This window comes from Lates calcarifer, linkage group LG12 (genome assembly GCF_001640805.2).
Source record: "Lates calcarifer isolate ASB-BC8 linkage group LG12, TLL_Latcal_v3, whole genome shotgun sequence".
Classification (NCBI taxonomy): Eukaryota; Metazoa; Chordata; class Actinopteri; family Centropomidae; genus Lates; species Lates calcarifer.
In genome coordinates this window covers 13342256-13464100 of record NC_066844.1, presented here as the reverse complement: position 1 = coordinate 13464100, position 121845 = coordinate 13342256, and the positions used below count along the sequence as shown (strand labels likewise).

Below are 121845 nucleotides of genomic sequence, written 5' to 3'. Positions count from 1 at the left end.
GCTCAGCAGCGGAGAGCCGAGCAGAGTGCTGCACTCACTCCTCCGTCTTTGTCAGAAACTTCTGCTCCAGTAACTCCATCCGACACAGCTATCAGGCTTTTCTTTGCGCCCTCCTCATGACGCAGCGGCCAGCTACTTCAACTTCCAGATCAATTATTCAAATGGCTCTCCTATAAATATCAGCCTGTTAAGATACCCATCTGAGGGGCCAGAGAGTGCTGTGTGCATTAAATTTATATCCACTATTTCATGTTAGAGGAAACATTACAGCATTTAATCTGCTATATGACATGTGGCTTTTTGAGAGCCAACATTTAAAATTCAGTACATTGTACAAGTTATGGGATCTAAACATTCTTTAGTTATTTAAGGAAAGTGGTGGTGTGTAATGGGGTGTTCTTAGAGTTTAAGTCAATAAAAGCATGCAGTGTTGAACCAAGCCTCAGAATACACAGTATGCTAGTGGCTCTTGGCCACTGGCTAATTAGGCATAAGTACTTTGAGCCAAATGTTATTTAGCACGGTAAGACTAAAGGAAAAGTCAAATCAAATATAGTTGACTGTTGATAGTGAATTTGAACAGTGCCATCATTACAAAAATAGAGCAAAACATTCATTTCTAATAATGGGACAGTAACAGCTCTTGATAATCCAAGCTGCACAAAACAACAAACACGTGACAAATTAAAGGGTCTAATTATAAGTTTTCTCTGCTGCTGAAGTGTTTTTGGCCAGTAGCTGGCAGTGGTGATGGTCGCTTGCCAAGAGCTTCAGCCATTGTTTTGTTTACAGGACAAGCGGTTAGAGCTGAGCAGTGCTAGTTCTTCAGGGCAGTCTGGATGCTGCGGTGTGCTGATATCAGAAAGCTATGAGATGGGCTGGTTTGTCTTGGGGTTGCTGGTTAGCATGCTAACTTCAGTAGAAGAAAAGAAGTGATAGAACTAGGAACAAAACATTGTCACCAGTAGAGACAGCTTTTGGCAAGTAAAGGATTAAGTGCACACTGTTTCTTTGAGACTGGTAAGAAAACAGCTGTAAATGCTAATGTTGACATGTAGCAAAGCAAAACCTACAAATAGCTCCTTTAAAGGGGAAAACCTGAATAAATGAGTGGAGAATACAGTTGCTACAGAGCACAAGGGCCCGCTGAATGGTTTCAACAATGTGTGTGCATACATACGATTCACATCGTATGTATGCACACCTATGGAGTGAAGTGTTAGTGCTCTCCACCACCATCAAAAACACCAAATGAGGAAAAATCTTTTGGTACAATAAAGTTGATCCCTCCGGTAGAGTTCCATGGACATCAGATAATCTATGATGAGATGCATTAAAGCTGTTCTGGTGGCAAATTGAGACACTTAATGTTGATTTTTATTCTTTTAGAATAAAGAGGAGAAAAAGTGCAAAATCACCTCCTCCTGCTTGGAGGTACATCTTGAGGGGACATTCCATGTGATATTCTCTGATTGTTTGCTATGTTTTGCAGCATCACTCCAAGCTTATTTTCTGTTTTTTGGATAGTTCACATATAGTCAGCTGTGGTTGAGATATTTCCAGCCACAGCAGCTGGCAGCAGGAAACAAGACCAAGGGTGAAATGGCACTTCCTCTACTGGTGAGAAAAGGAAAGACAGGGTGAATAGGATGAGTCTGAAGAGTTTCCCACAGACAGAAGCCTCCACTTCCTGATCTCTTTAGAGAGTGTCAAGGATCCCTGCACAGAGGAGTGTCCTGCACTCTGTGCAGAGCAGAGGCTTGACTTATAATAACTTGAAAAAGACTTGAGGAATCATTTTTATAACTGACAGCATTCTAACGATGTTGTTTTTTTCTGGAGATGCACAAATATTCCCAGCCTATTTGATATTATGTTTTGATGATGAGGCATGGATCTAATCAGTGAGTTTGGGGCGCCTCAAAAATTATGCTGAAAAAACTCTATGCACCATCTGACAGCAGCTCCAGCTTAGAGCCAGAGTGCTGTCGACAGACTCATAAGTGGCACATAATGATAATTAACACGCCAATTAGACATCTGCTGTGTTTCCAAGGCTGTCTTGAGAATAATGTGTTTACAATTAAGACGAGAGCTCAAATGAGCAAAGAGGTCCACATCATCCCCCTTAATGGCAAACGTTCAACAGGACGTCGGGCTCGGGTGCGACTCGGCCAGTCGCCTGTGATTGTTTTGTAAGTGGATGCCCGGGGAGCTTGTCATATCTGATTAAGCAGAGGGGGATGTAAGGGCCAAATGAGCTGGATGGAGCAGCAAGCACCAGGAGCGACACATTACCACTGGGTGTCACCACTGATCACATCATATCATTGCTCCCCTCCACCCCTGACAACTCAATCAATGGCCTAATTGCCTGGGACCAGGGCTGCTGTCACAACAGGTTCCAGGCTTGAGGGAGTAGCCAGGCTGCACTACTGATTTATGCTGGGATTATAAATGGTTTATAGCTCAGAAGCAGGGCTGGAGTTCAGCAGAAACTCCTTCTCTCTCTTTTTTTTTTTTCCTTTACCACAACTTTAACCACAAGATGGCATAGTTGGACTATAAAAAGAGGCTCCTCACTCATTTCCTGATGGGTGTTTTTCCCTCCCTTGGTTTTATTTTACCTCATATAGTTTTTACTATTCCTCATCAGAAAATGCTGTGTGTCAAGGCTGTGGACCTAAACAACATCATGGCTTAACACCAAGTTTAACATGACTGCTGGGCAGCCAGAACAACGCCAGTGGAGTCTTTCTCTCCTTCGTGCACTCTGTATGAAAATTTGTGACTCTCTCTCTTTGTATGCATGTGCTATTAGAGCAGTGTTCATTAAAAACCTTTGATTTCCAGTTCATACTTGACTTTGGAAGCATCAATGAGTAAACTTTCAGCCTCAAATTTAAGCTAACATGGATGAAACATCCCTAAAGTGCTCAGAGCAATGTAAAATTCTACATCCACATTTCCATGAACAAGGCAAACTCTGTCTGCTGGGAACAATTACATGATGTGATCAAAAGCTGCAGAGCACTTTGATTATGTCTCTAATTTTGACAATTGTCCCACATAAAGATTTTACATTTTTTACATTGACCAACTTTAGTGCTCATTGCTTTGGATCCTTATAAATCGGTTGACTGGTCTGGAGATAAAAGATTTTCACTGGACATCAGTGATGTGGTGCAGCACGGGTGACTGACAGAAGATACAACAGAACAGGGAATACTGGAATTTCCAATAAAAATTGCCCTCTAAGATTACATACTCAGTCCACACAGCTGGAAACTGGCCAGGTGCAAACTGATAACTGTCGGGACAATGCTATTGTTCCCACAGCTGGTTTCGTTTTATTCCGTGGATCTGTTTTTGTCAAAGTTGGACTCACCCAGTGGGAGTCCTGCAGCTTTATTAAATTATTACACTTAATTACTTTGCAAAATATGTTTCCAAAGATGTTCATCGATAAGGGTTTTATTTCGAAAGTTTTGCCTGTAAATCATTCTGTTTTTTCTGGCTTGCTTGGTGCTGGATAGTGCATGGACAATCTGGCTCTGGTTGCAGACTAAGCCCAAGTGAACGTGTCTCTAGCTCTCCTGCTGTGCAGGCGAGAAGGAGCCTGGATTTCCACTGGTTGGCAGTGAAACAGATACACGGTGCTTGACTGATTGAGCTGATTCTGCGTTTGTCAACCTCCTTCTTGGAAGCCTAGGAAGCACAGATCTGCCAACAAAGTCACGTTCAAGGACATCTGCCAGGTATTCTGTCCTGGTATGCAGAAATTTATCTGTTTAATAATAGCCAAAAACCAAAATACAGACACAAAGACATGCACACAACTAAATGTCTAGAAATCCATTTGCCAAATTTCTGTTTTGAGGTTGATAAAAAGCTGAATAGTTAGCCTTACTGTGAGACAATATGGTCATACAGAGAGACACAAATTCATTAAAAGATTATGTCTTTTTGTTTCCATACAATAGTGGACCAACAGCAATGGACAGACATGCATGCATTTCCAGGGACTGTCAGTCTTTGCTTTAATCAGGTTGCCTCCCTACCATCCAGGGTCATACTGCTCGCACTTTTAAGTCGCTTTGAATAAAAGTGTCTGTTAAATGATAAAATGTAAATGCTCACCTCCCTGAAAAGGTCCATGCCAAAGGGCTGGGATGGAGACTAATATTTGAGCTTCAGAATCAGGAGCACATATAGATAGAGATTTTGTCCTAAAGCTCCACAAGAAAACAAAAGCCTGTTCCATCGAGGTAAGACGGGTGTGGCTGGCTTAAGGGTGTGAATTAGAGTCTTATTATCATGTAATGGTAAAAGGGATTGTTAGGTGCAGTGATGTCATTATCAGTGGCATTGTTCCAAACTATAATGGGAAAAGAAAAGCCATTAAGCAAAGCTCTTGATTTACCTTTGACCCACTGTTAACCTTCACAAGCGCAGGGTACTGTCTCTCTGTAAGAATGAGGCTAAGAAGTGACTACCTAGCCTGACACGCAGAGACACATGAGGAGTTCTGTGTCCTGCTGACACTCCTCCATATATATATATATAGATACCTCTGGTGCCTGTTAAGGGTATCCCAGAGGCTGATTCCTTTGAAGGCATTCCAGGCAAAGCCCGCTGGCAGGAGGAGACTCCAGAACAGACCCAGGAATTATTGAAGGGACTATATCTCCCAGCAGGCCTCAGAGCCAGTTGCCCTTTTAACCTGACCCTTGTAATAACTAAAATAATGCATGTATGGATAATCCCTGGGGGTAAGTTTGAAGGCAGGGTCAAGGAGAGGAGGAGATTCTAACAGAGGGACATAAAACAAATACTCTAAAAACTCTAAAGACTCTAAGAAGTCATTAAACACACCAGTTGGAGAAAAAAGAATATGATGACTGAATTAAAAAAAAATATCAGAGTGTAACTGGGTTTTTACATCATTACCTAGGATAGGAATATCAATCACTTCTAAAGCTCACTTAGTAACACGTTGTGTCTTGTTTAATCTGTACAAAAGCTAAAGTGTAAAAACTACAGGTTGTGATTTTACACTGAGTTACGTGTTAGAAATATTTCTCAGCCCGGTGCTGTGTCTTCCTGGAGTCTGCATTGGTTGCTTAGCAACCTTCATGGAGACTAGACTCCAAGAAGTTCTGTTTCTGTTTGTGTTTCTGTTTGTGTAAAGATAAAACAAATGACATACAACTAGTTAATTAGTGAGCTCTGGGGGTGTTGGAGCCTTATTATTCAAAGGTAAAATATGTAACCTTTCTGCAATCAAATGCCAAAAACGACTTGACCTATATCATATTTTTTTTGTGTGTGTGTGTGTGTGTGTGTTTTTAAATTATCCCAAATGTTTCCAGCAATTTTCAAACCTAAAGAGGTTGAGAGTTTTATCAAGGTCTCTTTCATTTGATACCTGGCATCATTTCCCCTTTGAGCTTGTGTCATTGTTGTGGTTTCCAGATGTGGTTTTAAACCACATTTTTACTATTCAAATGAAGGAATCAGTCATCACATGTCTGGATCTTAAGTTATCAGAGAAACAGGCTGAGTAAACATTAGTGGCAGCTCAGCTCGTAGCCCCTCAGAGATGTCCTGTGTCCACCGAACAGCATCGGAGAAGCACTGATTTTTAATGTGTAACTGCGTTATTCAGTGTTTTTGCTGAATTTAATCTCTAGGTCCGTTTGTTTTGGAGAAGAGGAGACCTCTGCAGATAATTCAGCTCCTGGTAAACACTCCTGAATGACTTACCAAGCTGAGTGGTTTGGTTGACAGAAGTACAGCATGGGGCTAAGGGGATAAACTAGACAGACTAAAAGCTTCCATTGAGGTTGTTAATACTGAGTCAAATTAAAGCAACAATAAATGTAAAACCATAAAGCATTATAAAGTAGCTTTTGAATGACTAAACTGACTAGGACGGTAGCAGTATGTTAATGATTGTTGGTTAAGGGCCTATCTGCTGTAGCTGGCTGCCTCCCTGTTTCCACGGCAGCACGAAGCAGCAGAGGTGCATAACAGCACAGCAGCCTGCTTTCACATTCATAGAAATCCCAGCCATTAATTCCCAAGAATGGATCTGAGTTCCAATGCTGATGAAATATATGAGAAGAGCAGAGGCAATTTCTATCTTTAAGCCAACAGACACCCCCTTCACTTCATTCTGTCTTGGCTGGTTGGGGTGGTGTGGTGAGGTGTAGGGAGGTGATGTAGAGAGAGTGGGTGAGTTTGTTTGTTTTTTCTTGCCTATAAGTTCCCTGCATCTCAATCAGACTGTGAAAACATCAGTCTGTCTGAGGCTTAGACGGAAGAGAGGGAGGCTGTTTGGCTGGGAATGTGAACGAAACTGCAATTCATGACTGCTGCAAACAAAGCTGAGCTACAACATTTCCATTCTACAGATATATTTGTCTTACCCCTAAATCTCCTTACAGTACACTGCAAAAAGTGTGTCATACAAGCGTTGGCAAGTTGGAGCGAGAACATAAATGATTCACTGGCTCGCTGACTCTGAGGGGCCCACGATGCTTTGTGGGCGCTGCAGGAGAGACGCTCAATATGCAGTGCCGGTCGTGCCAGTTGGCAGCAGGGCCCCCGTCAGTTGGCACTGCTCACAGCCCTTGTAGGTACTGACATCTTCAACAGGATTGTAACATCCCATATGCCCCCAGTCTCCCACCCCCGCACCTGAATCCAGACAACCATCCTCACCAGAGCCTGAAATAAGTCTGGGGCTCATACGTACTGCGCTTCTATCTCCTCTCAATATCTCATTATGCTCCCTGCTGCAGAGAAGAGGGGTTTTCACTGCTACACATAAGCCTGGGAAAATAATCATGCAGCAGCTACGGCACTTTTCAATCACAACAGTGCATAACAACCACTCACTTGTGAATTAAATATCACAGCAGAGGCACCTTTATTTTGCCTCCCCCCAGATTTCTAATCCCCCTCCTCCTCCTCCTCTTCTTCTTCTTGTGCAGCGTCTTCATTATCAGTTGCTGTCAGGAGCGCTGCAGCTGCAGCAGCGCAGGCAGCAGCTGCTGTGTTCCCCGTTGGCCTCTGTGAAGATCAGAGGCCTCCGAATCACTATCTAGAACCTGTCCACAGATAAACATCAGGGTGTTGTGAGCAACTTCACAGGCACTGACAGGTGAAATCCCTGTAAACCCTTACCAAAACCACCAATTATGTTATCTGTGAGGTGATAATGTTGCACACCCCTCCTGACATGAGGTGTTTTATGAAATGGTCTCCTGGTGTCAATCTGTGAACGCTGTTCCTTCAAACACTCTTAGCAGTTGGAGCGGAAACTGTACAGTCTTCTGCATTATTGACTCTTGCGCACTAAAGAGGTCACCAAATATCAAGACCAAGTTGGCCCTGTAATCATGACTGGAAAACCTGGTGATCTATTGTAGTGACACCTTGTAAGGAGGAAGAAACAAATTTGCGGATTATTAGATGTTGTAAGACTTTAATTCGACAGCTGTAACAGCAGCAGTAACAGAGGTGCTGCAAATGTACATTGGCAGCACAGGTTCCCCAGATGGAAAAAGAGGTGAAAGGCACGCTTTCAGCACTTCATTATCTCATCTCTACCTCAAACACTGAGCAGCAAAGCTGTCAAACTGTGTTCTTTAGGGCTAAGTAATCTTGTTGATGTGACGGAGTACATTTCAGAGAAACAGTTTGACCTCAGAGTGGATTCCTTTTCCTCCACTGTGATGTTTGAATTCCAGGGGAAAAAAAAAATTTTCCCGAAGCCCAGGGTTGTCCAAGTGAATGAGTTCACGTTAGTCTACCTCCAGTTCCCTGGATCGCTCATTAGGAGCTTGGCTGAGCGCTCAAAGTTTTGTTTGGATGGTTCCCAAATGGAAACACACGTTTGGAGTCGTGCCAAGCTGTCAGCCTCGTGCATGATTTGCAGCGTGAATGATGGCCGGCTGCTTGGATAGAGCAGTCCTCTGGGGCTGTCAGTGGAACAAACTTTGTGTCCAAATGAGTAAAGCACTAATCACTCAGAGTAGCTTGTTCTGACTCAAGTACTCATTCAAATATAGAAAAATAACATGTGAACATAAGGGTTTTCAGATATTTTGTTCACTCTGTTGATGGGTATGAGGATGGGACTGAAGTTGTAAAGAACCCATTGTAACAATATCATGGTTAATATGATTATACATACAAATTTTCACCATTTTGAAAAGCAACTAGCAACTTGCTGAAAACTGTAAAATTGTATGAATAAATCATCCTCCTATTTCCAAAACCTTTTTACCACTCTGCATACTTTCATCTAAATTGACATGACACATGGAATTCCAGTGAGAAATGTGGTGTAGTGGTGAGAAACTATCAGTGTGGAGTATGGGTTAAAAACACAGAAACCTTCCTAACACTGGCACAACAAAAGGAACATCAGCATATATGAAAATCTTCCATCATGTTAGATACCTGCAGGTAAGACAGGGAAAACAATGTCATGACAGAATTTAACAAGTATTAGTGATTAGCTGCACAGCATAATGAAACAAGATTCTCCACTTCATCTGAAGCCATTAGTCCGCCATCTCTGACAGTTGCCATCAAGTCCCATACTGGTCATATTTATCACTGTGCTTGATATACATTGGTAAGATCCATTAAACATTTTAGATGAGTCTATTTGTATCACAAACTATTCACCAACTTATTAAAATTCAGGGCTCTGCCCAGATTACTTGATGCTAATGCACTCTGAGCTACCCTTTTTTTGAGAACATTTTCCAGTTTACCTTTCCAATTTGTCAAGTTTATGGCAAAAAACAATGTCTCATTTTGATCTCCCTATAAGATCCTATTTATAATGGCTTGTCTTCTTCTTCCTGCATGCTGCATATCTCACTATGACACATTAAAGGGGCTTTTTGCAAGTTTTGCTATCGCTACATAGCCAATGTTAGCATTAACAACTTTTCACTTATCTGTTGTGAAGAAATGTTGCCAGTTCAGTATCAAACTTCCTTCCTTTGCTTGCCGAGAGCTGTCTCTAGCAGTTGGAAGCAACACCAGTATTTTGCCTCTAGTTCTACCACTTATTTTCTACAACAGAGGTTAGCTAACCAGCTATCGCCTCACCCATCTCCGATTGCAACTCACTGTAGCACCCAGACTGCCCTGAGGAAGTAGTGCTGCTCAGAGGGCGTATTCTAACTTGTACTGTAAATGCAATGATGCTGAAGCTCTTAGCAAGCAGCCATCACCACCATCCCACTCCCAGCAAGGAACCATATTTGGCAGCAGAAAAAAACTTACAAACATCATCTGTGTATGATCCTCTGGTACGAATAAAAAATGGTTTATAGGCTATGTGGAAAAGGTAGCTGTTCCACCAAAAATGATCTTCTTTTTCCATAATTTTGTTTTAATATTTTGTACTGAATAATGTGTCTATCGTATTTTATTTTTGAAGTCTACTTGAATCAGTTCTCGATCTTATTCCTTCATCCTGGCTCCACTTCATCTTCCTCTCTCTCTTTCCCCTGACTCCACTGGGCTGTGAAACCGCAGTTATTAGGAGCACCGATTAAATGGATGGCGCATCCCACGCAGTTTGGTCCTATTAATAATTAAGCAGGGCGAATATTATACAGTTCACATACTTAAAACATGGAGTTCAGTGAGTAGGTCAAGAATGATTACACACTGCAGGCTGACAGGCAGCGGGAAACCATTTGTTCAGCAGTAATTAGCCTAAATGCTAAAGTAATGCATCCCCATTAAGGGAGAGAAGACAGAGCATTGAGGAGGAGACTAAAACTGCAGATGAGCTACAACACATGCAGAAGCGAAGATCAAGGGTTTATTTGCGTGAGGACGACATAATCTCAATGCTGTGTTTACTCTTGAGGCTGAAAAACAACACTGATTCTGATCTCGAAAAAAAAAAAGAAAGAAGAAAACCCCCACACACTCAAAACCAAATAAAACCTGCGGCAGTCATGTTTAATGTATTTATCATCTAAGTATGATGTCTAAATGGTGTCAGAAAGCACAGAGCAGGCCCTGAGGGCGAGCTGTGACAGATATCAGAGGCTGAGTTTCTGACCTCCAGGTGAAGCTGCTTTACAAGGCTCTCAAGACTCCGCGGTTCATCAATAATTTACTGCACCACCAGTCATGTTAACACTATCCTTAAGCATGCTCATTATGTACCTCCAAAGCATACACACACATTGAACATGCGTGCAGACACACACACACACACACACACAGATAGTGGGCTGCGGTAATAAAATGATCCTCATTATCTTGTATCATCTTGATGAGCTGCAGATAATATCAAAGAGGGCAATAGTTCTGTTATGTGGTCCATTCTCAAAGAAGGGGTTTTAATGTCAAATATTGCAAAATGCACTGAGTTGTCTGAAATGAGCGTTTCTTTTTCTGTTTAGCTCTTGGCACAAAATAGGAAGAAAATATGCAGCAGCTGTAAAAGAAAAAAAAATGTCCTCCCACAGACAGGCTGAAAAAAAAAGAGGTAAAGTTCTTCAACAGAGATTTACTGTTCCACTTTATGAGCACAGAGGCTGCTGCTCAATAAATCCTTTATCATTGTGCTTTTATTGGGAGATTTGATCTCAGCAGACAGATGGGGGGCAACGCTAAAAATCCGTCTTACTTCACTCTGGTTGTTTGCTGTTTGAGCAGACAGCCACGAGAGCGTACACGGAGGTAGTTATCTGGAAACCTACATTGATCATGTCGGTGTGATGACGCTCGCGGCTGAGAAACGCTCACTCATGAGGTGAGTAATCACGGCTGTAGCTGGAGCTTCCCCACAGACCTGTGAGCTCCCGCAGCCTGAGCTCCAGTGGGTTGTGGTGTGACACGGAGTCTGATCAAGACATCTTTATTATAATAACATCAATAGAAATCCAGCGCAGAGCTCTTTAGGCAGATGTCTGGCCATAAATAGACATCTCAGAAATGAGCAGTCATCAGAGCCTAGCCACAATTACACAGCACTCTTTGCAAAGAGAAATTCATTCCCTCAGAGTGGAGGTCGATGTCATATTGATTGATAGGCACCAAATAAGTGGTTCTCTCCATTGTTTACAGCTGTAAAGGTTAAATAAGGACTGCTGAGCTTTACATTTCACAGTATGCTTTTTATAGGAACAAGCTCCTGCTCTCACGAGCCTGATGTTCTGAGCAGTGTTCTGAACATCAAGTTCAGTGTAAAAACAACAATTATTTCAGTACAGTTTCTACAGTTTGAGTGGAATCTCTATTGATGAATAGATGGATCTATCATATTGAACAAAATAGGAATTAATTTCAGGGCTTTTGTAAAGATTCTTGAGCACAGGCTTTTTGCTGTAGATAACAAGAAAGCCACATTGACTTTCAGGGTGTGAACTTGTACAAGAATATGACCCTGACCTTGACTTTCATCATTTGAAATGATGCAATGCCTGCCTCGTACAGCGAGCGCACTGCAGCAAATAGCTGGAGCCACTTTATCAGTCAAAACAAAAAATTTGGAGAGCTTCTACAACCACGTCAACCTGCAGTGGTGCGGCAATACTAAAAACCTAAATAATAATAAGAATAAAAATCAAATAATAAAAAAATATTGACCTTACAAAAATGTTGGCTCCAAAAGGGCACAAAGAGAACAGACTGAAACGATTTTAAAAGTTTTTAAAGTCAAATCCTACCCAACCAGCACTAAATGCAGGCAGCAAGCTAACGTTAGTGCCTCTCTGCCGGTTGATGAAACGTTCACATCAGCAAAAACACCTGCAGCTACTGCCACTGCTACCGCAGCTAACTACGACATCAACAACGTCAGTCGACATGAATGGCCTGACTGTTGGTCAAATGACCTAATGATGTATTTTTGCTCCAAGAACAACAGGCTCATTGTCAAAGACAAAAAGCTTGCATTCAAATTATGTAGCAAAGTTACACTGCTTGCTTCTCAGAAAGAGCAGGGATTGAGGTTGTCAGCTGAGAGGAGTGAGTCTTAAATGACTGCCTGTAGTACTGACAACATTCATTGCGCAAGAAAAACAAGGAACAAAGAGATTCCAGATCCCACTTAAATGCAGCACAGATTGAAAAAATGGCATCATGTGATGAAATTCGCCAGAAAATTCAAGACATGCAAGACGATACAATCAATAGCGCAGTGTTCTGAGCAGCCTACAAAATTGGTAAAGAGCAATCATTTATACATATTCCAACTGAGGTGAGCATGCAGGAGTTAAATGAAGTGAACAGAAGCCATGTTTTGCATTCAGACAAGACGTGTGCTGATATTATCAACCCAGCTGCAACAGAAATGAAGAGAAAAATGGTTGACGACATAATCGCAAACAGACTGGAATTGTGGGTGTTGATTGACAAATCCACCACAATCAGTGACAAGCCTGTGTTGGTGGTCTGTTTGCAGGCAGCTATTGCAGACACAGAGCAAGACTTGGTACATAGTTTTTGGATGAGACCACAGGAAATGATGTGACAGAGACATTGCTGGCATGTCTTTACAAATATGGCTGTGATGACCACTTTTTGGGTGAGTGTTTTGTGACCTTTGCATGTGATAGAGTGTCAGTATTGCTCGACATTAGGGATTGCTACACAGCTTTGTGTCAGATTCCCAGACTTGTTTGTATAGCACTGTTCAAATCCTAATCTAGAATTGGCAGTTGAAGAATCTCTTTGATAAGAAGTACACTTTATATTGTGCCTCACCCAAAAAAACAGAGAGAATTTGTTCAGTGTGCACAGAGCACTGGGCAGTGTCTCCTTGTCATAGCATGTGTTTTGTCAGTTGGCTTGAAGTGACTGTCAAAGCTGTATGGGCACAGAGTGCCTCAGGAGTACTTTTCTAGTGCTGCCAATGATATTTCCAGGGATTCAACAGAGAGAGCAAAATACAAGGGACTTCATGATGTTCTCACCTCTGTTCCCTATGTTTTTAACCCTGGAGTTATGTATAATGCCCCAGCATTACTCAGTGATCTATCAAGGATGCCCCAAAGGAGAGGCACGATGCTGCCTGAAGCAGACAAGCTGCTGGCTCAACAGTTTTGAGTCTTTGAGTCCTTGTTTTCAACACCTGGCCCCTACATAAAAACTGCTCTTGAAGCTCAAACAGAGAAGTCTTTCAAAAATGTTGCCTTGAATGATAATCAAAGGATCATGAAGATCAATGCAGGACGGTTCTTTCACAGCATAGCCAAAAATATGAAACGCAGGGTGGCTCTAACAACTTTATCACATGTCAGCACACAATAAAGCTTTTCACAAAGAGGTGACAACCAACTGATGACAAGACATAAAGGTTCGTTAATCACACACTTGGCCTGAGGGAAAACCGGACATAACTGGACGTGCCTCATTTGAGTGATACACTAAAAGTAGAAAGAAGAGAAATTATTCAGGGATTTCAGGAATACAAATAATTTTACTCTTTACTCTGATAACTGAAATGGATGCCCCCCTCATTTCCTAATATCTTAAATAGTGTAGTACTTAACGATTTCCTGATACCGACCGATACACATGCCAACATATGAATAAAGGGAGTACAGGCACTTATTTTTTTTCCACTTCAAGCACTGCTCATAAATAATTTGTTTCATATCAGGCTAACAGCCACACACGCATTCAGAAGTATTCAGGAATTGGAACAAAAATATTATGCAGTCTTTGACAGCATTGTCATCCCCAACAAAATATTTCATTTTGATGACACATCTGGTGCTCCAGCTAGTTAACTGCTCAAATATAAACCAAAAGAAATCTGTTTTAACATCACTAGAAATGTAACACTAGCTAGCAAGTGTTTTTGTTATATAATGCTATTTATGTGGTGTGTATTCTATAACTGTGAGGCAAGTACAACTCACTCTCTCTCTCTCTCTCTCTCTCCTCTCCTCTCTCTCTCTCCACACCACACAGTGAGCATACTTGAATATCAGGCACAGCAGTAATGTGACTTGACAAACAGACTTGCAACACCCAGAACGCCCTGTCAGGAGTTGGCCTCACCCATAGAGGAAGAACAGTCTTGCCCACTCAACTATGTCATTATACAAATGTCACTATTTTTGTTTTTGAAACATGCAAGAACTATGGCCACAAAATAACTAAACTTCCTTTGAACCAAGAAGACTTTTTTCTTTCCTTTTGGGACATGACTGATTGTGAGTGGAGACTCAACAGACAACAACAAAATACCCAGCTGTTTGGGCAGCCAACTTTACCACCACTGGTGATCCCTCCCTCACTGATTCGAAGTGAGTGGGCTGCAGAAATGTAAGATGGGAGAGACCCTCTTCATTAAGCACTGGAGAAAACACCCAGTCATCTAGGCAGACTGGAAGGTTCTGAAGGCTGGTGGCAGCAATCAGAGCAGCAGGGCAGAGTCTAGCTGAGTCTTGGAATAGCGACATGTTGAGGTGCTTGCGGAATAGGGGTCAGCAGTGCCCCTTCGCGAGGGTACCCCCTGCAGCGTTGAATGGGCTGATTCTGATTGGCTGAGTGTGTGTGCAGATCTGTAATGATGTACCCTCAGAGCCCTGTTAGAGAGCTGTGAGTGTGCAAAATAAAACATCATTTTTACCATCACTTGTTGCCAAGGTTTCTGTAACTTCCATCTGTAAATGTCACATCTTTCCACACACAACAAACCAAGACTGTGTGAAGACAACATGATAAAGTCTAAAGCTCCAGAATTAGTGAGTAAGTGAACTTTGATTTGAGATTGTTTTGTCAGGGTCAAGAATGAATTCAAAACACAACTGTGAGCTTGTAAAAACATGATTTTCTACCAGATCAGTTTGATGTGTTTGAGTGCGCAGCTGGAGGAGTGTAGTGAATAAAAACTGGATGAAATGACTCACTTGAATTTGCCTCTTGATGACTGCAGCTCAAATGTAAAAAATAAACACCAGTGAGCTGAAGTTTGGGGCTGATGATACACAGCTATTTAAACCGTCTGTCTTCCCCGGTGCTTCCGGTTCACAAGCTCAGGCATGACTGTAAACATCACAGAGCTTTGTGGTTTAAGAGGAAATATGGCTCACTTCACCTCATTCTGTCTCACACATTGCCAGTGTTCTGCATCAAGCCTCTTGATTTCCTTTTCACATAAAACTGGTGGTTTCTTATCTGCAGATGTTCAGCCCTTCCTCAACATATGGATCTGGTCATGGTATGGCGGTTTGGGCTGGCAGAGGGGTCGACTCTAGCGGAAGACGCCCATCTGGTTGGACCTTGACCTGAGTGAAAACGATCCTGGAGAAGTTCGTATCTGCAGCTCTCCATGAGTTGAGGCAAAGAGAGAGAGGAAGTGAGCTTCCATTTTGCTGTTTGACAAACAAGAGTCACCAAAATTAAAGCCTCAATTTCACCCTTTCGCCTCATAATTCTTTCACAGCTTTCCAAAGAATACACTCAAGGATTACTGATATTCCTTCCTGCTCTATTTGAAGACACTTACAATATTTGAGGAGGGACTTTGAGAGACCTGATGAACAAATACTTTTATGGCACATTCAAAGCAAATGCCAACTTGCTCCATTTTTACTCCATCACATCAAATGGCAATTTTATTTTATGAGTTGAAAGCCACCTTATATGTTAGGTTTTTGCCCTTGCTACTTGAGTAGTGACCTGAAAGTAATTTTCTTTTTATGATATACTTCATTTATCCCTCAAGGGGGAGATTCTCTGAGCTCTCTCTCCGAGGACCTTGGAGCAGGTACAGGTTAAATATCTGGGCTCAAGGACACCTGGGGATATATAGCCAGAGGTGGGAGGAATATCAAAATATCCTGCTTGGGCTGAGGAACTGCTACTTTGATGATATTTTACGTGAGTGGATTTCATGAAATTGTAAAAGTTGAGTAAAAGCAATAACTACCTTGCTTCTGCACCGAAAAAAATAAATATTGGATTATATTTGAGTAAAAGACGTGAGATGATGAAAGATGATGAAAGATGATCTTGATCAATGCAAAAGGACAGAACTGTACATAGTACAGTGTCTCAGCAGTAAAACTAATATATTTATCTTTGCAATTCTATAATTGTTGGATATACTTTTCCCCAGTTTCTTAGTCTATCGTAAATGAAACCCCACATACAAGTGGCCTCTCAGTTACATACTGGATGGCTGGCATTTAAGGTCTACTCACATTAGGCGATCTGTACTGTCACTGCGCACATTTGTCCCCCAAGCCCAGTTTATTTGACCAGTGTGATTGCTGTGTACCATACTCGGGCCCACAGGGCATGGTTCAGTTGGACTTGGACACGCCCCCCCCCCCTCATTTGGAGTGAACAGCAACTGTATCTGAGCCCAGTGCAGTATGAGCACAGGCCAGCTGGGAGTCGGAACCATCAGGTACAGTGCAGGGTAACCAGGCCTGGTGTGAATACACCTTTAGTCCCTAATCTGGGCCCAGGACTACCTCATATACTGTGATGGTCAAGATGTAAAAATGTATCACAAAAAGATACTGTAAATCAACCACTTGACTTATTTTGAAATATTCACTGTTTTCAATACCAGAGGATAGGCTGTTTGGAGAGACTTTATTAATGCATAAACCAGAGAGCAACAGAATAAGCCATGTTCCCTTGGTGGAAAACCTCATTTCCTAAGTGAATCTGCACTTAAAACAAATTTGAACATCAACTGATCTCTTCCACTTACTTTCATATGTGTATAGATTATCAGTGGCAACAGAGGAACGCAAGTCATGGGTCTGAGCTTTTAGATAGCGCATTAGTGGGCCACTAACCAGCCTCTGGAGGGAGACATGATTGAAAGCCGCTGTCATTCTGAGGGCTCCCTCATGTCATGTGTCGCTGCACTTTGGAGGCTTCCTCTCCTACAAAAACATACTCCATGGGACATCTCAATCGATAGTCTGCCATCTCAGATGTACACACACTTCCTGTTTGTAAAGCAGCTGGAGATCTTACCTCGCCTAAGTCTGTAAATACATGTGTACATGTGGATGAATGAAGGACACAGAGTAGCCAGAAAATAGATAACTTTAACAATTTTATTTGTGAAAAACTACAAGCAAAATTCATAAATAGACATTTCTATTTGAAGCAGAGGAAAATGATCAGGTTAGCCTATAAGCGCAAAGTCGTGCACATGCCAGAAACATGTATTATTTTAACATTATAAGCTAGACAAGGAGCCGTGTTCTGCTGAAAATGCTGCGTACATTTCCACACCAGGAACATAATGTGACCATTTCACAAGGGGAAACAATGACACATCAGCTATAAGTTAAAAAAAAAAAAAGAAAGAAAAGAAAAACTAAAACTGGATTAAACAAAGAATGGATTATTGTACTGTCCCTACAATTTTTTTTCCATTTTTTTTTAAAACCGAGCAATAACTTTAAAAGCATTGTACAAGACATTGTTATAGGAAGAAATGAGTTTGTATAATACACTTAATTGGAAATTCACGGTTAAGGTTATACAGTCAGTAAAACAAGCATTCTATATTTGGGTCTCTGACAAACAAAGCTAAAAAATGTAACCATCTTTACACAGTAAATTAAGGTTACTGGTCGCACACAAGAACAGAACTGCTTGCGCGGAAAGGAAACAGGAAACAAAAGACTTTAGCTCCAATGCCATTATTCTTAGTGTTTGCTTCTGCACCTTTTTAAAATTCTATTTACAAGCAATAATTCATATACTCAGCAAATGGCCACTTGTCAATAATTTAACAATGAATCATTTCTGTTGGAGTACTCAGTCAAGTGAATGTGGTTGCAGATAAGGCAGAAAAAGATGGCTTTTTAGGCCCATTTCTAATAGATTGCATTACAAAGCAGGGATTTTATTCTTAGTAAAAATTGGACAACCCCCACCTCCCCACCCCACACCCCAACCCAGCAGTCCCACCTTTTATTTCTATTCACATTGCTTTTCCTCACTTTGAACACTGATTCCATATTTGTATGCAATAAAGTACATAATTACATATTAACCATAGCTTTAGAGCAGAAGAGTTATGAACGCATAAGCATCTCCTGGACTTGAAACATTGCTTACGACACACGTGATTATTGTCCTTAAGTGTGAAACCTGCAGGGCTCTTAGTCAACACAAGTCAAATCCTGCCCCTCAGATCCTAGTAGAGTTTTTTTTTTCTGGGATGTGTTAACCTCACCTAACCTGGTTTTAATTGCTCTGGGAGGCTCAGCTGATGAGCTGGGGGGCCTCTGTTGGGGCAGCTACATGTACTTTGGTGGTCCAGCAGAGAGAAGAAAGGATTTGCTAAGGCCAAAGTCTTCAACCCAGCAGACCCAGAGCTCCTCTCAGCTACACCACCCACACCCAGTCTGCTTCTCATCACCTGCACCATGAGGCAACATCCACTACTGAGAGTAGAGCCGGGAGTTTTCCCTCAACTCAGCTCACAGTACTGACACTTTCTCTGCCCTGATTTAGCTGTGCACAGAGACGAGTGGACAATAAGAACACCATTTACATGGATTATATTAGTCTTTATTTAAACTGTTATTCATCTCACACATTAGATAATTGCATTTCAAATTGTTATTCATCTGTCTATGTATCATGTCATTATGAAATTCCTTTGGTCCTTCAATAAATAAAACTAAGATATCATATACACATTTATTCTTTATACAATTTCATACAGTTAAAAGGAAATTATGTTGGTCTAGTATCAGCTAAGGTGAAAGTGAATTAAAACCCTTAAATAAGCCTTGCTGTTCTAAAAATTGAAAGAGCAATTGTGTTCTATTAACTACTGCAATATTTTTTTGCCTTCAATGACAGGAGTCTTAAATTAATTAATAAAAAATAAAAACAAGTCAATTGAATTGTCAATCATTGTTCGCACTTGTTTTCTGGGATATTGGGTTGAGAGAATGAAGATTCAGAATCGTCTTCAGGACCACAACAAAAGAGGAAATTAAATCAATTCACAACAGCTTGACACGACAGGTCTATTTTTACAGTTCAACGTGGTCTTACCAAGTGGAACTGCATGTAACCATCCTTCAGTCACAACAGAAAAAAGCTCTGGCTCAAGAGATGAGAGGACAGCTCTACCTTCAGCCAGAAAACTCAATATTTAGGTATGGAATGCAGAAAATATCAACAGCTTTTAGTGTTTTACACAACAGCCTACACTGTACAGTTAAGGACATAAGATACTGTATAAGAGATCTGCTATAGCATACTAAATCATAGACAATCTAGTTGAAAAAGTCAGGTGTCTGAACTTCAGGTGATCTTCTTCTGATGCACATTGACCTGTACAGAACAAGCAGATGGACCTAATGGGGGTCCAGACAGTGTTCAGAGTGAGACAGTGTTGTTGAGAAAAAGTGAATGAGAATTTGATTCATCAGCACTTTGTCACATTGAGTGAATGGGCAATCCCAGATCTGCAAAACCGCTTCACAGTGTATCTAGCACCAGTGTGTGTGTGTGTGTGTGTCTGTGTCTGTGTGTGTTTTGTGTGTGTATGTGGTGTGTCTGTCTGTGACTCGAGTCTTGTCCTATCATTTTCAAACTGTAATAAAAACACTGAAGGAACGATCGATAGGCAGAGCTACACAGCAAAGCTTCAACATAAAAAGGAGAATATCAAAGTATACAGGTGCAACAGGTAATAAATAAGGGTAATAATAGTTTAAAGTTATTAAAATGATGGTGGTTATTGTGCCCAGCGAAGAATTCTTCTTTACAAAAACAAAACAAAAAAAATGTTGACTTGGCCTCACATCCACGTACAAATATAAAACAATACATACAAGTGTCTGGATGCTACCGCAGGGGGGTTTAGGATGGAGGGGATGTGTTATTCTTTGTAGCCCAGCTCTCCTCGCCTGTGCCACAGGTGTAACCACGAGGGAAGTTCTCCAAGCAGGGCAGTTGTTTCCCCCGACAGGCGCACCGCACTGTTCCTCTCAGCCAGCCAGCTCCTCTTGGCATCCAGGGGCAGTTGTGGAATGGAGGCAGGGCAGCGATGAGAAAGGTGAAATCTCTCCCCCCTATAGGATCCATAGTGTCCAGAAACATGGGGGGGGAAGGGGGCATGGAGCAGGGTGAGGACGGGCGGGCTGGGAATGAGGGGGGGCGGGGGTTAAAGGGGCGAGACCTCAGAATGACTCGTCGTGCCCCACAGAAAGATCCCCTTTAGGTGTGGAGGCGCGCGATGAGCCCTTGTCCATGCTCTCTGAGCCGGAGCTCTGGTGCTGCTGTTCGGAACCCGCGCTGGACGTGATGGTGGACGAGGACGTGGAGGAGGAGCGGGTCTTCTCCTTAAAGTCTGTTATAATAACCGTCACGTTCCCTACGGTGATGGCCAACTGCTGGGCGGTGCTCCGGTCAATGTTCTTCAGTTTAGGTCTGGAGGGCATAGACAGAGTGAGAGAGAGAGAGAGAAAAAAAAACCAAACCTTAATAACCAGAACTGCCAACTACAATATGTGTGTCTCAGCAACAACAAGGGGGAGGCTGCCGGCACTGTGGGGGCGGTTACACTAAATTGCTCAATTCATCGGGTGACACATGAACAGTCAGAACAAGTGTACATAAAGTGAGAGTGGGTGTTTAGTGTAAAAGATCATTTGTGAATCATTTGAGGTTTCCCACTTGCCTAGTGCTGCATGACTTTCTCTAAACTGTGTAGTCATATATGTGAAACCACACAGCCACAGACGTACAGAGTAGGAGAGGGTGCTACACACCTGGAAATGTGAGAGTTCTTGTTGGTCTTGGTTGCTGATTTGCCTGACTGTATGCTGTGTTTGTCACTGGGTGGGCTCTGATGGTTGTCTGATTTGGGTCTGGAATAAAACAGATACACACCAGTGAGGATAATGCCACCACGGGAGACACACAGAGACACAAGTGAAGCCTCTATATTTACACTGACCTGGTCTTTTTGCTGCTGGGCTTCTTCGTGACAGCTGGGCTGATGTCCTTCTCTCTGTCGGGTTTGTCTTTGATTGGCTGTTCCTTGTCACTCTTGTCCTTCTCGGGGGTGTCTCCGTCTGGCCTCACTCTCTCGGGGCGCTCGCCCTCTGGGCGTCCCTCACCGTTGGCACGCTCTCCTTCTCCATCCGGGCGCTCCTTGTCTGTACGCTCGCTCCTCTCCCTCCTCTCCTTCTTGGGTGGGGGAGGCATGGGGTACTGCTGAGCCACCTGCTGGGCAACCAGCTGGGAGTTGATCCTGGGTTTCCTGTGGAGAGGATCCAAGGCACAAACATGGATTAGACTCATAGAGGAGCTGTGTGAGCTGACTCTGGCCACGCACCAACACAGTTACGCTATGGCTGACAAAGAGAGGTGACTGAACCTAGAGTCCAGCGAAGGAAAAAGGCTGCCTCTCCCGGCTGCTGCGGAGGTAGGTGTATGCAGCCGCTTCCTGGGGGAAGAAGCTCTGTTTTGAGGGTAATCTCATTAGCTCACGGCTGTGATAAAATGAATGCACAGGATCACAAGGTGGGACATTTGCAGCACGTCACTTATGTCCTCTAATCTGATTACTCTAGGGTTGGCCCCATTTGTCACAGACTGAGATTCAGTTGGACATGGTGTTCCTGCTCTACACACTGGGCGCCCCAGCAACCGCAGAACTACTCCGTCCCCTTCTGACTCATTTTCAAACACATACACACATATACACAAACCATAACCTCTTTGAGTTCAATCATTCTTATTCAGCAAAGACAATTAAAGCAAAGAAGATAAATGTCACAAGCAGTTTTTAAAGAATCCCATTGAGTTCCTAGAAACGGCACATCACAAACCATCCTCTTCTGAAAACATCTTTTCTGTGGAGTATCACGGAACTCAGACAAACATACATGCAGCAAGAGAAGCATCTTGCTCCATCAGGTGTGCAGATGAACACGGCCTGAAGGTGTAAGGCAAAATGGTAACCCATGGAAGTCTGGCTGCCTGACCTAACATGCACACACACATACACGTAATCGTACGTGTACACGTGTACACGTGTACACACACACACCACACACACACACACCACACACACACCACACACACCTGCAGTATAATGGACACCGGCTGGCAGCATCTGGGGGGTGAAGCACAGGACCTCAGGGGAGAGACGCCGATTCAGCCGAGACCAAACTGTAGCCAGCAACATGGATAATCGCAGGCCAGTGCTGGGCGAGCATGGTGAGGAGTAAACCACAAGTGCGCTCTCTCTCACACACACACACACACACACACACACACACACACACAAATACACACTTGAAAAGCGTAGCGTGCAAACAAACAGCCTGGCATGGCTCGATGGCTGCTCAGGAGGCCTTTCAACAGGAACACAACAAGTTATACTAGCTAGCTGTGTACACTCAACCCTTCCAAACCCAATTTTAGTCTTGGCAGGAGGAGTTTTTGTGATATCCCACCAGTGGAAAAAAGGGCCCTTGATCCTGAGGACTGCTTTATGAGACCTGTGGTCAAGTACGGAGTGTTGAAAGTTGTAGAAACTCTGTCAGTCTAAGCCGATAAACAAGTGTTACTGCTGGAAAATGAAGCTCTCCCAGTAAAAACACTGTTCGCTGTTTTCTCCCAGTGAAAACAAATGTTTTTGGCTTTGCCATTGGAATGGACGACTGTGAAAGGAGCCTAAGAGCGAATGCGTGTGGCAAAAACAGATGAAGCTCAATAGTGTGTGTCAGGCTGATGATGCCGATTTCAGTGGCTTGCTGTGGAGAGTGGTTTTCAGACAGCTGCTTAAGTGGTTAGCCTCAGTGTTTCAATTTGGCAACATCATATGGTCAGTCCAGTTACTCTTGTTTCTGCACATCCATTCTCTCAAGTCTTTCCAATTGACTCTCAACTCTCTCAGTCCCTTTGTCTTTTAGTAGCCTAGCACTTTTAAACTCTAACAGTTTATCACTATTTAGTCTGTTTTTCAGTCCAATTCTATAGCAACTTTTTCTCTCATCTGTTCCATCAAACTCATTTAGCATCATCCTGCTGCAGCCTATTACAGATAGAGAGAGGCAGTCCTTGAGGAGGGGGTGGGGGCGTGCGGCCGATCAGAAGGCAATCAATCGGGGCATAATAGAGCATCATGTCGTAATGCTTGCACTACACTCAAATCAATACACCAGTTGTGGCGAATGCTGATGAGCCCTGGGCTGCTGATCCAGTATCCATTAGCTGCTGTGGTTCCCTGAATCCTTGGGCTCTCTCTACCTGCTGCCCTTGTGTGAGGCACCCTACAGAGCATTCAGGAGGGTGAGAATTAAGAGGGTGATATGAGAGTGAAATTTTCCTCCCATCCCATCCTATCTTCATGATTGCCAACCCTAGCCCATTCCCATCAAATTGATCCCAATTTCACTTCAATCTAGAGTAATTACTTCCCCTATTGAGTGTGAGAGCTCCTTCTTACAGTGCTTGGATAAATCTAATCACGCTCTGCAATGCTTAGAAATGCGAAAGTGATTAATTTGATTATTAATCTTGAAGTGATGATATTGAGTTTACAGTTCTAGACCAGTCACCAGTACTGACACAACACCAATTTGTCACAGCTGGCTGTATATTACTGATTTTCTAAATTTATACTGAGCAAATAACACATGTCATAACCCCATGCTGAATTAGCTGTGACATTTAAAACAAATGTCAGATGATAATAATATAAACTCCTCCAGACTCCTGTACACTGTACAAAGTCCTGTAGTCTTGGTTTTCCCTGCCCTGGCTCTATTCTGACGACATTCTGATACAGCCCAGTCTGTGGGTTATAGTAGGTCCCTGGAGTACAACGGGGTTCCTAATCTAATGTCAACATCTGGTGGGAAACTGTCAACATTCCACTGAGACAATGTGACAAAGAATTCAAGTTTTGGGTAGGCAGCACACGCTACATGAGAAAACAGCAATGATCAAAGCTACAATGATGACACGCACTCACCCACATACACCCATTATGAAAAAAATATTTTTCTCTCTCACCCACAGCCATGAGTAAACAGATTGTGAACACAGACGGCGTTCAACAAGAACAGATATCATTTTGTTTAGCAGTGAGAGCTGTTTTCCAAAGGAGGTGGTGGATAAGAGATTGACTGATTGATAGGATCCACGCCTTCTCTGCCTGTTGCAGAGCTGAGGCTCTGGTCAGAATCTGAGATTTGTGTTAGCAGCAGTGGCGGCAGCAGAAGCAGCTGCGGTAGTTAACCGGTCAGTGCCAGCTGTAAGTCTGCCATGAGATACTGCTGGCATGACAGAGCCACAGCTCTCTTTGCCCCATTATTTATTTACTGACCACACATCATGGCTTTGCACAGCACGGCTTTGTGGCTCATTAACATGGCTGGAGATTCTGCATGACACCATGTATGTGAGCCGCTTGCATTTATTAAGTAGTGGTGGTCCCAGACAACTGGAAAAAGTCTCCCTGTGCCTAACAATATACTTCATATTTAAAATAAATGACAGTTCATATTTAAATAATATGTCCATGTTGCTGGGAATAGAGTGTACTAATTACTACAGCATTGCCAAAAATGACTCTACACCCACCATATAATTTTGCAAACATCCAAATCAAACAGTATATAACACAAGAGGTACTGGAAATGGTACTGGGAGTAGGACCAGGAGTGAACCCCAGGGTCCAATTGCAGAAACTGCTCCAACCTCCCACTACTGCCAATATATTCCTGGGGAATCAATGTGAGTGAGTGAGTGTGAATGAGTATGAGTATGAGTGTGAGTGTGTGAGTGTGTGTGTGTGTGTGTGTGTGTGTGGTGTGTGTGTGTCAAGTGTATAAAAAGCATGCTGTCTAATCATCCCACTGTGAGGGCTTACAGCATATTACCTCCCCTGCGCACAACAATAGGCCGTGATTGACAGCTCCTCCTATGCTTGCCCCTGAATTCCACCTTCCAGGGAAAGGAGGAGTGGGGAGACTCCCGCCACGGGATGCCCTGAAATAACTATCATCATGCTTAAAAGCTCCTAATTCAGTCAGACTGACACCCATAGTTAGACTGCTCCACTCAGCCTGAACTGTCCCAGAAACAGACACACCTCTACTCAGCTGGTGCTCTCGCTGGCCAGGAGTAGCTGAGACTGCTAGCCAAGAGCAAAAGCTGAAGCTGCTGTTTCACAGGGAACTCTTTCTACAGAAACCAAAAACAATGAGCCCGTGCACTTCATGGAGAGACAGGGTAATGAAGAGAGTGAGTGAGAGATGGAGAGTGTGATAGAGAGAGGGAGAGGCGCAGGAAAGCCCTCATTAACACAGCTCTTTTATTTGAAGTGCTGTGTGGAGGACAAGCAATTATTTCCTGCCAGACTGAGTGAATGCAGTGGCAGACAGCTGAGCGAAGAGGAGAGAGAGAATGAGACAGACGACAGTCTTCCTTTACCATGGACAGCCCATCGAAGAGCTCAGACTGTTTAACATCACCCACTCTCTCATTCAGACTCTGTAAATAACTGCATCTACGCAGCACAAATGTGGGCTCCTTGTCTTTGGTGACGTACAATGTTTTAGAGAAACGTGAATCCTCTATTCACAGTGCATTCACCAGTGGCCTGGTTTTCTCCCCACACAGGACTGGGAGACCATCATAGCCTTAGCCTTGAGCACATCTCTCACATCCAACATATGAGAATGCAATTGGGTTTTAATTTGATCACAGCACCTGTGATGTGTTGGCAACCATGTAACATGTAACGATCTGTGTGCTCTCTGTGTCCACACTTGTTGTGTGCCTTGATTGTTATGCAGAAACATGTGATATCTGCCCCTCCCCCCAACCAATATGGGGGTGATGAAGCAGAGCCCAGAGCTGCCTGCCTGTGCCGCTTCAAATCTGTGTATGTATATGTATGCTATTGTTGTATTGTTGAATGTTGGACAATCTTTCCAGAGTGACTTGAGGTATGTCTGGGAAAAGCACTTCACAGTCCCTGCCTGACCCAATTCATGGGACAACTGACAACTGCCAAAATGTTCCCAAAACAGTGCAACAGTACAAAAAATTGGTACTGTCACACATTAGACAACGGCACAATTATCAATATGGACTGTTATTCAGTAAAACATTTTAAGAGTAGAATTTCATGTTTAAGAGCTAAAACAATGAGCTATGTTTATAATTGATTTTTTTTTAGTCCACGTTTAAACAAAAATACCAAATTTCACTGTTACCAGTTCACAAATAAAAATATTAGCTGAATTTAATGTTCTCTTATATTAAACTAATGACTGGGGTGTTTTCACTGTTGACTGAACAAAAGCTATTTAAATGAGTCAGCCTGGCCTTGGCATTATCAGTGAATCTGTTGATTATTATTTTCTCGGTTAATTGACTGATCTTTCAGTCAGAAAATTTTACAGATGAACCTCCATCAGTGCACATTAACACACCTGTTTATCTATTTACTGGGATATTAAACAGAAAACTGACAAATACAAATACATAGACTACAGGACTTACTTACTACTAAAACTGATGCAGTCTAATTCAACAGAGTAGAGAAGAAATCCCTCCTACAATAAGGTCATAATGATTCATTTTTGTTGAAACTGTGCTAAAGAAGTGTTGATTCAACTGCATGATCATTCTGGAGGATGCAGTCTGTGATACTGTTAAACTGCATTGCTGTATGTTGACAGGTGGTCCTATTATCAAATCAATGAGGGTAGGCTAAACAACAGACACACCTCTTTGTGTAATGCTGTACAGTTCAGCAGAAACACAGACTGAAGCCTTCAATACAATCATACAGTAACCTTCTTGAAGGGAGGATTTATTGTGGGACTGTTGTATTAGTTATGTGCTCCAAATAAACTCACAAGTCAGTGTATGTTCCCTGTGAGCAAATTCTTGATCAGTCTGGGTCTGAAGTGACTGGAGTAGTGTTGTCACCTCTAGCCATCCATGGGTAATCTGTGTGAGAGAGTGTGCTGGGGAGGTTGAATGAGGATAACACCTGAAGAGCAGCCTGGGGCTATAGTGCTTCTCAATTCATTCCCACTGCCCACCAGAGGCATTAAGCATTCATCCTTTCATCCGTCCCTTCCAGTCAGGATTTTGAGGGCTTAATGTTACTGCCACTTCTACCCCCCCACCCCACCCCACCATACCCTCCTTATGGGGCGTCTGTAGATCGCTTACAATGTTTCCATCAAATGTCCTTAGGTGTTCTGCCTGTATGCACAGTAGGCTTCCAGAAAGCATCTACACACCACACCTTTTACTCGCACAGCAACAGCGTACAACATTCAGGCATGGCATTTAGTTCCCGTGGTACCGAGTACTGACAATACTGGATAGAGCAAAGGAATTCAAGGAAATCTCTAAAAGATATCTCAACTTTTCTGCAACAGCTGTAGACCTTATGCAGTATACTGGCTGCCAGGAGTGTGTTTTTCTGCTTCTCTTGACAAGCTAAGGGAGTCTTGCTGTCTGAGGTTCAGTGCATCTGAGTGAGACAAACATGAACAAGAGGAAAAGGAGGTCTAAGACAGAGGAATTAAAAAAGGAAAACGTCTAGGTTTGTTTCTGCTTATGGGTAAAAGACACTCCATCCTGACAGTGACAAGTCCTTCCTTTCCGTGACTGACCTTTGAGGCTGTGAACTGGCATCAGACTGACAGCAAGTCACTACAAAGGCACTAAGCGCGTATGAGCTACTTCCATCAGCAGCACTGTGTCACACTGCTCAGTATCACTCATTTGTTTTCCTCCTCTCCATTGCCTCTCCATCATTGTCTCTGTCTTCTTCCCTACTCTCTCTTCACTTTTTCCATGCGCATTAGTCCCCCTCCTCCCCACCACCCTCCCTAAATCCAGCTATCTTTAAGTAGGTCTCCGCTACACTGCTCCTCTCACTCTCTCCTGCTGCCTGTCTCTGGCCTGTGTGATTACCTGTCAAGCAGACCCAGTCATCCTATCTTGCTGCTGTCCACTCATCTTTTCGCCTGCGTGCTTTAGTATAAACACAGCCTGGTTTGAATTTGCTCAACAAATCATCAAGGACCACTGCCAAAAGGGGATAATGCACCTTCACAGCAGGATCTCATGTTCTACATAAGGGAAACAATGTCAAGCGATCAAACAAAAACAAGAAGGGAAACCTGACACCAAGAGGTCAAATGCAAAGCCTCTGCTGATTCAAATCTACCGAAGTGATTTGAGTCTTCCGGACTATGGCCTCTTAATAATGTTCAGTCTAACCGAAACTAACTTGCTTTGAAACTAGAATGCAGATTAATAAGATCAAAACACTTTAAATTACTGGAAAAATGGCCAATTCAGGTTTTTCTCTCAACCTCATATAAGGCAAATGACATGTCAAATGGTGCTGTGCTTTTCCCATGCATGGATGGTGGTGCTGGTAGAAACAGAAGAGACTGTCCGGTCTCCCCCTCCCCGGGTAATGATGCGCTTCGCTCTGCTTTAGCCCCTGGAGACTCTTGGCTGAGTGAGCACATCCCCCTTGCAGCCATCCACACCCCCCTTCCTTCAAAACACACACACGTCCAGACGCTACACTCCTCTCTGTCTCTTCATCACTCTGTTCCTCCCCTTGTCCTTTTTTGCCCTCTTCTTCTCCTTACTCCTCAGATAGCTCTGACTCCATACTTAACAACTCCCTCGCTCCCTTCCTCCTTGTCCTCATATGCCTTCTTTGAGTAGTTTCCCGAGACGCCATGCTCCCTCACTGTCACACTCATTTGCTTGCCTCATCTTTTTCCTGAATGGGAGGAGCCCCGATTCAACAGCTCTCTCAACATTTCTCTGTTTTGTCAGATTGCCAAATTGGCTATTGTATTTAATCACTCACACTCTGCCAAATCCCATGAAGTAATTAAGAACTTTTAAATCCGGCAATTAACGTAAAGATTAGGGCTACCCGCTCGTGCTTAGGGTTTTAGTGCAGATGCTGATAATGCTGGATAAGCAAAAGCAGTTTCCTCTGAGCGGGGGCTGCTGTGGGGGCAGGGGGTGGGTGAGGAAGTGCAGATATAAATTGAGCGCCAGCATGTCCCTCTTATGTAATTCCATTATCCTAGACAATTTGCCTTAATGTGACAGTGGGAGAATCCACAGATTATAATGACTCTATTCCATCATTGTAAAAGACAGAAAGGCACACACACTGATACACACACACACAAACACACACTGCAATCATTTTCCAATAATTGTGCAGCCACAACACAGAAAGCAAGAGATGCACTTTTACTTTCTTTGGCCCAACAGAAAACCCATGGCTTTAAGGTTGAGTATCATTCTGCTTATCAATCCTACTTCTAACATGCATAATCTGTGGATTTATGGGTTTCCCATATGGTGTTACTGTAAAGCCACAGACTAAATGCAGACTAAAAGTCCTAGACAAATTATAATAACTGCCAGTGGTTGACTAACATGGGTTTTCCACAGTTTCAAAAAAGACACAACATCAGTAATCACAGGCTATAGGTAGGACTTTTAGCTAGGTACAGTGTAAGCTGGCTATCATGAACCTACAGAGACAGTCTGGTGACACAGACACAGAACACAAATTATGTGCAAAATATGCTGTGCTGTTTTTATTTGATTCAGCTCAAATCATCAGGTTTTTAAGAATTTTTATGATGCCTTTGCATCATATTACACACTGCTAAACCAGACTTCTTTGATAGGTTAGGTTTATTTTACTGAGTAAACCGGACTCCACCCACTGAGATCACTGACAAAAATCGTCCAGTTTCTTTCCATCTATATTCACTGTGTGTTACATATAACACTATAACAGCGTATGAACAAGTGTCAATTTGGCTTTCATTTTCTGTTCAAACAATCTTTTAATATTTATGGAAAACTACTATTTTCAGAACCTACTTGCCTTTATTTGCCTTATGTGTGACACCTGTATGAATAACCCCTGTATCTCATAGTGTGCTATATACAGTAGTATATCAATTGTAATGGTTTTGGTTGTGTATGCTTGCAGCAGTCTGAGATTCAAAGACCATTTAAGTTCATTTAATCAAGTCACAGCACTGCATTTTGCTAACAAGTGAGAGATACCCATTTGCTCTGTTTCATATAAAGCACAGATGGGAGCTACTTGAAATGGTTGACAACAGAGCAACAGTGCAAAGATAACAGCACGGCAGTCAAAGACTGAGGTACCTCAAGACTTCCTGTGATCCCCACCATCAATCAGCTTTAGAGGGCTCCTAATGGTTTCTCCCTGGGCCCCAGGGCTGCCAGAGGTGCATACCAAACACCACCACAAAGCAAACTGATGTACAGCAACACGGTGTCACGTTCACACAGTGATCAGGTTCAGATGCCAGAAACATTTAAATATGATAGCATGCACCTCACAGGGGATGCTAATGCAAATCCTTCTCCAATTACCAAAGACGCAGGCACTGAATGCAGAGGCTGAACACTTGGGCCACTTGGACTTGTAGATTAGCAGCAAGGTCAGGTGCAAAAAGCAGAATGCTTTCTTGTTTAAGAGTCAGAGTAGCAGAGGCTAGATTTAGCCTACTTGGGTATCATGTTACATCACTGAGCTGGACTGGGTCAACAGGTTCATTAGGCTGTGCTCGGCTGGGGAGAACGGGGCCTCTCCCCGCATGCTGATGCCACAGCTCTCGTTAACACACATTCTTGCCTCCATTAGCACAAATCGGAGCGGCATGACCCACTGTTACCTAGCTTACCTACTGCTGGCAGGGGACAAAGTGTGATTCAAGATTCGCAGAGAGTGAGCCACTACCTGTCAATCACCACAGACCATTCTAACTCTGTATTCTTCATCAACACCTGTGAAAACAGCTGGTGTCTCAATGACCCAGTACAGATGGTATGGATCAAGCTTAAGGGGATGGAAATATTTATCTGATCTTAAATTTCATGTAGAACAGGTAAGTAGACCCAGGATGATTCAAAGTGCAGGTAGAAACCACATCACTGCACTAGTGTCTGCTGACTGCAACCTGTTGTACCAACAGCTTTTCTGGAATAAATGGAGGTGTGATTGACTGTGACCCTGCCCAAAACTTAATCTGCATCCATCCTCTCCTTTCTACAGTCAGCTACAGCCATTACCAGCTGACCTTTGTCCCAGGACACAGGAAACAGCTACATTTGGCAACTGTGGGAGGAGTGTGTGGAAAAACTAGCTTCTACACATTTATGCCATGCAAAACAAGCAATACCAAACATGTCTTAATAAATCCATGTCACACTGACTGGACATAGCAACACATAAGCTGACCTATCCTGTAAAAAACACAAAATCATGACTTCAACACTGAGAAAAGAAGCGTCTTGAGTCCAACAAGCAGCAGTGTGGAACACTAATTAGTGAACACACGCGTCCTCATGCCTAAAAGCAAATTCAAAGCAAAGCCTCAGATAAAAGCAGCAAGACAAACATCCACACATAGCCTTAAGTGTGAACCATTTAGCTAAGAGCATGTTGCTTTGTCCCATGCTTTGCTGGAACACATCACACAGTGAAGAAAAGACAGCTAATTAGTACTCATTAGAATAAGAGGCAGCCCCACAACTATACAATTGCATTAATCAAAGGTTAACTATTCAGATCAAACAGCAATGTGAGACAAACACTCCGGTGATGTCATGTGCTCCCATTTACCAAATAGAGGCAACTGGGCTGTTGCCAAAGCACAGTGGCAGGATGGCTACGACATGCTTGTCTCCGCTTCCTGCTTTCGCGCAGCGTGCTCAGTCTGCATCATCAGCTGTGGTCTTAAGCTACTCGCTGCTGGGAAAAGCTCATAGGGGGAGGGAAGCCAGACAATTAAGACCGAACTCAATCTTTAGGATTCTCAGTAAAAACCAGCGTCAAATGTGTTCTCCCCGTTTGCAGCATGATGGGTGTCAGCCGAGCCACTCATTGTAAAACCACAGCTGGAAAGGTTAGAGTGCAGGGGACTTGAACTAAGCCACAAATGACTCATCTATCTCTCCACCTCATCATGCAACCAATGACATGAGCAAACAAACTCACCGTAGCACACACAACTTATCATCAAAAACATTCCCCAGAACAGAAGAAAGAGGCGTCACTATACACAAAACCGAAAGGGAATCCCGTCATGTTATACAGTGATTTCATCTCTGTTTCCCATAAGGTGCTGTGTTCAGCTGACATCACAAAATTTATTCTAAGTTGAGCTCAGGGGAAATGTCTGGGACATACAAGCCTATTACTATAAATGATGATATGATTAATCTGAAGATTTTTTCTGAGAGCAAACAAAAGCAAATTCACTTGTAAACAGCCTTGAGAACAAATTAAGTTTGTGTCTTAGAAAATGATTAATCCTGGTGAATTAAATGGAATGTCTTTTTTAAAAATGGATTCTGGAACACTGGCAAACTAGTGAACCTCCTTAACACGCTAGCTTGGGCATGAAATGACATTGACCTATACTACAAGGCAGGGGGGGGGGGGTGATGGCCAGAAATATATTAAAAAAAAACCACACACATCTGATGTTTCTAATCCCTTTTACAACCTCTTTTCTTAACCTCAAAAATACAATAATTCCCTTACTGTATATCAGCTTCTATCAGCTTCATGGTCAATGAATCTCACTTGTCAGACCAGTGAAAGAACCTCTGCAATCCTACAGGTAGGTGAGAAGCGCATACATGCATTCACCTTGTTTCACTCCGTGGAAAAAAAGCATTCCTTTCGCTGTTGCTCTGTTGATGCACTGTAAGCTGTACAGCCATCATGAAGTATGGTCCCTCTTCCCCACCCCATCCCCCCCTTCTGGCTAGTGAAGCAGCCTGCCTACCTAGACGAATGCATAAAAGCAATGCAATGTTAGTCGCATAAAATGAGAAACTACGGATAATCCAGACAACGGCAGAAGATGTTTGCGAGACTGTCCATCAACAAGTCCCCCGTTCGCTCTCAGACAAATAGGCTGTCGATCAAAGTTGTCATTCCCATAAATTGCGATGCAATGCTGCTGCAGCCAGCCAAGCAGGGGAAAAACGAGACACTCAGACGAGAGGGAGAGAGAGAGAGGAGAGAGAGGGAGCGCAACGTTACCTTGTGGATGTGCCCTTCCTCACATCGCAGATGCTGCATTTGAAAGCCTCGGCGGTGTTCCTGAAGGTGCAGACGCTACAGTCCCAGTAGCCGTCGTCAGCGGTCTGTTTGGCTTGTCTTTTTGGCCTTAAGAACGAGACAAATGTTAAGGTCAAGTTAGTTTAAGAAATACCACCAACAAATTTCGTGAATTAACAAGAAAGGGGGTTGTGACAAACATAACCTGTTGTGAAATATACAAGGTACTAAGAACGGCACAAAGCATGGTGGTGTTGTCATTAATATTGGGTTCGAGTCCCGGCAAGTAGAGCTCCTTGGTTAATAAATCCCCTCAGTGGCGGAGCGGACGACTATCCACACCGTCCGATTGTATCGCCAGCTAGGCTAGCAGGCAGGCAAGCATTGCTAAAAATTTCGGCATCGAAGCTTAGCATGTCGGCTAACAAAACCAATATCAAACAATGTCAATTTCGACATTGACCCTCCAAAAGGCTTCATCGAGACGGAAGAGCGTTTCAGGGAATGCCAGGCGTATCCTCTGAAAAATTTCCCTTTGTCTGTTAAGTGACTGGGTTGTAGGGAGCGAGAAGCCGCCATAGTGACTGCACTATTCTAGCTAGCTGTGGCATACCAACTGAAAAAGGGAGAAACGATCCCTGAGAGAGAGAAACGCATCCGAATGTCGAGCCCAAAACGCACAAAACAAGTGTAAACCGACAATGGGTGGTCGCATTACCTGGTAGGGCTCTTTTTGTCGCCCATGGTGAAGAATAGTCCTCGGAAATAAGAAGAAAAAGGGGCCTCCTTTAATTGTCAGTGAGTGTAGTAGGATCCAGATAGAGCCGCTGCTGAAGCTGTTGGCAGACAGGCTCCACTCAGCGCTGGCTCGAGGCACCGCACAGCGACTGACTGCACTACACCACGTGACCGCCACTGGGCCAATCAGAGCGCGAGTCGGTTTAAAAGTCTGGATGGATATTTAGTGGCTATTTTAATAACTACTAGAGATTTTTGATAGACCTCACCTCAACCCATTCGCATACATAAAGATTATAAGGCTGAAATATTCGTAGATTTTGTAACAAGAAAGTTACACCAATAAGCTTTTTGTACAGGTGGAGTTATAAATCTATTCTTGATTCTGGTCTATGGAAAAACCACAAGTGCAGTACTCCGGCTCATTTATGACTAATACTACTATTTTTGTAATAATTATGGAGGTAATCATGATGGACCAGCTGTTCATGACTACAAAAATCATGGGTGACATTTGTGCCCCAGCATCACAAGGGTGCATCATATTTTACTTGTTGATCCCCTCCCAGCATGCAATGGATGAAAGAGAGGGAAACTCTCTGGCAAATGTGTTTGTCTAGCCATGCTTAAACAAACACATTCACACTCATTGTTGTGTTTTTGGACTGTGGGAGGATACCAGAGTACCCGGAGGAAACCCTGTGAATGTGCAAACTCAACACAAAACACCAAGGCTGTGATCTAAACACATAATACTTTAATTGTTAAGGAATATTGCAGATCATTTGGGCAAAGCCTCCCACACCTTAACTCCATAAAAGAAAGGTTTTCATGTACTGTACTTACACAGACAGTTTTTAATTTGTTCTGCATAAAGTTGAATATAATTTTCTTGCATGGAGGATTAGGCATAACTGTACAGATGATCAGCTGTCTTTCAGTGTGAATAGTCATGTTCAGCATTACCCATTAAATCCACCATTTCTTGAGAGCTCCCTGGAACATCAGGTTGAATGGGAAAGATACAGTCTTGGTGGACACATTGTCCCGCTCTGTTTACCGAAATAAACATGTCCACAGTGTCCTGATTGATTCAAGACTATAATAAGACACACAAAAAAACTTTCATTCACCCAGCATTTGCAAGAGAAACTTTTAATCGCCCCTTTACCCTCCTGACTCTGACAGGCTGTGTCATGGAATGTGTTGGAGCAAAAACTGCACCTCTTGCGCGCCTCCGCTCTGCCCAGGACAAGGCTCTCTGTGGGGGAGACCAAGCGTGAATCATGTAGGCTCATTAGCTGCTCTCCACGGCTCCAGGTCCTATTGTGAATCCCTCGCTTTTTCTGTTCAGAGTGAATATCCGTGCCTCCACACAAGTCTGCCCTCCGCCCAGTGATTACCTCTGCTCAGCTCATAGCATGCTGCTCTAATTGAGCTTCATCACGGTGGCCTACTGATAACTACAATTCAGTCAAAACAACATTAAGTCCTGCCTCGCTGGCTCTGCAATGAGTTCCTGGGGGAAAAAAAAAGCGTGCTTTTCTGTTTTAAGTTGCAAGTTATAGCGTGGAGTTAATTCATATTCATAGGTGGGATAAGTCCTTGCAGTTACATATGTTTTTAAAATTTTTTTTTTTTAAAGACCACAATAACTGTGCTGACTAGTTAATTTATTGATACAGTGGGGATGAGGAACATATTAAAGGAGGCATTTACTGAGAACAACTAGCCTAAAGGTGGAAGAAGTGCACTTATGGAGCTGATTCTTCCCTCCCTCATCAACTACACCCCTTGAGCAAGGCGCTTACATTACTCGCAGACGATTTCACAAGACAAACAGTTAGCCCTCATTCATTATTTATAAGAGGTGAGTAGCTGAGTTTGAACAGCATGACATTAAGGTGGAGAAACAAATCAGGGGCGAGATATGCTGGAGGAACTATGAAGAATTCTTATAATGCAAAGGAGGATGACAGTCATGTTTGTGCAAAACTGTAAAAAAAAAAAAAAAAAAAAATCCTGTAGACTCAAAGAGTGTGGGACTCTCTGTCAGATTGTTGTTTACCTGCAACATAAAACAGTTCAGACTCAATCTGACTGCATCCATCGTCTCTAACAGCATTTTGTTTGAAGCATGCAGCAGCCTTGAATTCCAATAACTCCAGAGGGCTGCTCAGTGTCTGACAGCAGAAGATTGAGGTTGTACTGCTCCTAGGCATGAATGTGTAAAAACTGAGTAATGTCTCGTGTTTGGAGAAATCACAGATTGTGCCTCAGCAGCAGCCAATATGTCCGTCAAACATCATTATCACAGCATGACAGGATATATGTAGTCCAGTATCCTAGGAATTATGTCCACGTTGGACAATTCCATATGTAGTGCCAAGGTTAAGTATCACAGCAGAAAGCAGTGTGCACTTTATTAGGAGAAGCGTGAAAGAATGTAAGGCTCGATTTACATTTGAAAAAAGTAATTCAGGTCTAACAACATGTTTCTGTTCCAATTCCAAGCTATGCAACCATTTAACAAGCTGTTCTGATGAAGCATTTTGGCAGTTTAAATGGCCAGATTGTACTCTATCAGCACTAGGTGGTATGACATGTTGTCCAACCACATCTGAAATCAAAAGTGTCTGTAGTTGTTCTAAACAGTCACACTCAAAGACATAGCGGAAAGCCAACTTCCATAAGCCCTGTTCGTACCTGGCATTAATTTGTGTCGTGGGTGATCTGATCGCAAGTGGACAGCTGTAAGTACAGGTTTGAATGCACGCAAGACACATTGAAATCCAGTTGCTCAGTACACTCAGCTGGTTCTCATTCATATTCATTTAGTTGATTCTCAGATTGCATAAGCTGGCTTTGTCCACAACATCTAAAAACTTGAAAAGCCCATACAGATACTTTTATGTCACAGATCTTGGGTGATATGGTTTGCCTATAACATGCCCAGTCTGTGTTGTTTTGAGTTCTCCTTTTTATTTCCGACAGACTAGGCATGTCAAGTGCATTGCTGGCTCTCGCTGGTTGAAAACAACAACACATTTGGTCTTTGCAGTAATTATGTACTGTTACATTAACAGTGCACTTTTTCACCCCTGGAAAACATTCATAGTGTTGCACTTAATTGTTCATATGAAAAGTGGCAGAAATTGTTAACCTCATTCAAAGCTTGAATGACAGAGCTTGAGAATTTGAATTAAAAACTTGAATATGTGGCAATTAAATTCATAATAAATATGTTCATATTCTTAAACAAAAGTCATCTTGCTTCAAGTACTTGTATTTGTGCTTAACATCCAACATTTGACCTGAATCTCAAAACTCCTCTGCAGTTTCGCCAGAGGAGCCCACTGTGTAATTTCAATATGCCACTGAATCATTTATGTGGGCACACAAAAAGATGCCGTGCCACGTACATGCCTGGTGAGCACAACCACCCTGGAAAGGGAGGAAAGAAATCAGTTTCTCAAAATCTCTGTCTGGGCCATTTCGCTCTGTTTACTTGTTCCTCGAAAACATTCAGAAACTGAGGAGAGGAGATAAGATGGAGAGAGTGAGGAAGAAGTGGGAGAATTGGCTGCTAAAAAGGCAGTGGGACAGCAGATTGAGGACATATCCTCTCTCTCTCTCTTCTCTTTCTGGCACTGATCCATACGCACAGAGGAGAAAAGTGACTTATGATTAATCATCTCTCACAGAATTCTCCAATAACATTCCCCAATCAATACGCCTCGCATGCCAGGGGAGAAAACACTGAGCTTATAAATAAGATTTTTAATGATTTAAAGCCTACTTCTGTGCTTCGGTTGCTTGCTTGAATCCCACTTTTTGTTTGACTTTTGTTCAGAATCAGTCCCTTGTGGTTGCTCCCTTCTTTGCCTTCTAATTACAGTTTATTTTCTCTTCACAGCAGAGCTGCCTTTGTCATTGAGACTCATCTCTCAGCGTTGTCGTGACGACACCCAGACTGCTGTTGAGTCTAGTTCCACTGTATCACCATGGTTAGACTTACCCGACCTATCAGATGCAGATGATGCCCATGTGAGTCTGCCTATTGTTCTTTTTCTTTGTATTTCATTGCATTTATCTGAAGTAAAGGAGCATTGGCACTTTTTTTGGTAGATTTAATTGCTTTTACCCAGACCTGCTGTCTGCTTTCAAAGAGTGCTCCCGCGATGTTAAACAAATTTACTCTTCGAACAGGCACATAACAGCCCTCCAACTGCTCTCTCAGTACTCTTTACAGTGATGTTTGCTTTTCAACTAAAGCTTTCATAGATTTCCAGAAAAAAAAGAAAAAAAACATACAGTAGAAGCACCTCTCAAACAACTTATGGATAAGTGCAGTGAGTATGCACACTAAAGAGAAGTTTTTCATTTCACAGTCAGGCTCCCACTCCAAAAACCAAAATTTTGACATGACAACACATGATGATAAATAATGTGGAATAAGCTCATGATACATTTCCTCGCCCAATTCGATTTCAGTGCTTTTTGTTAGCTCCACAACACCCTCTCTTTCTCATACAGTAAATATCCATGCACACATTTGCTCTGTTGCTCTCATACATAGTCATGTACACACTCTTTATCCCACTATTTCTGTTTGTCTCTCTCTCACACACACACACACGGTCAGCCTCACAGCCATCTTCATTTCCATGTCCATGGCTATGCTGAATGGCTGTAGTCTGTGCTTGGTCTTGTCTGTCTGTCGATGTTTGTGTGTGTTTGTGTGCGCTGATTGTCCAGTGGTCAAGCCCCGGCGGAGCTGTGTGGGATGTGTGGAAGCGTCTGGGGGGATTGGAAAAGAGGGGAGGGCGGTTGAGGACACTGTTTCCTTCAGCGGTGGAATGTCTTCATGCGTGTTCCTGTTTGGAGAGGCTGCTCACGGCTCCCAGAAATTGGCAGGAAACCACATGCTTCTAACACTGGGGCCGATAAGAAGGAGGAGGAGGACATGAGGAGGAGGGGGAGGTGAGAGAAGAGAGGAGGGACGGAGGGAGAAGAAGAAGAAATGGGGTTGTGTGGTGGGAAGGGAGGAAGGGAAGGGTGCTTTAGCAAACCTTCAGGAAGGTAGATTATCCCACAAAATGCTGGCAGAGCTTCAGCCTTTGTGCATGCTTGTGTGTGTGTGTGTGTGTGTATGTGTATGTGCATGTATGCGTGTGTGTGTTGTGGAGAGAATAAGGGTGTGTGACAAAAAAGCAGCTCCTTCAGCTCACTCAGCAGTGGAGAGTTTCAATGAATCCGGGGCAGGCTCCACAAAGGGCTGCAGAACAAAAGGCCTGCAAGCTGAGAATGTGCAGCGTAGAGGCACGGCCCAATCTCACGCTTTGTTAACTCTCAAACATAACACTGAATAAAGACTAAGACAATCACGCCTCACTTGTCAATTACCTGCCTGTTGATTACAAATCTGACAGCACACACCTCAGACTCTGGGAATCATATGTGACCCCTGCTGCAGCCTCATGCATGATTAGTGTGCACTGCATCCTCCTGAAGCAGAATTTTTGGCACTATATTTGTGTCACCGTTCTGAACTCACTATATCTTTTATACAGAAATTACGATCCTGTGAAGAATCAATTATTCGGATAAATGAACATCTGCTACATTCAAGCCCTTGCCAAGAGAGTTCACATGATGCTAATTAAGCCCATCAGCACAAGGTAAATTTCTCTATATTCTCTCTCTTTTTTTTTTTTCTTACTGGAGTTTTAAAACTGGGGCAACATTCCCATCCTGGTGATGCATTTTATAACAACCATCAATGATCACCTAAAAACCTAGCAAGCGAAAGAAGAGAAGGGACTGAGAGTAGACACTGCTCTTAGATAGATTGGTATTTGTATTTGTAAAATATTTGGAGTAGGCTACATAGCTATTACATTTACTTTACCCAAATAATAGATTATTGACTTGGAACTGGGGAAATTTCTTTGTACTTTTGCAAGTATTTCAGAGCCATGATTTGGTGACTCTTCGTGGATAGTAGTGTAATGTACCACTAGCGAGCAGGCTAGTACTGTTTTGAGAAAATAGGAAACTGTTATGTTTCTCTGATTCCAACGCCATCACCGGATGTGAGCTGTGTATATCAAGTGACCATTGACACATTTCCCTTGTTTGCTCTCTTAGGTCCATAAAAGTCAAAAACACTACAGGGTGAAGTAAAATTATTGCATTCAAAAGTTTACTTAACAACCTAAAAGTGTCAGAAGTAAAAGTACTAACCGTGAAGAATGATCCCTCCTTCACTTCAAAGAACAAACTTGAGTAATTGTACATGGTTACTTTCCTTCACTGATTTTAGCCAATCAGAGAACTAGAATACATCATGTTTGATTAGTTTTCAATCCCATTACTAGTTGGGAGGTATAGTTAAATCTGTTCTGTGTTAGTGAGTGAGCAGAGAATAGGTTCTTATTTGCTCAAATTAAATCATGCTTTACAATAAGTACCTTTTTAAAATGAAATATTACCTTGAAGAAATCAGGAACTTTTAACTCCTTATGATGTTATACTGTACTTCATTGGTAAGACCCAAGAGTAAGTTTATTGCAGTGGATCAAATGAGATAATGGACCTAATCTTCATAATAGTCATGCCTAAAGAGACGTAACAAATAAGATTGGATAAAAGGGTTGTCGTGGGTCACCAATTTCCACTTCACAACGCTACTTTTAAGAAGGTGGATGGACTGAGAAAAATGGTCAAAGAAACACAATTTAGTCCACTTTTGGATCACGCTTCTCTGAATGTATGAGCCTTTTTACCCTTTCAATACAACTGCCTGGACTGAGCCCTCCACGTCCATCCACAGTCTATAGTAATTCCCACAAATGCGCACACACAATCCAAGGGATTATAAATCACAGGCACTTGGGAAAGGGTTCAACTGACTACGGCTGGTGTTTATGGTTTTCTATGACTGAATCCAGCTGTTTGGAGCTGCACAATGCTACAAGAGGCGCAGTCAATTTGGCAGATTAGCGTATTGACAGATGGTGCGCCATCCATCCAGCAATCAATATGTTTTATTTTAATCCCTTCAAATGTTTACTCAAGAATCTGGACACAGAACCTCTCTCTTCCCAGGCTCCAGTGGCTATTATACAATATCTCCACCCCCCTATTACACCTCCTCCTCTCCCTCCTCCAATATTTTTCTCTCCTGCTTGGAATGACTTTTTGCCATCTGTGCAAAAGCAACACTCCCTTCGCTTAGAAAGTGCAACGGGATACACTCCCCCTCCTCAAGTAGGGCAGCCAAATCGAGCAATCAGACAAGACATCCATCACTATCCTGTGGGGTGGAGTAAATGACCTTGATGTAGTCTTCACACTCAATTTCAGATACCCTTGGGCTCCATTATGGGGAGATTTAAGCAGCGAGCGCGCGGCTGGCCTTCACATTTGATTCTTACGATACTAGATGATGATAAGTGTGCGATGCAGCTCAGAGAAAGAGAGTAATATGGGAGGTACGGGAGTGGGGGTGGGGGGTGGGATGGAGAGGGTGAGTCAGCAGGTGATGAAAGCACAGCGGAAAATTAAGATGGAGTAAGAGGGCTCCAGGAGATGAGAGGAGGAGATGGTTGAAAATAGCTGGAAGAGCAAGCAGGTAGAAGGTGGCTGGATGGAAGAGGATAAATTGCTTTTCAAGGACTTTCTAACCACCCTCTGCTACCCTCTGTCTCTTTCTCTGCACTAGCTGGTGGAGAAGAAAGCCAGTCCATGAACGAGTAAGTACTCCTCCCCCTCCCACTTCAACTCTCTGTGCTGGCTGGTGGGAGAAAGAGAGAGTATGCACAGATGAGCACTCGCAAATGGAAACATGTTTGCATACCAACAAAAGGACATTGTATCTGTGCTGACAGAGCAACAAAAAAGTAATTTTAAAAAAAACCAACAAAGTGAGCACCCACCGAGTTTTGATGTAAAGTGATTTGGACGATGGTTTCCTTTTTAGTTTCAGTTTTCCCCTTTGATTGAGTGTGTGTTCCTCCTTTCTTTCCTACCAGTCAGGAGGAATGAGCTGCGTTAGCGCAGCAGCGTTGCACGATGCTCCCCCGGGAGTTCATTTGAGAAACACCACCTGCAGGTTTGAGTGGCATCATTAACAAAGGTCAGATGTGCTCACTGTGAAATTATACACACATGAATTTCTCATTGACTTGTTAATACACCTGATTTCCTTGCCCAGGGTGACAGTTTGCCCTTTGCTGTCTGCCAGGGGGAGAGTTAGACAAGAATGCGCCACGTGGGCTCCATGCATTTGATTTAATTAAGAGGCTGCTGATAACACTTTTACACTTGAGTTAAACAAGCATGTAAATAAAATCAACATCATTAACGAGCCAAGACACAAAACAAATCAATATGGGATATCCAGGTGTACAGCGGATTGTGGCGCCTTAATCCCCCTCTGAGGCTGCATGTTCGTCCGTGTCCGTAAGGAATTGAAGAATTTAGGACACTCTGTTGCTGTGCTTCGGATTCAATCTAATAGTAGCTCTAAGTTTACATTTTAACATAATCTTACAATTTTATTGTAATTTTTGTTCTAAGACAAAAGGTCAAGTGATGCACATTAGTTTGCTCTATGGATGCATAGCCCTTAAAACAGGGCCCACTTCACTTCTTTACTGTGTACTAACATGATGTTAATCAGCTAAAATAATCCTGTTAATTCTTACCCACCTGTCTTTTTTAAACATAGTTAGATGCTTGATTTCTAATTACATCCACAAATTTCTCTCGCTGTCCATAGTTGAAGGGTTCATTTGTTTCTGAAAATGACTTCATGTGTTTTCACCTTGAAAAGTAGCGATCCAGAGAACTGTGAATAAGCTGCAGGTTTGATCTTAACTGCTTGTTGCTCTGACAGCAGCTCCAGATAAACTTTAAGCCACCCTCAGAGAACTGAACAAGACTGACAAGGTTTGTTTACACAGGAGGCATTTCAGCTGCATTTTTCAGTTGTCTCTCTTACGCACATTTGACAGAACAGATATGCTCCTGATGTAATCAGCTGTCTACACAAGCAGTGGGGCAGCTTGCTCTACACATGTATCTGTGACCTGAGGCGTGCATTGCTTTAGTGAATATGCACTGGCTATTGCCCAAATGTGGGTGACCTACACTAAATATTGTGCCTGAATGCGTCCTGTGTAGATACTGGACAAACAGAGGACTGAAGCTGCTTTGCTAACATGCTGCTTTCGCAGTGCAGCTTTTGTAGAAAGACTCAAAAGTGTAAAACCATACCAGCAGCTTTGCAAGGCTACACTAGACTGATGGGAATTAGATTTGCAGGTATTTGATCATGAAACCAAATTTCATGACAATCTCTTCGATTGCTGTCAAGATATTTCACTCAAAGCATAAACATCAGAATAGTCAGAGGATCAACAAAATGAGTGGGATCAACTCTCTGAGGACCATGAATATCTGTGCCAAATTTTACGGTAATCAGTCCCACAGTTGTTGAGACATTTTGAAAAAAACCCAAAATGTCAACTTTGTGATGTCACAAGAGGAAAATCAGGGGATCACCAAAGTCATTAAGATTAATTGTCTGGGGACCATGAATGTCTGTACAAACCTTTGTGGCAATCCATCTGATGGTTATTTTAGTCTGGACCACAGTGGTGGACTGAAAAACCTACACTGCTATCCATAGAAAAAGATTTGTGTCAATTCACAAACAATCACATCAAGCTAACTCTGTTATCCATGTTCAAAAAAACAGGGCTCAGTATATCTGCAGTGAGTGGCTGCTCCTGCTGATTTAATGCAGGAGAAACACATCAGTAAGCCATCTTGCATTTATCCACATATCACCCCGGTATATGATATCACCAATAGGTCAAAGAAGCACTTCCAGATAAATCTTATATGTGTATCTCCCTAATGGTCCCACATAGCATGAACAATTTGTGGTCATAATGTTGTGAGAAGGGGCTGTCATGTGAGGAGAAACACACCATTAAGAGTCAAGTAGCTGTGTCAGATCAGACTTTTACACAGCCTGCTGCTTTGTCATGTCAGAGAAGGTTGCGGCTCGTCCTTGTCCACTGAAGCGAGTGTTTGCACAGTGGAAACAGGCCCAGGGCAGGTTACGTGTGCTGCACTCATCCATGTAACTGCAACATATAAAATACTACACAGCGCCTCTACTTTTCTGCCTTGTGAGTACGTGTTACATGTTCGGGCTGAGATGTAATCATGGTAACACAGTGGAACCAGGACAGACGCAGCAGCGCTGTGTGTCATTGTGACAAAGCTTGAGTGCATGACGTCCTGCACATGTTGGAAAGGAGAAAAACTGCCTAATTAGGAGATACCAGAACATGCCACAACAAAGAAAAATATGCGGGATCATTTGAGACAAGTAAGAACATCAAGTAAAATTTAGAGTTGCCTTGGAAATGAATTGCTCCCCAGTTTACAACTGTATTTGTTATTCAGAGAAACTAAAAATATAATAATATATATAATAAATAGAAACTCAGAACCTTCTTGCTGTGAGGTGATAGGGCTCACCACTATGCCACCCTTGATGTGAGACATATTCACTTTCCACATTCCCTAAAACATTAACAGCTTTTCTTGTTGCTGTCTTGTCGCTGAGCATTGTTGCTATGGGCAATGGCAAGTCTGACACTCATTTAGGACAAGTCATCTAGGAATCAGCGAGCTGGCTTACCTAGTTAAAGTGTTACGTGAAGGCTCACACCATGTGATCCTCGCTTGATCCGAGTCAAAGAATGTAGTGTACTCAAACTTGACAATGTGAGTATATTGAAGAGAGGCCAATGGAGACAAAAGAAATAAAGAGGAAAAAGTACCCATTAATTGGATTTAAGGCCACAAAACACTGACAAACTTTGAGTCAATACATAATGCCACACAGAGAAAACAATAGTTAACAAGTTGACAACAACAACAACAGCATACTTTCCCTAATAGATTCTAAGTAGACATCATCTCACAGTTTGGAGAATGTCAAGATGCTTGTTTTCTCTCAAAAACTGGTGTCCAGAATCAAGGTCTGTTCTCGATTAGAGCCTGTCACGATGCCTTCTGTCACATTCTTGCATCCTCCAACAGGCTGGATTGTTGTGAGACTGCCAAACTGTACATTTCCAAGAATGAGACTGTTGGCATTAGACTCTCTGCTATATGTTGTTCTCTCTCTCTCTCTCTCTCTCTGTCTCTCTCTCTCCTTCTGAGATGAATGCTGAAAATGATCCACTCTTGGATTTATTCGCTGCTGCATCGGTGACCCTCTGTGTGAGGAAGAATGTCTCTGCCAGAGTTGAATGCTGATCATTTGTAGAGCTCCTTGACATGTACACATTGTGAGAGTAAAAGATCTCAAATGGTGTTGATTGAAGTTGCACCTCCACCTGCTGAAGAGGGGGGAAAAAATATTTTCATGTTAGTTTGAGGTGGTGTCATGTCACAAACATTTCATGCTGGAAACTCTACATGCACCATGTCTACTCTTTTGTATTTTCAACAGAAGAAATGTTCTGAACAGAAAGTTTTGAGCACTTTTCTGTATGAATGTTGGATGAAATGAAATATGGATGAAAAATAAATGATTTTCTTGAAGTTTGCACAAGCTCTTAAAGAAATTACTGTGGTTCAACATTTTTGGAAATCTGATTATTTGTTTTACTGCTGAGAGTTAGACAGATCCCACACGCATTCTATGCCATATATGAAGCTAGAGCTAGCTAGCCTAGTTAGCCTGGCTTAAAAATTGCAAACATGGGGAAAAAGCTAGCCTGGTTTTGTTCAGAGAAAAAGTCTGAAGCTCACTAGTTAGCATGCTATATCATGCAAAAGAAATTGTAAAAACAACACAGCGTGGCTTCATGGGGAGTTATGTGCTGGAACAGTTTGCTGCCACTGGTCCTTATGCTAGGCTAAGCTAACTGCCTGCTGGCTCTTAATTTAGTTTACAGCCATGACAGTGGCAACAGTCACTAATCTAACTCTCAGAAAGAAATAAAAATAAATGGAATTTAAGTGAATGTTGAGCTATTCTTTAAATGCTACCTACTGAGGGAAGGTAAGTATGTATACATAGAAATATTTGTCTGCGCATTTATTAGCTCATTGGCTTCATTCACATAACTGGTTATTTCATGGTGGTTATGGTTGGATATTTGGCACTTTACTGTGTTTTGTTACATGCTGTCACCATAAGAAATTATTATTCCACTGCCCTAAAGATAAGTGTGGTTCATGATCAATAATACGCATTTGTAGTAAGCTCTACTTGGTCCCATGAGGGAAAGTGACACAACACCTCATGTTTCTGCACACTTGAGCAATTCTGTTCTGTCCTGATAAGATTCATAACAGGACATGAAGTGTGTCCTGATGTAACCCCTGGGCTGAAGGGAGGTGTGTGAATGAGTGTGCATGGCTTGTCGACACACTAGTAAATCCGCGAGTGATGCTAACATCCCACAGATGTGTGAAGGCTGGAGTCTCCTGACTCAAGCGCAGAGATGAATGCTGTGTGGGTGGGCGAGCGCCTCATTGATTTTTGTGTTGGAGAGATTAGTGCACATTAGGCCTGGGATATATTAAAGAGGAACGTACACTTTTATCCCAACTGCAAATCCTGCACTCCCATCACCCTCCCTCTCTGTTCACTGAGATCAGAGGATGGGCCGGACCAGGCTGCAAACAGATGTACTACCAAAAATACGCATCGCAAGTCTTTTGATCTAATAGCAAATGTTAATGTAACGTGAGTGAGAAAATCTGGGATGAAATAAATGCATATGTTTTTAATTCAAATCAAGAGATTTATTTGAGGATGGAAGTTCATTCTTGACCTTTGGGAACAGTGCATGTAACAAAATACTCAAAGCTCAAGCGACCACTTCAGCTTTTGGAGCTTTCATTTGACAGCCTTTATTCAGCAAATGGAACTGGCTCAGTTGTCACCACATGATCTAAGTGAGAAGTTTTGGTCACGCAACAAGTGGACATATGTGTGGGAAAACTGTAACCTCCGTGCAGTGGTGGTGCTTGGCATCAAATGTGAATGCCCCCTTCTTAGTCTATACTTAGTCTTGACCAGTTTTGGTCTGGCATTCACTAACAGCTGATGTCTGTTTTCTCATTCACTGTTTTGCTCAGGGTTTTTGAATCACAGCTTATACATTGTTCCCCATAGCTGTTGTACGTGATTTCTTGAATCGAGCATAATCTTAGATGAATCCTTCTATCAATCCATTATCTATACTGCTTATCCGTTAAGGGTCCTCGCTGGGGGGGGGGGCTGGAGCCTATCCCAGCTGTCATTGGGCGAGAGGCGGGGTACACCCTTCCTATTTATGCTTTGTGTCAAGGCGTTGAAACTGAATTTGAGAAAAATCAGTCAGAAAAGGCAGAGGTATGTGTCATTCCAATTGCATAAAACCTCCAATTTTTAATAAAAAACTAGGTTCAAAGAAAGAATATGCCATAGAATTAGATGTTGGGTGGGCATTTCCCTGACTAGTGGGCAATACTGACCTATGAGGCAGTGTAAGTCTGGACATATGAGTTGAGTATGTTTCAAATAAACTAATGTGTACATGGTGTTTTCAAAGACAAACAAATTCATAGCTATTTCAAATGTCCACACTTTAAGATGGTGCAAATATTCTGACATCAGCACATTGCAACATACAATAAATTCTACAATAGTAGGTATTGGTGAACACTTTCAGGCACCCTCTCCTCACGGGCATTCATTATGTTGCAATGGATTGTACATGAAAAGTGGAAGAAGTCGTTACAGGAAGAATGAATGATGTCACATTGTCAGTTTTAGGAAAGAATTCAAAAATGTTGAACACACCCTTCTCAACTGGAGGGGGGGGCAGGCTTTCAAATGTTGTTTGTCAATCTGACAAGCACTTCATCTTAAGTATATTGATGCTGACTTTTACAGTATTTCTGACATTGATTATTCATATAACATTTAGGTGTGTAAAATGTAAGTGACTTTTCCTATATCAAACTGCTGAAAATCTATCCACAACAACCTGTCAAACATTATCAAGACTATATCTTGCAGCACACCCTCAGAGTGATTAAATTCCTATTTTAGCACACGCAGGTAATCCATAATCATCCAGTGCCAGGTGGACCAGCTAAAGGTCAGTTAAAGCAGCCACTCTGCTAGAGTTCAGAGGTCAACAGCCTCCTTGTGCACAGGTAAATGGATCTAGCAACCTTATCAACAGTTACCCAAGTGCGAGCTGATAGCTTTCTTTGTGTTTTGACTGCAGAGTCACTATACTTGCAGCCAGCTCGCAGATTGTCTCATTTCCCATTATCAGTTTATCTGATCTGACACTGTTTCCACAGCCTGACACAGCATTAACATATGACATGCGTATTCCGTTGCTCTGATGTCAGGAAAATCCAGTGAGCTGCCAGTCATGTTACAGCAGATGTCGATGGCAGAGCTGAGGCCCCACATTCTGTAAAACTAATGACAGTTTAGTCATCTTCTGTGCCTTTACTCTTACTTTACTGTGCTTGCTGGAGTGTTTCACTCATCTCAAGTCTGGTTCTTTGATGAGAAACAGCAGAAGTCTCTCCAAGAGGCTAGAGAGAAAGTGTGAACAGGAAGTTCAGACAGCCACCTTTTTAAAGGTGTGCTATGCTGACAGTGATTTCCCCCTCCTCCTCCTCCTCCTCCTCCTCCTCCTCCTGTACCTTCCTAGTTTCTTCCCCTAAGCCCTAATTTTTTCTCTCTGTTGACGCCATGTGTCAGCCTGGAGGCACGGCGCTGTACCATGCAGATGTAATCTACACCTCTCCATGCCAGAGAACAGCGATTGAATCGCAGCGGGCGACCAACCCATGACATGCTGACAGGATCAGCATAGCGACACATGTGTGGGTATCTGCTTTCATGCAGCATGTCCCAGGGTGGGGTGGGGGGCTGGGGGTATGGTAGGAGGCCAACACTTGCTGCTGTGCGTAGGGGTGAAAAGGAAAGGTGCTGGAAACGCTGCACATCTGGCTGGGACAGAACGCAAGCTGGCTGACACCACGTTGAAGAGATCTGGGAAGAGAGTGAATTTAAGCTGGGTGGAGATAAGACAGAAGGCCACAATTGGAGAGGTGGGGGGAGCGCGTGAGAGACAGAGCATGAAATAGAAGGAGCAGGTTAAAGGAAATGCGGTGGACTAACTGGGAAGAGAGCTGTGGAGGTGTAGGATGAAACATGGCAGGGTGAAGTTGTGTTTTGCTTCAGCGGCTGTGATCGGGTTGGAAAGTCCATATGTTTGTTTGCCCAGCGCGTGTCAACAGAGGCACCAGAACTGACACTACTGAGCAAATTTAGACAAGGAGCTGAGTGTGCCTCTGTGTTTATGTGGAAGCAGAAGCTTTTATCTGTGTCAAGATCTTGTGTCGGTAATGTCAGGGGAGCTTGTCTACAGAACACTCGGGGAGTGCGAGCATGAGAAACCTTTGTTCGCCGTCTGGTTGCAACATACTAACATCCGTGAGGCATCATTAGTCTGAGGCTCAGCCTGCTTCGCTCTGAGCCAAGAGGGGCAAAAACATGGACTTCACACAGAGGCTAAAGGGCACCGTCCCGTGGACATAAGGCAGAGCAAATACAACAACTGCCTCAGAGGTTTGGCTCAGAGGTTCCCTCTTTTGTTTTTTCTTCTTACAATGCTCTCATCTGTGAAAAGAAAACATCAAAGAGTCTGTCCGGTGATTGTTCAATCTACCACAGCTTGAAATGAAGTGATATACCAAAAGCTTGTTGACACCAACCCGGGAAAGCCTCACACGGTTTATTTTGATTTCCGTCCTTGCACTGCTGCGTTTCAGGAGTCATGAAAGAGCCGCTCAACTCCATGAAAGCGGAGCAGGAGAGAAGCGCGCATATACAGCGGAGGCAGCCCAAGAGGGAGAGCGCCAGAAAGCAACAGCGTTGGTGTGTTGTTTCCAACTCCCCTAGCACTTAGAGGTTCCCTCCAGCACAGTCTCTCACTGAAATATTAATCGTGTTTGACAGCTGTTTTAGCTATGAAAACAAACATAAGACCGGAGCTTTTTTGGAAAGCGTGGAGACATACGCTGGAGCGTGGACTGGCTCAGATAAGGAACAACTGTTGTGGACAAAAGAAGAGCAGGCTCGAGACACCACAGTGTGGAGGCAGCCTCATTAGAAATGTGCTGTTGCTTACCAGTGTGAAATTACAACGAGCTGTACTGTATCTCTGCTGTCATGTCCTCAGGAGCCGCATTGTAAATTTCTAAGTGGAAGGGTATATAGTTTATAATGTTCATTGAGAAATCAGCAGATCAGAGTATGAAGAAGTCAAGCCTCATGTGTGGCTTCTCTTCCAGGTGATTCTCCTCTACCTTAACACTTTAACAATGTCCCTGCAACCCCAACGTACTTAACAAGGTGGTATAATGATGAGAGGCTCTCGCTCACACACATACACACACACTCCCAGAGCTGTAGCATGGCAGAGGCAATTTGCAGCATTAAGCTGCCTGATAGCACATGTCCACTGAGAGTTAGGGAGTGATTTAACGGACATTGCTCACACCAATTAGAGTGAATCAGCCAGGCAACACTACTGACGACAAGTGGATGCCGGCGCTGTCAACACGCAGCCACACACATCCGCTCCCACACACTGTGGAAAGAGGGTGTTTCACTGTTTCTTTTGTGATTAAGAGCATGAAAATAGCCCATTTAGATAATCCCTCCCTGTCAGCACTGTCAGCCTGAGAGACACTGACACATCCCATGCACTCGTTCCCTCATTACCATACGCCAGTCATTTCAAGGGGACAGACTACAAAGCCCCAAGAATGAGCCGAGGGGAACGGCCACCTGCTTCTCTCCTCTCTCTCGCGAGTGCCGGAGCCGCTCCTTGTCTCTTCGCCGGCCAAGCCTGGAGCGACATGACACAGTACGAAGGCCACAAAAAAGGGAGAGCCAAGCCACGCTGGGTGACACAGCTGCGTGAGAAAAAGGGCACACAAAAGGATTTCTATTTGCTCGCCCATTGGACGAGTCAGGCCCTGGAGAGCACCTGATTCATTTCTTCTTGAGGGCTATTAATCTTTTCAAGCACCAGAATCACTTTGCCTCTCAGGAGCGGCAGAGGAGATTGAGTTTTCTATTACAATCAACCAGAGGCAGTGTGTCGCAGGGAGAGGGGGCAGTGACGACGACACCGTCCTTGCTGGTGCCTTTCTCATTGAAAACAAAAACAAAGGAGGGAAATGCATTATCACTGAAGTGAGATGATTCTGAAATTTCTATTCACAGTGGGGCAAGCAAGGTCACAGTACCAAGAGGCAAATGGTTCAATTAATCTTCAGGCATCTAACCTGAATGATTTCAAATGACTCCATGTGTTGGTTCACATTGCTAAATTCTCTATACTGTAGATACATCAGATGGCATTTTAAGTCATAAGCCTCATATACTGTACTTGATTTCAGATAAGTGTTCCCAGTGCAGGAGAGCTACGTGCGCTATCCTGTGCTTCTTCTGAGGATTTTGTGTATGTGTCCTCACAAATGAAAGTCAGCAGCAGATTCTTGACAAACTGCAACAATGGCAAAAACTTCTGTTGATAAACCAAACTACACAGGTGGTGCTTTTTTACAGAGGTTTTGGACATTATGACTTGAAAAAAAGGAAGTGAAAGAATCCTCTTTCTTGCTGAGAGTTTATATGGGAAAATCAATACAACTCTCTTATCTATCCATTGAATATAAAGCCACAGCCAGGAGACGGTTAGCATAGGTTACCATAAAGGCTGGAAGCAGGAGAAACAGGTAGCATGACTCTGTTCAGTGGTTAAGAAAATAAATCTACCAGCATCACAAAAGCTCATTAATCAAAACTTTATGTTTTGTTTAGAATCACATTTAGAGGTGATTTGACATGCGAGTCCAATAGGATTCCAATGGCTACAGATACGTCTCAGTCCAGGTGCTCCAGCTACTCGAATCGGATTTCAAAGTGTCATTTGAGTCTTTTGCAACACGACACACAATGACGCTGTCAAATCCATTGTGAAGGTAGCTATGTAGTTACTACTTCCAATGTCACTGAGCTCCCACATGCATTCATTAGTTTTATTTCCCATCCATCCATCCATCCATTTTCACACCGCATATCCTGGAACTGGGTGAGCTGGAGCCTAAGTCAGTTGACATTGGGCGAAAGGTGGGGTACACCCCGGACAGATTGCCAGTCCATCGCAGGGCCAAAATATATAGACACCTACACACCTACGGGCAAATTAGAGTCACCAATTAACCTAACATGTATGTCTTTGGAGTGTTTGCAAATTAAAAAATTCTCAAAGACATTGTCATATCAGCCAGAGATGATTTGCTCCTGATCTTCCTGCTAGCAGTCTTAAAACATCATGTTTGTCTACCCATGTTGGTTAGAGAAAAGCAAATATATAAAGAGGCTCGGCAGAACTGTCTTTCATTGGATTGGTGTTGCTAATTGGCTAATTTCCAAGGTGGCCTACATGAGTTCTTAATGCATTACTCCAGTTTCTTAGACCCTTGCCGGTTAAAGGGCACGCTCACTACACGGTTAAGGGGCTGATTTATCAAATCTAAGACAAAATAGAGCATTGACATCACATTATTACTGCCTTGTATAATTTATCAACTACATTCATTAAAACGTGGCCTAGTCTCCTAAAAAATGTCATTTGGCGAGGGGGATTAATTGCAGAAGAACCAACTGAAGTGCCGGGTCTGGCTGCAGATCCCCCGGTCAGGCTCTGAGACGGCTGCACTAATGGAGGAATATGGAGGCCACTTTAAAATGAAAAACGGCACTGGAGCCCAGAGTCACTTAATCAATGTGAAACCCCATTGGGGAGAGGGAACCACCGCCTGCGGGGGACGCACAGTCCCTGGACTCATGTCCCCGGAACGAAGGGTTTGGGGGGGGCTGGGGGATTTTAAATGGGCTGACTTTCACAGCGTAAGTCATCTCAGTCACAGCAATGATGGCGCTTGCTCCCAAGGGGGTGTTGCAAGGAGGATGTCTCTTCTTGGGAGGTGCTTAACAACACCATCCATCTCGGTAACGCAGTACTACAGACACTGCCTACCTAAAGAGCCATCATCACCAGTGGCTCCTGAGCTGCCTTCATTCACGCTGGATAAAATTCCCCTTGAAAAAGCCTGAGGCGACACTAAGGCTGTGCTTGATAAGTCACTCCCTCAGCCAGTTATGATCCACTAGGATCACAAAACCTGACAAATTCTGCAAATTTGGGTCAATTCTATATTTCCATTTTCTCCCTCAATTATGGTAATCCACACAAGTCTACTCAGGGGACACAGAACTTTCCTTCCTTGTACAGAGGATGTGGACATGACTGAGCTGGCCAGAGTGTCAGTTTGTCTCTGCTGGGTCTCTTGCTGGCCTTCGGCTCCTCTATCTCGTGGCCGCCTTGGGCCCCAGGGTGCTCTTATCTCTCAAACAAACGGCTCCTGTGCTACAGCCTCGCTCGCAGCCCTCATCTATCTGCCTGACATGTGCTTCCTTGTTTGTTTTCTCTCGCCTGCTAGACACGGCCGATGATATTGAGCTGTGTCGACGGCACTCCTCCATTCATGCCAGATGAATCAATCACTCCAGAGTGCTCCCCGGCCCTGTTTAGTGCCGACAGAGTCTTTTCCACTTCAATCAATGCCGGGGCTTTAAGGAAGGGGTTAGTGCTTTTCCTACTATTTATTAGGAAAAGAATAGCTCTCTCACGGTAGCTACGCCAGGCACCTCGGCTGAGTGATATACAGTGATGAATGATGACAAACCTTTGTCTAGTTCCTGGAGTGACATTCCTGTGTCGTTTATTCGAGACCAACATGGATGTACAGATTTAATTTGTCAATATGGGTAAGGGAATATATATGGGTGGTCAAGAAGTTCACAGATGTTGCTGAATTACTTCGAATAATTAAAAAGGAGCAGAAATAATTCATATAAAATCATACACAGTATGTTCAGAGATTAAAAATGCAGCTGTATATCAAGTAGGCAACTTGGATAAAGAGCAGCAGAAATAAAAAAAAAAAAAAAGTCAGGTAACATGAGGAAAGACAGAAGAAGAAGACTGGGCTGCCTCTTCTAACGAAATGACGAAAACTAAAGATCACACATGCTCATTAACCAACCACAGAAATATGAAATAAGGATTTTAATGAGGCTTAGTATGTGCATTAATGACGAAAATATAATTCCAGATGGAAAATAAGGTCCTTTAGAAGAGGGTTAAAGCACAAATCTCATATCTCAGCCTCATATCACAGCAAAGCAGAGGCATTTAAAAATTACCAAAATACACAGAAAAACATTAAAAGACAAAACATTTCTTTACATCACTTACACTTGAGTTAACAGTTCATTTCAGTTCATCAAGTTTCACTTTCTATCAGCTGATGAAGTCTCTCTCATCAGGATCGTCCTCCGTTTGGACGATGAGCAGAGGGTTCCTGCGAGGACTTGGCTCTAACAGAGTCGCACTGCTGCTCCTCCCAGACATTTCTTCAGTCTTTGCTCCTTCGCTGCTCAGCTGTGAATTGTCTCTCATTGCTTTGTAGCGGGAGACTTGAGAGATTCTCAGCTCCTCCACCACCCGCTCCCCCAGCTCCTGGATCAGCTGTCTGGTGCCTTCTGAAGCTGAGGGGAGGGCGTCCATGTTCCTCCCCGCTGAGGGGAGCGTGCTCGTTGGCTCCTGAGGGATGGGAGAGGCAGCGAAGGTGGGATGGGTCTGGAGAGGGTTGTCCTTACGCGTCTCTCCTCCTCCTCCCCCTCCTCCTCCCCCCTTGTTGGATTCCGTGCAGCCTTGCCCTTCAGCCTCAGACTCCTCGCTCTCATCGGACGAGCTGCTGCTGCTGCTGCTGCAGCTGCTGTCACTGGAAGCGCTGCTGCTGTCACCGCGGGATGCTGGAGCGCTCTTAGAAGCTCCCCGCTCTTTATCTCCTTCTTCCTCCGCCACCATTGTCGCTGCCTCCTCCAGCTCCTCAAGCTCCAGACCCAAGTCTTTTTCTGCAGAGAGGCTTTCTGTAACATTGCAGCAAAGGCTGTCACCTTTTTGGACCTGTGAAGATGAAGAGGAGGAGATGGGGACGAGTTGGGAAAGCAAAAAGTTGTTTCATTTTTCTTCAGTAAGACTGGTGTATGACTATGCTTGGGGGTGGGGGGGGGTGGGGGATCCAACAACAACTTCATCAGTGATACTGGAGAAGAGAGTGAGGCACAACGACTGACTGATCGACTGGCTCTGCGTACTAAAGACATAGCCACAGGATAACCATCTACAAATCTAATACCCATTAACCAAATCCCATTCTCATCTGAATGCTAAGTAGACTGCGATTTGCCGAGGCGCGGGGGGCTCAATGAAATATGGAAATATGGATGTTTAATAATGTAGGGAGAGGAGCGCTGCTGATACACAGGGCTTGGGCTCTCCTCCCCCTGCTGCTGCTCTCCCTGCGAGAGGTGATAAGAGACTGAGAGGGGATTACAGAGAGAGGCGCGCCCTTCCTCCTCCTCCGCCTCCACCACAGTCCACACACGCAAACACACACACACACACACACTTTCACCTCCGCGTTCTGAGAGGCTAAGCCAACAGTTAGAGGCTGCAGTGCCCTGCAAGAGGAGATGTTAACGGTCATTGGTTACAACTAGACTATCGCTTGCGGAGGTTGAAAGCGAGCAGAGGCACCTTTCACACCAGACAAAATGTGATTTTAATATTTTAAAAAGTACTTCTGTGCCCTTTTCAAATTATTTCAAGAGTAGGCAACAAAGCCTGAGAATGTTTTGAAGAATGGCAAAAAAGAAAAAAAAATCTTTTAGTTTGATTTGAATTTTAAACTTTAGATATTTTACCTAACAATCAAGCAGCAGTGGGTAACTAATAGAACTAACACAAGCACACAGAGGACAAATCCTGCAGAATAGAGGCAGGGTAATTCTGAACGGTCTGAGAGACTGCAGTTGTGCTCAAAGTCCAACTGCAATACAGTCAATAAAAGTCTGGGCAGAGAATGGCTCCAAGCTGCAGCCCCAAAGCTAAATGTCTCCAAAGATTAAGATTAAGGGAATGCCCTCATAAAGCAGTACATTAAACAACCTTCCTGTCCTGTAGCCTCAGTTTTAAAGTTGTGTCACCACAGAAGACACAACAGACTCTGTGAGAAGAGAGGTGTTTTATTGCTGATGCATGTCCTCCTACAAGGCCCCATTTGTGTAAAGCCATCAGATTGTTGGGAGGCCCCTGTCTGCACATTATTCACGCTGGGAATGTCTGCCATGCTGCCAAAAACTTAAGTGGTTGCTATTCGTCCCTCAGTGCGGTTAGGGCGTGTGTGCCTCCCCCATTGCCATGGTGATTACGAGCTGACCTCTGTGGGTCACTGCGATTCAGACTATGTCCATTCAGGGTGGGATAAAATGTGTGAGCTATGCTGGTGTGTGTGTTTATGCGTAGGGGGTGTGTATGTGTGGAGAGGCTACTCTTCTGCTGCCATTCACATTTTCACACTCAGCTCCTGTTGCCCTCTTTGGCCCAATTAACCCACTGCTGAGCACCAGGATGGCTCCTCATTACCGTGCAGTCCTAATGAGCTCCCCATTCTAGAGGGTAAAGTGTTTATGGAAGCAGCATGTAGAGGCTGTGTATTCATTTAAGACCTAGGAGGGACTGTGTAAACAGATCTTGTAGTTTTTACATTCACATTCTCCTCTGTACATCGAGAAACCGAAACCGATAAAGTGTGAATAAAGAGTAAAGTGGGGGGGGGGGTGGGGGCAGGGCAGAATGCCCTTTCTCACACGCACCTGTAATCCAAAAATGTTTTGGCAGTTTTCTCTGTCACAATGTGACAGAATTTGAAAACTGTAGCTGAAATCCATTTCCCTGCTAAGATGCTTGGGCAACTTGCCAGCTGAGAACCTATCAAGGTTTCTAGAAAAAAATCTTCCCCCGTGGTTTCGGTCATGGAGGGAGTGTGGCTGAAATGCACGACATTCTCAAGCTATAAAGTCTGTAAATCCTATGAAATAAAACCCGCAAGACACAAAAAAGAAATAAGAGATGTAGACTGTGAAGAGGGAAGTGTCAAACTGATTTGCTCTTGCATTAGAGGATAAGTATAGCCAGAGAGGCCAGGTATTCTATACTGTATGCTATTCTATATTTTCTTTCCTGTCAACACATGAAAAGACCAAAATCAACAATGAACTGATCCTACTAACAAGTATCATTTGTGCTGCCAAATCCTGATATATCTTATTCCTCTGTGCCACTGTTACACTGGGTGACATGTTCCTTCATTAACACAGTGCACAGCTGCCAAATGAAAATTTTTTGTTTTGTTTTGCATCTTCAGTAGGAGTCAGTGGGCTTGGGGTTTTACTTGTAAAATCCTGTCTCATAGTATAATTAACTGCTGTGCGGTGTTACAGCAACTGGCAAGTCTTCAGATTCACAGTTATGTTACTCAAACTGGATGTCCCTAGATTGTACTTCATGCCTCCTTTCATACCTGAAACGTGTGCCCATTAATGCAGCCCCATGCACTGTTCTAACACAGAGCTGACTGCCTGGCATTTTGGGCTTAACACAGCTGTCGGCAAGCAGGTGTAAGGTTTAGCATATTCACCATCTTAGTTTAGTGTGTTAGAATGTTAACGAAAATTATCACTAAACACACTGCTAAAGGCTGATGGGAATGTCATTAGCAATGCAGCTATGCTTTTGGTTACAGACCAAAGTTCTGGACAAATTAAACTTTTGACCTGATGGCACAAGAAATGTTATTACAATTTATCCTGAAGGGAGCATGAATGCCAAATTTCATGTCAATCCACTTCAGTTAAAATCTCAAGTGTCAACCTCATGGTGGCACTAAATTAGAAGCGGTATGGGTTAAGGTATCACTAGTCTCAGGTATCACTACAAAGTCATTAGGATTCCTCCTCTGGGCACCATGAATATCAAATTTCATGGCGACAGCAGTGGTTGTAGAAATATTTCAGTCTAAACCAAAGTGACTGACCCACATTGCCAACTAGCATGATTAACGTCTGTGTAAAAGTTCTTTTTTCAGTTTAAACAGACATTTCAAATCAATCTAGGCATCACAAAACAACAACGCGAATTGGAGACAAAATGTCTTGTGAGAAATGCTTAATCTCCATACACAATCAGCATATGTGTCAACACATAAGTGCTTCTTGAGAGGTGACTTATGTGTGGAAAAAACCCCAAACCACTGCATTCTTTAGATATTTGAGTTCAGCAATTTTGTAGATTCCATGTGTGAATGTCACTAAAGCTAAGATCCACAAGTCCTATACAACTTTAACAATGACAAATGGGTTTTTCAAACAACGACTACAGGATATCAAGACATTAATGTAACCTCAACTGATGATGATGAGTGTGTGCAGGCTGTATGGAGCCTGTTTAGGTCCCAGGCTCTATAAAATCCATGCAAGAGCTTCCTGTAGCGAGGCTGGGGCAGAAGAGCCTCCTGCAGCACAGCCACTTCAAAGACTGCCCCGTATTCTCTTTCCCCCGTGGGAAGTCATTATTGAGTTAGCATTGGAAAGGCGCGCTTGTTTTCTCTCCCCTCCCTTGCTCTGTGGTGGGAGAAGCTCGGCCTGCGGTGAATACAAAGGCTCTGTCCAGGAGGGGGAGGGATAATGTTGTACACAATCCAGTCATTACTACACCGCTGTTGTGGCTTGCCTTCATTAAACTGAGGAGGGGTGGCTTTTTCAAGGTTGGAAAACTTCTGGTGAGACAAAGATGCCTCCATCTGCCAGAGTCTTCAGATGAGCATGGGAAGAGCGGGTGTATACGTGTGTGTGTGTGTGTGTGTGTGTGTGTGTGTGTGTGTGTGTGTGTGTGTGTGTGTGTGTGTGTGTGTGTGTGTGGCGTCTGTGAAAGAGCCGAGCTAAATTACAATCTGACATTTCTTTCATCAGACTCGTGTTCACTGAAAGAGCAACTCATTCAGCATGTCTGTGGTCTTGAAAACACTTCAGATAAAGCTTGTCTTCAGATGTATAAATCTGTGTAATATGAGCACCAGATTTCCTCAGTGTAACTCACAAAATGCATCTTTCACTAGCTGAGGGGGATAAAAGCCGACACTGGGAGATGTGATCCGTCAGTGTGACTGAATGCTGGAACGGTCCGAGGCACTGGATGCCACTCTGAATCCAGAAATGAGAAACACAGATGTATTTATTCAGCGAGCCAGTATTGGAGGTTATATGTATAGCTGCCTAAGAAAGGACTTACTGTACTGTAGAAACACTGATATACAGTACTATTGTGACAGAAATATCTGCTGACCTATTTTGAGGGAGAAGGTTTTTATCACAACCTAGATCTTATTTTTGTAGCATTGCTTGTCATTCCTATCAGATACGATAACGGTTTACTCAAAAACTTCACTGCTAAGATCTGACGGCACAGTGACAGAACATAAAGTACTGAAATCCCCCAGTTTTACACTGCTTATTTGGAAGAAAAAACTAGCATGTGATACAAATGTCCTTTGGATTTTCCAGACTTGCTCGTTCAACTTTGACTTACTCTACTCATAGTGGTTGTACAGGCACACTGTTTTTCTATAGGCATTTGTGGTGCCAAAAGGATGAATCCTATTAAGCTTGAAAATCCCCTGGCCACCATAAGGCAGATATTTTGGTTTTTAGTGAAATGTCTCAACAATAATTGAATATATTGCCACAAAATTTGGCTCAGAAATTCAAGTTCTCCTCAAGATTAATTGTAATTACTTCCTGACCTCCCCTCTTGTGCCATTGCAAATTTTTGTATTCTAAAACATCCTTCCCTAAAACATTCCCATTAGCCTTAGTGTTTAGTGCTAATTGGCAAATGTTAAATGCTGTTAGCATGCCAACATGCCAATTTGAGATAATGAACATACTAAGTAATATACCTGCCTAGTATCAGAGTTAGCATTGAATTTCTCTCTCAGCTGTCTTTATTATTTGTTACACAACTATTTGAGGCACTTTTTATGTGTAAGACCAACACACTATGAATGTATTACTTGAGATACTGTCTGAAAATCTTTATCTCACATACATCAGCGGAGATTATACAGTATTACATTTAAACAATATAGTGTCTCTCTTTGTACACATTTGATTTTGGTGGTCGGACACCAACTCATACAAGCCACTTCTTTTCTTGTATGATCTGGTGCTTAGCCTTGTTCTATACAATGCTGGATTATGACAATGCTTTTAGGGTGTGCTCATTTATGATTTTACTTCAGAATTAGTGGTTTAGATGATCTGATCAAACTGGTGGTTTGTCTGCCTGCTCGAGTTCCTGCTGAACTCTCTTGTAGGGATATCATCATGTTCTTGGCTGTTATCACGGCCCAAATCTACAAAGACTCAGTTTGTCTAAAAAATGTTTTTTTTAAAGACTTTGGTGGTTTGGTGGATCATAAACCAACATGTGTGAGATTTCTTAAAAAGCATGCCTCGACAGACAAGGTTCTATTGTATTCCCCACTTCATCATTTAGCTTCAGAAGTCGAGTTGAAATTTCCATCAACAAACAGTGTTTCTGCTATTGTAGGCACTGGGTTGGTGAGTGCTCAAAGAAGTCAAAGCCCTTGGGCTTAGATTTGGAAGTTCTACCTTCTTTTTCTTTTTTTCTTTTTTTTTTTTTTAACAGTGTAGCTTGAAAAGTTAAAATCTTTAGAGTTATACCCTACTGTTGGGAATGGGGGAAATTTACTACAAACTATGTTCGGCTCTTCACTGTCTGCTTTTACTGCCTCCTCTCTCACCTTTTGATTTATAAAACCCCTCAGACAATAAAGACTTGAAATTTTAGTGGTACTTATTCAGTCTGCCTGCTTTTATATTCAGCTGTTACATTCACTTGTTTATATCTCTAAAAAAGGTTATCGGCAGTTGTTTGATAGGGTTTCATCTAAATGCACACGTCTGTGAGGCTGCAAAGACAGAAAAAATCCCAACGCTATTATCGACTGTAATAACTGGAGTGGGCACTCCAAACATGGATAGAAGAAATTATGGAAACATACTGTGCAAGTCTGTGTTTAAGATGAGCCTGTGTACTCAAGACAAAAAGCTGGAGTGGCCTCATGCTGGGAGGAAATCTGTAGTACTTATCCCTGTTAGCTGAGAGACATTTGTGTCTTTGTTCTCCCCAGCGGGGCCTCTAGGATCTCCTTCAGTGCTGAGGCTAACATCAGATATAGCAGCTCCATTATCTGTTTCAAAGCCTTCAGGACAGGCGTTTGACAGTTGTGTGACACTGCCTGGTTCCAGGGAAGTGCTTTCCAGCAAACATCTGGGTGTCATGTCAGCTGTGTGTGGTTGGTAGGGGGCGTAGAGAACCTGCCAGGCTTGGCTTGAACACAATCCCCCATTTCCCACCACACAGGGGGCAGTACACCATAGGAATATCCTCTAACACCTAATTTTAATTTTCCAGGAAAAGCCCCTGGGCACAAGTACAACAAAAACACCTATTGCGCTAAGTAGCCGATGGGAAAATCTGGGTAATAAGTGCCTTGTGGTTTACAATCCACATGGAGGGTAGACTGAGGTGAACTGACCAGCCGTACTCAGCAGGGGGTGGGGTGGGTGTTAACACCACACCACCACACACAAGAGCACTTTCAAGGCGTTTGACCACCGGTCTTAGCTGACACACTGACCCCATGCTTGACCTCACTGCCCTCAGACGCTCCCAGTTGTTGGAGCTCCAAATGCTTTTCCCTGGGGTGGGGGGGGCTGCCGACAGCTCTCCCCAGTGGCATTGTCATGCACACAATACAGAGGATGAATGAGACAAGGGAGGAGGAGAGTGTGTAGAAACCCTGGGGGCTGCTTCATACTTCAAAAATAAAGGGAAAAAAAGAATGTCTACAACTTCATTTTTGGCAGCTTCTTTTGTTGTTTTCATGCAAAGCTGCACACATTCTTTTTTTTCCACTGTACTCCTTTTCTTCAGTGAAAACAACACCCATTGTTTTTTTTTTGGGACTGCTCACTTCACACCTACCATTCACAATTATCTCAGTCTGTCCATTCAGCTGTTATGGAGCATGGCTCAGTCTATCCCTAAACCATTTCCCGGCCTCAGGAGCAATGTGCGATTGTCCAATTCGCACATCTTTTAGACAAGTCACAAATTTGCTCCACAAAAGAAAAAACCCAAGACAGCCAGTTTTTCCCTGCACACTAATGACTTAATATGAAAACTCACCTCACTTCCCTCCTCTCAGACCAACCCTGAAGCACATTACTGGTATGCTGCCGTGTTTTTTTTCCCTGCTAGAATCTAATTGACCCAATTAATAAGGGTGGGTGGGTGGTTGTGAGTGAACCGGCACTGAGAAAGGAAGTTGTAGCCCTTCTGATTTAACCGAGGTACTGTAACACAACACCAGTCTTATAAGCTTTGTCTGTGCTGGCTGCCACGAATCTACGTTGGCCTCTCTCCAAGCTTTTTGATAAAGGGAGGGAAGACAAAGAGAGAAAGTGAGGCGACTCGCTGTTTTTTTCTCTGCAGTCCAGCAGCTCTGCAGGGGCTTTGGCATCTGAGGACCTTCAAAAAGCATACACTGAGGCTAATGGACTGTTGAGGCTGCTGCTCTATTTGGAATAATACTCTCTGCTAACAATTCAGAGATAATTAGGACTGGATGGGTGTACAAGGGCCAAGTTAAAACAATTTCCACAAAGGAAGTGTGTGTTAAATTCTGGAACGATGACCACCGCAATGAAAAAAAAAAGAAGTTCCACATCACTGAGACAATGTGAAGAGCAATTTGCTTTGAGGTTGCGCTCTTTCAATGCACAGGGTTCTCCTCTGACTCCGTGTGTGAGAGTAAAGGGGAGTGCCTGCCCTGTGGTTTAAATCACGCTGAAGTCTTTACGAGGTTGTAAATTTGAGACCGATGTCTCGGCAGTCAGAGGAACTTTAGGAGTAGAAATGCATGCGGGACAGCGACGAGATTAAATAAATCAAACCCCTAGCCAGCAAACATCCATTAATCGCTGTGTCCATCATGCCCAGCTGATCGCATCTGCCTCGTCGGCCATGGGGAGTGACAAGATACAGGGATCGCACCGGGGGTATAGATTACATCTCATTTTACCGCCCAGCTCCCAGAGACGACTCACTTAGTGGAGGATGACAAATCCTGCACGGGGGAATATCTTGCACCGGAGAAAACAATGCCTACACGATCTGTCATCAAACCTGTCAGATGACACAAAAGGGACTGCCACAACAAACCGCATGTGTGATAGGGGGAGGCTGGTGTGTGGAAAGCGATCATTCCAAACCTCAGAGAACGGGCCTGGCTCTCCTGCGCTGCTTTGCATTTTGACTGCAGGCTCCTTTTAATATTAGACTCCAAACATGGGAACATAGTTTTACAAACCACAAGTGGAGACTGTATGGAATGTCTATTGAGCCAGAACACCGATACTGAAAGGACAAAAAGAGCAGTACAAGCGTGGTTGCTTAAGTGGTTGGAAGTGATAGAGAAGTGGTTTTACTAATCTGAATGTCTTTTTCACAACATGACAGCTTATGCGGGGGGATAAAACTCAAAGGGCGAAATATAACAGTTCAATCACAGGTCAGTGCTACGAGATGATCGATGCAGAGAGTCATAGGAGTCACCACGTTAGGTCAAGCTGACATTTAGTTCCAATGTACTGCAAAGGAAAAGAGAGGAGGAGCAGGGAGGAGGAGCAGTGCTCGGGTGCCCCGCAGCCGAGAGGAGACTGATTGAGTTTTTCAGTGAGCTGACAGAGCTTCAGCAGCTCTGTGTGCTCACGGAGGAAGATAGAGAGTGTGCCTTTTCCCGTGGTCACTGTCTTCGAAGAGAAAAGAGAGATTCCTACCATTCCCTAACCTGAGCTGCTCCCACACATTAAGGTCCCTTGCATTTTTAAGAGCAGGATTCAAGACTTCTGCTGGAAAAATGTAGAAATGAGAATGTGAGGAAGGGGGGGTGTGTGTGGATGGGGTGGGGAGCACTAAATCCCTGCAGACCTTTTATCGTGTCTGCATCTGGGCGCTGAGCCTACAACATCAGGCACACATTTTTCAACTGGGCTTTTTCCAGACGAGCACACCACTTGGCTGAACCCTGGCCAAGAGTAAAACAGAGCTCATTACTGAGTAATGTGCTCACAGGCTCACATTTGAAATATGTAAGTAATTGTAAAATATGTGCTAGGAAGAGGAGAGAGCCATCAAACCTATATCATTTTAGGGGAAAAAGAGCAGATTTCGCGTGATTGAGCTTGAAATGCTAGTGGAAGGTTATACCCATGGAGGATGTGAGAGGCTCCAGCACACGTGTGCTCACAAAAGTTTCATACAAAGTGAATCTGCTGAGCACAGCTGGCTTTTTAAGAGTCAATGATGGTACTTTTGACTCGTGATAATGGAGAGAAGGGAGACTGCATTTGGCCGTTCAATTGTCCATGCTGTGACAAATGACTCGTCTAATCCTCGTCCTCAGAAGCACCGATATATCATGGGGGCTGAGTGGCACTTCCCCTGAGCTCTGAAGGTAATTCTCTCTAGATGAAGGTCTCTGAGGTGTGTGCACATGGATTTATGTGTGTGTTGGTGAACTTACTTGACCTTCTGGATCCAGATGCAGTAGTCTGTGATGTACAGATCGTTCAGTATGTAGGCCGGATCGTTCTCTCTGAAGACTTTGTGAATATTCAGCAGGCATTTGAGGACACAGGCTCTCCCTGGGCACAGGAACACACCGTGGCAGGCAAATGGAAAAACAGTGTTATTCTCACTCAGTATTAAGGATGACAATGTACTCCAGCTGCTGGCAGACACAGCATGAATCTAAAGGCTTGCAGTCATTGTTCCATACATAAAAGCCAAGGTACAGGATCAGAGGAAAATCCCAGCGAGCTGCACAGTAATTTGATCCATACGGTTTAAGACGAGTTCTTGGTTAAGAAATGGTTCATCCCAGACAAAAGAGCCAAAGAAGACAAAACTCTATTTTTGGCATTCAATCTGTCAATTTAATTGTGGTTCTGTTCAGACTTTCTGTCAAAAATGTGTTTGCCTTCATGTGTCAAAAATAGCACTGAATGTTTTTGATGATTTTCCACTTGACATCTATTCCAGTCTGTCCATTCAGCTATTGTGCAGCATCATAATAGTCCTATTCTGAATCCATTTTTCTTGTGATCTGACAAACATGAAGGCCTGATTTACAAATTGTATAGACATCAATGATTCAATCCAGCAAAGTAATGAATGTTATTCAAACTGTGCACGGCACCAAGGTCAAATCAGGTCACTTAACTACACAGCGTGAACCTTCTGAACATTTTTATTTTTGTCTACTGCTCAAGAAAATCATTTTCTACAAATTCTGTGTGGTCTTAAATAAGAAGAATCATTCTTTTAGAGTTTGTGAATCTAGCCTAAACATTTCCTACACCCACCAAATGACACTGAACTAAACAAGTTTGCAATCTTCCTGTCACAATTCTGTACTATGGATTTGCCACCCTATCTGATCTTACAGCTTAAGCCTTTAACTATTTCAGTATGTTTAATTTTGCCACTTTTCTAGTGTGAACACACTACAGCTGCACAGAATTAATATGTAGTATGAAATATGGACACAGCTACTGTATCCAAGCCTGCTGTTTCAATCAGCCTTTGCTAAACTTAGGTAATGTCCCAGACAGACAAACGCGATACTGCTGGGCTTATGCTCGATTTTGATTTACAAAAATATACCAAAAAGGCTATGGCTGCACTAATGACCCATGATACTGTAATGTCAAGAGCTACAGTGCAGAAAATTAAAAAGTTTGAGAGAGAAGTTTGTTGCCCCACCCTCTGGTTGAATGCAAATGTCTCCTGCCAAACGACATGTGTTTGTGTGTTTTATGAAACTCCATTTTCAATGCTTTGAGCACCATAAACAAAATTCCATTCACCTCCATGGAATTGGGGTGGAGGCAGCAGAAATCTAGAATATCTCCAAGCCACTGCACATAAAATCGCATCTCTGCTGAGCTAAATTATATGCGAGTAAGGAAATATGTGCTCTTCGGGGACTTATGTGAACTGTTGCCTTAACAAATGGTTAAATCAACAGCACAGATACAACTTTGGGGTTTGCAGGTAACAAAAATACATAATGCTTCAAACATGTTAGTAAACATATAAATGTCTGAGGTTTTTAGAAAGGTTGTTGTGAGCAAAGGTTTATGGATTTTAAAACACATAAATCCAGTTTTCTTCTGGATATTTATGTGCTTTTCAGGATTTAATAGTTAGTGTAGAAATTGGAAAGAGGACAATTCTAATATATGCAGAATAAAAGGTAATCAAAGTTTGTCATGCTATCCTACCGAAAACATAAACAATGTCATGGACATGAATAAAAACACTTCAGTTACTGTTTTCAGTTAATTAAGCTCATCTAATTCTGTAAATACATTTGTATCATAATTATTATTTTAACACTTTGGTAAAATAGTTTGTGGTAAACTTAAAATCTTTATTTTACTCCATTTCAATTATGTTTTAAGTTCATGTAGTTTTTGCATGAACAGGGTTTCCATGTGGTACATTCAGCATGTGATTCAGTATGCTATTAATTACCTAAAGGTTTTGTAGCTCAGTCAAGATTTAAATAAATCATCTGCCACCCAGTGAAAGCTTTTAGCTGCATTGCATATCACATAGTTTGTGGTTGTCACCTACCTTTGGGCAATGTGTTTTTAAAATCGTTTTAGCTAGCATTCAACACCACAAATTAATCCCACACGCAGAACTGCACAGAATCTTCATTTGCTATTCTGACAAATGACTTTTCCCTGAAGTACACATCGAGCCAAACTGCCACAGCACTTCTCCCTCCAATCAGGCATATAAATAGCCTTATGATGTGGCCAACAATTCACTGAGGGCAAGAGAAAATGCTCCTCTCCACCTCCGCAGAGCTGGTTGGCATTGTCCAGAGACATTCCAGCCCAATCAAAATAAACAGCACACTTGCAGTGAGGAAAACCTTAAACAAACATTTGGTTCTCATTTAGGCATGGGATCGTATGCAGGGAACTCTGCCCTCAAATTCGGGACTTGGATCGTATGAGGAAAAAACACACTTGCTTCCAAGAGTCTTTTTCACAGGGAAGATTCATGAGTTGTTTGCAGAAAATTAGAGGAAAGGTTGCTCTGTGCACCAGTTCACTGTGGTGATTCCTATGACAAGTGAGAAATGTGTGTTAATCAGGCAAGAGCAGAGTATCCAATGAGTGGGGAAGAACGTGCAGCTCAAATGTACAAAAGCAAGTCCCCCCCACAGCCACTGAAAGAGCAGGCTTGCATAGATGCAGTGGTAGGTGTGCGACTGACCACAAACAAAGGCTGCTGTGTCTTCTGGACAAAAATATAGAGTTTTCAAAAACTACAGAGGCAGCTAAGTGAAAGACAAATTGTACTTCTTTCCCCATTCCATGCTTTAGTTGCAATACATTTGTCTAGGGTTCTGTGGTTTAAAAATTCATACTGTAATAAAAAGTGATACAAATGATAAAAAGGACCAATATGTTAGAAATGAATAGACTGCATTAACATTAATATTTATTCAGCTTGGAATCTATTTAATTTCATGATACATGTGTCATATGCCACTTGGACCCCCACTGATGTATTTTGTCATTCTTATTATCCCAGAATGTGAAGTGATGCTTACCTACATATTAGTTGTCTCTGTATATTTTGGTTGCAGCTATGGATGTAATAAAGCTAAAGTCTAAATATACACAGTATGCTGTAACTGGACCACACCTTAATTCTCTTTTCAACTGGGAGACATGGAATAGATTAAGAGCCACTGAACCAGTTTAACAAAGGATGCAGATAGTTACAGCCTAATTCCATCGCTTTTGGATGTTTGCATTTCCATGTGAACTGAGACAATATTAAAGGTAAATGTTCCAAGTACTTGCATGAAAGGGACAAAAGTAAAGTAACTGTGAAAATTTATTCTAGATAGAACATTCATTTTAATTATTAAAATCCTGACTAATAGGGAATTGGGTATTTCGTACCCTTTACCCATATCTGTTTGAATAGTGCTCAATATTTGATAGTCTTTATTAAAGGGGAAGATGGTGAATGTCTATTAGAAGGTATTTAAAATGAGAAACCGTTAGAACGCTGTAGTTCATCACATCACTCTGAGATGGATTTAGTAATTACAGAAATACTGGGGAGGGACATCTGCACCTTGGACAAAAATAAAAGTAAATCATCTGCAAAAAAGAGAAATGCATTGTTGAGTGAAATATATGCTTATTGTCCAAACGCTGCCTTACTGGCCAAACTAGTGATTCCATTGATAAAATTCATAATATAGAGGATAAAAAATCTCCTTGATTGGATCTCCTTAAAGGTTCTTTAACTCAAATGAACCACCTCTCAATTTTTTAAAGAGTAATATATTCTCTCTTCTTGCTTTTCAGTTTCTGAGAGTAGGAGCAGAGGCAGCTTTCAGAGAGCAGGAAGAAGCAGCAGGAAGTGTTTGTGCATTTGTCTGATGTTGCCACTAATGATGATGTGCTTGAAAAGCAGGAGAGGCACATCTTTATCCAGAGTCAGATCTAATGCGCGAGGGTAGTTCAGCCATTACAGCACTGCTCGCCGATATCACAATCTTGCTCACTGCAGTTTAATTGCCTGTTTTAATACATCAAGTAAAAATGAATGCATTTAATATCAGAACCTTTTTCACACTCTCCCTCTCATTCAGTCACACACACACACACACACACACACACACACACACACACACACACACACAATCCATGCATCTCATCCAATAAAAGATCATCAGCACCCTGAACCTCAAGTGTTCACACTCTGAGCCGATTGCAAAATTTCATTACTCTCCCTTGATTTTCTGTTAACTAGGTCAGAGTGCTTATTTGATCCTAAAATTTGAGTTCCACAAATTAAATTCCCAAACTTTCCCTGCTCTCCCAGAATCCCAGAAGAAATTCCATGACCGCCACAAAATTTTTCTCAGTGACTGACAGCAGAGACGATCCATCCACGGTGGATGGATCTGTAAAAGAGGACCACATCTGACATCTCTCATCTCATCTCGTCTTGTCTTGTCAATCCGATAATGACAGCAGCATGACCCAGAGGTCCTCCGTGCCACTTCTTACCTGCCGTCCCCTCAGGCTCTCTGCTCTTCTGTACCTGCTCAGTGTGTCTTTAGTTACAGACACTGAGAAGGCAGGTGGAGTAGCTCCTTGAGAATACTCGCCAAGCTGCCAGAGGCCTGTTCAAATATTTACCCCTGGATAACATTTCCTCCGAGGCCTTAACCTGCGCGCTGCCATTAATGGGTTTGTTTTACTAATTCCTATGAATGTTTGCTTTCATAGCCACTTAAATGAAGTGCCTCAAAAATAGAGCATGCATTTCCGTTTGCCTTATCCTGACAAATTAATTAGTGCGTGAAGTAAGGCTGGGAGGAAACACACCCTCAGACACACGCCAGGCAGAAAAACTGTAGTGTTACAGTTCATTACTCATACATCCCTAATGCTTGCAAATAATAACTTTTATGAGTCAGGAGTTAACATAATGAAAAATAATAGTGAATTAATTTGCTTTCTTTCCTCCTTAGTACATTGACACGAACAGAGGCTCTTATAAGCTGGCTGTTGGACAAAGAGAAGCCTGAGTATGATGCTGTATGAGCTGTCGGGAAAACACTGGAACAATTTCTGGCTTGACATGAACATGAGAAATCTCGTTATGACAGGAGAAGTGTTTTCGAGGTCTGAGAAAGAAGGTGAGGGAAAGAGTGACTCAAACTGCTGTTTCCCTGGCTTGACTGATCAACTCATCTTCCTACTTAATGATGCGCAGAAATGCTAATCTGGAGCTTAAAAGGCCTTTAATTTCCTGTCATTTACCAGCGTTAAAATCATCACAAGCTGGATAATCTTAGCCCTCACACATCCTGAGTGTGTTTACACAGCAGAGTTTCATCTGTCCGTGGGGGCTTTTGATTTAAAGATTACTCTGGGCTTCCAGATATCAAAGTCAACACTCAATTCTCCACTAATCCACATTTCACTCCCCGAGGAGGTGGGAGTTGGGCCACTCTCTTGCTTAGCTGGAGGAATATTACTTTCAAAACACACGCCACAGTAGGCTCAGGAACCACTTTCGCCAGACTCTGTGTCTGTCCAGCAGGTTGTTTTTGCTAGGCAATGTACCACGAAAGCATGCTGACTTTCAGGCTGTCTCACAATCGACCTGCGCCCCACTGCTTACACGCAGGCAGCGGACTCTGCCTGACTCCACACACCAAAGCCTTATTTACATATAAAAACACTGCTCAGAAGAAACCACAGGGTGGACAAAAATCAATTAACACTAATTAGTGCTGATCATGTGCTCACAGTGGAGTGAAATGAATCCACACCAAGAGGTTTGATTTAGGTGAAGCTGCTAGTCTTTGCACAAACCCACAAAGCCCACACAGACTACAAACTCATGAACATGTGGCAGACACTGCAGGGTTACAACCAGTCTGCAGAGGTGAAAGGTCACTGTGGTAATGTGTGTTTATGAGCCTGCGTGTGTGTGTGGGTGGGTTGCTGGTGCCTGCACTCACCTGATTGCAAGATCTTAATTGTGTCACGAACAGCAGCAGAGACCAATGTAAAGTGCCTGTAGAGTGGGTAGCACAAAACCCTTCGTCCGAATGACACTAGGACCTCTATCAAGGAGCTGTATGTCTGTATGCAAAAGAGAGAACATGACACTCGTGACACTCATGAAAGTTATGCAGCGTAAACCAGACCGTGTTTTTTTTTTTTTCCCCCCACAGAGAAAAGAAATTAAGAGAAACACAAGGATGCAACTGACAATAAGGGTTTGATTCAGACAGATATATCAGCCCAGGAGTTTTCCCTTCTCTCTCTATTTCTTAGGTCGAAATCTGGCTCCCATTGGAGTGCATTGCAGTCGCTGGAGCTCTAATTACTCTTAACAACTCTTCAATTATAGAGCTGGCAAAATAGGGGCTCACAACTCTTAAACACCTCTGTAGCCCTGGCCAGTTAATTGCTGCTTCTCTTTAATCACTGCCTTCACTCTCAGATTTTCTCTGCACTAATGGACACACAGCCTGGAGAAAGAAACAGATATTTTTCTTCTTTTCTTTGTGGCTTGTTAAGGATGTGTTGCGAGCTGGGAGTGCATGTCATTGGGGATCATGCTCTCCCTTGGGCTTGTTTAGTGGGAGTGTAAATAAGGGGGGTGGGGGGGTGGGGGAATTGCAGTCACACCAGTGCAGTCGACTGAGGACAAGTAAACATGCAGCAGATGGAGGGGGTAGGGTTGTGGTTGGGGGTGGAGGGTGGGGGGTTAGGTGGTGGTAAGGGGAAGGAGAATGTTAGGTGTAAGCGAGGCAAGACAGACAGTGAGAGTAAAAAAGAGAAGAGAATGGAGTGAGGAAGCACAGTTGATATCAGCGGTGACACGCAGACAGACAGGCAGCAGTCACAGACAGAGAGGAATCCATTGTAGAGCAGAAAGTGAAGGATAGGAAAGGAGGAGGAGGGGAAGGGGGAGACAGGGAGCGAGGGATTGAGCGAGGTGGCTTGTCAATAGGAGCTGACAGCTCTGCTGACTGACTGACGAGCAGTAAAGGGCTGCCAGGCAGGTGGAGACTGTTCTTTACTCCACTGTCACCGCAGCAGGAAAACTACTACTTCTCTAAATGTGGACACGGTCTAGCAACGCTGCTTCACTGGCTTATTTATAATTAACAACAATGCATCTTGGGTGATCACAAGAGGTGATCATGTGTGCATGCCCCCAACACCTAATGAAGACGCTCAGGGATCCTATTACAAAATATATATATATATATATATATATATGTATATATATATATATGCAGAGGTGCTCTGGGACACATTAACCACATCCGTAGTATAGTGTGAATTCAAATAAGTCCCTAACATCAATGAAGGATCGCACATTCAACTGCATCATCTGTCTAGGCAGATGTATGAGTTCATGCACAACTGCTGTCACTGAAAGTGTGAAAAACTGGCATTAACAACCCATATAATAGAGGTCTGTATTGAGTACAATGCATTGTCTGTGGAAAAAGTAATGGTGTAGCCTTCATTAACTGTTGACAAGTGTCAGTTGAGACTTATGCTGATTTATGGCTGTTCATTAAGGGGTTACTGTGTTACTGACATAAGCCTCCTCAAAACTGTGACTATGCTTTGAACTGTTTCAGGTGCCCTGAGATCTAGATCTCATTTTCCCCCAAAGGCAATGCTACCTGATTCACAGTTGGAGAACTTCTATGGCTTAGATTGGCTGGAAATTGCTAAACTAATGTTAAGCTACATAGTTTAAGGCAGGCCTTAAACGAGGCAGACGACAACTACAATTCCCATGGTGCATTTCGACATAAAATATCCAGTCACCAAGTTTATAATATTAATAATATTACTGATCATTTTCAGGTTAACTGCTCTAACTCTTGCCTCTGACTGACCTCTCTTCCATGTTAACAGGAGACCATCCACCATGCCAAAATGACAAACAAAAGATGATTTCTCAGAAACAGAGTTGAAATAATTTGGACAGCTACAGGATCTTTACATTTTCCAGGAGAGTCCTGTGTTTCTATGTTAAGTAGCATGAATGAGGAAAACATTCCCAATTTGTACACATAGGGGACCCCGAGAATTGTGATTGGCTGCTTATGTATTCTACAAGTTTCTGATGCTGACTGAGGTTGTTGATGGTGAAGATAACATAAAAGAACATGAAGAAGACTCAGTAGTGTCCTCCTTTTCAGTGCCACACATCTAGCAAAGATATCTCTTCTGGAAACCCTCTGTTTGCCACAATTGTTGCTCTGTATCACAGTGAAAGAATGAACTGATCATGGCAATTACAAGGGGGCAGTCTTCTAGCCAGCAATGAGACCCAGTGAAAGGGGGCACTTGTAACTCTTGTCATACAAGTATGTGCATATTCCATTGTCACTTTATATTGCTGGGTGAAGTAAAACAGTCGCTGTGGGAATAGCAGAACATGGCCTGATCACATATGATGCATTTACTATGTAGGTAAGTGTGACTGGCCACTCTTTTAACCCCTTGTGTAAAGCATAAATCTGGCTTTACATAAGATTCATGCTGTTATCAGGCGTGAGCTGCACTTTATAGCAACCAGATCTGCATGTAATCTGGATAGACACAGTTCTGAAGAGTGTCTTTGTCAGCTTTATCAGGCCCAAAGTGGTGATTAGGGGCTGCCCCATCCTAAAGCAAAGCCCACATTGCCTGAATCACACTATTTTCTCTCTAATTTCACCTTTCATCAACACTAAGCCTAATAGAGCAAAGAAATTTGAAATGAAACTCCAGCATCAGAGAGAGGACAGAAAAACTGCATTGCTTTACAAAACCATACCTGCAAAGATAATATATCACAGAAACGTTAAAAGGCCAAATTTCTGTCACCAGTGTCCCTGTGATCGATGATTTTGTACGTCAAGATATCGTATTGTTCTCACAATACGAGGCCCTGTTCCAAGAACCAGGTGTACTGAGTAATCTGGATAACTTTGCTGAGTAAAACACAAAACCTCCTCAAATCTGGAACAAGTTCTGATGTAAAAAGACCTGTTCCTAATGAGGTTTTACTCAGCATTGATATGCAGATTACTCAGTAAAATCAGGTTCTTGGAACGGACCCCAAGAATCATAATTGATCTGTATTTACATATAGATTAGGCAGTTATATTTTTAGGATATCAGACTGAAGAACAGAACAATGATTTTAGCAATCTAATTAACAGATTAACAGTGGTTGACAGATGTTTTATACTTGTGCAGTCATTTAAAAATCAAATAGTGTCACATTGAAAACACCTCAAGTGTGTTTGACCGTACAGAAATACAAAAGTAGCTGGTGATAGAGAACAGAACAACGGTGTATTGAGTTGAGACCAAACAGAGTAACTGTGATTTGCCTGTCAAAATGGTGTATTCTCTAAACCACTTGCCCTAGATGTACCCATCATCAGGAAAGGGAGGTGGGAGAGACTGATCTATTTCCTGCTGTTTCAGCATGTCCGTGTGAAAGCAAACTTCTAGAAAATAATCTAAAAACACTGGTCCAGATGGAACCATGTGTGACACAACATTTTATTTTTAATTTTCCCTCTGCTGGGGGCAGGGGGACAAGATGTTAGACATCATTGGGACACTATTTCTAAAGCAATGCTCTCTCTCACACACACACATAGGCACACAAACTGACTACACGCACCACCTATTATTTACTCACTGAATTGGGAACACCTGTTACTGCTATGTGCTAGGCTATGTGCCAAGTCCAACAATTGACAGCTCCCTGTAGTTCACATTACAGGCTTGTGTTAATGCCATGGACAGAGCCTGGACCTGAACGGTTTATTTCAGAGCAAATAAGCCAGAGTCTCTGATGTTTGATGTTTTGTGTTTTACTCTGCAAAGTTATCCAGATTACTCAGTGCACCTGGTTCTTGAACAGGGCCTCATATTGTGAGAACAATACGATATCTTAACATCATCGATAAAATCATCGATCATGGGGACACTGGTGACAGTAAACAATGTGTTTGTGTGAAACACATTCACCTCTCTGATCACTTTATAAGACATCCAAACTAGAATACATCAATCCCACCAGCCAGTCAAGACAACTGTGTTCAATGGCTACTGCTGAACCACAGGCTAAGACTTACAAGAGAATGATAAAGAGGAGCTGAACTACTGTATTTTGTTAGATATTCTTAGTCATGTTCACATTGTTGTGTTCACAGTTCAGTGCACCAAATTCTTTACATTTGTCTACAAGAAACTGTAGAAATAATGAGGTAGACAGTAACTGTCTTTGTCTTTTTGTTTTTTTTTTTTCAATTTTCTTGTCTAGTTATTGAAAAAAGGTACAGGCTACCTGCATTATTAAATAACCCTGTTTCACAAGCAGTTCTTTGCCAACACAAACTTAAATGCAGAGGAATAAAAGACTGCATGAGAATGTCAAGATATCCATGGTGCAAGGACAAGATGAAAAATCTCCAAAAATTGGTTGGTGCTAAATTTTCTGCTAGATTTTCAATTGTGGGCACAGTGGAGATGAGTATAAGACACAAAAATGACACAGCAGTAGATGAAGTGTGTTTGCGGTTTGGTTGTTAACTGTCTATATATTTGGCCCTTCTTCCTGACAAATAATCACTTGTCATTTTGATGGCTAGTTGAAACTACTGATGTGATAGTGATGTGTTACACCCTGCCAAACCTTTCACAGCAGGGTGGCAAAAAGACCTGGCAACATGTGATCCAACTTCATATCTGTAACTTGATGGAAACCAGTCCCATCTGTTAATGAGCATGTGTCCTGTTTGCCACAGCCAGTTTCAAAAGCAGTACTGAAGTACTACTGCTATTCATTTGTATTATAGAACCAGAAGCAAGAGGCATGAATGAACACATACAGAATGAAAGTTAAGGAAAGCTGAGAACAGAGGCATACAAAAACAGATCCACACTATGGACAGCCTTTTTTAAAGGTGCTCAACAGTCAAATTTAGTTTGTCCTTATTTTTATTCATTTAAAGGGCTGCACAAAGGTTTAGCATCCGTAAAAAGAAGCAAAAGCAGTACTGCTGTAATATAGTGCTTGTTCTCACGCAATATGTACTTTAAGGCATACCAAAAATATGGTAGGAGGGAATGGAAATTTATACAAACACCCTTTGCACCAGATTTAACACTGCAGACTGACCCGCTGGTGGCTGATGAAATTGCGTCAAAAACGTTACATCAGGGAAAAACAGGTTTAAAATAATTTTAGCGAACACACACAGGGGAGGAGAGAGAGTTCTGCAAGGAGAAACAGTGAAAAAGTGAGAGTGAAGCGCAAATTAAAAGATGCATTGTAAAATAAATTTACTGGAGTTCTCTGCTCAGCATCATAACACAAAACCAAACAAAATAGCAGCAAGACTTTACCTTTCCATTTCCTGAAGCTGCCTCCTGCTTATTCTACCTGAACAATTAAGTAGGTTGTTATAATTTTTTATTATTAAAGTTCTTTTTGTGGAGCTGATAACATCAGACTTGCAGCTCCAAGTTCGGGGACAGAGAACACTTTCTTTGGCACTCCATTACTTTCCAGGCAACACTCAAAACCACTAGGCTTAAACATATATTTTTGCAATTTCTGGATTAATAAGAATCCCCCTACGTGTCATGACTTAAGGCAAAGAATTAGCGTGGCTAATGACAACTACCCAAGAACTACACAACACTGAGCCTGGCACGTATATAGTCAAGTTTAATTATGTGCTTTGTCCTTATCTAATTAACAGTACAAGTATGTGAGAGTAAAACATTAATTGCAGCACATCTTATTTCCTCAACGAGTAACTCACCTCCAGCCAGCACAGAGTCCCGCTAAGTTTTCTGATTGTCCACGGTGACTCCACCTGCAGGGAGGGAGGGGACCACTTATCATCACAACAATGACAGATGGGAAATACTAGAAGCACACGCAGTACAATAAATTCCGCCTGGACAAAAGCATGGAGAGCAGCTGTTCAGTTGTCTGTTAACAATATACAACAGGCTAGAAATTTAAATAAAGTGTGGAACTTCACGGAAAGTTCTGGACACTCTGCAGATTATAATATCCTAAATAGAAATTAAATGCTCACACTTGACAGATTCTGTTTTCATAGCTCAACATTCTGCTGTATTAAATATCTCCCGTGTTTCATTCACACACGCTATGAGGCGTCTTTAACAATGAAATCAGCCTCTCTCACCTTGCCTTTCTGCAGCTACCTTAGAGGAGTGACACAAAGAAGCCTGAACTGAGCTCTCGGATCTGCTGGTAATCTCTTAAGGCTCTGAATGAAATGGAAGGGGGTCTAAAGGATTTGAGGATAGAGGGCTTTGTCATCCAAGGCTAAGTGCTGCTCACGATGGAGCTGCCTCTTCACACATACACACGCTCACTCACATTGTGCTCTCCCTCCGTGGAGCGCACTTCATAGCAATAAGCCAGCAGGATGTCTATGAGGCTGAGCCACGCTTGGCGGCGGGACGCCTTGTCCAGCAGGTAGGAGCAGTTGGTGAATTTTCTCAGCTGCTCCTTCTCGTCGTCGGTGAATGACACAGCTGCATGAGGACATGGATTTTACAGTTAGATGCGTCATTTCAAGTCACCACAGGTCTTGGGTTTATTTTGGAAAGGACTGAGACACAGAACTGCCCTGTGAACTGCAAAACAATCCAGTAGTGGGTGTGAGAAGCAGTGGTGGTGGTTAGGTGGTTGCATTCACTCCTTCGCACACATAACGCTTCTGATGTGAAGACAGAGGGAGTATATGACTTTACAAACTCTCTGCTCTGCCAAACTACCATCATTTAAGTATGCTTTCCAGTCACAAGGTAAAAACACAATAATTTTCCCATCAAATACATAATGAAACCAACATGTATCACGATAATATCGTCTCATTATAACACTGATAAAAGGGATAAAATCGGCTCAGTAAAGTGGGTCTAGTGTCGTAAATCTTTAAGATTATGCTGACACTAAACTGACTGAATCTGAAAGTGCATAATTTTCTCTTGCTGTTACCAGCCTCACGTTTTAGTTTGAAGAAAACAAAGCTTTTAAAGCAGGTTTAAATGCTGGAGAATGAGATCCTGGTATTTCCCACTAATTCTTGCCAAATTTTACTTTTGTTTCCTGGGAAAAATGCATGCAAAAGCCCGGGAGTTTAAGTATGTGTGTGCTTGTGTTTCTGGGTGTGTGTTTGCGTACTAAAGCCTATTGTGTTTAATGAAACAAAGGTGCCAAAAGTTCTTGAAGCCGATATTGACACCAATATTTGGGAGTTTAAAAGTGGGAGTTTCAAAGAATACACAATCATGAATTCCTGTGAACTCTGTAAGACAAACTCTGTAGTGGTAAAATGGTTTCTAATTTAAGCCAGACCTGCTTTGGTATTTCTGTAGTGCAAATTCTTGTTACTTTTCAGCTGATATATACTCAAGTGCAGATATGTCCACAGTAACCCAATATTATCAGCCTGGTTGATAGATCAGTCTCGCTCTAAATTCAATAAATGGACATCAAACAGATGACAGCTGTAACACTGCAACTAAACATCAAGGAATCATTCTCCAGCTCCTCAAACAGCAGAATCAACACACAAAACAGCTGCATTAAATGGATTTTCACTCTCTTGTCTCATCACAGTGTCAGGTCAGCAATAAGATAAGGTAGTCACCCACATTCCTATAACCACTTTTACGTTTTAAAGCTGGCAAGTAAATGAGAATATGCTATAGTGAAGAGGAATTGCTCCTCTACTACCACATGATGTAATGAATAAAATCAGGATAAATATTTGAATTCATATATCTATATTTTATGATTAATCATCCACAGTTCCAATTTAAAATTAAATCTTCTCAAATCCCAGAAACCTAGGAAATAAGTGATAGATCAAGAGAAACATTATTTTAAAAGGAAATCTGTGAACCTTAGTACAGGGGTATACATCTTACCACTTGTTCCCTCTGATGTGCAGTTTTGTGTGTGTGTGTGTGTTGTAGAATTAAAGAAAAAAAGAAGAGACTTGGCTATTTTCCCATTGTTAAGGTGTTTCCACTGTTGGCCAGTGAACTGTTATTCTAGAGCAGTAGGGGGCAAAGTGCCTTGTTGAAGGGCACCTGGCTGCGGCTGATAAGCAGCAGGAGCTAAATAGGCCAAATACTGCTACGTTAAATTAGCAAAATGAGTAAATCCAATCCAATTTATAAGTGTTATAAGCGTCAGCTGTAGAGCTCTGCATTAAGAAACTACAGAGCTCCATCATATGAAAATATCTAAAAATCTCTGCCTCCTTACTCTGCGCAAATTCACTAACTGTTGCCTTTTGAAAGAGACATCTGCTTAATGGGGATCTGTGGCAGGCCTAATGGGGCGACACAAACAGACTTCAATCCCATTTAAGCTATCTGCATCGCTCAGTATTGAAAGGCGTGCTGAATGTCTGCAGGAACATGCTGTAACTCAACAGTTTTTTCTCCTTTCTCCCAGCAGCTTACAAAACAGCTGAAAGCAATTTCTCTCTCTGCATGCAGAGAGGAGAGTCCCTGCACTGAGCCCCTGATGAGCGAGACGCACTGGTGTGTATTGGCTGGAGCAAGTACACAAATGCGCAAACTCGCTTGCACACACAGACACTTGATATATATACGTACATGCATATACACACACATGCAGCGTTTCAGGATGGCAGCAGTGGGAACTTGGCTCTGCTGGGGAAGGAGATTCCCGCTGCATTACGTCAGTTTTTAGCTCCCTGCAGATGCTACCTGAGTCCCTCGTCAGTGCAGCTGCGAGAGAGAGCAAGGCTGGGCTGAGCAGAGCGCACACACAGATGCGCACCCACATCTGCACACACTCTTCTTCAAACACATGCAAAGACGCACACATTGAGAGAGGGGATGGAAATGTAATAAGAAGAACACAGTTGAAGCACACTAATTTGCAGAGTCTCAAGCAACAGATATACAAGCAAATGCGCAGCCAGTGTCTCTCAAACACGCAAACATACGTGCACACGTACAGTCCTCGAATGCATGGATGCACAGGCAGTTGAAGAATAAAAATAGAAAAGATGTAGGCAGTATACATATGTTGACATAAAGCAAATGTATTTATGGCTTGTCATTCACACAACAATGATCCCAGAGATTTCAGCAGATACATGTCCCATCTGTTCTGCAGAAAAGTGTTGCACAAGACACGCAAACTTTTGTCAGTAAAAACTGATTTTCACAATAACTAAATGCAAAATCTGAACAGAAACAGAGCACCCACCCTCTTGCAAGTTAGACACAGCGGCCTCATGATGCTGATATATTTTCTATTAACTGCAGCTAGAGTGGTGAGGTGAGGTGAGCGGGCCTGATAGATTTACCCAGCACCACATTCATTCATCTCCACTATGGAGCCAATCAATTCTAGCGAGCATTAGCACACGGCGCATGAGGGCTTCTCCTGATTGCAAATTAATTTCTGACCTAATTCCTCCAGTTGGAAAGGCAGCCTGGCTGGCTCGTCACCGCTCTCTACAGGTCCAGATGGCCTGATGGCATGGAGTAAATATGCTTCGTCAAAATACTGCTGAGGGTTGGAAAACGCTCCCGGAATTTCACAAATGCAAGAGGTCGACATATGACCTTGGATGGCAGATATGGTTAATTTTGCGGATGCACACGCTGTGATCACGTCAAGTACAAATCAAAGGGATATTTAATGATACAGTCTGCTCAAAGACTAAACTTGGTTAGTGTAGTAGTAGCCTAAAACAACAACGGAAGACTATCTTGGTCAAAGGTCAGATTTCCAACAAAGTGCAGCAGGTAGAGAAACTGAGCTGTCAGGATCGTTTAGCCTGAACCAGTGTGTGAATGCAGGCCTCCAGTGGGCAGCTGTAGCCTGTCAGTGTGCTGGCCCTGACACTGGAGAGCACAAAGGAGGCCAGTTTCTACTTCATTAGCACTTGTGACCACATCCATCTGTCAGGTGTCATATATATCAGACTTAGCAGAAGTGAAGGAGGGGTGAAAAGGACTAAGGAAAAAAAAACCCACATGGAGGAGTTGTAGTTTTCCATTTTAAATATATGACAAACAGTTAAAATCACAAGCATGCGTTCAAGATTTGATGGCAAGCTGCTTAAATCTCCTGACCAACGCCATTCTTCACACTCAGCTGAGGCTAATGCTATTCCACCTGTCAATCAAGCCATTAAGTTTAATTTGGCCCATTTATCTACGCCCGGGCTCCCGACTGAGGCACTCTGTCTTAGAATGCAGAATGAGGTGGGGGAGCCAGCGGGGCTACTGGGGGAACTGTAATGTTCTTCGGAGGCTAAACTCAGAGTGCAGCTAATGGCCTTTGCATTGCTGACTGATGGCTGCTCGTCAGCGATCCGGCCCTTGCGCTGGTGGAACCTCAACCAGCAGTACTCCCTCCTGTGATAATGCTATCTATTTAATCTAAATCCTCTCTCAAGCGTACAGCACCCATGCACTACACATAAGCTGTGGCTGTGAGCCATGCGCCTGCTTAAACAGTGGAAGTGCTGGAATTAGCAGGCTGTTAGAGGAGCTGGATGGCACAATTAAATAGTCTCTTGCAGTGCTGGGGCTTCACAAGCTATCGCTACTGCACAAGAGACTGAACAGAGAGATGAAGCCGGGAGGCTCCAGCCAGCAAGCCAGCATGTCTCAATCTAAGTAAATGAGCCACGGATTGAATCAGATAGGAAATGATTGCAAGAAGAAAACCTAAATTTGTAGAAAAAAATATGTTGTGAATGCAAAAAGGTAGACATACTGGCCTTCTTTGAGTTGTCACATTCTAACTCAGCAGCTGTGCTTGTTTAAATTGGTCAACAGGCACCAGAGAGATGTAGTGATTAGGGAAGGTCCAAGTTCAATCTCACATAATGGCAAGTGTCTTTCCTGTTGAAGAGCCCTGAGGCTGTTTGGCAGGGAGTGCAGCTCTAGCCAACAAGCTGAGCTCTGACCTTCCTCTGGAGCAGGGCAGTAAAAAGACTCATGTGTCCTTTGGGGATTAATATATTATCAGAGAACAATGTCAGTGCCTGGCAGACATAAAGCACAGCAAACAGATTCCCGTCTTGATCTGTGCACATACAGTTTTTTTCTATTCATAATACTATTAGTGGAAGCTTGGGAATGACATGCTGGGAATAATAAAAAGGACCACAAGAGTATTTGATTTAGTCAAATAATAAACAATGCATGACTGCCCTCTCAGTTTTTGCAACTTCATGCCACCTTCTGGTAGCCTTCAGTAACTACTTTAATGATTACTTTTAATTACTTGGAAAACTCACATCACTCACATTAAGGAGTGTATGGTATATGATATGTTTTTTTTAAAAATATCATTGAACATAAGGGCCAAGCCACACACAAATTTAAAAGTGCAAATTCCCATGTGCTCGATCCTTGTTTACAACGCAAACACAAAACTCCATAGACCCTACTGCTCAAGTGCTCTAGATCAGGGGTGGACTGAAGTATGATTTTGAGGTACTATAATGCTACTTTATAGATCTACTTCAGTACATATCAGAAGGAAATATTGTACTCTTTTCTCCACTACATTTATCTGACAGCTATTATCAGATGATATTATTCCAATTAAGATTTTGTACAATTTTAAGATACACATGATAAGCTCAGAAAGTATAATACATTAGGGACCAGAGGTCTCCAACCCTAGTAACAGACGTCTATGAGTTCTACAGCAGTTCTACTTAATTGTGATTTACCCTCTAAACTTGGTTTAATTGAAAATATACAATTCAAGAAATATTAAACTATCCAATATTTCACAACAAAGTCTGAGATTAGAGAAGAGTCTTTTGTATTACAGGATTTCTTTTCTAACCAACGAATTAACTAATGATCTCTCAGAATTTCCTTGTGACTATTTGGAGTGCGCCGACTCAGGCAGGAAGCCACTAAACTAAAGGTCACCGAAGGTTGTAGTTAATGCCAGCTCTAGCTCTACCAGTTGAAACAGTAAAACGCTGCTTATAAATGACTACAGCAGCAATAATGATCTAGTAATGTTAAATGTAATGATATAGCAGTCAAAGGGACCATTTTCCTGCATAAAGGGAGCTTTTACTTTGAAATCTTTATCGCATTCAGTTGATAATACCTCTGCACTTTTACTAAAGCAGAATTCTGAATGTAGTTTTGAATGTACTTCTACTGTTTTGTATTGCTACTTTTACTATCTACTATTAGATATAACATTTTTCAAGATTTCTTCTTTTTTACTGTGTTTATGTGTTTTTTTTAGTATATCATTTGTCTGTGTACTGGAAACATAACAGAAAAAAAGAAATAATCATGTCTACATATGGGATAATGTGAACTCACCAGCCTCTCCCTCCTCCTCTGTGGAAGTACTCAGTTGTTTCCACCATGGTCTGAACTTCAGAAGTCGCTGTATTTCATCATCCTCAAACAAATCAGCCCTGCATTAAAACATGGACGTTAACTGACAAAAAATAAAAGACAAGAAAAAAAGTTATGTTGAGAAGTTTTTTCTTTGATAAACTCACAGGTAGTGGTCAGGTGAAAACGCTGATGACTCTGCTTCCAGCCTTGCCTGCCTCCTCTCTGCTGCTGTTGTTCCTTCTGGGTTCTTGATGTCAATCACATCACTGAGTTCCTCCTGTCAGGACATTCACAGTATCTGAGGCTTTGTGGTGTCAGATAAACTTAATTTGCACATTTCAAAAAATTCTATTCAACGTCTTTGTCTAATCGCATTCATAAAGGATGTGAGTATTTCAGAGATCAGGGAAGAATCTTTATACATAGATCTCACCTGTAATCTGGCAAACACTCCAGACCGCTGATTGCCAAAGCCATATTTCTGCAGGGATCTCAGCTCCTCCTCAGAGCTCTCCATGTACACCTCCTGCTCAACCTGCCAGTCAAATTCTTCTTCATCTTCCTCCTTATCATCTCCTACACTTTCACTGCATCCTTTTAAAATGCAAAGGAGCTGTGGTTAGCTCTAGATTAATACCACACCATTCCATGTTATTTTTCCTATCTTATCTATACACTTGACTGAGAATGCGCAATTTTCACTTAATAAACCAGTTAAGCCGATGCACAGAGTTGACTTACCTGTGCTTACATCCTCTACCAGTGGTTTTGCTGAGCGGGAGCCTTTTGGGGCGAGGAGACTTGTCAGCATCTGAAGACCTTCAAAGTGTTCCCCAGCTGTCTCCTTAGGGACCCAAAGAGTGAAAAGACCTACAGCAAAATAAGATATGAACCATTACAGATCTCTTGGTTAATAAAACCACTCTATACACTCAACCTGATACTGCTTTCATGATCATACCAGGCATATGCAGGAATGATGGAAAATCAGTGTTATGTATTATAGCACATTTTTCAGTACTTCCCAGCAGTATGTAACAAACCCTGATGATATAATTACTGAAATTAAAGTGACATGGACTCAGATAAGCAGTATAAAATGGACGGCTGTATTAAACAATTCGAAATGATTAATGAAATGAAGTTTTTTTGCTAAAATCAGCACTTACCCATTAGGAAAAAATTGGACCTTGCTAATGCAGCTAATAGTAGTGACAGTGTTTGCCTCAGGTCTGATGCAGCACAAGCCCCTGTCACAACAATCCCACACCCAGTTTATAAAGTGTGACATCTCCCCTACAACCCACAATTAGATACAATATATTTTATAACTAACAATACTGCCTACTGCAGGTAAAGGAAAGAACTTGAACTGTTTGTACTGTTTACACAGTACATTTCTTGACACAATTAAAATAAAACAAAAATAAATCAGTCACTGCTAGAATTCTGATTACTGATTAATAATTACTTAAAATGAGAGTATTAAACTGTAAACTGAGTAAGACATTCTTTTGTGACTGTTGAGGAGAAAATAAACTATTTTTAAACATCACATTAGGCTCTGGTGAATTTATAATAGAAAATTTGTTACATTTTTAATAGGAAGATAAATGGGTAACAAAGGTTGAGAGGTTGAGTTGTTTGAATCAGAGAAATGACTAAATGCCGTTAATAAACTGATATATGTCAAAGATACTCACATTCACAACATGTGAGAGAAGAGGCGATAAGAAATACATAATTAACTATTAAGCCACAGACTTAACTAAACTGCTCCTTTAAATCCCAAAGAAAAAAAAATGACACTGCTGATTGATCACTTTTTAAGAGTCACACATTTGAATTTGAAAATAAGTGTCTCTTTAAGTACCAACAGATAAATCAGGCCACCTGCACAACTTCAAAATTAAGTAGTTGCTGTATAAACTGCTATTAAAACTGAACAGGCAATACGTGACTGATGAATAAGAATGATTTGCCAACACCACAGAGATAATCTGATGGTCGCCTAAAGACCTCATAAAATTTCAATGCACCCAAGTGTTAAAGCTTACAAGCTCTTAACGACAGAAGCTGACTACTTGCTCAAGTTGCAGGCCTTGCAGAATGGAGAGCCTGAAAGAGGGATCTTAATAATTGCTCATTATAAGTCTAAACAAGGACACTCATTAGCGGCACTTTATTAGCAGATGTTACAGGCTTATTTAGACACAGCGTGTTAACTGGGGCCATGCTGACAGACAGGCAACGAGGTGTCAGAGTCCATAAGGCAGACGTCTCCATACAGACAACTTCATTACAACTGGTTATGTGTAACAGAAAGTCAAAGATAGATCACAGTGACAGAAATAAGTGTATAGACAATAGTGAATGGCATGCCAATAGTCATTATCATGTTTCATTTGTTGGTTATATACAGTATTTAAAGAAAATCTGGTATGTGCTCCCTGTCACTGCCACTGTGAAGTGGCAGGCAGCTGCAGCCTGCAAGCTGTAATCATTATGACACTACAGATGGTTCCAGTGGCCCTTTAAATTGGATGAAATAACATGATCAGTAGGTTAATTTACCCAGGCTGATTGACTGAAGTACAAACTAAAGACACCCCTAGAGATCAATTACTGACTGCTATTAGAGCCATGCTTCGGGGTCTTGTAATCATGTGACTGGTCACTGACACTATGCAAAGTAACCACAGCCATGTTTTTAAATAGAGATTTGCTCTGCAACAATGTCAAAAGGTATACGCTCTTATAATTTACCAAAAATGTTTGGGTCATCTGCATAAAAATCTGTGAAACAAATGCTTTAAAAACTGACTTTTTTAACCAACTTGTAAACAGCCTTCTCTAAAAATAACATACCACATGCAAATCACACATCTGCACTGCGCCTGACACATCCCAGTTGTAGGCCACATTCACATGAATACCCATCTCAGTCCTTGCACGAATGAAAAGTGCAGACACTTCCTCATCATGTCACCACAGAAAGCTCAGCAAGCTTGGTGGTGGCTCTCAAGAAGGAACGTCATGTCTGTGGTGCTGATTTGCCATCGCTGTTAATCGTTACAAAATGCAAACAGAGTCTTTTTTATTCTTCTTTTTGAAAGTTGATGACCACCCCCCAACCCCACACCCCCACCCCTTCCTTTTTGTGTCTGAATCTTCACAATCACTTTTTGTCCTTACTTAAAGAGAAGTCAGCACATTATGACACAGGAGAAAAACAACAGCCTTTTACAACAAACATATGCAAAAACAGCTTTTACCTGTTAGTCTTAAGTAAGTATGTAGACTAACACAAAAAGCAAACAGATGGAAGGTATCAGAGCCTCCAATAAATTGTTTACTTGTCTCTCAGAGCATCCCTAGTTTCTCATAGTTTTGGACTATGTGTGTACATGCTCATATATAGAAGCCACAAAAATCGCCCCAAAAACTGGACACTGTTTAGTGCAACAACTGTTACTATCTTAAATTCGTCAACTGGCATTTTGCTATATAATATCATCATAAAACTTGTATGATAAGTCATGCTGCTATTTTACATGTTGTCATCATGTAATAATGTGACCTACCTTTATCAATGTCAAATTTGGCCTTTTCTCTCCCATCCTCCACTATTCTTCCAGGAAGAGTTAATCTGGAAACAATATATATACACATAGATGGTGACAGTTACTAAAAGGAGAGTGTGTGCTTCTTAAAATCCCTTAAAATAACTGCTTTCGTCGCCCCCTCTTTCATCTGAGCTAGGTTTAAATACAGATATTACAGTAAGATCAGTTCATGTGTAATGGTTAACTCACCTAAGAAAGTAGGGCTTCGCATAGAACTTGAAATCAGTTCCATCAATGTACAGGTCAAACTCTGATGTTCTGGTGTAGGGCACACGGATGTTGAGGATCAGGTACTCAGGATCTTGGCTCAGGTCAAATGCGGGAGTAATCATTATGAGTATAGATGTAATACAGACCTGTAGAGTCAGTGTTAGGAAGAATCTTAAATACCAGTCAGTCTGTAAAGGATTGCATTCCACAGCAGTTTACCAGGCTGTTAAAATGAGTCATGGCCCAGCTGACTATAGCATGCCACCTTGTGGCTAGCTCTGTTAAATGTTGTTATGGCCAGAAGCAGCAACCCACATGTGCCACACTCATGGTGAGAACTGTAAACAAAGCGTATGTCACACATAGCCACTCGTTTTCTACTGCAGCAAATTATCAAAGGTTTCTTTAATTTTGGATTGAAATTAGCTTGGAGCATTGCTGCTGTTCTGTCTTGTTTACAAAGATCGTCATACCAAACTACGTAGGGAAATGAGAGCTTTTAAAAAGGGTTTGACTCACTGACACACGTTTGTATTGGTAAAACATCACGTAACCCATTTTACTAATTATAAAGGCCTGTAATTAACCCCGGCATAAATCCTATCTTCCAAGACGAGTATTTCTAAGTAAGTATTTCTAAGTATGAACTTACAGCAATCTTAGAGCGAAGTTGTGGGGGTACAAATGCTTACAGTCTACATTTAGGAGAATTGGTTTTTTGGCCTATAAGCACTCCGATTTTAACCATGTACCCTAAAATCAAAAATAACCAGGTGGTAATCTATGAAGCGAACACGTTTGTCGATGAGATATTTGCCACACTGACTTAGCGGTTTTTTAAAATTAAGTTTCGTTTTAGGGCTAGCTCACTACTAGCCAGTAAACTGAGCTAACACATGAATGGTCTCCTCGTGTGTTTTGGCTAACATCGCACAGCGGCAATGCTAGCTAACAGAGACTACCCACCGCTCCTAAACGCTACTTTTTTCATTGCATTGAGTCGAAACTGGCTGTTGTAATCACCTCGGTGATAATCGCGCAAACAGAGCGCATTTAGAAAACAGTTAACAAGAAAAAGCACCCACCCAGAAAGACAGTAAGTTATTCCAACAAACCACACAAGCAGCTCTTAGATGTAGCGTCCATGTTTTACCGTAGTACAAAGACAAAATGGGCAGTGAAAATGTTTTGTGAACGCTCACTTTGCTATGACAAAATGGGCAATATAAATCTGGAAATTCCAGATGATGTCTGTATGATGTCAATACTTAATTCTCAATTAATCTGTGCACCATTTTCTTTATTAATCAGTCATTTGTTTATATAAACAAATGAACTATAAACTGTAAACTGCCAGAGGATAGTGAAAAACACCCATCACAATTCACCAGGTGTGATGGTGGTTTCCTCAAATGTCTTATTACCTGACCTATCCAAGACCCAAAGATATTCAGTTTTCAATTATAAAAACAGAGAAAAGCCACAATTCCTCACAGATAAATGATCAACCAAGGAATGTAATAGTTACTGATTAATTTTTTTTGTCCATTGACTGATCAATAAATGAACTGATTTAAGCTCTAATAGAACATATGTTAAAAATCTAGTTAAATCAGAAGTGAATCAAGAGTTGCACTGAAAAAACATGCAATTAAAAAACTGTAAATACACACACACACTAATTTTAACCTAATCCAATTCAATTCAATTCAATTTTATTTATATAGCGCCGTATCACAACAACAGTCATCTCAAGGCACTTTTCATATAGAGCAGGTCTAGACCATACTCTTTAAAATAGGTATTTACAGAGAGAGACCCAACAAATCCCACCAAGAGCAAGCACTAGGCGACAGTGGCAAGGAAAAACTTCCTTTTAAGAGGCAGAAACCTCGAGCAGAACCGGACTCAGGGTGGGCGGCCATCTGCCTCGACCGGTTGGGTTAAGAAGGAGAGAGGAGGGGGAGGGGGGAGAGGGGGTAGAGAATAGCGAAAGAAGAACATAGCATAACACAGGTTCCATATCAGATGTAAGATGAGGCCAGTAATACAGCAGTAGTAATGATAGTAGTGATAATTAAAAGATAAGTATTAACTGCTAACACAGCAATACAACTAATAGCAGTGTAAGTAATTTCTAATTCTAGCAGCAGGTGTTGAGTGGAGTTGTAGGAGCAGCAGGAGACTTGTCATCACAGATCAGACTCTACAGCTCCAGAGGAAGAAATACCTGCAGAAAGAGACAGAAGAGGAGAGAGAGACGGAAGAGCACAATACTACAGGAAAGGGGACATATTGAGTTAGTAACATGTAACATGGGATATGAATCCATATTGAGTGGAGAGAGAGAGAGAGAGAGAGAGAGAGAGAGAGAGAGAGAGGAGCTCAGTGCATCATGGGAGATCTCCCGGCAGTCTAGGCCTATAGCAGCATAACTAAGGGATGGTTCAAGCCTGAGCCAACCCTAACTATAAGCTTTATCGAAGAGGAAAGTTTTAAGCCTACTCTTAAAGGTACAGAGGGTGTCTGCCTCCCGGACCGAAACTGGGAGAAGGTTCCACAGTAGAGGAGCCTGATAACTGAAGGCTCTGCCTCCCATTCTACTCTTGGAAACTCTGGGAACCACCAGTAAACCAGCATTTTGGGAGCGCAGAGTCCTGGTGGGATTGTAGGGGACTATGAGATCTTTAAGGTAAGATGGAGCCTGACCATTAAGGGCTTTGTATGTGAGGAGGAGGATTTTGAATTCTACTCTAGATTTGACTGGGAGCCAATGTAGAGAGGCTAACACAGGAGAAATGTGATCTCTTTTCCTAGTTCCTGTCAGTAGTCGTGCTGCAGCATTTTGAATCAGCTGCAGAGTCTTTAGAGACTTGTTGGGGCAGCCTGATAATAATGAATTACAGTAGTCCAGCCTAGAAGTAACAAATGCATGGACTAGTTTTTCTGCATCTTTTTGGGACAGAAAATGTCTAATTTTGGAGATGTTACGCAGATGAAAAAAGGCAGTCCTAGAAGTTTGTTTTATGTGTGAGGTAAAGGACAAATCCTGATCAAAGGTGACTCCCAGATTCTTTACAGTGGAGCTGGGAGCCAGGGCAATGCTGTCTAATGGAGCTACATCATTAGAAAGTTTGTTTCTGATGTGTTCAGGACCAATTATAATGATTTCAGTTTTATCTGAGTTTAGTAGTAAGAAGTTGCTTGTCATCCAGATTTTAATGTCCCTAAGACAAGCTTGGAGTTTGGCTAGATGATTGGTTTCATTAGGTTCCATTGACAGATAAAGCTGTGTATCATCTGCATAACAATGGAAATTTATGGAGTGTTTCCTGATAATATTGCCCAAGGGAAGCATATACAAAGTGAAGAGGATTGGTCCAAGCACTGACCCTTGTGGAACTCCATGTCTAACTTTTGTGTGTATGGAGGAGTTGTTGTTAACATGTACAAACTGAAGCCTATCAGATAGATAGGACTTAAACCAGTTTAGTGCCGTTCCTTTAATGCCAATAAAGTGCTCCAGTCTCTGTAAGCCTATGGACCCATCTCCTTCACACATCTGTGAAATGTGTACATTGTTTCTATGTGGCAAACATATTAATTCAAGAATATACACTGTGCAAGCACAAAACAGAAATGACAAAGTTCTCTAAACTTCCAACAGGAAAGAAGATCAAGATCAGGTAATAAAGCAGGACCCAAGTGAAAGGGTAAAACTTTTTCAAACTGAAGAAATAGCCTTAAAAATTATTTTGAAAGACAATCAGTAGGCTATTGTGGTGCCTTCAAAGCCAAGTTTTACAATGGATTTGATGAAATAAATATTACAACTCTTTGTGATCACTTGATGGGCTGCTGCAAGGCACCTTTGCTCAGGCACCCATCAGCCACTGTATGATTCCAGTTAATAGATAGATAGATAGATAGATAGATGACTTTATTCATCCCCGAAGGGAAATTTGGTTGTCACAGTAGTCCGTATGTGAATGCAACAAAAATACAACAGCACAAGATAGAATAATATAATAGTATAAAATAGAATATAACAGTATATAGTGCAAATGGCAAGACAGATATATACACCATAAATAATATGCGTTGTTGTGTTTTTTTTAAGTGTTTAACCATACCACAGATGAAAACGAAGTAGGTAAAATAAACCAGACGTGCATTCATTTTTTTTTTTTTTAGCACAGTCAGATTTTATTTATATTATCGCGCGTTAACAGTACCGTCATTACGGTAATGTTGTAGAAACCACGCCTCCCCTGTGTAATCCTCCATGGACGATGAGGTGCTCCTCTCCGCTCTCTCCATCATCATCTGCGGAAATATGCGAGCGGGGAACGGTAACAAAATGTACACTGTGGCTGCTCTCCCTCACTCGCAGACATGAGCGGAGTTAAGTCTGCCTCCTCTACCCGCAACAAGTCGCTCTCACCATGCGGATCCACTGTAAAGTAGTTGTGATCGCCGTGTGTTTCGGAGTTTTCTTACTTTTGTACTTTTTGGGGGGCAATGCCGCGGACGATCCGCTGTTGAAAGAAGTTGTGGAAGAGGAGGAGGAGGACGGCAAGTCTTCCCCGTCGCCCCGTGAGCTTGGACGCGATGTTGCCGCAAAGTTTGCCCGGAAATCATCCTATGGAGTCGGCGTGCGAGCGGAGGAGACCCTCGGGGGACGAAAAGAGGGGAAAGCGATCAGTAGAGGTGCCAGCGTGAATGCAAAGAGGTACGGGGAGTTTGTTTCTTTCCCCTCTAGCCGTTTATTAGCACTTCTCCTACACGCCTTTTCCCGTGTGTGCACACTCAAAAGCATCATTAACTACTTGGCGTTGCACATTCTCATCTTTCCCGTCGCCAGGAAGTTGAAGAGTGAGTGTGTCAGCGTTCACTCTTGCTTTTAAGCAGACGTGCTCCCTCCATCAAACTGCATACATTGTGTTCAAGGACGCCTGCTTCACAATAGCCTGATCTGTCAAGGGACACTTCAACGTGCATAGGGCATCTGCTTGGCCGCATTTTATAACCATTAATTTCTCTCATTTATTGGACTGTGAGTCATGCTGTTGCAATCAGGGGGCTGTTCAAATATCTGGCTGAAATGTGAGTAGAGAGCATGACTAATGTGATTAGGGGGACTTGTTTGGCAGTGTTTGCAGAGGACATTAGGCAACAGCACAACATAATGATAAATCATCACCTGTAAATCTTGATCACTTGACCCTTGGTGTTTTAGGCCTTTTTGTTCTAACCGTCTGCTGTTTTAAAAGGGGGTAAAGGTCACCTTGAAAGACATAAATGGCAGTTAATATGGGATTCAGATGTGCACATAATGGTTATGGCTGCCTGTTTAATAGTTTCACTGCAACATTGGTGAGATATTACTGGAAATGACACATAACGGAAACCCATCCTGTTGACTTTTCTCTTGTCAAATTCTGCCAAAACAATCTATGTAGGAGTGCAAGTCTTGTCAGGTGTGATTTTTTTTCCCTCTTTGTGATTAAAGAGAAGCTGCACCCTGACAGATGATCTGATTAAGTCACCATCTCCTCACAGCCTCTCAAATTTAGACAAAAGTCAGAGTTTGTCAGGTGCTATTTCTGTCAAAGAATGGGAGCCTTTTATTATGTCTCCCAGCTTTCTAATTTCAGCCTCATACACCCCATGTGTTTCCGTGTGGGTTCAATGCCAGCGATGCCACAACAGCCATGATGTGGTTGTGGAGATACTTTCTCTTACCGGCAGGCAATAATATGTATTCTACTCTGAAGCGAGACTGGAGGTTGGGGACACTGTTCGGCAGATAAAAGCCATCAAGGCATTACATTGAAAAAGGACCTTTACGTCTTCCCAGAAACCACACTCCTCCATGTGTGCGCAGCACTGATAAGGGAGATGGGGTGGCAGAGGTCACTGGTGGCCGTGAAAAAAAAAAAAAAAAAAAACACTAACAGTTTGGAAAATGCTCAAGAGTGACTGCTGTGATTAGGAGAACAGACTGAGCATCTGGCTCTCAAAAAAATATACATACCATAAACATTTAATGAATGAGCTAATCAGATGTTGTCTTTTTTTATAGTTGAGTGTAAAAGCCAGTGGGTGTAGTTTTCAGGTGGTAAATATACAAGCCATGGCAAAATAGCCAGTATTAATACTTTGGTAATGAAACATAGGGATGACAAGGGCATATAAATAGAGAGTTAAATTGTTATCTTTCAATTGTGTTTCTTGTATCTGCTGTCGACACTGTATTCATCTGTAAATCTGAGCGCTGGACAGATTTCCTGTGCAGCATGCCTAATAGACAAACATCCCTGTTTTTCCTAATCATATCATTTCCTCTTAACACATCACACTACTTCCTGTGGCCAAAAATAGAAGGAAGAGCTCCAGCTGCCACCCCCCCACCCCCCCAAACACATACAGTATACAGTAGGCTATGGGGCATGTTCTGGTTCCAGGTTGTCAAATTTGAAATTTTGTATCATTTAAATTGAATGACTTTTATCAGACAAAATAAGTACTTTCAAACATTTTATATATATTAATTAGTTAATCGGAAATATCAACATTTTAGTTGATAATGGTTGTTTAATGTTGATAATGATAATAAGAATGTTCCACATGAACCCTTTGCTGATAAATAGGATAAATTGTTAATAAATGTTATTAATCCACAAATTTAACAGAGTATTTACCTGTAGGATATAAATTCGTTCACTCTGATCTCTTCATTACATTCAGCATGTGTATGTGTATCAAATGCAGAACAATACAGATATAACCCCTCAGTCTGCTTTGTTACATTGAATTAAGGTCTGTATCTACAGGATTAGATGGGCGTTGATACTTTGTGTTGAAACAAATCCCTTGCCCTGTCACTTCAAATATAGTTAAGCAGCATTCCTCGCAGAAAAAAAGTCACTCTCTGGCAGTACCATTATGCATAGCTGTAAAAATGTCATTTTGCATGACTGAACACTCTGCAAGCAGTTTGAAATCTCCCTGCTCACTTGTGTAGTCTGACCTGGTTGGAGAGGGTGCTTGTGTGAGCCTCATCAGGAGCAGTTCTATCGGTCTGTTACAGCAGCTAATTTGCTTTTAAATGACTGGTGAATGAGTCACGGAGGGTGTGGAAGGAGAAACTAGAAAGATAAAAGGACTTGCTGTGGGTAAAATACAACACTGCTGAAGAGCCTGATTTGAAAGCCAACATGTAGAAAGTGACAAATCATGCCAAAAAGGTTTCCTGGAAGGAAAAAGATAAACATTAATAGTAAGTGATCTAGCAAATGCTGAAACAATTTGTTGTTTTATTGATGAGCTGATCAACAGAAACCGAATCAGCTACAACTTTTATGATCAATTAAGCATTTAGGTCATTGGTTGAGCAAATATGCCAGATATTTGCCTTTGTATTTGGAGTTTTCTGTTTGGATATTACAGGAAATTCCACATTTTGGGGTTTTGGAATGTGGGCCGAAGAGATCAAGCAAAAGACGTCAGCTTAGGCGATGATAAATTGTGATGTGGTGATTTGTTTTTTACATTTATAGATTAAAAAATAATCAATGAATTGAAAACATAATTGAGGGATTAATTACTGTTGAAAATTTATTGTTAGTCTGAGACCTTGTTTTAAATTCTGGACCTCAGATCTTGTGTTGATGGTGCTGTGAAATTCAGCTTTTGGACATTTGGAGCTTGTGCTTGTGTATACTGGGCAGGCACAACAGACCGACTCACACATGCAAATGTGAGGGAACACTGAAGTGAGACTCAAGCCTTGTAAAAGATGCATTTGAGTGATACTCTGGCAAATGGTTTAGCACATTTGATTGTTAGTGTTTCTAGAGGTTTACCCAACTTTGGTGTACAAAGTTTTCATTTGATACACCACTGTTTGTTCAGTGATGCAGTATCTTATTGGGAAACAGCAAAGCACCAAGCATTTCACATAGCATTATCCATAGCACACGTCAAATTTGCCATGCAAAGAAATAAACAATCAGTCAAGGTACAGTACCTGGAATATGCCAATCTGAAGGCAAAATTTTAAAAGTCGTTGCCGTTCTGGGGACTTAGGTTGACCTTAGGAAATAATAATATGTTGACACTTTGATGGCATCGAGTGTGTCTTTCCCTTAAATAACCAGCTTTGGTTTCTTATTTGCATTTATCACGCTAACAAAACTTGTTTTTTGAGCTATACATCCAAGGGCCAACCTGCATAGCACAGCATAGTTAATAGACAGTATAGTTTGGCCTTACTGCCCAAAGCTTTCCCTGTGGAACTTTCACTTATGGTTTTACAGTAAGATCATGGGAAGACTGCTATAGAAGAAGAAAGCAGGAGAAGGAGAACATATGTCACCATTGTACAGCACACTTTTTGTTTTTTATTTGCATCCTCATCCTCAAATTATTTGGTCTCACTGGGAGTAATAAACCAAAGAAAGGTGTGTATAGAACCAAATACCGTTACAGAGTAGTTTGAACAGAATTCATGTACCATCACACTCCTACTACTGAGTACTTGGTGTCCAAGACATTGATCAATGATTGACCGGACTTTACTTTCTCAGATCTCATTTTTTGGTCATAGAAAGTAACTCTCTTTTAAAACGTGACTGCAAACTATAAGGTTTAGTCAGCACATCTTGGGTGAATAAAGAATTGGACTGATATCACATATTTGGCTTAGGTGAGTCAGCTAGACATCCTGATGATCGCAGATCGTGTAAGAAGGTGACTGAAATGAAAACAGATTGTCTGTAGTCTGAGTCATCTGGCTGTGTCTACGTGGTCAACTGTTCATGACCAATGACGTGATCTGCAGTCGGTCTAACAAAGAGTCGTTAGGTTTCATTGTCATATAGTCTGACGTTTTAAGCTTGTTTTGAGAGGAATGTTGTTTCCACCCACCCAAGGAGGAAGTGAATACCGGCAACATGCTCAGTTTTCATTGCTTTGATATCCACTGGTTCAAACCAAAGTGAACGTGTTTGATATAAGCCCACCAAATGACACAGCTACATGCTGATTAATTAAATGCCTTCAAGGTGCTCTTTGGTGTGGTTTTAACTCTGGCTCCTCACTCCCTGCCCATGTACATTTTTCTCTGACGTTATCTTTTTTCTCTCCTTACATGATTTGAAAGGCTTGGCTATGGTGCTTTGTAGGCAGAAGGCCTCTCTTATGCTCACTCTGCAGCCAGTAATGAATTCAATCCTTTTGTACCTCTTCTGTGCTTTCTGACAGCTTCCAGATGTGGGGAACAGTGCCAGTGACACAAAACATCATGTGTGCAGCCCATGCTTTATGCAACAAAGAAATTTGTTTTCTGTTTTGTCATCCAATTTCATGCAGAAATCATTTCAAGGGCATTTATTTTGCATGACTAAGCGCAACATAATTATACTTGTGTAGGAGATATGGATTGCATTTTCTGTGGGAAAACAGGAATGTGTGTTCAACAACCTTGACAGAGCATCAGCCTTTGAAGCGTGGCAGACAGATTTCTCAGCACCTTCTCATTCGTCCTAATCTGCGGTTCATCATTGTCCCTTAGCCATGCAGAAAACGAAGTGTCACGCTTGGTGACTGCCCCGCAACCCACCTGTCAAATTTCACTCTCCTCTCTTCCCATCCGTTTTATGGTAGAATCTTTGCTTCCTCCAGGCTCAGAGGAAATCCATGCCTTTTAGAACAGTGCAGTCTTTAGACGTAAAACCATTTGCCTTCTACTGTTCTTCCAGAAAACGCTGCATGCTGAAACAAAAGGTTCTCTATTCTTTTTTGTATGCCAGTTGTCTCTCCCTACGGCTGTGAAAATATTTATGTTGAACATGTTGTTATTACAACCAGCCCCACGTAGTGTGCGTATGTGTGTGGGGGACAAGTAGATGATGTTGGCCTTAGCTTAAGGCTCTGCTGTTGTTCAAATGTTTCTCCATCGTAGTGGGAGATACTCTGCACTGCTGAGTGTATTTTAACTTAACAGCAGCACTATCTCTGCAGAGAGAGCGAGTTTTCACATCACATAAAGGACCTCCTTGCCTTTGAGCAGGGAAGAACAAAGTCCAGTGGGAACTTGCAAGAGCAACAGAGAAGAAGAAATGGTTGTGTGTGTGTGTGTGTGTGTGTGTGTATGTGGTAGTATGGTAGTGTGGAAGTAGTGCTGAACAATATGCAAAGGTAGATGTCATATCTTTCAGAGAAATCCTTTACTTTGTACCTTGTCTGTCTGACAGCAGGATGAATGTGGTGATCTGCTATTTTCTTGACTATTTTGCTTGTTTCTCTGTCTTGATTCTCATAAAGTCTGAGATGAATTTCTGTGCCGTGGACATGGTCACAAAGTAACATGCAATTACTGTTCAACAGTGACATGTTAGCAGGTGAGGAAGAGAGCTTATGTGTGTTGCTCTGAGACTATGCCATTTGGTCCACAGATGGAAGTGTAGCTAAGAGAAATAGGCTATTTGTTCAATGTTTGGACATGCTGTCACCTAGTCTGTGTTCTGAGAGGATCGATACAATGTTGATATCTATTGTACAATTAATCAGCATTGTATGAGATGTCTGTTGAAAAACTCAATTTATTCCACTGCAAAATTCTGCTCAGATTCTGAACAAAAAAGCAGAGATATTAAAGTGAGACTGTGTAACCTCTGAAAGAAGAAACTTAACATTCTTTCTTACAAATGAACAGTGGAATTCCATAAGCAACAAAACACACTCTTACTCAACTCAATACACTCAGGAGTTTTGGTGTTAGAGCCTTACTTGGTCTGGTATGACCAGTGTCATATGGTGACTAATATTAGCTAACCAATTTTTTTCAGTCAGCTGGCTGAACTCTTTTCTACTTGTGTTACTTTTAAACTTGTGTTACTTTTTTTTTTAGCATGTATCACTGCCCTGTAACTGTCACACAACATATTTCATATTGTTTCATAGTCATAGCATTACTTTAAAGATTCTAAATAACACTAAAAGTGCAATTGTTTAATGGAATGCAATTTGCAAATCAGAGGAGCATCACTTTTAATTAGGCTATAAGCAGTGTTAGCAATTTCTTAATGAGCTAAAAGTGGTGAAAGGTTGATTTTGTAATCATAGATTTGCAGCTAGATTGACTAACAACTGACTAGTCAGCTGTAGCTAATTATCATTAATTCCTTGAGTTGTAGTATTACTGACATACTTAAGTTACTTCTACATTTAAGCTCAGGACCACCACAGCACACATCTCATTTTGGTGTGAAAAGGTAGAATATATTGCATCTTTATGCCAAATAAAACTGAATGGCGAGTCTTTCTCTAACATTTCACAAACAAATGTAGTGGGTTGCATCACGTTATTTTTAGACAGGTTGGACAGTTTGCTAACAGCTAGCTTGGTAGTTGAGTGTAAATGATTGATAGCTGGTAGATAGTGAACAGGAGTTGGTAAATTCTAGTTAAACCATTAAGAACTTATTATATTATCATTGTTGTAAGCTTATCCATGTAAAATCTCTGATTTTGTTACCTGCAGGATAGAGGCTACTCAAGCCGATATAGAGTTACCAACAAATATAAAGCCACTTTAAAGTTTTTGAAAGTTTTCAGAGAAAATTGAGTAATGTTAAGTATACTTTTAATGTAATACGTTACAACAAAAGCGTGCAAGGGGTTAATAAATGTAGTTTCAATTCAGGATTTTAGTGTCCTGTGGTGTTCAAGTGCTGTTTTATAGACCTTTCCACCAAGTCAGTAAGGCTTAGTAACATATAGGTAAAAGTGCTGAATTGTTGTATAATTTTTGGAACATTTATATAAAAATATACAACCTGTAAAGGCATTGCATATCGGCACAAAATATGAGAATTTGGTGTTAAATTTGTCAAAATTCTACATTGATAAAACCTACTATGGAGGTTTCAAATTACGTCAGTTCTTTCAACACTTGCATTTTGTATGCATTGTTTTGACTTAAGTATAGTCCAGTACATCTGTTGTAGAGGACAAATTGCTCTTCACAATCTGTGCAGCACTCTGGCCAATTTACAAGCGACGAGTGAGGGAAACAAGGTTTGTGAAATAAGTAATTGTCAGCAGATCCAAGCCCTCTCCACATCCCCCACACATGGCCTTGGCCCATTTAGATCTGACAACACTGTTGGGTGGAGAAAACTGCACATCCTGCACATACTGGTTAATTAATTTACTGTATGATTTCTGTCTTCTTTTGTATTAAACTTTTAAAGCACTCTTCTTCCCTGTCTCTCTATGTATTTTCCAGTAAACCACGGAGTAATGTGGCCCGACCTGTGACCAAGCGCACCCAGGCCGAGGAGGTCATGCACTTGGCTGTGGTGGCTTGTGGGAATCGTCTGGATGAGACCCTAACCATGGTGAAATCAGCCCTCATGTTCAGCCTCAAGAAGATCAAGTTTCACATTTTTGCTGAGGACCCCTTGGCCCCACAGTTTGAAGACAGAGTAAGAAGCCTTCAGTTGCTTGTTGCCTGAACGTATATTGTGCAGATTTTTACAAAATGGCACAAAACCAGACTTGGCACCAGAGAATTCTTGGCTATGTGCGACACTTTTGAGTTTCTTTTCTGTGTGCACTTCTCTAGAAGATGCTCTGATTTCTGATTTAATGCAGCACATGTTAAACATTTCTCCTCCCTTTGTAATAGATTACATCAAAATCAGAGCACTTTTAACTCCGTCTCTCTGACTCCCTCTAGTACAGACACATAACCCTTTTATCTCAAAGCTGTGGTGTAATATATCACCAAGACACCCTGCTTTTTCTCCAGTGCCGTGCATCACTTCAAAGTCACCTTTACAGTGGTGCCTGGCATGTTTTTGATTAGTTCCACTGATACTGTAACTAAGAGTCTATTAAAAGTACTTCAATTAATGGACAAAAACGCACTTTAAACCTTAAACCTGTGAGCTTGCTGTTGTGTGTGTGAATTATAGCCATGTGTAGAAAATCCTTTTGTGAAAAACAGGGAGTCATGGTAGTCGAGGCCTAGATAATGTAGCACATGTGCTGGGTTTGCACAGCAAGGAGCTTATATAGAGACACAGTGCTAAGAGTGGTGTGTGTTTTAGAGAGGTTGGTCACAATCTCTTTTGATCTCTTTGTCCTCGTCAGCACAAACCCTGCCAACTGCTTGCAGCGTTCTCATTCTTTTCAGGGCCAAACTGTTAGGACTGATGATTATGGAGGGATTCAGCATCTAACAGGTCCGATAACAGGCTTCAGTGGTACACTGTGGACTTTAAGAGGGTGCCTTCCCTTGTTTAGACTATTGGATTTTAATAAAACAACAGCTGGCAGCTGCATGGGTTCAGTGCAGAACTACACAGCACCACACGGCACAATGAGACATGACTTCATTGTTTTAAATGGCTGTCTTTACGTGCTATTTTATCTTGATAAGTCTGAAAATAGAGAGATTAGCTTTCAGAATAATGATTGTTTATCATGGCTCTTTTTCTTACTCAGCTGTTCAAGAAGCCAATTAGACACTTCCGCCTTCTAAAGTGTGATGTGTTGCTTTGCTTCCAGCTGAACCAGTGGCCTCGCTCTGTCTCAGCCAAGTTCCATTACAGCATCTACCCCATCACCTTCTCTGTGGGGAATGCTGACGAGTGGAAGAAGCTCTTCAAGCCCTGTGCCGCTCAGAGACTCTTCCTCCCTGTAAGGATGCATCACTTATCTCCCCTCATATCCTCAGTCACCATGCATAATGTGATTATCCAGCGATCAGAAAAAATTTCATTAATCCATTTCATTTCTACTCAAACAGCATTTTCCTACCCTTAATTTTATCCCAGTGTATGCTTCTAATTAATTACTAGTGTGGTGATCGATGATTTCACACCTTTTCTGCGACATTTACTTAAAAAATAAGCAGTCTCCAGGGACTTAACCCAGTAATTTAATCAAGCGAAGGTTGTGCCTGGCTATTGATTTTCTTTTTCTGCTGGTGTTCATTGAAATAGCAGCCAGCTTGCTTACCATGTAATGAACATATTGCAGGTCAGACAGATCCATATTTTTTTTCTCTTGTTGCAGGACAATCGATAAATGTTCACCATTCACTTTATTAGGAACACCTACTGAGCACACACAGGAATCATTTTGTCACTACAAGAGTCCAACAGTACCATTACATACTTTCATAGAATTTTGTCTCTTAATGCTGCAAAAATGGTAATATCAAAACCAAGTACCAGACATTTGTTTGCAGTGAAGATATGCAACAGCGGCAAACATGTTTAACTTATCACTGCAAGGAAGAGTTTCAGCGCACAGGTGATTTTATATTCTGATTCCAGATTTTTTTAGCTGCCTTGTTATTCATTAAGATGTGTAAACTATATATTGTTAATGTTGGGGCGCACACTACTTATCTAATTACATTTCTCATAATCCTCTGGTTGTATTGGCATTTTCAAATGATTCCAGTAGTGTAATGCAAATCCAGTAATCTTTAGTCAATTAATGTTTTTTTCTTAGTAGCTGGAAAATGCAACCAACTGCTATTTCATTACATTTTATTCTCTCAAAAAAGCTCAGAAATAGTAAATAGTAGTCTTGAGTCAGTTTCATTCACTCTCTTTGCTCCAATCGGTCAACCTCTTGTTGAAGGATGGGGCTCTTATTATTCAGTGATGCTAATGTTTAAAAGTCCCAACGTGTAAATTTAATAAATATTAGCACCACATATTCCATTGTTGATTGCCCTGTGACTGCTCTAAAAAATGACATTGTTTGTCCTGATGTCACCTTTGTAATTCAGTATATCCAAAACTGTTTATTAGGCACTGTAGAAGTAGGTTACAGGTTTGTAAAAGTTCAGGTTACAGGAAGCTCCAGGTTATGGTTGGCAGTGGAAAAATACCTCCAGTTTACAGTGTTAACCAGAAAGCTTGACCTGAAAACCATATGGATTTCTTTTGTTCTCTTCAGAACAATATAAATACAATACGTTTGTGTCACTGCCTGTGACACAGTATGGTAAACCTTTTAGGAACTGTTTTTATTTTGGTTAACAGCTTTTTGGATCATTTAATAAATAAGGGGCTAAAACGTATGCATGTCAAGAACTTAAAAAGCCAACTTTGATGCTGATTATGTGGATAATAGCTCTATTTTTGTGGTTTACAATCAATTAGTGTGACCACACCATTTTCAAAGCACCATTTATACTGACAGAGAAATCTGTGTTCTCTTAGTCAGAGAATTCAGTCCTCAGTGCCTGTTATTACATAGCTGTGGAAAAACGCACACACACAATTAGGTAGTCTGCTGCTCTGTTTGAGCTTATTGAAATTTGTTGTAGCATTGTCTCACACACCAGCACCCATTCCCTGCTGTCAGCAACATAATGCAACAAAAAACAGTCCATGCAGCAATAGTGACGTGGTTTCTTTTGGCATTAGAGAGCACAAATACTACCCCTGAGTTCTACTCCAAGTGATGCTGCCTTTATTGACCCATGGACAGTGGATACTGGAAATAATTATCTCAACAACTTCAGTGTTTGATGATTTGTGAATTCTAAGATGTTCTTCCACAGACCACCTCTGTCTTGATACTCACTTTTCACCAGAACATTGTTAAAAATTGAAGAAACGGTAATGAAAAAATCATTGGTTATCAACTCTTTCTGAAATGCTGGAACTAAGGCAGTTCAAAAATTATACTTTTCCACACTATAATTTTGTTGTAAATGTCTGAGTGAGTCACTGTCTGGGAGAACAACCTGCAAACAGGGAGGTGTAGTAGCAGTGAGATAATGTATTTTTCTCCTCGATTAAAGTATTGAAGACCATCTACCAGCTGCAGGTTTACGTTGTCATTTGATATTTGAGAACCTTAAAGCAGTTACATGTAAGTTTTTGCTATTGCTACATAGCTATTGTCAACATCAGTCTGAAAGAAGCATTACCAGTTCAGCATCAAACTTCATCTCCTTACTTGTGGAATGCTACAACAATGTTAAATCTTTGTTTTGCTTCTCTTTCTATCACTTGTTTTCCTCTACTGAAGTTAGCATGCTAACAGCTAGCCTGGGGGCAGCTAGCCTGTTTCATTATTTTCTGATACCAAGTCACTGTAGTGTACAGACTGCCCTTAAGAAATAGCACTGCTCAGAGGGAGTATTCCAACCTTTTGTATTGTAAATACAATGAAGGCTGAAGCTCTTGGGAGGTGACCATCACTACCATCTGCTACCAGTCCACACTCGGTCAGAAAACTCCTTCAAACAAGTGAAATGACTTAAATGATTAATCAATTTAAAAACGGTTGGCAATAAATGTCCTGTTAATCAACTAATCAATTACCAATTTGGTTCTAGACCCTGAATTTGCTTAAAATACTGAAACAGCTTTTTGTTCAGTGTTGAACCTTTCTTTCGCTCCAGTTAAACACTTAGATGAGCTGATCTGAACTGAACCTCTTGATGTTTTCTCCATACTTTAAAGTTATGTTTTATTAATATGCGAGTCGCTGTCTGGGAGAGCAAACTGTTACAGAAGGGGCGTATTTGAGAGCGTGTGCTAACAGCATGCACCAGCAGCAGCTTTATTTATTTAACTTCATTTGGGTATTACAGTGTGTAATCATGTCCATACATGTTCTTTAGATGGATGACTTTGGGCATAAATATTCTACTGATGACTGTGATTGTGTTTCCAGGTCATCCTGAAGGATGTAGACTCATTACTCTATGTAGACACAGATGTTCTGTTTCTGCGGCCCATGGATGATATTTGGAGTCTCCTGAAGTCTTTCAACAGCACCCAGCTTGCAGCAATGGCTCCAGAGCACGAAGTCCCCAAGATTGGGTGGTACAGCCGCTTTGCACGTCACCCTTTCTACGGGGTCACAGGGGTCAACTCTGGTGTCATGCTGATGAATCTCACAAGGATCCGCAGCACACTGTTCAAAGTAAGGTCAAAACATAGTCATATTTCCCCATGTTGTGATCAGTTGAAAGCTAAAGTGAGCTGCGATTTCTCTTTTGCATTCTGAAGGGTTCTTTTTTTCTTTGCACTGAAGTCACAGGCTGAGTGCTCTGAGTGGGCTGTGATTGAAGCTTTGTGATTACCACACTAGCATCACAGGCTTCTGCCCTCAGAACTCAATTTAGCAGCTCTCCAGTTCTTAATACTGCCAGCAGATTGCAAATGGAAACTGGAATGTAAATGCACTCCTCCTTTGAAGATGTGTTTTGGGAAAAAAAATGGCTGCTCTTGAGCTGTTTGCTAGTGAACGTTGTTGTTGGCATTTCAGAACAGTATGATCCCTGGCGGCTTGTCGTGGGAGGATCTTCTACATCCGCTCTATCAGAAATACAAGAACCACATTACCTGGGGAGACCAGGACCTCCTCAACATTATCTTCCATTACAACCCAGGTATTGTCCTTTTTTGGCTGTGTATTCATGTCATCTGCAGTGATCATAGGATGTATTATTTTTACATTGAAAACATGCAATAGTGTGACTGTAAATGTATGTAAGATACTGGTCTATACACTTTTAACTCTGCAGTTCATAAATTGTGTCTTATTTCACTGTAGATAAACCAGTTTACATGATGAATGTTGATCAGGAAACACATGAGGATGTGGCTATAGGCAACAGCAGGCTTCGATAGCAGACTGAGTTCCAGCTGCTGCAGCCAGATGTGGGCATTAAGTGCTCAGAGCCGCCGGCAGAGCTGGCATCGCTGGTGTTTGCTTGACAGCACTGCAGAGTGGAGTGTTTGTTTTACATGTTAAGGCTTTGAGCTCTCCACTATCTCCGGAGGAATAGTCTCACTGGTCCATGAGCATTGTTTTGACCTGTTTTTGCTTGTTCTACATTCAGGAAGACATCTAAAGACTTTAAAGATCTCTTTAGATCAAAATTTGATGGAGTTTAAAGGGAATCAAATGGGGCTGGCATTCTGTTTTATGTTGTTTATCAGTAAAAACAGAAAAAAAATCTTTATATATATGTATTGTATTTATGTAATATGTTGTTATAATGGGTTCAAATGAGGGCATAGCACCGGTGCAGTGGTTAGCACTGTCAAAATTTCCTTTTAAGAGGCACAAACCTCGAGTAGAACCAGACAGTGCAGAGTTTGCATGTTCTCCCTGTGCCTGCATGGATTTCCTCTGGGTACTCCAGCTCTTCCCACAGTCCAAAGACATGCATAGGTTAATTGCTGAAATCATCTGTAGGTATGAATGGTTGTTTGTCTATATGTGTCAGCCCTGTGATAGACTGGTGACCCAGCCAGGGTGTACCCTGCCTTTTGTCTAATGTCAGCTGGGACAGGCATTTTTGGTACTGGCATTTTTGGAGCTTAAATGAGAATTACCTGATGATAAAAATCAGACTTCAAGGATTTTCCCATTTTAACTTGAAATGACAACTCCAACAAAAAGTGCAATAATCGCATCAAATAAATTACAGCCAAAATCAGGGATAGAAAATAAAAGCCAAGATTTGTCTAGCCTGCCTGGAGCTTTGACATAGATCTCCTACTGCTCAATCCGCTTTATGGTTGTATGACAGGAAAACCCAACATGTCCACATTCTTTGGTAACAGGGAATTTCAAGTTTTGCTAACAATAAAGTCAGCTTTAGAAAATATGTGTAAACAGATATGTGTAACTTGTAAGCCTGTCACATGGTCATGCATCACTTTACCAGTATTAGTTCTGGTAATGTTAGATGCACAAAACTATCACGAAGATTAAATGTGATTTTTGTAGTAATGCATATGTATACAATAATAATAATAATCATATTAAAAAAACAACTCAGGATTTGAATACTGATTTGGATGTCAGTTACCATGGTAGAAGCTTCAAGGCATTTATGTCAGCCCCACTACATATAAACATCCATGTTATTGTTTCCATTTTACGCTCATACATACAAATATGTACACATTCTCACTTTGCAGCTGCAGTATAATCACCATCAGCCATTGATCTGCTGCACTGGAGGGTACTTTACAGTGTAAACAGTCTAGTATATTCAGAGGTCTTTTTTGCCATCTGTGTTTAGTGCAAGTACACAACATTCAAACTGGCAGACTACAAGGAAAGAATATGATTTCGTTATATTGTTTGCAGTGTTTATGTGTGGGACACAAACTCCTGGAATAGCACTGGGCTGTGTGGACATTTCTGCTATACACCTCTATTACTGTGAGGAACATTTACTGAGCTCACTCAATGAACACCTAGTTTGTCACTGAACCATTAGATGCAATATACTGTATATTCAGTCAGTCTGGTCATTATTTTTTATGTTATGAATAAGTGTGGTCAGTCAGACAGATGAAACCAGGGAAAGTCTCTAAAATACATGAACCGCTGAATGCAGAAACTACTGCAGCATATACACTGTGTGAGAAACTGTCATTAGAAGGAATGGGCTTATACTCTGGAACAGTGTATCCATACTGATGCATCCATTGAGGGACAGCATATCCTCCTGTTGTTGGCTGTGTAGTGCCTATATATTCTACTATTTCAGGCTGCATATTAAATTTTCTCCTCACGAACACCACATTGTGTATCCTTGATAAATCCTGTAAAGAATCCTCTAGTCATATACATACAGTCTAGTGGGGATGGTGGCACTTGGTGAAATGAAAGAGGAGAGTCATTCTATATATACGGGTACTTTTATGACTCAAACCCCTGTTCACTGTGAGTATGGAGAGATATGTGTTATACTGTCATTGTTATTCTATACAGATCCTCCTCAGTGAATTGGTGAATCACTTCAAATCTTATAAGCCACTGTCTTCACTTTGTCCTCCTGGCAGTTGCAGTCAAAGTGCATGAGTTACAGTTTGTGTTACAGTAGGTCAGTAATCGTGTGTTTTTGTGCGTCGTCTTTCTTTTTCCAGAGTGTCTCTTCATCTTTCCCTGCCAGTGGAACTACAGGCCTGATCACTGTATGTATGGGAGTAACTGTAAAGGGGCTGAAAAGGAGGGCGTGTCCATCCTCCATGGCAACCGTGGAGTGTATCATGATGACAAGCAGCCGGCCTTTAAAGTAGTCTATGATGCAATACGTGATGTGAGTATTCTAATGGGATATTTAGTTTTCACAGACACAGTATGGTACTGATGCATAGCGCCCTCTGTTGAAACCCCACATCCAGTGCAAGGTGGACTCATACTACCGGTCAGTAGTCTTAGAACACCTCAATTTTTACAGCTGTTCTTTGAACAGCATTTCTGACGTTAAAGCAATGAAAAAACAATTGGAGATTTTACAAGGAACTGTTGAATCTTCCTTTTTGAACTAAATTTCAAATTGTTGACTCATTCAGCAGCTGAACACATTCCCAGCATTCTTTCTATAATTGAAGTAAAACATTGTTTGGAGAATTTGTCCCAGCACTGTTGAGGATATCACAAATGTGCTGCACTTGTAGGATTGCTTTGTTTTCACCTCTTGTCCAGTTCATCCCAAAGCAGCTCCATGGGGTATAAGTCATGAGACCGCTGGTCTTCCATCATGTGAAGCCACCGTCGTGCTCTTTTCCTCTAATGTTTTGGGTTATTATCTTGCTGTAGGATGAACCACTGACCAACCAGTCTGTCTTCCTTTGTTACTTGACTTTTTCCTCACCATTCTGATAGCAATATACAGGACTCCTTCCTACAGCACAGTATTGTCCTGATAATGCATCAGAGGGTGTAGTAATACAGTTTCTTCCAACACTGCCTTTGTAAGTAATCAACAAAAGTTGGGACACCTGTAGAAATTGTTTGCTTTAACTTTCAAGACTTTATTTACCTACACTGCTGCAGGAAAGTTGGGCGTTATTCAGTTTATCAGTCCCTGTTTATTTATTTTAAGTATATGATATAAAGTATATATCATATATTAAAATTATCATTCATATGATAATGATGATATGACCACAAATAAAGACACTTTAGATATCAGATTTATTTCAAAAGCGTGGCAGCAAAACTAGAAAAATCCAGATGGAACTAATCACATTAACGATGACTAGATTCCATTTAAGTGTGTCAGTTCCAGGGCACCGGCATTATCCCTCATTAATGTTATGCTTTTTCTGCCGTAGCACATTAACATAACTGCTGTAAAAGAGGTGTACAAGGTTTGTGTATCGGAAGACAAAAATAATGGATCTTATCCCATCATATACATTATATAACTATCTGTGTAATAGACATAACTCTGTATATAACTGGCTTTGATTTTGTTAGTGGTTTATTTCAGCTGGCTTGAGGTAATGCAATTAAGCACATTTCCCCATATTTTGAACTATTCCTTTGCAGTCATCAGCTCAGAAAAAAGAGCGGCTTTGAGTATTTTCTCTCTTGCTTGCATGAAACAATCTGGGTCAGTTTTTAAATTTAGAATTTGTTTTCTCCAGCAGCAGTCTCAGTTCCCCCCCTGCTCTGTTGAGATAAGCCTCTTAAAGATGAGCTGTGTCGTAATTTATGATTAATAGAGAACCCACCCTACCCCAACCCTGCTGACGGAATTTGTAAATACCATTTAGTCTGTGATATGTTCCATTAAAAAACTATCAGAGTGAAATGGCTTTGAACTGACACTGGGTAATGTCTCTGTCTTTGCAGTTTCCCTTTGAGGACAACATGTTCCAATCGCTCTTCTACCCCATACAAACCAAGTTCCTGGACACAGTCAACACCCTGTGTGGTCGGATTCCTCAAGTCTTCCTCAAGCAGATAGAAAAGACCATGAAGAAGGTGTTTGAGGAGAAAGTGATCCGACATGTCAGACCACACTAATAACTGATTGAGAGAGAGAACTTTCTGTTTTGTCTGACAACACCAAGGACCGTCTTGCTGTGGATTATGTGTCATACCAGCCTCACCCAGATAGAACTGGTGGCTAAGTGTTTGCAGTGTATTCAACACATGACACTTCCTGGTCTTATGAACATTATGATCCTTTAGTGATGGTATGGGTAATAAGCCTATGTATACAGAAACGCATACAGTGCTGGTCAGTGATGCCATAGAATAGGTTTGCCTTATTGCCGTCTTAAAATTTTCACATGTTCCACACATTATGTACGGTGGTGATGAAATGTATGAAAATGTTGGAAAGCTACAGAATAATTAAAGTATCAGCTCTTCATCTCAAGTTTAAAATCTAAATTGAAGGCATATTTTTGTCAACCATGCATTTAATAAGAGTATCTACCTTCTTTATTTTTCCTTAAGAACCCGGTGTCCACTAAACAAAGTCAACTTTGGACTTTGGAAAGCTTTACTACTTTGAGTAGTAGATTCATAAACCACTCCTTTAAAATGTGTGAATGTTTTACCAGCAAATAACTTGAAATGTGAGCCTGTGTGAATGAAAAGAGTTGTGAGTTATTGGTCAATTCTGCAGTTGCCAAATGCCACTGACAGTGTTAAATACAATACAGCAAAGAAAATATGGACATTTATGTTACACACCGAATGTTAAAATGCACTTTCAGAATGATATTAGGACTGGATGGTTGTTTGTACACATGTCAACATGAGATGCTACACTGTCTGAGTAAATCAGTACCAAAAGTGCTAGCATTTTAAAAAAAAGTGACATACTAGATACAGCTAATTATGTGCCATATAAATATTCATGTCTGCCATGTTTACTATTGCAAGAAAATGAGTGGTATAGGCATGTGTGTTTGGGTATCTTAGTTTGTAATATGATGTATGTGATGTTGTGAACACATGGGTCATGTTTTAGCAACATTATTTTAAATGTGGTTTGATGGTCTAAACGTATCAAATCATTCAAACTGGAAACTGAAAATGGCTGTACAGTCATCATGTGTTTCTAAATAAAACAATGCAATGTACTGAGTCTGCTTCAGCCTTATTCACACATATACGCAATCTGTTGGAATGGTAATATATGAAAGCAATACAAATAGATGACACGCATTCTTCTCAAAGTCGACGTCAATTATGTGAGGAAAGATATTTTAGGTACATGTTGTAGATGAACTATTGCTTTACAATACCAAAGATTTGTTTTGGCATTAATGCATTTATGTTTGATTTGATATTTAGTGTCATAATATAGTAATTTGCCAATGCTTTGAAAGTGTATATTAACTAAATTTCCCACTGTATGTGGTCTACCAGAGGCTGATTGGTTGGTATGAAGTCCCCCACTTATGTCTGTTTAGGGTTTTCAAACAAATTTAGTCCTTTATGCCCGGTTTTAGTTTCTGAATCCATAAAATACCTTTAAAAACACACTGTAAAATGTAAGCCATTGGCAATTTTCCAAACCTATTGGCCAAGATTGGCTGTAACCAATTTGTAAAGAGGACAGGAGTTTGTGGTGGATTAAATAAGATAACTTGGACTACAACAACACAAAACCCATAAGTTAGAATATGCAGATTGTGTGTGTGTGTATTTACAGGGTTAAAGCAGATTCATGTTATTAGGTAAGCAAAAAGGAGGTAGCACACAAGTGTAGAGATGTGTTAACACACACATTCTCTTATATGTACCATATTTTAAACAAAAACTGTTCTTATGTCTAATGTATTTGAATTTCATTATTATCTATTTGTCATTATCATTATTATTATGATCATTATTATCGTCGTTGTTGTTGAAGTGGTAGAGAAAATGACTCCATTCATAAGGTTAGTTCTGTTGCTCTTCCCAATGCTGTGCCTTGTCTGTAACTGAACAGGCAGTGACCTCACGGCGCCATATTAAAATACTCCCTCCTCTTTGCCTGAGAGACCGTAGCTTTAGCAGCAGCAGCTAACCACCAGTCTGCTTTTTACATCCACAGGACTAACAGAGGGCAACGACGTGATGGAAATTGACTCGCTTCAAGAGGCGCTGAGAGGTCCTTTCAGTTTATTTCGATAGTTTTTGTGTTCATTGAGACCACGTGTTATACGTGTGCCTCCGTAATTGTTATATAATAAAAAAATAAACGGATTTTAGCTCACAGGCTATGTCGCTAACTAGCTAGCTACCACTCAGTACTAGCGTTAGCTAACGCTAACACTACAAGCGGTTTCACGGAAATGGTTAGCTACCTGTCTTAATACGTTAGCCAAGGAAGGAAGCTAACTAAAATATAAAGCTGTTCTCTATTTCCTCTTCCAGATATGTATGTGTTCGCCCTGGTGTTTGACAGATGTTTCTTACTGATATCTTTAACTGTGATGAAGTAACTGGTCACTGTCACCGGTAGACTGTATGCCGGCTAGGCTGTTGCGGCTAAGTTAACATGCTAGCCAGTGTGCTAAACTAAAGCTAGTTACAGCAATATAGCAAACGACCTGGCCGGGTTGCTAGCAATACTAGCTCGCTATGTTATGTAAATAGCTAACGTTAATTAGTCAATGTGTTGTCAGAGACTTGCTAACAAGCCATATTTGTTTATTTTATTTATTTATTGGATTTTTTGGCTAAAGTAGATTATCACAGCAGGTTTTCAAAATATCAAGACTTTACAACACATTGCTCAAAACTGTTGATTAAGCTAGGTCAAATCAAAGCCAGTTAATCTCTGATCTGGCTGTATCATAGTGTAAATGTTTGATTATTCATTCCGTGGTTTGTATTTTCCTCAGATTTTGATAAGAAATCAAAGAAGGAGGCATCTCCTCTTCTGGAACAGTTTCTATGTCATATTGCCAAGACTGGAGAGACCATGTAAGTGAACATTGCAGGCCTGATAAATTTCCTCTCTTCGCTGCTACAACTACAGTACACACACACACACACACACAAATAAATAACAACACATTTTGATACTTTATATATATTATGTCCATACCTTTTGATGGAGAGCAGTCCAGTAATATTTTTTACTTGGAGTTAACAGATTTTTTTTGTTTAAATCTTAAATTGATGTATAATTACGATGCCAGTGTAACAGTATCTACATGTCTCATTTTCAGTAATGTTACTGTAGCCTAAACATATATGCTTTTGTGCAAATTTTAAGATCTATGCTTATTCCTAATGCACAGAGCCTTATTCTGTTTACTGTTTTCCTCCAGGGTTCAGTGGTCTCAGTTTAAGAACTACTTCCTGTTCAAATTGGAAAAGGTGATGGATGACTTCAGAGCCTCTGCACCTGAGCAAAGAGGTCCTGCAAACCCCAATGTGGAGTCAATTCCCTTTGAAGATATGAAGGAGAGAATTCTCAAGATTGTGAAGGGATACAATGGGTAGGTGCCCAGTTATAGTAGTGGTAGTAAATTGATGTATTAACAGTGATAATGACAGGCTAACTGGATGGAATGAGAAGTCAGATAAAGTATTTCTGCTTTCCCATCAACACACTCCATGGATAGCTCACCTAATTTGCTACACTGACGTGTAGACTACAGTATAAATATTCCAGAGATTTAATCTCGTGTTAAGAGCACATGATTCTGTATTATTATTATTTTTTGTGATTTTAGTACATTAGTGTCATTTTGTAGAGACTTTTTATTGCATCCTTAATTGTATGGCAAGATCTGGTCCCACTGATTACATCTGTCAAACCTGTCGTAGGTGTTGCTGGAGAAATGTAGTTTTTTTTTTTTTTTACATTTTATTAGGTATGTTTCAGTGTGACATTTTTATTGAGTGATTAACTCATTAACAAAAGAAATAATTGTTTGTAGCCCGATACTATAACAAAAATAATAAATGCACAACTTGGCTGTCACTGTGACTTCTCCCCCAAGCTTTGCAAAACACTAACATTACAGAGATAACGCTTAATCGATCCTTTTTCAGGTGACCTAGAGTCTGAATAAATATACCTGCAAAAAGACAAATAATATAATAAAACATTGAATAAAATAATAAAAAATACATACAGAATAATTATTAATATGTGTGTAATATATGTACAAAAATAATGTACAAACAGTGGTTGGAGAGAGGTGACAGTGACATTTAAGTGCATGTAAGCTGCACAGTCTGGCAGTTGTAGTTGTTTGTGTGTGCTGGGAGCAGTGGTGTCTGACCTAATGACCTAAGGTAGTGCTCCCTCACACACTGGGTGGAGTGGCGTAGTCTGTTGCTGAAGGTCTTATTACTCAGTATTTATACAAAATAAAAGGATGAATAGAATGTTACACCACCTGAATAATGCATCTTCTACTGGCTATATATTGACTCTGCTGCACTTTCCTCTTTAGAATCCCCTTTACAATCCAGCGCTTGTGTGAGCTACTCACAGAACCTAAGAGGAACTACACAGGGACAGATAAGTTCCTTCGGGGGGTGGAGAAGGTATGTCTTAGCAGTGTGGATGCATTTTTTCCTATGTCATTAACCAGACAACTTTTGTTGCTCATTTGGCAATTCTTGTTTCCCCATAGAATGTAATGGTGGTAAGCTGTGTACATCCAACGTCCGAGTAAGTGAGCTGTCTAAATAAAGCACTAAATAAATGATACCTTAATATGAAAGTTTTGGAATTGTATTTTCTACCGGATTAAGAGTTCTATTCTTGTTTTTGTTTTTCTGAACTTGTGCAGGAAAAATGGATGCAATGCCGTCAATAGAATGAATGGAGTGATGCTTCCTGGGAACACATCTGCTTTTACAGAGAGGTTGTGCTGGGGACAGATTTGGTCCTTGATTCTAAAATTCATGCATTTTTTGACATCAGATAAAAATGTCATTTTTATCAAAATGCTTTTTTTCACTCCTTTTATGTTTTGTTGCCCGTCTGTCAGGAAAGTGAACGGTCCAGGAACTCCCCGGCCGCTGAATCGACCGAAGGTGTCTCTGGCCAACTCGCTAGCAGCTAATGGTCTGCCCGACAGCACAGACAACAAAGACCTCAGCACAGAGCAAGAAGCTGACAAAGACTCGGGGTATGTCAGAAGCCACAACTTGCCAGAAAATCTGTCATTCATGTTCAACACAAATAAACCCATTGGAACCGCGTCTGTATCTCCTGTTCTTTCTTTTTTTGTCAGTGAGGTTTCGGCATCAGGAGGCTCCCTGGGGAGCTCGGTGAAGAACAAACATCCAGACGCAGAAGAGGACATGGAAGCCGAGCAGCAGGAGGTGAAGAGACTTAAGTTCAGTAAGGACGAGGAGGAAGATGAAGATGATCGAGGATGAAGAGGAAGAGCAGGAGGTGGACACACTGAGGCCTTCGCATGCCTCCTGCTTCTCAAAAGAGGCAGAAGCCATGGTCCAAGAGGAAGAGGAAGAGGAGAAGACCACGTACAGCAAGGAGAATGAAGCTTCCAGCAGTGCTGCTGCCACTGAAGACCAAGGCAGGTTTTTTTCTTTTCTTTTTTAAATACTTTTTCGTACTTTGTGTTAAAGTGGTTGTTGGTTTGTATGTGTGATATCATATGTGATGCATTTTTTGACGCTTGAGTGAAATTGTGGTGTTTGAGTCTTGAGTTCACACAGGTAGGTTATGAAAAACTGTGCAATACTGCAATTGCACTGGCTTTAATGGCTGTATATTATTTCACCACACTGAACCACTGCAGTCCACAGGTAGATCAAGATTACTGGGTAAAACCCAATTATATTCAGTGTATATCTGAGGGGAAATATCTCTCAAGGCAGGTTTCAGTTGTTGAGAAATCAACTGGCGAAGGCGAAACCTCTACAGACAGCCAAGACACAAATGTGTGCAGTTTGTATGTGTCCATATAAACCATATAACATATAAACCCCTGCAGATTCAGTTCATTGAGATAATGAAAAAATATGTGTATTAGTTTTGTATACCATCTCAGATCATGTATCATTTAAATTTTTCAATAGCGTGGTAGCTGTCTTAATTTTCCCCCCAGTTGTAAATTATTTATCACATTTTTTCATAGTGCCAGGGTAACTGACAGTAAGCATGCCATTGCACACCAGTTGAATATCACTACTTTAACTCATTGAATTCAGACACAGTACTTTGAAGAAAGTTATGTAAACATGTATGCTTTGACTTGGAAAGTGGTATTATAATGTATAGTCTAAGCTGACTGTAGACATGTGGTAACTGCATGTTTTTTATTTTTATGATTTGAGCAGTAGCATATAATGTTGTTAAATCTTTAGTGTAAAAATGTTTGCATTTTGCACATTTTGCATTTCACACCCACCTACTACACTGTCATACTTGCTGAAAGTGCACTAAGGTGTCCCTATAGGCAGTGCAATGGCTATGTGTAAAAAGTCATTCTGGAAAAATTTAATTCAGTTTTATTTATATAACGCCATATCACAACAACAGTCATCTCAAGGCACTTTTCATATAGAGCAGGTCTAGACCGTACTCTTTAAAATAGGTATTTACAGAGAGAGACCCAACAAATCAGTTACAGTTAAAGATACATGCTTTAAGCACTTACAATTTACAGCCAGATTTCTTTAGTCTAAATTCAAGGGATAAGTTGTGATTTCATGGCATTTTCAGATTGTTGTGGTAATTTTTGATGTGTACAAAGTATTTGCCTGTTGCGCTGTCACTTAGAATTAGACTTTCTTAGCTGCAGTTTAGGATAGGCTTATTCCAACCAGTGCTTTCAGTGTTTTTGAATGCTAGCTGAAACATTTTCCAACTTTTTCTCTACAGAACCAACAAGCAGCACACAGGCTGAGGTGTGTGCGGGCTCAGGTCAGGAGGCAGAGCAAGCTGAGAGGGAGGTGCCATGCGGCTCCCAGGATGAGGGCAGTGACATGGATCAGACAGAGCAACAAGCGCCTGCAGGTGTCCTTGAGAGCCCGGAGACCAGCAGGGACAGTGAGGAGAGCAACAGTGACCCAGTCAGCAGCAGCAGTAGCAGCAGTGGTAGCAGCTGTAGCATAGAGGATAGTAACGAAGCGGCCAGGGAAGACGTAGCTCTCGCCCCTTCCAGCAGTACGACTGAACCTCCTACAGAGGGCGCCATGGAAAGTGCCATCTTGAACACTGGGACCACTGAGGAGCCTATGGAGCAGGACTAGACTGAAGGCCCCCCTGCAGCCATGTGTGACCATAAACCAGCTTGTCCTTGAATCCAGCTTGACTGTCACTGGGAATGAGGATAACTGCACCTCGTACACAAGACGAACGCCTCGTCCCACTTTTGGACACTCCTCCAAAATGGCTACCTGGCATTGATGTGGGCATACAAATAAATTTTCATTTGAAGTTTTTTTTCTTAATAACTGGAATATTTTATTGATCTTGTTATCCTGTATTTTTAAGTTTCCCTCAATAGGGGTTGGTTTCTGCAGCCTTGAGTTGGTTAGCAGGATTTTTTTTTCTTCTTCTTTTGTTATGCGCTCTCTGGGGTTGTTTGGGTGCTGTGGTGGTCTGGTTCTTTTTTTATGCCACCCTCTCCAACCATTTGGACAGTGTGACAGGATCGGTGGTCTAGGTTTTGTACCCTTTAAGCCCAGTGTACCACACTACCAGGGTCAGAACAGAGCCATACCAGCCCCTCATTATTTATGAAATTGTTCAGATATGAGCTATCACCACCATTTCTGTTCCTGACTGAAGCTAAAAATATTCTAGAGTCAAGCAGTGACCTGAACCTGACACCCCACCACCATGTTGTTACTCCACCAGGCTGTTGATTGACATATATTGTTTTAAATTTTACTTCTCCATCCTTGTGAGATGTGAGATTTCCATTGTGTCCTTATATTATTTTAACCATATTTTTTGCAGAGATACACTACCAATCCCACGGAACAATACTATGACATGCTACCTTGTAGAGGCGTCCTCTGTAAAATGATCTATTTTGGATGCATAAAACCACCATATTTATATGATCATTTCAATTCAATGAGTTATTTTGGAGTATGTTTTTGTTTTGTCTGCCAGTTGTAGTTTCCAAAACCAGCTGTAAGTACAAAGATGACCTCCGCTTTCTTTGTATCGTGATGTCACCATGTTGTTTCACCGACCGATGTCCAGAGCAGTTTCTGGTTCCAGTTCTACACCTGTTTCTGCAGCTGTACTTTTTGATATTTAGAATTTTAAATTTCTGTAAAGTAGATTTTTGTAGATTGTAATACAGTATGTGTTCACTGCCTTTGTGAAACCATATATAATTGTATAATTTCTGTGTATACTCTGAATGCTTTTGCTTTCAATGCGGTATTCAGAATCAGCAATAAATGTTAACATTTTTATGTGTGGTGGTCTTGCTTACTTGCACACAGCATCTCATTTATTCTCTTAATTGTGTGCATTGAAAGTGTTGACATGCTGGATTATGCTGGTAACAGCTGGATACAGTACGTCTCAGCTGTGGTCCAACAGACCATTTTCACAGCAGACATTTTGAGTTGTTCTAGCAGAAAAGCACAGGTGCAATTAATAACTTTAATTATGGTTGCAATCCATGTAAGGTTAGCTCCACGGTTGTGGTGTGGTCTCTGCTGGCTGGATGGAGTGACAACTTCGATCATAAAAGGAGCAGACTTATTAATGCCATTAGTAACACCTGTGCTTTTCAGCACAGTCAGAATGTCTGCCATGAAAAAAAGCCAATTTCAAACATTCACAGTTCATCCAATGAATTAGAACTGCCTCTTTTTTTTTTTTTTTTTTAAATGACCTATTTTTTCAGCCACTATTTTGGAAATTAACTCTTGACCCAAGATTTTCAATAACCAACACATACAAGTCCATACTGCAAACTGATATTCAGTATGTGCCAATGCACTTACCGGTAATTGTGTTGTATTAATCAATCATGGTGCAACAGCAGATGGCAAACTGTGGCTTCAGTGTACTACTGCCAGTTAGCAAATCTTTTTTCCAAAAAACATGTAATACTTACTCTGTTGTTTTTCAAGATCTCCCTCAAGCTGTCTTACCATTATCTGCAATTAAGTTAGAAACTCCCCCATTTGCCTCCCCCCATCTTTCCTGTTAATGACTTTGGAGTACACTTCTCACTTTCCACACACAAACACACTACTTGGTCAGTATTTTATGTAATATGAGATTTGGACAGAATACTTTTAGTTGTTAATTGTAGGTTCAAAGGTTACTGAAGGTGTAAAGATCCTGAAAGACAGAGAACATTCTTCTCACAGGCATTTTGACTTGTCAGAGTAGGTGGAACTAATAGTATTGACAATGATTCTAATATTAAACAACCCAATAGGCTATGCCATGTAGCCAGCATGCACAGTACCAGAACTCTGGCAGTAACTTGGCAGTAATGAGATGCAGCCATTTTTAATATTATTAGTTACACATGTTTGACAAGTTATTTCCCATATTAGTCCCTTTGTAACTTGTCTGTGAAGTGTTGGTATTAGCTTTGATCTCCACAAGCACACTACCTCCCCTGGTAGAAATGGTGCAACAAAAATGCCATATGCAGTGAAATTAGTTGGTTTCTGCCATAGCACAACTGCACAACTTATCTCTCCCTTTGTCACATACAAAGGACAAAGGAAAGATGTCTAAAAAATAATGAAAGCAGCTCATTTTACTTTGAGATTTTTAGGGGGTAGCTTTTGTAAAAGCTCACCAACTGTTCTATGGCTTTGGTCACAATAAAAATATACAGAGGAGCGAATTTTTGCTCATTAAAGAAAGATGACTTTTCATGTCCCAGGAGGTGTTCTTGTTGGTCAGTTTACAATACGGACTGTCACAGCTGTCTTTTGACTGCTGAAATTTGCCGCAGCTCTCTGAGGAAATAAAAAGAGAACTGAATTAATCCATGCAGTGTGTTTAAGCGGTGTGCTTTGAAGACCTGTCTCCGGGGAAACAAATGCCAGGTCAGGAGGGATATTAAAATCAGCTTGAAACCAAACGATTTTTAATCTGACCCTATCTTTATGAACGGCAGATGATATGGACAGAAGAGGGTGGCAATTTCAGGGTTTCACAGACTTTTTTTTTTAAAGAGGCATCTGTGGCCTAAAAAAGTGGCCACTTGTAATAAAAACTCAGTTATGTGTCATTACTGCACTTGTAGATACGGACCCTAAAATAAATCTGTGCCATCTTCAGTGCCTGCAGCCACAGATTGTATTAGCAGGGGATAAAATTCTAAATAGGTAAATAAACCAACCTGCTATCAGATCTGCAGTGAGAAAATCTGTCTCTGGCCCCACACAAAAAGCAAAAACAAAAAAATCAAATAGATCCCAGCAGAATCACTTTAGAGAATCATTCCAATTTAAAGACATTGGTTCTTTTACTCACGTTTATCCTGGAAAATCTGAATTTTGTGTAATTTGTCCCACTGCTAGCAGATATGTTGTTCATAGGTATGAATTATAATAGTCTATATTGCAGCTGGAGTGATAGCTACGGTGAGTAAAGTGAAGTCTTTGATCAAACTAGTCAGTAAAATAACTATGAAATTAAACTCCCTCTCATTTTGCTGGCAACTCCCCTCAGAGCCCCCATCATTGGATCCCAACTGGCCTCTGGACTTCACTCAAATCCCACCAGGGCTGTTGCGTGGAGTTATGTTTGAGTTTCATGCGTCACCACCCGCCTGGAGAGAAGGAGTTTTAAAATGGAAGCGAGGTCAGCAGCAGCGCATAGCAAATCACACTAAGTGTCTTGAGTCATCATGTTAAGTGGAAGTACTTTGGTGTTGGATACACTTGGTGACTTTGACAGGATTAAAAGAAGAAATACATCAAGTCTTGTGAAAGTCATTATAACACAGGAGTCACTATTTTAGTTGAAGCATCACTTGTGAGATTTGAAAATAATCTGTGGCTCAACAGGACTGAAAGTTCACACTCCACTACCAGTCATGTCCTCTCTTGATTGGGTCGGGCCCCACCACATGCAATCTTCGTGTCATCCAATAGAGGGTACTGTTTAGTTTCCAAGCCAGACCAAACATGCTGACAGCCTGCCCTGAAATCAGAATGCAGGCCGAGTCCTCCCGCTCCTGCTAGTGAATGGCAGGCTGTGACACATTCTCTACGCCTCCTTATAACGCTGCCTTGAATCGCCTGAAAAAGCACACACAGACATCATGACCTCCTTCATCTCCATCCAGAGCTGTCCGCAGGATGAACCCTCGCTTGTCTAATTTCGTTTCTCTGGAAGAGGACTTCAGAGTGTGCTGCCTGTAAATGCTTGTGAATGATGACGTAGCCATCTTTTTCTTTACTCTCCCAAATGCCAGTCAGAATGTTAGTGTCTAATGCTGCTGCTGCTGCTGCTTGGTTTAACTTGTGACACATTTATCACGCCTCTTCAAAACCACAGACATCAGATCAACTCCCACGTGTCTCATTTCTCATGGGAGAAAGGAACTTTTATCAGAACAATCTAGAATGTGCTGCTTGTAAATACTAGCTTTGAATCTTGTGGTGAATTCCAAGGCACGCAAAATGTGTTAAGAAATAAACAAGGTGAGAAACTGATCTTCCCTACATTGCCTAAAGGTTTTTTAGCGTCTGTTGGTGAATTTCAGGTCCTGGATCAGCTGGGGGTCGTGTCAACGTCAAGTTACAATGTTTTGGCACACAGCAGGGTTAAACATTCTGAACTACTCTGACAAAATGGCAAACACCAGCAGTGGTTGTGTTAGCAGACTAGAAAAGTCTGGGGGTGGGAAACATTTATTTCCCCCCCACTTCAAGAATGCCAAGCGCATCTAAAAATGGAGGCAGCAGAGAGGCTCCACCACAGGAGGCCTCCAGACAGGCTTCACAAGAACCGCTTAGCAAAGTGGGGACAGTGAGAAATACTATGCAATGTTCTGAAATGGTCAGTGGAAAAGGTGATTGAATTATTCTGATGTCCGGGCTCCAGTGGGTTTGAAGAGTGGATTTTCATGAAGCTTGGTGTGGGGGTGGCGTGCTACGCTCAGCGGGCACCGACCTCAGGTGGCTGCTATTTGAATTTCCACTGCTCTGTCAGAATGGCATCATCACAGAGAAAGAGAGACTGTAAGTGGAGGACTTATTTGATTTAGCCAGCGTATTTGTGTCATTGCCCATCAGTTCAGCTCCCAGTCCTGTCAAGTGTTCCAAGTTGAGAAATTCTAAGATATTACACATTACATTAAGTGGTGACATTTATGGTTGGCAATAGAATGTGAGCTGTAAGCCTGGCAAGGGAAATCAGGACAGTGTTAAAAGATCTGTATGCAAAGGAGAGATTGTGTACTCACACAGAAATATTTAACCTTACGTTTTGAGACGCGCTTCTTAGACTCACAGACACAAAGAAATACTGTACAGAGTCAACAAACCAGCAAGTCTCAGGTATCTCACTAGCAAAAACAACAGAGCATTAAAAAATACAAGCAGCCTCACCAACCTTTCATGTAAGCATTGGAATAATCAGATTGCCTGTGCCAGATGACCATATATGATAAGCAGATCAAAGATTTTCTGTAGAGCCTAGTAATGGCAAGGAAGGAAATATTGTAATCAATTCTAAAACTAAATGGAAGCCAGGGCAGAGATCTGAGAAGATGTGTCCAGATCAAATTAGCTCTGTCTTATTAGGACTCTGAATGTAGCTGCAGTCTGTCCAAAGCCTTATTCAGAGGACATGTGAAAGTCATCTCACCATATTGGTGTTAGCAGCGTGGCTCCATTGATGACACTGTCAGCCTGTCCACTGTCCAGCGCTTTGGTCAAGACTACAGTAATTCAGAAAATTATTTGATGGGTTGTCATGAAATTTTATACAGCTAACCACTGTGCCCAATGAAATATCTCCACATCAATTAAATGGATTATTGAATCACAAATCTACCACATTATTATTATTATTTTAAAAGATATTCATGATTACTAGATGATGTTTCCTGATAACTTGTAAGCCCGACATTTCATCT

At 41.6% G+C, this 121845-nt stretch overlaps 4 protein-coding genes across 5 annotated transcripts; 2 read left to right on the top strand and 2 right to left on the bottom strand.

Annotated features, from left to right (window-relative positions):
• Positions 1–18542: 18542 nt before the first annotated feature.
• rybpb (RING1 and YY1 binding protein b) lies at positions 18543–34027 on the bottom strand. Its single transcript, XM_018698998.2, has 5 exons — positions 33876–34027; positions 33140–33265; positions 20966–21271; positions 20778–20876; positions 18543–20436 (listed from the first exon to the last, which is right to left on the bottom strand). Exons 1-5 carry the CDS (start codon positions 33899–33901, stop codon positions 20187–20189), a joined length of 807 nt encoding a protein of 268 aa, XP_018554514.1. The 5' UTR covers positions 33902–34027; the 3' UTR covers positions 18543–20186.
• Positions 34028–53661: 19634 nt separating this feature from the next.
• On the bottom strand, positions 53662–88175 carry shq1 (SHQ1, H/ACA ribonucleoprotein assembly factor). Its single transcript, XM_018698999.2, is given in 13 exon segments — positions 53662–55004; positions 55007–55062; positions 64670–64790; positions 70727–70850; positions 76574–76627; positions 77164–77321; positions 83154–83251; positions 83339–83451; positions 83608–83768; positions 83916–84044; positions 86759–86823; positions 86990–87156; positions 88096–88175. Coding segments are annotated over 12 exon segments (1833 nt in total). The 5' UTR covers positions 87133–87156; positions 88096–88175; the 3' UTR covers positions 53662–54393.
• A 3152-nt stretch (positions 88176–91327) lies between these two features.
• gxylt2 (glucoside xylosyltransferase 2) lies at positions 91328–109914 on the top strand. Of its 2 annotated transcripts, XM_018698982.2 has the most exons (7): positions 91329–91742; positions 99306–99504; positions 100592–100723; positions 103733–103984; positions 104330–104453; positions 106954–107126; positions 108671–109914. In XM_018698982.2, the coding sequence occupies exons 1-7, from the start codon at positions 91456–91458 to the stop codon at positions 108842–108844; spliced, it is 1341 nt and encodes a 446-aa protein (XP_018554498.1). In that variant the 5' UTR covers positions 91329–91455; the 3' UTR covers positions 108845–109914. The 2 variants fall into 2 exon arrangements, with proteins under 2 accessions (XP_050930460.1, XP_018554498.1); XM_051074503.1 differs by lacking the exon at positions 100592–100723 and having other exon boundaries at positions 91328–91742.
• Positions 109915–110788: 874 nt separating this feature from the next.
• On the top strand, positions 110789–117193 carry ppp4r2b (protein phosphatase 4, regulatory subunit 2b). The gene is given in 10 exon segments (XM_018698983.2): positions 110789–110930; positions 111667–111748; positions 112099–112269; positions 113236–113329; positions 113419–113456; positions 113578–113652; positions 113779–113919; positions 114025–114162; positions 114164–114330; positions 115641–117193. Coding segments are annotated over 10 exon segments (1311 nt in total). The 5' UTR covers positions 110789–110896; the 3' UTR covers positions 116012–117193.
• The last annotated feature ends 4652 nt before the right edge of the window (positions 117194–121845 follow it).

Excerpts from the sequence above, each read along its gene's own strand:
- rybpb (XM_018698998.2), bottom strand. The coding sequence starts at position 33,901 with ATGGGCGACAAAAAGAGCCCTACCAG. Across the intron at positions 33,266-33,875 it reads GACAAAAAGAGCCCTACCAG|GCCAAAAAGACAAGCCAAAC; the intron begins GTAATGCGACCA and ends CTCGTTCTTAAG. Across the intron at positions 20,437-20,777 it reads AAGAACTCTCACATTTCCAG|ACCTAAACTGAAGAACATTG; the intron begins GTGTGTAGCACC and ends TATGCCCTCCAG.
- gxylt2 (XM_018698982.2), top strand. The coding sequence starts at position 91,456 with ATGCGGATCCACTGTAAAGTAGTTGTGATCGCCGTGTGTTTCGGAGTT. Across the intron at positions 91,743-99,305 it reads GCCAGCGTGAATGCAAAGAG|TAAACCACGGAGTAATGTGG; the intron begins GTACGGGGAGTT and ends TGTATTTTCCAG. Across the intron at positions 107,127-108,670 it reads TCTATGATGCAATACGTGAT|TTTCCCTTTGAGGACAACAT; the intron begins GTGAGTATTCTA and ends CTGTCTTTGCAG.